The 144,179-nt window shown below is 38.1% G+C and overlaps 1 protein-coding gene across 1 annotated transcript; it reads right to left on the bottom strand.

The window, feature by feature from the left end:
• Positions 1-30,755: 30,755 nt before the first annotated feature.
• Positions 30,756-117,542, bottom strand: Ryk (receptor like tyrosine kinase). Its single transcript, XM_046431832.2, has 15 exons — positions 117,302-117,542; positions 89,028-89,149; positions 77,370-77,469; positions 75,335-75,469; positions 73,011-73,064; positions 68,967-69,111; positions 64,292-64,392; positions 61,155-61,280; positions 58,382-58,468; positions 52,755-52,824; positions 47,416-47,548; positions 45,989-46,098; positions 45,667-45,826; positions 32,364-32,500; positions 30,756-31,843 (listed from the first exon to the last, which is right to left on the bottom strand). Exons 1-15 carry the CDS (start codon positions 117,525-117,527, stop codon positions 31,732-31,734), a joined length of 1,818 nt encoding a protein of 605 aa, XP_046287788.1. The 5' UTR covers positions 117,528-117,542; the 3' UTR covers positions 30,756-31,731.
• Between the last annotated feature and the right edge of the window lie 26,637 nt (positions 117,543-144,179).

Below are 144,179 nucleotides of genomic sequence, written 5' to 3'. Positions count from 1 at the left end.
TTTAAAAGACTTCTGGAGGTGGGTGACAGTGCCAGTGTACAATAGCATGAATGTATTTAATTAATGACACAGCACTAAATAAAACTGGCTAAAATGGTAAATTTTATGAATATTTTGTCACAATAAAAAAATGAAATATTTTGATGGAACGGGTGAAACAAATTTGTCATTATTTATAAATGATATTATTGTTCCTATAGAGAAAATCTTGTAGAATCCATGAGAAAAGTAATAGAATTAAGAGTTTAACAAATTTGCTGGGTACAAATTTAATATTTTTAAAAAATCACATTTCTTCAGCAAGGTTGCTAGATACAAGATCAATGTACAAAAATCAACTGTATATCTAGACACTAGCAATGAACAATCTGAAAATGAAATTAACAAGATAATTACAATAGCAATTACAATAGTGTCAGAAAGAAGAAAATACTTAGAAATAAATTTAACAGAAGAAGTACAAGTTTTGACACTGAAAACTACAAGACATTGTTGAAATACACTGTAAAAGCTCAAAATAAATAAAACATTATTCTATGCTCATTAATTGGAATTTTGTTTAGATGATAATACCAAATTGACCTACAGATTCAACATGATCACAAGCAAAATCCTAGCTAAGCTTTTTACCCAATAATTGACAAGCTGATCCTAAAATTTATATAGAAATGCAAGGAACCCAAAATATTACCTCAATCTTGAAAAAGAAGAATGAAGTTGGAGGACTCACACTCTCTGGTTTCCAAACTTACTACAATAATCAAATTAGTGTGGTGTTGGCATAAGGATAGACATACAGATCAATGAAGTAGAATTGAGAGTCCATACATAAGCCCTAACATTTATAGATAATTGATTTTTGACAAAAAGTCAAGATAATCAAATTAGAGAAATAACATTCTTTTCAACAAATGGTTTAGAAACAGCTAGATATACACATGCAAAACAATAAATCTGGACTCCTACTTCAGATCATATATAAAAATGAACTGCAAGAGGATCATAGATGTAAATACTAAGAATTAAAACTGAAGTTAGAGAAGATAATGCTAAGTGAAGTTAGCCAATCCCCTAAAACCAAATGCCGAATGTTTTCTCTGATATAAGGAGGCTGATTCATAATGGAGTTGTGGGGGGCATGGGAGGAATAGACGAACACTAGATAGGGCAGATGGGTGGGAGAGGAAAGAAGGGGACATGGGAGTAGGAAAGATGGTAGAATGAGATGGACATCATTACCCTAAGTACATGTATGAAGACATGAATGGTGTGATTCTACTTTGTGTACAACTAGAGACATGAAAAATTGTGCTCTATATGTGCAATATGAATTTTAATGCATTCTGCTGTCACATATAACAAATTAGAATAAATTTAAAAAGAAAAAAACTAAAACTAAAACTAAAAAAAAGAATTAAAACTATAAAATTCTTAGAAGGAAGCACAGAACTAACTCTGCAATCATAAGTAGGCAATGATTTCTTATACACAACACTTAATCACAATCAATGATATAGAAGATTGATAATCTGGACTTCATCAAAATTGAAAACTTTGTCTTCAAAAAACATTATCAATAAAAGAAAAGGCAACCACAGACTGGGAAAAATATTTGCAAATCCATCTGATAAAAGTGTAAGGTCTAGAATATATAAACAATTCTTCAAATTAATAATAAACAAACCAATTTAAAAACAAGCAAAGAACATGGTATGGTGGTGCATGCCTGTAATCCCAACAGCTCAGGAGGCTGAGGAAAGAGGACTGCAAGTTCAAAGCCAGCCTCAGCAACTTAACAAGGCCCTAAGCAACTCAGCAAGTCTCTGTCTCTAAACAAAATACAAAATAGGGCTGGGGATATGGCTTAGTGGTTAAGTGTCCCTGAATTCAATCCCTGGTACCCATCCCTCACAAAATAAGACAGGCAAAGTACTTGAAGAAAGATTTCTTGAAAAGAAATATACAAATGGCTAATAAGCACATGAAAAAAGAATGATATCTTTATTAGCCATTGGGAAAATGTACATCAAAACCATAGTAAGATACTACTTCATCCTATTCATGTGGCTATGATAAAAAGATAATAACACACATTGGCAAAGATGTGAAGAAATAGAAACTCTCAGACTTGCTGGTGGGAATGCAAAATGGTGCAGCCACTTTCAGAAATGGTTTGGAAGTTCCTCAAAATGCTAAACCAAGAGTTGTCACATGATCCAGCAATTCTACTCCTGGGGATCTAGTGAAAAGGAATGAAAACATATATCCACACAAAAAACTTGTACATAAATACTTAGAGTTATGGTTTGGATGTGAGGTGTCCCCCAAAAGCTCATGTGTGAGAACATGCAAGAAGGTTCAGTGGAGAGATGGTTGGGTTCTAAGAGTCTTAACCCAATCAATGAATTAATCCCCCTATAGAGATTAACTGAGTGGTAACTGAAGGGGTGGGGGGAATTGGGGCACGGCTTTGAGTATATATTTTGTATCTGCTGAGTGGAGTCTCTCTCTGCTTCCTGATCATCATATGAGCCTCTGCCACACTCTTCTGCCATGATGTTCAGCCTTACCTCCAGCCCTGAGGAATGGAGCTGATCTTCTATGGAACCTCTGAAACCATGAGCCCTCAAATAAACTGTTCCTCCTCTACAATTGTTCTGGTAAGATCTTCTAGTCACAGTGGTGAAAAAGCTGACTAAAATACTTAGAGTAACATTATTCATAACAGCCCCAAAGTACAAGTAACCAAAATGTCCATCAAATGATGAATGGATAAACAAAACGTGGTATATCCATACAAAGGCATATTATTCAGTTAAAAAGGAATGAAGTATTAATATATGCCACAACAAAAGTAAAGCATTTTGCTAAATGAAATAAGCCAGATGAATATTGTATGATCTTATCTATATGAAATGGGCAGATCTGTAGAGACAAAGAGTAGACCAATGGCTGCCTGTGGGAAAGGGGGCAGATTGGGGATTGCTAGTTAAGTGACAAAGATTCTTTCCTTGACCATATCCTAGCCAGTCTTCTTCAAGCCCGCTTTTCAACTAGGCCTCAACATTACTCTGTAAAGACTTGAATAAAACACTAACGTAGTTTCTAATAGCTCCAAGCTCCATCCCTTGGATGACTGTCTGAGAAAACTCAAGGCTGCCAAAGAATCTACTGTTTGTTCTCACCAATGGCTGGAGATGGGGTCCTTGCCTCATGGCCTCTCTGGGAAGTGGGAGTCTAACTTTGCTAAGTGCCACTTAGCAAAACTGATGGAGTTTCACAGGAACCAACCCCTCTTTCCCACCTTTTGTAAATTTTTCCTTCCCTGGTTCTACTTCACATCCCCCTTCCCATCTCTCATTTTCCCTTAATATGTCTGGTCACCTCTGTCACAGTTGAGTTCAGTTCACATAGTGTAGTTCATTAGTGTTTAAACCTTGTCCTTAACACTTCAACAGTGTCTGGCTTTTAAAATATTTTTATTTTCTTTTATATTCGTAAAGACCCCCCTTTTTTTTAAAGAAGTGAAACAACCATTAGCTCTTCAGTTATAAAATTTAGTTTTTCTGGCTTTGTTTATCTTTGATATGGGTACAAGAGTTCTTTCTGGGACAATGAAAATCTTTAATATTAGATGATTCTAATGGCTGCACAATTCTGTAAATATATCAAAAATTATATACTTTGAATAACTGAACTTTATAGTACACAAATATAAATTGATGTCTGTATATCAGCAAAAGATATAAAATTAAATTATAAAGAAGCTCCATTTACAGTATCATGAGCTAATATTAAATATTTAGAAATAAATCTACTAGGAAGTTTTCAAACCTCTCTAGAGAAAATGATAAGACTTTTAAAAAGTAATTTCCAGAAGACTCAAAAAGAAATGCTATGTTCACTGACTGGAAAACGTACATTAAAAGAATGGTCCTCCAGCTTCTGGTTTGGCATATAAAGATCTTGGAAGCTGTTATTCCCGTCCTTACACAAGAAAGAAAATGAATAAACTGAAAATCAACAAGTCTTCTTGAATTCCTCAGAAAATTGGGGTCACAGGGCGAACTGCTGCCCGGAAAACTGGGAAGATGGTCAAGCAGATACAGAGACCCACAGGAGAAGCACAGTTAGCAGAGCCCTGGCCAGAGCCAGCACTGCTAGAAATATTTAGATGACCGAGTTGCTGGAGGCTCCGTGTGAACTAGCTGAAGAGTAAAAAACTCTGGGCAGGGGTCAGGGTTATGGCTCAGTGGTAGAGCACTTGCCTAATATGCATGAGGAACTGGGTTCAATCCCTGGCAACACACAGAAATAAATAAAATAAAGGTATTGTGTCCATCAACAACTAAAAAAAAATTAAAAAAAAAAAAAAAACTACGCAGGTCGGTGGGGGGATCTTCCACACTGTTTGCCAGGTTCGAATGTGAAGACTGGAGAAAGATTTAATGGTACTTTCAGCAAGAGCTGGAGGGTCAAAGTAATTATTTTGGAATATACCCAGACCTGTCTGTTTTAACAAGGCTTGTTCCCAAAGGAAACTGTCTTACCAGAATCTAACTGACGTGGGTTTTACCAGACCCTAACAAACCCCAGAAAAGGGAAATCCTCAACTCTAGACCCACAGCCTCCCTGTAAGGAGTGGGGATCTGAAAAGCATTTGGGAAAGTCACAGTCCAGGGACACAGGCCCACTACAAGCCTGAGATGTAAGCTTTGGGGAATGCTTCCCCTTCCTCCCCACTTTACCACCACCTCGACAGGACTCCCGTACAATAACAGGGGATTACAGCCACATGATGCTCATGACACCCTCAGCCTAGCTAAGAAGGAGCCTCTGGGAAAACCCAGAGATAACCGGGAAGGCAAAAACAATACTGGAGGAAATGAAATGCTCACCTCTTACAACATAGGTATGGCAAACAGCAAACAGCCTAAGTCTTAATTAAATAAACACAAAACCTCACACCAAGGCCCTATCTACCTGCTTCCTTCTCATAATTCATTACTCTAGTTCAGAACAAAAATTCCAAGTTATGCTAAAAGGCAAAAACAAAAAAAACAAAACAAAAAAGCCAGTTTAAAGAGACAGAAAAAGAATCAGAACTAGGCTCAGACAAGACAGAGATTGGAATTATCATACCAGGAATTAAAAATAACTATGATTAATACACTCAGGATCCTAATGGGGAAAAAGGGATGGCATGCCAAAGCAGATGTGTGGTATAAGCAAAAAGATAGAAACTCTTAAGATAGTATCAAAAGGAATAGCTAGAAATCAAAACCACTGGGTTGGGGATATGGCTCTGAGGGAGAATGCTTACTTCGCAAGTCCTACGTTCAATCCTTGGTGCTGGAAAAAAGATAGAAGGAAAGAAAAACACTGTAACAGAAATGAAGAATGGCCTTAATAGGCTCAGCAGTAGCGTGGACATGGTCATGGACCATGAACAATGAACTTCAAAATGGGTCAAAAGAAATGTCCCAAGCTTGGGGCTGGGGATATAGCTCAGTTGGTAGAGTGCTTGCCTCTCATGCACAAGGCCCTGGGTTCAATCCCCAGCACTACGGAAAAAGAAGAGAAAAAGAAGTGTCCCAAGCTGAAAATCAAAGAGGAGAAAATGGAATAGAATATCCCCATTTTGTGGGACAATTACAAAAAGTGTAAATATATATAATAGAAACACAAGAGAAGAGAAGAGAAAGGAACAAAAGAAATATTTGAAGTAGAAGGTTATTCCCTCTCTTTCAATCTCTGGATTAAAGATTAATGTATTACCAATCAAAATGTACCCCAAAGGTTTTTTTGTTGTTGTTGTCATTGTTGATTTAGTACCGGGGATTGAATCAGGGGCACTCAACCACTGAGCCACATCCCAAGCCCTATTTTGTATTTTATTTAGAGACAGGGTCTCACTGAGTTGCTTAGAACCTCATCATGGCTGAGGCTGGCTTTGAACTTGCGATCCTCCTGTCTCCCGAGCAGCTGGGATTTCAGGCATGCTCCACCATGCCCAGAATGTTTGCCTTTTTATTGTCTTGATGGCATCTTTGAATGAACAAATTCTTTCCTTTAATGTAGTCAAATGTGTCAGCCAGCCTTTGCCCCTGTGGTTGTGCTTTTTGTTTTGAGACAGTCTTACTATGTGGCCTAGGCTGGCCTTGAATGCCTGGGCTCACGTGATTCTCTTGCCTCAGCCTTCCAGGTAGCTGGGACTCACCCACACCTGGCTTACAGTAGTGCTTTATGTGCCTCATTTTCAAATAGAAGCTTTACCTATGATTATAAGATATTTTTCTTCATTATCTTCTTTATTGTTTTATAGTTCACATTTAGGTCCACAGTCCACCTGGAATTGATTTTTGCACATGAGTTGATACAGGAGTTCAATTTCACTTGGCTGTTTTATAATTCGAGAGTAATTTACCAGAAAAGACCATCATTCTTCATTGTTCTGCAGAGGGCCATCTTTGTCTTGCACCTGGTTTGCTTAGATGTTTATGGGTTCTATGTTTTGTTCTCCTGGCTTCTCTGTCTCTAAATAAAATTCAAAATAGAGCTCAGGTTGTGGTTCAGTGGTCAAGTGTCCCTGAGTTCAATTCCTAGTACAAAAAAAAGAAAGAAAAGAAAAGGCAAACATAGTGACAAAAAACATTTGTAAAACATTTGTAAACCCTGTCAAAGGTTTTGCATACTTGGTAGGCAAAGAATTCCTACAATTCGTTAACAAAAAGGCAAACAAACAACAGAAAAAATGAGCAAAAGGGTGAAGAGGAATTTAAAACAGGATATCCGGAGGATGAATACAGAGATGAATAAAGGTGTTTGACCTTGTCAGTAATTGCAGTGAGACACTACTATGCCCTCCCCACAACAGACTGGCTGAATGTAAGTTTCACAATACCTTGGAGATAGAGAGGTCCCCAATGTATAGTAGAATGTGAATGATCAAGCCCAGGGCAAGAAGACTAAACAAAGCACAATGGTAATGGATAATGGGGAGATCAAGGCCACGCTGCAATAACTTATTGGGTGGCAGCCAGTCTGTTTAAAGGCAGAGCCCTGACATCCCACGTGAACACTTCTGCTAATGTAAACAGCATTTCAAGGAACTGGCCCTGTTCCTGGAAACATTCGAAGACTGAGGTGAGAGCCCTGAAATTCCTTCTTGCTGGCTTTTCCCTGGGCCCTTGACTCAGCCTCTGTGAGGAGTGTGGCCATGTCCAGGACATTGGGAGACGCCTCTCTCCTCTTCACCTCAGGCGTTAAGTGAGCCCTCCACAAGGGAGGCAGATACCACCAGGTAGCCTTTGAGTAACTGATTTAAAACTAATTCATTCTCTGGGCAAAACTCCTGCTCAAAATGTGTGGCAAGTTACTGATAGCTATTAGAAAGACAGTGAAAGTGGGGTAGACTCTGGCCATCGAGGTGTGCAGAGGCAATTTGCAAAGAAACCTGTGAAACCAGTTGTTTCCCATTCCAATCAAATAGGCAACTTGTTGTGCATTTGGAACATTCTTACCTCTTCCTAAAATTGGTGGAAGAATCTAGGCACTCATGGAAATTTCCCACTTTTGGAATCAAGGGACAAATGCGGGCTTCCAGGAGGAGCCCTGGACCAACAAGAGGCAGAGCATTCTAAAATAGGCAAGATGTAGAGAATAGCCATTGGAGGCCATGATTGAAAAGTGGTCCATGGAGATGGGGATGAGGGTGATGGTGAAGATAGGGGGTACGAGGAGGTTGGTAGAAATGATAGTGGTGGATGAGTAATTAATGAAGTAATGAAGGAGACAATTTGGGCTGGGGATGTGGCTCAAGCGGTAGCGCGCTCGCCTGGCATGCGTGTGCCCCAGGTTCGATCCTCAGCACCACATACAAACAAAAGATGTTGTGTACGCCAAAAACTAAAAAATAAATATTAAAAAAATTTTTCTCTCTCTCTCTCTCTTTAAAAAAAAAAATGAAGGAGACAATTTGATGCCAATGATTAAGAGTGGCACAGGTTATGGGAGTATAGGCCAGTGAGGGCAGGTGTTTGGTGGTGATACAGTGGGGAAGTCTCTACCCTTGGGAAAGAATATGTCTGGGTCCATCAAGGTCACAGAGCTGGGACAAAGAAACCCAGAGAGACCTATATTACCCTGCTAGAGCCAGGGTGCTGAGCACAGGATGAGAAATTGGATTCCAAGTAAAGAAACAAGTTGTACATTGCAAAGTTAATGCTTCTGATCGGCTCTTGGAAGAACATTAAAGTGATATTTGATGTGCAATATTTTCAAGATTACTATGAAAACCCCCTAGGCAACAGTGCGTGAGAAGAGAGGTTTTCCAGCACTCTCTCCTCCTTCATTCAATGAACCCCATGCATGTCATACAGACACTCCTTCTTCTTACCATCCCTCCCTTCCCTCTAGCTCTGTATCAATTTGGCTGTCATCATTGCTCACACTGGTACCATCACCCTAAGGTGTTGCATGATCCATAGATTCCCAAACTGCTTCCCCACAGTAAATAGGCCAACTGTCAATCAGGAGGCTTGTAGAAAGACCTGGTGAATAAAGGGGGAACCCCTTGTATTGGGGTTCTTAGGTACTTTTCTGGAAGAAACAAAAATTTCAGGTGTCTCTTATGTGTCCTACCACAGGTCACAGACTTTATAGTGCACAGGACTTGGGAGGAACTAGTCCAAGATTCTAGTACCTGACTGGGCCCTGTGCCACTGGGCCAATACCTCCTTCAGGTTGAACTGCATGGTCTCCCATGAACCTAGCTCAGTGCCCCTAGGCCACGTGGAGCCAGGCTGTTGCTCCTGCTGGGCACACCATAGTTCCGGGGCTTGTGCTAATAGATGTGACATAACATTCTCATCACCAGGACTGCCAGGCTGCCCTGCAGGCCTGGTCTGGTGAGGTTGCTCTGGGGAGACCTGGAGGCGAGAGGAACTCTGTGTCATCATTCGAGGCCTGGCCATGCCACCTTTGGAAGCCTTGCTGATCTGCCCCTCTGGGCATTTGTTCCACATCTCAGGTGAGACCTGGCCACTTTCTCATGCTCACGTCTTCTCTCCTCTGAGTTGTGGCAATAAAACAGTCAGCAACATGCATATGATGTTTTATGGCTTACCAAGGCCCCTCCCATCCCTCAGCTTCCTGGACTGGGCTGCTCACACCCCAGGGCCCTGCCTACCTATGCTCAGGGCTCTTTTAATTTGGCATTTGCTTTTGCTCAAAGATTTGGGAGGGAAGCTACAAGGAGACATATAACATTTTTATATTCAGCACAGATATAAAATAAAAGCAAACTTTCTCAAATTTAAATAAAACAGGAGACTTTGAGAATTCTCAGGCTGGCCAAAGACTCTTAGGAGCATATATATCAGCTGGGCTAATGGAGCATGCCTGTAATCCCAGCAGCTCTGGAAGCTGAGGCAGGAGGATTGCAAATTCAAAGCCAGCCTCAGCAATGGTGAGGCACTAAGCAACTCAGTGAGACCCTGTCTCTAAATAAAATTCAAAATAGGGCTGGGGATGTGGCTCAGTGGTTGAGTGCCCCTGGATTCAATCCTGGTACACCCCCCAAAATGAGCATATATGTCTATGAATACACAACCAGCGTAACTCCACATCTGTACAACCACAAGAATGGGAAGTTGTACTCCATATATGTATAATATGTCAAAATACACTCTACTGCCATGTTTATTTTAAAAAACCAAAGAATTTTTTAAACAGAATATGTCCTTTATGATCAAGAACAATAACAGAGGCCTAAAAGAGACTTACTAGCATGTGGGGAATAAAATAGGATGGAGAAAGAGACAAAATCCAAAATATCTGTTTCTCCTATAATTTAGAAAATATTATTAAAAGCCAAATAATCTCCAGAGTAAAGTACTTCTATAAGTATCTGATTAGAAGAGCAAACTGGTATAAATTAACCATACCTCACAGTTTACAAAGGGATTTTCACATTTTATGTCACTTAGTCATATTTTGTGGCACATTAGTCTATTTTATAACATGACAGAAAAATATTATAATAAATCATAGCAAATTAGCCAGGCACAGTGGCACATACCTGTAATCCCAGGGGCTCGGGAGGCTGAGGATCTCAAGTTCAAAGCCAGCCTCTACAAAAAGCTAGGTACTAAGAAACTCAGTGAGACCCTGTCTCTAAATATAATATAAAATAGGCTTGGGGATGTGGTTCTGTGGTTGAGTGCCCCTGAGTTCAATCTCTGGTATCCCCCCCTAAAAAAAAGCAAATTAAAAATTACTTTTTTAAAAACGAGCATATATGTCTCTGTCTCCAGGGTTCACCCTTTTGTGCTACTTTCAAGGAAAGGTTTGAGAGTGCTGTTTGATATGAATGCAGTCAATAATCCAAATGGTTAGCACCACCATTCTCCCAATAAGAAAACTTCCGGTGGTTGTGGGATTTGTTCAAGGTCCCAGAGCCAGTGGGGAGTTAAGATCAGACTTTCTCTGCATCAAGCCACCTTCCCAGCCTCAGGCTGGTCTTGATGGTGCCAAGGGGTCCAAACCCCCATCTCCATAAACTTTCCAATTTATCTCAATACAAATAATCACATGTAACAATGGACATTTCCTCAGTGTTCACCACTAGGCATCTTTGCTCTGACTTCATTGTCTGATTGCCTAGGGCCTTTGGAGGTAAGCCAGGGCCTGTCTACATGTCTTCATAGAAATTCTTTTTTTTTTTTCTTTTTTTCAGTGGGGGTGTTAGGGACTGAATCTGGGGCCTTATTCATATGAGGCAAGCACTGTACCACTAAGCTAATATCCCCTGCATAGAAATTTTTATTAAATAAGCTTAAACATTTATTTAATGATCTATCCCATGAACGTATTCGACCTACATGCCTTTATTTAGACATGTTTTTATTCATATGAGGTTTGTTTTTGAATTGACACTGCTTGGTAACAACATTGCTTAATACATATCTAAAGAACCTTTCAGAAGTTGTCTGCATAACTAGAGAACAAGCTACTGGCTGGGAACTTTGGTGGACTCCAGGAGGAACTGGCCATGGGTCCTTGCTCCAGTGGAGCACCAGAGGTAACATTCTGAATAAAGTTCCTCTGGCCCCACCTTGGCTCAAGCCAGGATGGGTTTGTCCTGACCATAATGTCTTCATCAGGAAGTGCAATTCTTGACACATCTGTGTTTGAGTTTTGTGTTGGAATCTCTAGGCAGTGTCCTTCTGGTCTTTGTTCTCCCCCAACAAAGACCCACAGATGACTTAGCTGAAAGGACAGGGGCGGCTTTCTTCAACCTGACCGGCATTCGCAGTCAGCTAGGCAGACTCTCGTAAGTACTCCTTGGGGTCCTTCTCGCCTCTTCTGGGAAGTCAGGAAAAGGAAGAGGCAGGAGCCTGGCCTGCCGGCGCTGTGGAAACCTGGCCTTGTTCCACACCCAGGGGCTTCCCCGGCTCCGCTCTCCCTGGCCACCCTGGACTTCTTTGCATTCTTCAGCTCGCCTTAGTTGGCAGCCTTACTGTCTGGCTCCTGTGTGGCATGTCCTTCTTAAAGGAACTTTGTTCCCTTTCCACAGGATGTGACACTTCAAGTACCTTTAAATGATTTAAGATTTAAAAGAAGATATATTGGTTTTGTTCCATAACCACCTCAGCACAACATTGCATTTGGAGATGAAAAGATGGCAACCTAACTCTTATTATTTTATAAACAAGGAAACCAAAGTCAGTATCACTTCCTAGACACAGATGGAAAGTAGACTCCTTCTTATTTTGGTATGTTATAGAAGTGGTTGTGCTTTTCCAGGAAAGGGAAATTCATTTATTAGAGTGACTGACACTGTTAGTGATATTTATCTGTCAAATGACTAAAAGTTGATTCCTATTTTTTTAACTTTTCAAAATATATGTTTTCAGTAACAGATAGACACAATACCTTTATTTTATTTATTTTTATGTACTGCTGAGAGTTGAATCCAGTGTCTCACATGTGCTAGGCAAGTGTTCTACCACTGAGCTACAGCCCCAGACTGATTCCATTTATTTTTAAAATTTTTATTATTATTATTTATTTTTTGGTACTAGGAATTGAACCCAGGAGTGCTTAACCATTGAGCCACATCCCTAGCCCTTTAAAAAAAATATTTTATTTAGAGACAGGGTCTCACTGAGTTGCTTGGAGCCTTGCTAAGTTGCTGAGGCTGGCTTTGAGCTTGTGATCCTTCTGCTTCAGCCTCCTAAGCCAGTGGGATTACAGGTGTGCACCACACACCTAGCTTATTTATTTATTTATTTATTAGGTCTGTAGTTTGATATTTTTGGAGCCCAGTATTTGAGGCAGAATAGCAGGAGTAAAGATTCAAGGAGTAAATAGTATTTGTGCCATAAGGGCCTGACATAAAGAAGTTTAGACTGTTCTAGAGGTGATGGAGATTAAGAGGCTTACATCAGGTCGTGATGTGGTCATATCTGTGTTAGCAGTATTAACAGCAGGTGGCTATTGCTTACTACACACCAGGCACTGTGCTAATTACATGAATTATCTCACGTAATCTCAGCAACCTTGTGAAATCATCTTATTTCCATTTTGCAGTTGAATAGGTTCCACAGGGAGGACACAGTGGAGCTGTAAATTTAATCCAGGGAGTCTAAACAGAGCACCAAGAGAACACCACCTGTACCACTGGGAGGAAGAGAAAGGTTTTCAGGGGAAGCAAGACATGCCAGGAGACCCTGCCTGCTGCTCTCAACATTGGTAATGACTCAAGAAAACAGCGCTGTTGGTTGAGACTGAGCGGGTGGGCAGGCACCTGTAAACAGCATGAGAGTTTGAAGCCTTAGGGAAATCTGAAAAGAAGGTGACCAAAAACAAGTGGAAGTGGGACTCAGTTGAGTTCCATGTTGCCTTGGCTAGTTATGTTGTTTTTCACCATGAATTTGGCTACTGTAGAATCTGCTATAACAAAGAGTGAATTAAATAAATGTTTTTTTTTTTTTCACATTTCACTCCAAAGGGAGTAAGGTGGCCCACATTGGTGGGGGAGAAGCCCTTGAGGGGGCAGTTTTATCTTGTACTACCATCCCATTGGCCACGTTCATGTGGCTGCATGGCCAATGCTGGTCTCTCCTACATCAGCAGTCCAGCTTCTACAAGAGGGCAAGAGTCAACGTGAAAAGCAAATAATTTTCTTTTAGGTAAGTGATAGAGAAGTCACTTTTTCGTTACTTCTTCTCCCATCCCATTGGCAAGACCTTAGGCACCAGCTGCAGGATGCTGGGAAATGTGTGTAGCTAGGCATCCATGTTTCCAAATAAAATTCTGTAACTGTTTTTCTCTGGAGAATAGATAAGGGTGCCAGTTAGCAGTCTGGGACCACAGAAAAGGTTCACTGTGGGATTAGCTGAGGATTAGGGTTTAGTTTCTGGTGTTGGTGAGGAGCTGAGGAGCTGGCAGCCTTGAGCCAAGGAGACTGCAGAGTAGAGTGGGACTAGGGCAGAAAGTAGTTAGAATGGGAGTTAGTGGCTTGCGGCTAGTATGGGATCAGAGTAGAAGTCTTGCTGTGGCTTAGTTCTGGAAGATGACAAGACCTTTGGTAGAGCCAAGGTTTGGGAGATTGACACAGCAAGTAGAGATTTCCAAAGCAGAGGCAGTCACAGAGATGAGGGTGGGCAGAATACCCACCTTAGCACACAATATCCGTCACCATCTGTGTTAGCTTTTCCCTACTGTTAACACATAACCTGAGATAATCAACTTTAGAACGAGACAGGTTTCTTTTTGCTCACAGTTTAGGAGGTTTCCATCCATGATCATCTGGGCTTGTGGAAGGCAGTTATGGTAGGGAGAACATGGTGGAGTAAGTCAGTTGCCTCAGGGCAGCTAGGAAGCAAAGACAGAGACATGAGGCACCGAGGTCCCAAGATCCCCTTCAAGGACATGTCCCCATGTAGCCCTGGGAACCACACCTTTAACACATGGGTCTTTAAGGGACACTCATTCGAACTATAGCATCCTCAGGACCTGGCGGTCTCCCTCACACTTCACCCCCCCACACCCAGACAGCTTGTGCCTTCACATGTACTCTCCTCTATTTATCAACCTAGGTATCCCCCTCACCTGCAAAACCCACTTCTTTGAAGGCTGTTCTCAATCTCTAGCCTCTTAAATTCTCCTCTACTGCTGACTTTTTTCTCTGCTTATCTATAGCTCATAACATAAGCTTACCCGTGGCCAGCATGGGCCTTTCTAACCCAGTTCGTATACACTACATTATCTGCTGCTACCTGGCAGTTGCTTTGTTTTTATATAAGGCCCCAAGTCAGGCAATCTCGTTGGCCTCACTCATTTCATCTCTTCACACCACACCATAGCTGGCCTGGGTCTTAGCTTCCATTGGCTGTTCAGGTCACATGCAGGGCGACAGAGCAGGTAGACAGGCTGGTCTCACTGTGGATTCAGTGGTGAGGCTGTGACCCCGTGGGTGCAGAGGCACAGGGAAAAATATAATTGCATCACTGTTTTTATCTTTCTGCCCAGAGCTTAGGTGTAGGAGGGGTTTTGAGAACAAGTTGGCTCTTTCTCCTCATTATTCAAAATAGTAACTTTTGAGTGTGTCTGAAAGGTTTGATCTGCTACTTGAGGATTCTGTCACTGGTTTGATATTCAACTAGAACAGCTGAGGAGCTCTGCCACGACCTGAGAGTGGAGAAGCCAAGGAGGACATGCTGTCCTCACAGTCTGGTGGTGGTGGCGGGGCACATGACCAGCCCAAGTGCAGAGGAGGAGGGCTCTGAAGCCATGTCTTAGGAAAGCCTAGGAAGCAGAGGACCTGGGAAGCACATCTCTATGGACATAAGTGACCCCTGGAGGGGCAGTGGTACCCTGCTCCAATGGAGAACTGCCAGAGCCACTACCCACAGGATGGGAGTTATCTGAGTGGCTGTCACTTCTGTCCTGGAGTTTGCTTTTCTAATTAGGGTATGACTAAGAGAAGGAATCAGTTGGCTTTCTCCCTCTGTTCTGCCTGCCCTATTTTTATTAAAACTTTTATTTGCAAACTTGGTCCTTTTTATCAAAGAATCTGTTGGAAAACAAATATTCTCTTTCCCAGAGATAAATATTGAAAAATGTCCATCTTGTGGAGAACTGTGTCAAATTAGGTTAAGAGGGTGGATTTCTCTTCTCAGGCTGGAGAGATGAGTCTGGCCTGGTTGCTCCCAAAGCCAGGCCTGGCCTGCCTCCCACAGCCTCCCCAGAGCTGGGCTCCATGGCCCTGTGGAGACTAGACGTGAAGCTCCTCTCCTGCCATTCAGAGGGCCTGCTTACCTTGACCTCTCATCTGCTGTCTTCCCTGAGCTTCCCAGGCTTAGAGAAGACACACTGTGGTTGTCACATGCGCGCTTAGCCAGTGCCCTGTCCTTATTTCTGGGAGGCTCTTTCTGCAGGCCTCATACTCCACGGCTGCCAGTTTCTGTGGCCTTCACTCAGTCAGTCATCCTTTTGACCCTACTGGCCACATCACCTTGCTTGAAACCCTCTCTTCCTTCAGCGGTTCTCTCTTGGGGCTTTTCAAGGCTTCTGCACAGGCTTCCATCTCTCTCCCCCTCCCCAAAATGTAAGAAGCTCCCAAACTTCCTATCGCAGTTTTCTCAATGATCTTGCCTACATTCAGATATGTGCTCTGTGTCCAAGACCCCACAGGACCATCTAGACATCCCCCTTCCCCCCACCCTTGAAAAATGTCACTCATGGATCCCAACACAGCCAACACTAAACTAACTCCCTTCTCAGCCCACCACCAGAGGCACCAGAGCCACCCCAGGGAGCCACCTTTACCCCTGTTGTGGTTCTTCTCAAGTCATCCAGGGACAGAACTTGGGGTCTCTGACAAGCCCACCGGGGTCAATGGGGCCAGCCTCTCCTAGCTCCCTTCCCAGACTTTGGTAATAACATCCTTTGGGGGGCCTCCTGTCCCCATTTTTTCCTCAGTACTTCACTGGCTGTCAGAGTTACATTCTGACCTGCCCCTTCCTGTTCTGATTATCACTCAAGCTCTGAAAAATCTGTCATAATAAAATTTCCCTTCAACAAGTAGAATCAAATAGAATCATGTAACAGAGACCTGTAGGTTTTCTTATCTATTCCACTGTCATCTCCCCAAGAAAAGAAGGGTCAGTCATTCCAGCTCCTCTGTGTAATTTCCTTCAGCACTTGGGATTTATTAAATATGATTAGTAATTTCAGCATGAAAGTAATTCTGCTGACCAATTAAAAGTAATCCTACTCCTTCCCACTGACAAACATACACACATAGGATTCATTATTCCAAGAATTTGTACTGGCAGGAAAAAAAAAAAGAATAAATAAATTTGAAAACTTTAAAGAAAGGTATGCCAGAGACAGGGCTGGTTTCTAGACACTCTTGAAAGAACAGAGCAAGATGGACTTGTCCTTAATGTGGACCTGTAGAGTGAGACAGCCACGTGGAGGGGGTGTTTACATAAGGCCCGCAGATGGAGTGCCTTTCCCACAGCTGTGTCCCCGTGGTATTGCACAGGGTCTGGCTCATAATGTTCACTTATTTACTCAACTGACTTACTACACAAGTCAGCCAGAGTCTCAGGAGCTGATTTCCTAGTAGGGGTAACAACTTCAGTCCAATGGCCAACCTCTGGACTCAGACCTGAAACACAGGGCGAGTGCTGGGGTTGGGCTGTACCCTGTGGCCATGAATCACTAAGGAGATGACCCTTAACCTAGATCTCAACTCCCTGTTCCAATTCACCAGCAGGAACATCATCTAGAATGTCATTCTAGAGTTGATACTGTTGACTGACCTACCATGAAAGGGAGGCACTCACATCTGCCAAGATGATTTCATAACAAATGGAATTCTCTCACTTTTCCCCACCGTAAAAGCTAGGTTCCTTGATTTTAAAAAAAAAAAAAAAAAAAAAAAACTTTTTGTAGTGAATTTAGAAAATACACAATACATTTGTTACAAATATACTTTCTTGTCTAAGCACAGGATACTAGGAAGTTGCCTTAAAATTGTTTTTAAATGCCATGATTTTATTCTCTTTTATTGCTGAGTAAAATTCCATTGTGTATATATATTACATTTTTTTTTATCCATTCATCCACTGAAGGACATCTAGGTTGGCTCCACAGTTTAGTTATTGTGAATTGTGCTGCTATAAACATTGATGTGGCTGTGTCCCTGTGTTATGCTGTTTTTAAGTCCTTTGGGTATAGTCCAAGGAGAGGGATAGCTGGGTCAAATGGTGGTTCCATTCCCAGATTTCCAGGGAATCTCCATACTGCTTTCCATATTGGCTGCACCAATTTGCAGTCCCACCAGCAATATATGAGTGTACCTTTTTCCCCACATCCTCACCAACATTTATTGTTGTTTGTCTTCATAATAGCTGCCATTCTGACAGGAGTGAGATGATATCTTAGAGTAGTTTTGATTTGCATTTCTCTAATTGCTAGAGATGATGAACATTTTTTCATATATTTGTTGATTGATTATATATCCTCTTCTGAGAAGTGTCTGTTCAGGTCCTTGGCCTATTTGTTGATTGGGTTATTTGTTTTTTTTTTGTTTTTTTTTTTTTGGTGCTTAGCTTTTTGAGTTCTTTATATACCCTAGAGATTAGTGCTCTATCTGATGAGTGAGGTAAAGATTTGCTCCCAGGATGTAGGCTCTCTGTTTACCTCACAGATTGTTTCTTTTGCTAAGAAAAAAAAAAAACTTTTTAGTTTGATTCCATTAAATAAAATCAATAAAAACTATGATATTTAAATGCAACCTTAATTAAATTTTACTTTAATAGTAAATGTAATGGTGTTTCAGTATTACTTGAGGGAACTAGCTACAATTATACCCACTGTTTTAGAGAGGGTACAATTTTACTTTTACATATTAATAAGCAACTTATAACTACTTTAAAAGTTACCTATATATTCTTAGTCAAATCTGTGTGCTAATTTCCAGTTTAAACAAAAACTTGTTTTTGTAATCATAAAAATTATTTCTTTTTTGAAAATACCACTGGTTATTCTTAAATAGAATTAATATATTTCTTATTTCTTAAGCTTGTAAACTCCTCATTTGTAAATTAATTTTTTAAAAAACTTAAAAAAATTGTTTTTAAAGGTCTAAGGAAAAATTATTTTTATAACCTAATGTACCTGCTACAATAAGCATTTGATTCACTTCCATTGTCTGTGAGAAAATGCCAGGCTATGTGGAAAGGATCAGTTTATTGGAGGGTTAACAAAACCTAACAAGAAGAGGGAGAATAAAATATTTTTTGAAAGCTATATATATTGCTCTTTCCTATTCTATCTTCCATGTCTCTCAACCTCTCTTTAATATTGTTCCTCTTTTTAACTTTCTATTCTGCATCTGGGCCACTGTAACCTACCTTCTGATTTGTCTTTTTTTTTTTTTTTTTTTTGCAGTTAGGGCTCTTCTTCTTAATACCTTTGAAGTTCAGTGGTTATATTTTTAATTAATAAGGTTTTTTTTTCTTTAAAATGTATCTTTTTATCTTAGTGGTTGTTTATGTTTTGTGGAATTTTTAAATCATTGTAAACATGTCTTAAACTTTTAAAAATGTTTATGTGTGTATATATGGTTGTGTTGTGGTACTAGAGATTGAACCCAGGGATGGTCTACCATTAAGCTTCATCCCCAAACCTTCTTCATTTTTGAGACAGGATCCCACTAAGTTATCCAGGCTGGACTCAAACTTGTGATCTTTCTGCCTCAGTCCCAAGTAGCTGAAACTACAGGTGTGTGTCACTGCTCCTGGTTTAAACACTTTAAAAAAAAATCTATATCTGGGATGGGCACGGTGGCACACGTCTGTAATCCCAGCAGACTGGGAGGCTGAGGCAGGAGGATCTTGAGTTCAAAGCCTCAGCCACAGCAACTCAGTTAGACCTTGTATCTAAATAAAAAACAAAATAGGGCTGGGGATGTGGCTCAGTGGTCAAGTGCCCCAGAGTTTAATCTCCGGTACGAAAAAAGAAAAAAAAATCTATACTGTTAATGCCATTTTTTAAGGTTCCTAGAAGTCTAAAGGTGTTTGTGCTTTTGCTGACATTCATTGTGGCTTCTTTTCTCTTGCAATCTATAAATCTGAATTGTGACTTCATAATCTCCCTGGCCTTATTTGTCAAAATTCTATGAGGTCTGGATAGAACACGTGCCTCCAGGTGGGTTTTGCATTTTCTCTCAGGGGGAGTAACCAACCCAGCATACCACTTCTAATACTAATGTACCAGCGGTAGCTATGTGGACCATGACCACACAGTTTTTAAAGTTCAAACTCCAATCCTGTAATTACTAATTCTCATGGGAGACTTACTGATCAACAGACCAGGCCAAAACAAATTTCCTTGCCTCTCTTTGCCAAGGATGGATTATTTATCTAAATCCATCGTTTCACTAAGATGGAACTCTTCTTGTGCTACTTTAAACCCCTGGATGACTCTGACCTTTTCTATCCACACCCTTCTCAAATCTCCTGTCAGATGGTCTCTTTATCTGTTTAGGCTTCTCTTTCTTTCCACTTTGATCAGTTTTAATCCCTCACTCCATTGCAGATATTCTCAACACTCTCATTTCTCCATCTATTATAAATATTCATCTGGCCAAATCACATTTCTGGTGAATCCAAATGGCTGCCTTCTCTGTACTAGGTAGAGCAAGGGCTTCCTGCCTGATGCCTGATGTGCACTGAAACCAGTACTGTGGCAACAGTTTTTATTAAAAAAAAAAAAAAAAAAAAAAAAGAGCTTTATTGCAGGTTGACAGACAAGAAGATACTCAGCCTGCTCAAATCTGTGTCTCCCCTTGGGCCAACAGCAAGGAATTTAAGAAGCTCAGGGGTAGGGAAAGAGAGGGTTGACTGGCTGTAACTTGAAATCTTGGTAAAATAGTCCCACACCTGGCACATGGGACAAGGTAAGACTTGTGGATAATCCTGATCTGTTCTGCCACAGTTGATGGCATCCTAATGTAGGTTAGTGAGGCCCTCTTCTCAAATTCTTAAGGTTCTGCTTGTCAGAGATTCTGGCTCCTCTGGGCTTTCAAGGCTACTATAAGTCAGGTCTCGGGTTCCGAAAAACAGCTTGAATAGTTTTTAGGAACAGGGAAGTTACTATTTTATCACATAGTTTAATTTACCCTTTATGTATTCCTCACTCTTGAGGGAAGAGGGACAATGAACACTGTAGCTATTTCCTGCTGGTTATAGGCATAGATTGGGTTTGAGGAATTGAATTGTTTTGACCATAGCATTTTCCTTCCATTTCTAAGGGATGCTGACATAAAGAGAAAAGGATCCCAAACCAAAACTTTCATCTTAAGTTGATGGGCACAGGGGTGGGCTGCTTTACACTCTTTTTCTTTAAGAGCAATTTAAGATCAGTTAATGGTTCACAAGAATAAACATCAGTTTCAGTTTTCCATCACCATTTAGTATTTGGGTGGTTGGTCCTCTTGACCCTTGTCTTCTGGTTCTATCTCCTACTCAGAACATGGCCGGGGAAGTGTGTGTGGGGGGTGTGTCCTGATTTTGCATGGGCATAATTTTTATCCTTGTGTAATGAGCCCAGAGCCTCACCTCCTTTAGTTTTATTGACATTCAAGTTTCCAGTAAGACCTCACATGGCTATTCCATTGGGTCATGGCTGGTCCTCAAGGTGATGGTTTTCCAGGTTTTAAGCAATGAGCAGAATTCAGGTTTAAGGAAGGTCCCCTATATAGCATTTCATGTGGGCTCCATTGAAGTTTACTTCTGGGGGTCACCCTTACCCTAAGCAGAGCAACTAGCAATATTTATGAGAGATGGTAGGGATGATTTGGACGTGCTGAACCCTGTTTGTAGCTTAAACTCCATTCAACTGACAGATATTATACCAGCACACTGAAAGTCATGGCTTGGAGGTGGTAGCAGGCTTGCTGATGAGCATGTTTTGGGGACTGGACATCTCTCTCCACCTCTAGAGGCCTGACCTCCTTCCTTGAGACCCAAGTGTGCAAGGCGGTATTGCAGCCTTAAGGGAGCTAAACACACTGCCTCTCAGGGCCAAGCCTAGGACCTGCTTCCCGATCTAGGCCACTGCAATCCCAAATTCAGTTTATTCCTTCGCATATCCTGGCAATAGTCTTTTTTCAAAGTGTGACTGATTTTCTCAATTTCTCCAGTGGCCTCTGGGATGTATGTAATTTCCAAAGACTTCCCAAGGTCCCAGGCACCTCTTGGGTTATCTTTGCTATGAAAGTTTCTGTTCTTACTCCATATTGATAAAGGCCAGCTGAAGCAGGGGACTGTCTCTTTTAAACAAGGTTTTTGTTACTTCTGATACCCTCTGTGTACTGTAGGAGATGATCTCAACCCCATCCAGTAAAGATATCCACAGAACCCAGCAAGTACCTGTAATGTCCTCAAGTTTTTGACATGTGGTAAAAACCAACCTGTCAATCTTTTCCAGCTGTGTTCCTTGGGTTTGAACTCCCTGGATAATTGGCAGTGATCTGGTCCTCATTGTTTTTAGCACAGATAAGACACTTATGGACCAACTTTTGCATAGTTTTTTTTTTTTTTTTTGCATGTTTGGCCCTATGATAAACCTTTGCAACCAATCGTAAGTGGCATCTCTGCTGTGAGCACTTTGGTGAGTGTAGTTAATATTCTCTCCCATTAAGTGTTCAAGGATTAATACTATTCCCCACTTATTATAAATCCATCCTTCTTCAGGGGCCTGAAGGGACTCCCTGTTGGCAACTCTGAAGAACCCTCTTCATCTTCCCTGTCTAAATCAATTACAGAATATCAGGGTCTAAACTCAGTGAGATCCAGGTGTGGGCAAGTGGCAGTACCATCACTTCATGTTCTGTTGTCCTGGCAGCATGTTTTGTAGCCAAAGGACTGCTCTTAGCTACTTCGTACCAGTCTTCTGGTGGCCTATGCAGTGTACTATGATCACTTCCTGGGACATTACAGAGTTCAGTATTTCCTCAGTATATTTGATTTCCTTCCTTCCCAAGGTTATAAAACCTTTTTTCCCCCATAGGGCCTCTATGTGCATGGACTGTTGAAAAGACACTTTGAGTGAATATAAGTGGTTATCTTCTCACCTTCAATCATGATGCAAGGCCCTTGTTAAAGTTATAAATTCTGCCATCTAAGCCAACACACCTGGCAGGAAGGCATCTACTTCCAAAACTTCCTGATGAATTACCATCACACACCCAGTCTTCCGGAGGTCCTGGTCCATGAAACTGTTTCTGTAGTAACAGTTCCTAGACTGGATCCTCCAGTGGCTAATCAGTCGGTCAGTCTCTTTGAATAAACTTCTTCTGTTATTTGTATACAGTCATGAACAGGCTTCTCTGAGGTGCTGGGAAGTAGGGTAGCTGGACTCAGAGTGGACATAGCTTGTGGTTTTACACTGGGATTGTCTTGAAGGATGGCCTGATAGTGTCCAAGTCTCTCAGAGATTGGTCAACATCCCCTTTTGTGTTTCCAAAGACACAGTATGCAGTGCAGGCTGTGCACTGTGGTGACTCCGACTCCTCAGAGGATCCGGGCACACAGGCCAACCCTGATAACCATGTCCTTACTTCTAATTTAAGTCTACGAGGCCCTGTTCTCCTTCCTCAGAATTCACTCATTAGAGATGTCTGGTCATGCCAGGCTCTCAAGGTCACGTTAAGTCAGGTCCTCAGATTCTACACTTGCGTCATGAAAAACATCTGAACAGTTTCTAGGAACAGGGAAGTGGCTGTTTTATGGCTTGGTTTCATAGTTACTATGAGCCATTAACATTTCTGGAGAAAATTATGTACCTAGGCTGCTGGTTTCCCTAATTCAAGACCTCAAACTTCAAACTGGCCTTGATATTTGTTAGGTAATTTCATTATACTGTATCTTCTTTCTCCTCAAACTTCCCCTTACAGCCCTCCTCCTTTTCTTACTTTCAACCTTATCTTATTGTTCTGGAAAGTACAGAAGACAGCAGAAGGAAAACTTCTTTGTCCTTTATGTCACCAGATCTACAAACCCATCTGTGCCTGTTTTCACCATTTTTTTGCCTTTTATTCAGCTTGGCTGGGAAGGCACCCCAGTCTGACAAAGGCCAGCCCCTCCACTTGTCTCAGACTCCGCTCTGTCTCGCCTTCTCTTCGCAGGCCTGCACTGGTTTTCTTATTAGATCAGTGGTCTGCAAATTTGAGGAAGCATCTGAGTCATCCAGAGGCTTGTTAAGACACAGGCTCCCAGACCCCACTCCAGAGCTACTGACTCAGTGGGTCCAGGGTAGAGCCTGAGAACTGGCATTTTAAACAAGTTCCTGGCCAATGCTATTGGTCTGGAGATCACATCTTTAAGTGCCATCTTACAGTGGTTGTCCAACTTGGCTGCACATTAGAAGAGCCCAAGAGAGCTTTTTGTTTTGTTTTTCTTTTTAACATAAGATGCCCAAGGTGCCCTGGGTCCATATAGAACAATTAAATCAGAATTTGAGGCATCAGTACTTTATACGTTTCCTAGATAATTCCAATATGTAGCCAAGCTTGATAATGAATGTAAAAATTCTAGCAGAGGTTCATAATACAGGATCAGAATTTGGATCGGCTGGTAATTTTTATATGTATATGTGTATGTATGTATGTATATATATATATATATATATATATATATATATATATATAAATAAATCAACACAAATAAAAACAGTAAGACAGTAGACAACACCTCTAAAAGCTGGTTCTTAGAAAAGACCAATATAGTATAATCAAAAAAAGTCAATATGAGAAGGGTACAACAGTTGGGTCAACATTACATTTATTAATGTAATACCACATTGTCAGTCTAGGGGACAAAATATTATTACTTCGATTGATGCTAAACACAGTACTGGAAAAATTCAGCACCAATGCAAGATGAGAGTTCCTAAGGACATAGAGAAACACTTAACTTTCCTAAGGACACCTATCAGAAATCCACTGCAAACATCATATTTAGTAAGAAAATATTTAAAACACCCCCATTAAAACCAGGACATGGCCTGGGTGCTGGACTCCATTTCTTTCTTTCTTTTTTTTTTTTTTTAAGCACTTTATTTCTGTTCAGGGAAGGTGAAATTTTTTATGGACTACATTTCTACTGCTCTACAATGTTCATCCTACCAGCACAATAAAGCATGAACAAGAAATAACATGGGGAGAGGCAAAAATCGTAATTATTTGTGTATGATTCTATAATATACCCAGAAAGTTTAAAAGATTAAACCAACAACCTATTAAAACTAATTTAAAAATAATCACCAAGAGACCTTGTAAAGAGAATTTCCCCCAAATCACTAGCTTTGCAACAAGCCCTTAATAACCTAACCGAATACCTATTTTTTAGAAAAATTCATATTAAAGATACCTTTATAAACCATTATAATACACACAAGGAACAAAAATGTTGACAAATGTGCAACGCTTACATTAAAACTTATCGAACTTTACTGGAGTTATTGAAAGCATTCCTGAATAAATTGAGAGGTTGACCATGTTTCTGGTCCCAAATTATAAATGTTGATTTTTCCCAAATCAACATATGTTAATGCAGTTATAAGCAACGCCTTTTAATATGGACTTGGCAAGTTTATTCTAAAACTTATCTGGAGTGAGACCTGTGAAACAAGTGGTACAGATGGTAATCTTCTATGTTGGAGATCAGAAAACTGAAGCTCAGAGAATTCATTCTAAAATCACTTCCAGAACACACTTTGCCAGGTGATCCAGAAGATGCTAAAAGTAGAAAGACTTGAACACACTGCAGACTCTTCTGGTTGCAGCAGCCTCGAGCTGGGGAGGCAGAGTGGTGGGGCTTCAGCCTTTCAGAGTTTAGAGTGTTGCTAATTACACAGGGCTGGTCATCTTCATTACAAGATTCTCGAATCTAGAAGGAACTGGAGGCGTGAATAATAATAAACACTCTTTATTATTCAAGAATGATTGAAAGCCATGGAATCTACTGAAGATTTATTTCATCCAGGATCAGGATTTAAAGAGGTTTTATTTATTTATTTTTTTTTACTTAAATCCTTTGTAATCTTACTTATTCAAAGTAAGGGGTAAATTAATTACAAGTAGTAAATATCCCTGTAAAGAAAGTAATAGTCCAACCCATGTGAAGCCAGAGCAAAGGTGCCTTGTGGTAAATAACTGCATGTCAAGCATGGAGGAGAACATAAATAACTTTGCAAGTCCATATCCCTAAAGTGGTGGCAGGATTAGGGATTGGTGCAAAATAGTAGGGTCAGAGGCCAAAGAAATAGCAGTCACAATGAAAAAGCACGGTTCTCTGGTCAAAGACCTACATGCTAATTATATAGTAATTCCTACCAGGCTTTTTTCTTTAGTAACAACATTACTCACCAAGGTAAAACCAACTTGACCTGGCACTCCTTAAGGTCACTAAGACTTCACAATCTCTGCACTTCTTCACACACCTGTCAGAACTTTTGAAATGCTAAATAAAATTTCAGGTACCAGTCCATTTCTGTATAGGGCCAGCCATTGTTGATTGTCCACCAACAGCCACCCCACCCAATGGACTCGTTTTGTTCAGATAAGAATGTGATCAAATAAAAGCTCAATTTTCTCAATTGTGGATCAACTGATACATGAACAGTTGAATATTCACACAATGGAATATTTTTCAGAAGTATAAAAGAATGAAGAACTTAATGATCATGCTAAAATGTGGCGGAACCTCGAAAACCTGGTTAAGTGAGAGAAGAAAAGCCACATATTATATGATTCCATTTACACAAAAGGTTCAGAATGGGTAAATCTGGACATTAAGTAGATTAGTGGTCACCTAGGACTGAGGGAGAGGAATTAGGAGTGATTACAAATGGGTATGGAGTTTCTTTTAGGGGTAATAAAATCAAATTAGATTGTGGCTGATGATTATGCAACTCAATGACTATACCAAAAATAACTGTACACTTTAAATGGGTGATACATGAATTATGTCTCAATAAAGCAAAAAACCAACCAAATCTAATTTCCTGGGATTGCCTCATAACTGACAGTACCCATGTTTTTCAGTTCTGGAAAGATGTTGGTAGAAACACACCAGAGCCAAGTTAGTAGATTTTACATAAAAAGGACTCAGCTAACTCATGCCTTTTCTACCTTCCTACCCAGAATAAGGCCTTGGGGGTCTTGAAGAACAGCATGCCAAAGATGTCAGAGCAGCAGAAAGGGAGGAAGCTGGTAATGGATGTGATCTGTGATCACTGAACCCATCCCAGCTCCTCTCTCTCTGGATCTGTTAAGGGAAAAAAATAAAACTGTGCAATTAGCTAGTCTTCAGTATCCAGGGCTTCTGCACCTGTAGACTGAACCAACCTCAGGTTAAAAAAAAAAAAAAAAAAAAAAATTGGAAAAAAACTGTCTTTATTAACCATGGATAGACTTCCTGTCATTGTTCCCTAAAAATACAGTACAACTGTTTACATAGCATCTAATTTATACCAGGTGTTTTAAGTAATCTAGAAATGATACTTACTATACTTACTCTTGGAGCCAAGGAGGCAAAAAGCAGAACAACAGACTCAGATTGAAGAAAAATCTTATTCCAAATGTAACCTTCAGGTGCCATGACTTAATCTTAATTTACTTTTTTTTAAGGTTAGTTACTTTCAACTTATACATGTTTCTCCAATATATTTCTAGAGGAGTCCTTAACTCTTTAAATATAAATCACTAAAAAACCCATTTATTTTTGATAAACTGATAAGAACAAATGGCATATTTACTCAAAGAGGAATACTTTTGAATGTCATTGATTCTTCATTTTCTTTTTTACATAGGCTTTTCACTATATAACAAGAACACAGGATCACTGAGATTTGAAGACATCTCCCTTTAAGTTCTCTGGGACTAGTTAATTTAATGTTTTAAAGAACAGTACCTTCAGGGAGCTTCTATCCACAAGTTTCTATCCTCAAAGAACACCCACAGTGAAGTGTAAAAATAAACTCCCGTCTTACCTTTGTCAGAGTGTAAGCCCGAGGAACAAGGCTGAGAAGCAACCACAAGCCTGGAGGAGTGGAACCGGGTGTGGGAAGAATCTTCTGGGCACTGTGTCCAGAGAAGAGCTCAGCATTCCAAAAGGCGGTACAGCACAAAGAAAGGATGAGTGAAGAAGTATGATGCACTCAAGCAAGGAAAAGGCAGGGAAGCAGCGGGAGGTGACAGAAGGACCAAGGAAGACTGTACCCAGGAGTTTAGGTCCCCAAAGGGCTGAGGAACCTGTGAAAGGTTTAAGTTATGACAGTAACTCAGTTCTAGAAGTGTTACCTGGCAGTAGCTGACTGGTTGGATGGATAGGTTAAGGGAGAGGCCAGTGAAGCAGCTAGGGGGGCGACCCCAGTGAGAAGACGCTGGCTGCACACAGGACAACAGTGATAGCCTAAAGTCCTGGGGAAACCAATTCAACAGAGGTCAATTTTGACACAAGTTAGGCTTGTGTACTACACCCTTCATCTGCTCACATTCTCCCCCCCAGGAAAAATGCAAGCTTCACCTCAACCAAAGTGTTATGATCTAGATCTGGAATGTCCCCCCAAAATCTCATGTAATGAAAGCATGGTCCCCAGTGCGACAAGGTTCAGAAGTGGGGATTTTAGGCAGTGATTGGATCATGAGGGCTGTAACCTCATGAGGGATTAACCCACTTGATAAATTCAAATGGGAATACTGGCAACGTGGGGTGTGCTGGAGGAATTAGGTCACTGTGGTTGTGACCTTGGAAATTATCTGTCCCTGACCCTCTTGTGTCTGCTTTCTGGCTGCCATGAGCTGAAAGCAGCTTTCCTCCCCAATGCCCTTCTTCAATAATGTCTGCCTCACTTAAGGCCCATAGCAATGGAGTCTGTCGGCTATGCAAGGAGACCTCTGAAACTGTAAACCAAAACAAACTTGCTCTCCTCTAAGTTGTTCTTGTTAATTATTTTGGTCACAGTGACACAAAGCTAACATGCAAAGGAATTGGGGGCCAGAGTGGAGATGCTTTCAGATCTGTGTACCAAATGGCAAGAGGAGTACTCCTTATCTCAAAGGGATTTTTCTCTTCTGCTAACTCAACCTATTGTCTGTGAACATTCTCTGATACCAGATCTTCATCTGGAAAATGAACCCACTTTCTTCCCAGTGCCTGCTCACCCCAAACCTTAGATCTCCTCTACTCATTGCTCCATTTCCCTCTTCACTGCTGATTTTTTGACAGCGCTGATGACAGTGGGGTCTCCACTCCCCACTTAGTGCCCACATTTCGACTTGCTCCAATCCCTACTGTTTTTGTTAGTAGACGCCAAGTCCCACAGAACCTTCTCTCTCCACTTGGAACACCTTCCTCCCTGGGTTCCCACAATACTTCATATTCCTTTTTTGCTGCTGCTTTGATCAAATACCATAGTTTCTTCTCAGTTTTCATTTTGTTATCTCTTCTTCCTTCATTAGACCCCTAAGTGGTGGAAGGTTCAGGACTCAGTCCCAGGGAGTATACTCTCTCTCTTCTCCCTCTAGACAAACTCATCCTGCACCAAGAATTAAAGATAGTCCATGTGTCATACTCTAACATCTGTATGTTCAATGAGGCCTGTTCCCTGAGATGCAGCCTCTCAGTTATCAATTCTAAATGTCCACTTAGATAATTAAGTGGTATACTGAACACAGCCTAGGGCAAATTACTGGTTCCTCCTGCCAAAACAAAATTCTAGTTTTTTGTTTTTTTTTTTTTTCCTGATCTCAGGGCATTCTTTGGTCATGTTTAGGCTCCAAATCAACTAGTCTTCTTTGACCCCCTCCTTCCCTTCTTTATTCCACTGCCATTATTCAGTGGATTCAGGTGCTGTCTGTTACCTTTAAAATCTATCTCCAATCTGCCAATTTTTACGCCCACCCTGAGTTGCACTACCCAAATTTGTTCAAATTGCTATTTTCTTTCCCAGACTATGCAACAACTTCTTAAAGAGTCCATACCTGCCTCCCTACAATCCAAACTTCATAGGAGTTGGGATAATCTTTCTGAAATAACAAATTGGATCATGTCACTTATTTTAAAAACCATTTAATGTATTCCTACTGTATTTAGAATAAAATATAAAAGTGTCCCAAGGCTTACAAGGACTGACTGGCTGCTTCCTGCTTTTCCCAGACCCCACCCAGTACCACTCTTTTCCCTACACTACATTCTAGCCACACTAGCCCTCCTTTCTCCATCCAAAGGCAGCAGCAGGAAGATGGATAGGAGGAGCTGAGACTGATGGCCAGCCTGCTTCTACTTTAAGACTTCTGCAATCATGTCCCTTCTGCCTGGATCTTCTTATGACTGACTTCTTTTTGTCATTCAGATCTCAACTGCTACCTGCTCAAAGAAGACTGGTTAACCATGACATCTAAAGTTATTCCAATACCACTCCATTATTTTTATCACAGCACTTACCAAAACACTATTTACTTGTCTTGTTCCGTACAGTCTGAAAGCAGAGCATACTAAGGGCACTTAATAAATACATACTGAATGAGTAGATCAATCCTCTTTGTGTTCTAAATTTTCTTATAATGAGAATGTTACAAGAAAGGACAGAACATAATAGACTTCTAGATCATTAGGGCCAGCTCAAAATATGTCAGTGCTCTTGTCAGTTTGTGTCTTTCCTACAAAGACTTTTTCTGCAAAATCTGTCCAGTAATATTCAAAATCTATAACAAAAACCACAAGAAGCATACCAGCCAAGGAAATCTTATAACTATTCTTTCTTTCCCATGTCAATGTTTCCAAGTAGCTCAGAAAGAAAAATCTACTAAAACAAAAAACACAAAAAAGAGCTTACAAATACAAAAATGTAAGGTTAAAGGTATCATACCATCCCAGCAAACAGAATACCTCTTAACTAGGCACGGAAGTCAGATGTCGGCACTTTTTCTTTTAACAGATCTTGTACCTAGAAGTGTGATTTCTAAATAATGTACTCATTTGAACACAGAAAAGAATGCTCTATAATTTGGAAAGGACACGAGAGTTGAACCAATCCATGTGCTTAATATGTAGTCAGTACTAAGTAAGTATTTGTTGACTGAATGCTTTCTAAGAATGCAGATTATAAACAAAAACATCTGAAATCTATCAATAATTCAGAGGAGCTTCTTAAAAACAAGCCATTTGGAGACTAAATATTTCAGAAAACCAAAACATCAGTATTAATAAGTAGTGCACCAAAATTTATACCCTTGACTGTGTACTGTGTGAGCTATTTCTTCAGGTATGTTGCTGATTCAGAAAGCTTATTTCAAAACAGCAAAAAGCTTCCAACTGCCACACATTCTCCCATATATACCTGTGAGAATGGAAGTAGCAGCAGGAACCTGCAGGCCTCACTACATTGTAGGTCTACTCAATTGCTTTAGGCTAAATAGAATCAAGTATATACCTTTTATTTACTGGCTCTGGAGAATATTTCAGTGTTCTAATACTCCTTTGTAACAATGATTCCCACTTCTTATTAGGACCTGGAGGCTGAGTAGAGTCAGCTGTCATTGTGTTAGGGTTTTGGAATCTGAGAAAAACACTAATGAAATAAAACATGACCATCTAGCTGCTACATGTTCACACTCAGGAGACACAATAACCAATCACAAATTATAAACAATATTTTCCATACTGTCATAATATAAAACAAATCCTTTAATTTTTCAAGTGTTTAAAAAAAAATTACACTTAAGCCAGCCTTGAAGATAAGCACAAATGTACCAGCTTACAATTAAAAAAAAAAAAAACATAACGACTTGAGCACCCGCTCTGTGCATAGCACTATTCTAGGTGCAATAAAAGGAAATCTTAACCTTCGAAACATGATTCACTTTCTGGAACCGCATTATCTTCTTTCCCAGAGAGTAAAAATAAATAGAAATTGCCATTGCTTCCTACTAATCTGCCCTAAACCCATTTCTGGCTCACAGGAAAAGTTAATTTCTGACAAATTTAAGATGTGATGAACTCTGTTCCTGCTTCCCCCAAGATAAGAAAGCAGAACTCCTTTTCACTAAAACATTAAAAAATAAACAATTTCCCATGAAAGGGCAGCTTGTTTCCAATAAGTATTTTTAAAAATTCCTTTGTCTCTCTAGTTTTTGTTTTCTTCTTCCAACACTGCCTTTTCTTGTACGAGGCAAAGCAGAAATCTTTTTATGCTATTTTTCCTTTCCTAAAAGAACTGCATCTGAAAACAAACCATTCCCAAGAGTAGTGACAAAAATAAAATTATAACTTTAAAGGTGAGTCACCTACATTACCTTGATGAAGTAAAAAAATAAAAAACAGTTGGCACTAAAATAGCTATTCCAAATATTTGTGTCTAAACAATTTAAAAACTGTTTTATTTTTTAAAATGTACCCTCTAGTCCAAAGTCACTGTTTTAAAAATTTTGGGCCAAAAAATTTATAAAACCCCTTTCAGTTTAATCTATTAAAAATGATATCTAGAAAATAGTCCACATTAAGTCTGTCTTAAAAGTTCAGGTCCTAAAGCATTCCTAAGGCACGGCATTCTGGAAGACAACTGTTCTTCTGCTGGCATTGTGCTGTGTATGAAGTGTCCAAGACAGGCACTTCTTCTGATGCTGAGGGACTGTGAGGGCAGTCAGACGTAGGCACCCAGGGCGGCATGAAACTCTGTGAGACACTGGACTAGTTGCTGGAACTTGGGCCTCTCCTCTGGATCTAAGGCCCAGCAACAGGCCATCACAGCAAATCTGCAATGACAATGGAACATGTGACAAGAAATGATACAGTGCCCTTTACCTTTTGGTCAATTTGATGCCAGATATGCTTTCTGTGGAAACAGAGAATAGAATATATTGAAAATTATCAATTTTTACTATGTACTGGCAACTCTAGAATAAGAAGAAGCTAAAATGAGTTATTTGGATTGTATGTGTACATTTTCTTCATAGGAGCATACCAAAATATCACAGTAAACACAGAATTCGTGTAAATACATAAAACTCAAGTCAAAATAATAATCTTTGTTATCCTGTATTTAAATTCTGAGAGGAAGAATTCAGAGGTTCCATCTTAAGCTCTAAGAACCCTGTATTTAGAGAAACAGCGTTACCTTGCTCTGGACTCCAGGGAATTTTGGAGACCATACTCATTATAGGCATTATTTTCAAAAGGAAATGCTCTGAATGAATGTGGAAACTTGCTCTTTTTCTTTTATAACAAAATAGTAAATGGAATGAAACACATTTCTCCCGGTTCAAAAAAACTCACAGTTCATCAGGACAGTTGATTGGTTGGGCTATTCTGTAACCATCTTTCAGGTATGCGGCCATCTCAAAGGGGTCGATGTCCACGTAGGGCGTCTGGCCCAGAGTCATGAGCTCCCACAGAGTCACTCCAAAGGCCCACTAGGAAAGAAGCAGCAGCACAATGAGAAGAGGCTTGAAACAGATACTTGGGTGCTTCTATCTATGGCCAGCTGCACACCAGAAAGAGCAGTTCAACTAACTCTGCAGGAAAGCAAGATTTTATTTATAAAGAGAAACCTATCTGACCAAGTCTGTTTCTCTTGCTGAGATTAAAAAGAGGGCATTTTAATTAATATATCTTTTAATGTGAATATTAGCATTATCTATTAGATCTACTGGAAATAGTTTTTACTATTGATTATAAGCTATATCATCCCAAACCATTAATTACATCTAAGATTATCCCAATATGAAAATTTGTAACTTTAAATATTATAGCTAATCTGAAAATCTGAAAAATAGAAAATGAAAATATTTTAGCCTAAATGAAAAAAACCAATATTCTGAATAAGAGAAATTTGCAAATTACAAAAAATATAAAACATCATGGATTTATTATTATTATTATTATTATTATTATTATTATTATTATTATTATTATTTTGGTGCTAAGAATTGAACTCAAGGCCTTTACCTGCAAAGCACTTCCTCTACTTTACCCTAAGCTGTATCTCTAGCCCCATAGGCAAAAGTTTTAATTAACATATGAAAATACCTAGAAAAAATATCTTTTAACTTTGTTGAATAAAAGATCAGATTTATTAGAAATCAGTAGGTGAACTATCAGTAGAAGCAGAAATCAATCATAAGCAGTGGCAACAGTGCCTATCTGTGGACTAAGCTGGCCTCTCCATTTTGGCTCAACCCTAGATGCACTGTGGCTCCTGAGTGTATAGGGGACAGACAGCATGTCCACACAGAGCTGCTGCCATGTGGCTGGGAAGGGCTTAGACCAGGGGACCCTCAATGATCTGTTATATGTGTGAACTCCAAGGTCACGAGGGAAGCTGGATGAGGACACCTGGGTTGCATCTATAATGTTTATGAGTTAGTTTCTACATATTCTAGGTATTTTTCAACCTCTTTCACGTTTAATTTTCACAGCAAACTCTGATAATCATTCATTGGCTGCTCAATTTTACAATGTGAGTAAACTGAGGCTCACATTAGTACCTTGCCCAAGAATACACTTTTTTTTTAAATGAGTAAAAATAAAAAAAATCATGAAGAAAAGACAAATGTAAGTCTGCTGGCAAAATATAAGCACAGTGCATTAAACTTCCAGTTATTATTTTTAAGAACAAAGTCTAGAAATACTCTGTGAAACATACAGATTTTTTGAAAAGCCTTACACAGGTTAAGCATTCTTAATCCCCAAATCCAAAATGTTCCAAAATCCAACATTTTTTGAACACAAACATGATACCATAAGTGGAAAATTCCATCCTGACCTCACATGGCATCATAGTTAAAATATAGTAAAGTTATCGCATAAAACTGCCATCAGAAGTCAAGCTACTCTGTGAATTCCTACAAAAGTTTCTAAATGCTCATGCTTACTTTCTATACTTGTCATGGACAGGTGGAAGGTAACTAACTGAAAATTGATAATAGATAACTAATAGGACACACATTGAGAAACTTTAGTGAGAGAAGACACCTCTCATTTGAAAAGATCTTAAAATACCCAGCAACAAATGTAAAAGAACACTAAGTGTCTTGCATAGTGTAGAATACAAAATGCCATCAGAATTTGTATATAAAGATGTGTGTGATATATAAATGAACTCAATGTTTAGAATTGGCTCTCATCCTTAATATACCTCATTATGCATGGACAAAAAAATTCCCCCCAAATCCAAAACACTTCCAGCCCCAAGCATTTCAGCTAAGGGATACTCAACCTGCATTAGTTAATGACAGTACATTTCTTACCACAATCTATGCAAACAAGAAAACAAAGGAACTACATTTGAAAAAAAATATTTTTAAAATCATCTGTGGGAAAATCTATATGAAACCAAAATACACCTCAAGAATTAAGAAAAATTACAGTTATTTGCCATATTTTTTTCAGGGTGCTAGGGACTGAACTCAGGGCCTTGTGCACGTGAGGCAAGCACTCTGCTCTTTAGTCTTTACAGAGTTTTTAAGACAAATAAAAGTTGAGAGAATGTCACTAGCAGATCTGTTTTATAAAACACATGAAAATATTCTTCATGTGGAAGAAAAATATGCCAGATGGAAACTTAGATCTATTCAAACAATGAGGAAGGTGAAAAACATATGAGCAATGATAACAGTACTTTTTTTCTCAATTTAAAATTTCCTTAACAAACTGTTTAAAACAAAACAGCAAACACTGTATTGTGGGCTTTATAATTTATAGAGAAGTAAAATCCATGTCTACTACAATGTAAAGGATGAAAGGGGATGAGTGGAAATATTATATTGAATGGTGGTTTCATGAATTACGAAGCAGTACGATATTTTTTAAACACATAGGGTATACATTGGGAACCTAGAAAAGGTCTTAACTTCAACAATATTGTCATTATGAATTTTTTACAGGGGTCTGTCCTGTGCATTACAGGATATTTAGTAACATCCCTTGGCTCTACTGATTAGATGCCAGTAGAACAGTATCCAAATATGACAACCAAAAATGCCTCCAGACATTGCTAAATGTCCCCTAGTTAGGGTGGGTGGCAGTTTCCTCAGGTGAGAACCACTGAGCTAGACAAATAAAAATAACAACACCAGGAATGAAAGAAGTATCATTTCAGATTCTGAAGACATCAAAAAATATCATAAACAACTCAATTTTATACCAATAAATTCGATAATTTAGGCAAAATGAACAAATTTCCTAAAATAAAATTACCAAAACAGACACAAGAGCAAACAGAATTCACAATTTAAAACCTTTCCACAAAGAAAACTTCACAACCCATTTCACTGGTGAACTCTACCAAATTTGAAAGAAACAACAATACCAATCTGTATTAGTTTCTTTCCTAGGATTGCCGTAACAGAGTAGCACAAATTAGAGGCCTAAACAACAAAATTAATTGTTGCACACTTCTGGAGACTAGAAGTCCAAAATTAAGGTATTAGCAGGGCCTTGCCCTCCAAATCCTGTTGGAGGGTTGTGGGTAGGGGCTTATGCCTGCTCTCCCCAGCTTCTGGTGGCCGCCAGCAATCCCAAAATCTTGGTTTGCAGCGCAACACATCAGCCTCTGCCTATCTTCACATGTCACTCTCCTCCTGTGTGTCTGTCTCTCTGTTCTTCCTAGAAGGACACAGTCATTTTGGACTAGAGTCACTGAATATAACCTCATCTGACATCTGCAACCTACTTCCAATATGGTCATATTCTGAGGTACTGGGAATTAGGACTTCAAGATGTCTTGGGGGTGAAGGCAGAATTTAACTCACTACACAATCCTACACAACCACTTTCAGAAAAGAGAGAAGGGAGAAATGCTTCCTAATCATTCTGAGAATATAGTACCCTAAGTACCAAAACCAAAGTGGTCCATCCAGCCTTTTAGAACCTGACAGCCTTTTCATTAATAGCGATCCTTAAGTGGAATAAAGGTCCAGCCTTCAGATCTATACTTTGGGAAAAGGTCTGTACCTAAGGAACAGGTATAAACAGATGGACAGTTTTAAAATTCCAATAGAGACCTGGAGCCTATCAGAATTTCCTTCATCGGGATATTCTATTCTGCTTAAAAATGTAAAAAGTGCTAGGGTATAGCCCAGTTGGTAGAGTGCTTGCTTCTCATTCACAAGGCCCTGGGTTCAATCCCCAACACCACACACACACACACACACACACACACACACACACAATGTAAAAGTGATTTTGAGTCAATAAAAAATTAAATGGCAGAGCCTGCACACATCCAGGTATTTACCTATCTTAAGAACCCTACTCAAGACAGGAGTGGTGGCACATGCCTATAATCCCAACAACTCGGGAGGCTGAGGCAAGAGGATCACAAGTTCAAAGTCAGCTCCAGCAGCTAAGTGAAGCCTTAACCAACTTAGTGAAACCCTGTCTCAAAATAAAAAATAAAAAGGGCTATGCTGTGGCTCAGTGATTAAGTTCCTCTGGGTTCAATCCCTGGTACCAAAAATAAATAAATAAATCTCTACTCTATAAGAAATCTTAATACTGATGGTGATTAGTAAATATAATGCTTAATTTTTAAAATAGTGTCCAATTTCCACAGAGAAGGCAATGTACTACACACATGGAACAGAGCCCAAGGAAGTGAAGCCTGGAAGGGTGTTCCCATTCTTTCTTCCTGAGATAAGGTAGGTTTGTTCTCATTCACTGATTATGGAAGAACTGTGGGGAAGGAAAAAAACAATTCAAACCAGATTTTGGAGAAAGAAATGATGGGAAATAGTGAAAAGTAGAACTGCCCCTTTGTACACAGGGAATAAATGCTCTACTAACAAACAGGGACTTTGACAGTCATGCTGGTGGGGTCTGAGGTCTGGACTTATACACAGGAATGTGATATGGATAAGCTGACTTTAATAAATTACTTCTTTCACATGTTTTAACCACATTATTATCACTAAACAGTCACCTAAGATTCTCCTATTACTTACTGCAACACTTAAACAACATTAAAAAAAAAAATCAAGCCAAAGGGTACACTGCAGTTTCATTTTCTTAAAAACCAATAAAAGTGATTAATTACATGCTGGCAAACTAACCTTAAAAAAGGAAAATCAAGACCAAATGGTACAAGGATGATTTGTGGAAAACTTGTTCTTTAAAATCTTTTGATAACTAAATTATTTAAAATGTAGACAGACTTATTCTATAATTTACTTCTGTCTGACGTAGCTGGAATGGCTGAAATAAGGTCAAGCTGCTTTTTCTAGAATTTTGAGAGTCTGCAGCTATGTCCATTTAAAGAACACTTACAGAATAGCAATTTTTTATTTGTCATATTCCTCTCCCCTCAATTTGAGTTATTCTATAGCTTTCTTAAGATATAGGATACAAAATATATTTTCCTACTAAGAATATATATTAATGTGGCTTGTCTAAAAGTAAAAATTCTTTTTTCTTTTTTAATGTAGTATTAAATAAAATTGGGGCTACTGAATTTAAGAGATTTCCATTTTATTTCTTTAGTAGCTTATAATGCAAGGCTGATTTTAGTACAGCACCCTTACCCACAGATTCACTTTCTTTTGGTTTCAGGTCAACTGTGGTGTGAAAACATTAAAAGGAAAATTAATAAGATGAATTATGTCCTCCTGCCCTGTCCTGCCTGTGGGGTCCTGGCAGAGAGCCACTGGAGCCTACCTGCTCAGCTGGGGGGGTGATGTTGCCACCCCACTGGACCTGGAAAGCAAAGTATTGAGCTCAAGAGAAATATTCTCAAATTATAAGGTTTATGCTGTTAGCCCTGTTAGGTTTTTGAATTATTAGGACCTGTTACCCATCTCTCCCTTTTGGGATGGATATGTCTATCCTAACCTGTGCTACCACTGTATTTCAGAAGCCTGAACTTGTTTGATTTCAAAGGTTCAGATCCAGAGAAGAAACTGCCTCAGAATAATTTGCACCTTAAAGCTCACTCATATCTAATTTAGATGATTCTTAAATGAGGCTTTGGATTTTAGACTTCAGTTCTGGTGCTGGAATCAGTTTAGACTTTGAGGGTTGTTGGTGGGTGGGGATAAGTACATTCTGCATGTGAGAAAGATGAATTTTGGGGGACCAGTGACATAACATAATGGACTGAATATTTATGTCTCCCCCAAATTCATACTTTTAAATACTAACCCCAACATGATGGAATTTAGGAGCTGGAATCAGAAGGAAGAGATCAGGTCACAAAGGTAGAGATCTCATGAATGAGGTTAGTACTCCCATAAGAGAAACCCCAAACCTTTGTTCCTTATGCCATGTAAGGACACAGAGGGGGAAAAAAAAAAAGTTCTGAACCTGGAAAGGAACCCTTATCAGACACTTAATCTGCTGATGTCTAGATCTTGGAACTCCCAGACTCTAAAACTATGAGAAATAAATGTTTGTTGCTTAACTCACACAGTCTATGGTAACTTATTATGATAGCCTGAATGCACTAAGACAGTACCTCAATCTTTAAGCACAGGGTATCATACATGACTAAAAAGAGATAACTTTTGCTACGGATCTGTCCTAGGATCTGTGATTAGAAAAGACAGAGAAGCCAATATTTGGCTGCCTACCAGGACATCACCCACATGAGTTATTTATGACACTTCTCTCTACTATGCAGATGCTTAATCACTGTTCCATTAGAACAGAGGGCTATCTGACAGGAACATCAAACAGAATGATAAAGAGAAGGTTCTAAAAGAACAAAAGAGAGAGAGAGGGAGATGTCTATAAGATCCTATAATATCCTGAAGCAGAACCAATTACTGAAAATATACCCAGAGCAACTACTTGGTCACTAGACAGCAAGTGTACACCTCTGAAAATATATTAAATACTCCTGAAGTAAAATTCATGTATTCCTCATTATCAGGATGATGAAAATAACACTAGTTAATAAAAACAAAGCAATATCTTTTTAATACCAATAATGTTAAATCTTAAATATTTCCTAAACTAAGGTCTGAAATGATCTTTCCACCTCTAATTTTAATATTATATTAATTTTTCTTAATGTGAACTTCATACTTAAACTACAGTCTAAGATCGTTGATACATAAAACCTGCAACCATAAAGGAAACAGGTAATTATTAGGAATCTAAGCATTGCTGTACAATTAATAAAGAAGAAGTAATATAAAAAGTTTCTGTACTTTTAAAAATAATAAGCATCCTCTGATAACTCTTTCTCTTTGACACCACAGTAGTTATCACCTCTTCACGGGTATTTTATAAATGTGAAGGCCTCTCGATCAAGTCTGCTCAGGTCAAGATGATGACTTTCCACAGCACTGGGCAAACAGGAACAAAATGAAGCAACATGCATATAATATGATGCAGATTCTGCGTAACTTTACAGATGTCCCCCTTATAGGTAATCATTAACATCCACAAAATAAATAAAAGCATGAGAAGCACATTTTGCTTTGAACCCTAAAAACTATTCAAATGTCCTAATTAGAAAAGATCTCCTCACTGCCATAAAGCATGCTGTCAAGATTAGCATGAAAGCCATTTCCTTAACTTGTTTTTCCCATGAAAATGCTTTGAAAACACAATATAATACTACAAAAACAAGAAAACCTACAAGAAAGAACTTTTAACTGTGCATTCCTGATTGCACTTAATCTCTTCATAGGAGGTAGTATGTTAATGGCAAAATTATATTAACTACCATAATTAGCTGAATAATTCAAAGAAGACATAAATCAAGAAATCTATTTTCTAATAAAGGAAAAGAAACTCATTAAAAAAACTATGGTGGTGCCTACATCTGATGAAAACAGAATAAAAACAATATCCAGACATTCTTAAGAATGCCTATGATGGCGTCATATCTTGGCATAATATTAGAAACACATTCACAACTAGTCAAATCTAGCAGTGCGTATTTCCTAAGCTCAACAGTTAAAAGCTGATGTTAACATCACGAGAATCTTGACACATTGAAATATTTAATCCTTTCAGTAAAAAATATGAAAACAAAGCCCAGAGACACAAAGGTGTTTTGGGGGGGTCAGGGGTAGGGGCAGTGTATATGGTACTAGATTGACTTCAGGGGCACTCCACCATTGAGCCACATCCCTAGCCCTATTTTTTTTGTATTTTATTTAGAGACAGGGTTTTACTGAGTTGTTTAGCGCCTTGCCTTTGCTGAGGATGGCTTTGTACTCGCTATCCTCCTGCCTCAGTCTCCCAGCTGCAAAGTATTATTTTTAAGATAGAAAATATTAACAAATTTCTGAACAAACCACATAGAATTTTTAACTACAGAGAGATGCAAAAATGTTACAGATCTTGGGCTGGAGTTGAGACTCAGTGGTAGAGCACTTGCCTGGCATGTGTGAAGCCCTGGGTTGGATCCTCAGCACCACATATAAGTAAATAAAATAAAAAGATCCATTGACAACTAAAAAAATATTTTTAAAATGTTACAGATCTTTTAAAGGAGTTAGAAAATGCTCTAAGACACTAATACCATTAGTTGGATGCTACACTTACCATTAAAAGTACGTATTTTACATGTGCAAAAACTCTGGTGGGAGTTTATTTTGCATATGACTGCAAAAGTTGGTCATCTCAAAAAAAGGATACCAAATGCAGCTTTTAAATCCCCAACTCAACTCATAAAGGAAGTGGCAATGAGAATAATAATGATTATGTTCATTTAAATGTTAACATTTTCAATCCAAATATTAAAATGCAATCTTCAATATTTGTGCTTTATACCTATTTTAAGAATTCAAAAATATATAATCCCCCAAAACTGAAAGAGAGGAATTTTTATACTAAATCACATCATAGTTATAGAAACAGAAAGATCCAACTAGTCCTTTCAATCCCTATTATTCAAGGCAAAAAATATTTATAGGAGATATCGGTTGTGTACATGAAATGAATCTGTAAAAATCTGAAAAGGGAAAATTTGAAAACCTTAGGAGTTAACAACATTAAATGTAAATCAAGGGTTATTCTTACCATAAGGTGCTAACTAAATACAGCTCAGAAAAATTTAGGTCACACAGTTTCATGTAAGTTCAGCCAAGATATACTGAAAGCAATTATGAGTTTAAAGAATTCTGTCAAGTTGCTCACCAATAAATTCATGGTGATGTTTAAAAATAAAGTTTTTAAAAATAAAGTTGTCAAATAAAGAAGCAGCAACAAAACCTTTCAGATAACTGCATTATCACAAAGGCAGATTCTGACATTAAACCGTTTGAATGCTTATAAAATTTTTAAAATATTACAATAAAAATAACTAATTCTAAGTATGATTTTGAAAGGTTCAGCTTAACTAAATCATATCCTCAATATGGACATACCAGCTAAAACTGAACAGTATATCCAGCTTAAGAGATGTTATCCCCTCTGCTTAGACAGATATAATTAATTCTAGTCTTATTTGTTGAAAGGGTATCATGTAGTTTAATTTTTACTTGGAAGTTCCTGGAAAATATTTGATCATATATGTTATTTAAGAATCCTATTATTGGGGTTGTGGTTGTGAATCAGTGGTAGAGGGCTCACCTAGCATGTGTGAGGCACTGGGTTCAATCCTTAGCACCACATAAAAATCCTATTGCTGTTTAATTATACAATGAAGTACGTACACAGGAAAAAACAAATACATTAATACATATTTTGGGATACTCTACTGTGCAACCAACAGTGCTCCTAGCCATCTTACCATTCCCCTCTGAGATATTAGCTGCCAATATTCCTTTTTCTAAGAGAATTAAAAAAAAAAAAAAAATCCCAATCTCCTGAAGTTACATCTTTAAATTATATGAAACACTTATAATTTGTCATCTAAGAAATATCTTCTTTTCCTGTCCAACAAATAGTTTTGGGTTCACTACAACTGCCATCTCATTTAAACTAAGGCAACTATATAATAACTCAATGAGTAACAAAATCATACCATTTTTAAATCAACCACTGGAAAAAACAATAACATTCTAAAGAGATGAGCAAATTTGTATTTTAAATAAAGTATGGAATGATATTTTTAAAGTAAACATTGAGAAAAGTTTCCTTTACTTTTTTTGCATTCAAAAAATGTTTAGCTGCAGGCTTTTCTACTAAAATAGATTTGAAAACCACACAGCTCTAATTCAACTGATGTCTTAAAATGGTTCTAAAACCAAATTTAAGCCCATTTTTCACATTGAAAACAGCTTTGCTTAATATAGTAACTAGTGAACAATTTCAGCTAGACTCCAGAATTTCTAAAGAAAGACTTGGCAACTCAAAAAACAAGTACCTTATCAAAAAGTACAATTGGTTCTTACTGTCATTAAATATAGCAGCTGTATATTGGCCCCACCCCCAGCCTCCAAAAAAGCCCAGGTTCTCTTTAGACATCTATATTGATTTACTTGGAATTTCAACTTTTTTTTTTTTAAGAGAGAGAATTTTAATATTTATTTTTTAGTTTTCGGCGGACACAACATCTTTGTTTTGTACCTGGTGCTGAGGATCGAACCCGGGCCGCATGCATGCCAGGTGAGCGCGCTACCGCTTGAGCTACATCCCCAGCCCGGAATTTTAACTTTTAGATGTTAAGCAAGAATTTTATTTTATTACCAAAGCTCTGAAAAAACATACGGGGATTAGTTTCCCACTACTGTACAGGCTGAATAAGGTTCAGTATCTAAGAACTGGGATAGATTTACTCACCACACTACTTCCTACTCCCTGACATGCCTCGTGCTCCGCTGGCTAGGTGAGGCTGTGGGCAACACGAAGCAGGTTTCAATCTTATGTTAACCTCTGCAGCTGCTTCTCGAAGCAGGTAACATTCCTTCTCCTAATCACTCTTATTTATTCTACCCACTTTAAGTGTCAGGTAAGGTTTTTTAGACTATACTTGGTTTTAAATTAAGTAAAAACAGTATTTTAAAGATATTAACAATGAAAGACCTTAATGAACAGAAAATAATGTTCAGAAAAAACTAAGTAAATAATTCATGCACAGCAAATGAACACAAGTACAGAGTCTCTGGGGGCAGTCCCTGTCTACATCTGTTCAGCATCCAGAACTGAACAGTGGGAGAATAAATCTCTGTTGTTTAAGCCACGAAGGTTGTGATAATTTGTCACAGAGGCCAGGAAAATTAATACACTGAAGAAAAAAGTGTAAACTGATTTATGTAACTAATTAATCAGTGTTCAGTAATATACATTAAAAGATAAATCCTTATTCAACAAAATGCAGCACCCCTTCATGTTCAAAACACTAGAAAAACTAGGGATAACAGGAACATATCTCAACATTGTAAAATCTATCTATGCTAACCTCAAGGCCAACATCATTCTAAATGGAGAAAAATTGAAGGCATTCCTCCTAAACACTGGAACAAGACAGGGGGGCCCTCTTTCACCATTTCTACTTAACATGGTTCTTGAAACACTGGCCAGAGAAATTAGACAGACAAAAGAAATTAAAGGAGTATGGATAGGAAAAGAAGAACTGATACTATCACTATTTGTTGACATGATTCTATACCTAGAAGATGCAAAAAATTCCACCAGAAAACTTCTAGAACTGGGACTGTGGATATTAGCTCAGTTGGTAGAGTGTTTGCCTTGCATGCACAAGGCCTGGGGTTCAATCCCCAGCACTGCCAAAAAATAAAAATTAAAAAATTTTTTAAAAAGAACTTTAAAAAAAAAGAAAGAAAACTTCTAGAACTATACAACTAATAAATGAATTCAGCAAAGTAGCAGAATATAAAATCAACACCCATAAATTAAAGACCTTTCTGTACATCAGTCAAAATCCTCCGAAGAGAAACTAGGAAAACTACCCCATTTATAATAGCCTAAAAAGAAAAAAAACTTGGGAATTAACAAAAGAGGTGAAAGACCTCTACAATGAAAACTACCAAAAGGACTATACAGATTTAATGCAATTACAATCAAAATCCCAATGACATTCCTCATAGAAAAAGCAATCGTGAAATTCATCTGGCAATCTTTAGTAAGAAGAGTGAAGCAAGTGGCATCACTATACCAGACCTTAAACTATACTACAGAGCAACAGTAACAGAATAGAGGACACAGAGACAAACCCAGTTATCTCATACTAGACAAAGGCACCAAAAACAAACATAGAAGAAAAGATAGCTTCTTCAACAAATGGTGCTGGGAAAACTGGAAATCCATATGCAACAAAATGAAATTAAACCCCTATCTCTCACCATGCATAAAACTCAACTCAAAGTGTATCAAGGACCTAGGAATTAAACCACAGACCCTGCGCCTGACAGAAGAAAAAGCAGGCCATAATGTTCATCATGTCAGATTAGTCTGCAACTTCCTTAATAGGACTCCTATAGTGCAAGAAATAAAATCAATAATCAATAAATGGGATGGATTCAAACTGAAAAGCTTCTTAGCAAAAGAAACAATCAGTGAGGTGAATAGAGAAGCCTACAGAATAGGAGCAAATTTTTACCACACGCACATCAGATAGAGCACTAATCTAGGATACACAAAGAACTCAAAAACACCACCAAAAAACCAAATAACCCAATCAATAAATGGGCCAAGAAACTGAACAGATACTTCTTAGAAAATGATATACAATCAATCAACAAATACATGAAAAAATTTTCAACATCTATGGCATTTAGAGAAACACAAATCAAAACTACTCTAAGATTTCATCTCACTCTAGTCAGAATGGAAGCTATTAAGAATACAAATAACAATAAGTGTTGGCGCACTCATATATTGCTGGTGGCACAGTAAATTGGTGCAACCAATATGAAAAGCAATATGGAGATTCCTTGGAAAACTTCAAACGGAACCACCATTTGACCCAGCTATTCCACTCCCCGGTTTATACCCAAAGGACTTAAAAACAGCATACCACAGTGACACTGCCACATCAATGTTTACAGGAGCACAATTCACAATAGCTAAATTGTGGAACCAACCTAGATGCCCTTCAGCAGATGAACTGATAAAGAAACTGTGGAATATATACACAATGGAATATTACTCAACATTAAAAGAGAATAAAATTATGGCATTTGCAGGTAAAAGGATGGAGTTGGAGAATATTATGCTAAGTGAAATAAGCCAATCCCAAAAAACCAAATGCCAAATGTTTTCTCTGATATGTGGATGCTGATCCATAAATGGGGATGGGAGTGGGGAGCATGGGAGGAATGGAGAAACTTTAGACAGGGAAAAAGGGAGGGAGGGAAAAGGATGGGGAATGGGAGTATGAAAGACGGTGGAATGAGATGGACATCATTATCTTAAGTACATGTATGAATGGTGTGACTCTACTTTGTGTACAACATGAAAAATTGTGCTCTATAAGTGTACTATGAATTGAAATGTATTCTGTTGTCATGTATAACAAATTAGAATAAATAAATTGAAATTTTTTTAAAAAAGACAAATCCTTAAAGCATATAAAACTCTGAAGTAAAAGGCTAATCCTACATAAAAATCTTGAGATACAAGAGACAATGATATAGTAAGCCCAATTTAAAAAAAAAAAAAAAACACTGTAAAACAGAATGGGTCTTCTCCATTTTATTGGTAACTGGAAGTACCCAACACTTACCACATCACTAGCACTAGAGAACTCATTGTTAACCAGACTTTCAAGAGCCATCCATCGAACAGGCCTGTTTTCATTGTCCCCCAAGCAATGATAGTCCATTGGGAACAAGTCTCTGGAGAGGGCATTGTCTGTGATCTTAACTTGGAGCGTGTCATCAATGCTGAAAAGTGAAAACACAAACATCAAATGTAATCAGGGAATTAAAAAGTATTGAATGCTGTTATCCTTAAATAAAACATAAGTCCCACTGTGACTCCCAGGAGAATCCCAAATCCAGGGAGGACTATTCATCAAGTGACAGTGATGAGTTCATGGCACCTACACGCAGTTTCTAGCAGCCAGATCTTTATGGATGACTTCCCTTCTGGCCAGGTAGCTCATCCCACAGGCAATCTGAATAGCCATGTGTACCAGGTCTTGTTGAGAAATTGCCTGTAGGAACAGAAAAATGACAAGGTTTGTAGATAGCACAAAACTTAAAAAGGTAGGTGCACAGTTTATTCCACAATCCTATTCTACCCATAAATACTTCTTTATACCTATACAATGAGTTTTAAAAACTGAATTGGTGTGAATATACTTTGTATACAACAGAGATATGAAAAATTGTGCTCTATATGTGTAATAAGAATTATAATGCATTCTGCTGTCATATATAAATAAAAAAATAATTTAAAAAAATTTCCTGACCCAAAGTATGTTCATATAGCTCCCTATAATGTGCTTACATCAAGCACAGTCCTTATTCTGTTTATGACTTAACATTTACTTAACTGGCTCCTCTCATCTGTTAGATTTATCTCCCTGACATCCAGTACATACAGTAGCTGCTCAGTAAACATCTGTTCAATGAATGTTGATTCTCAAGATAATATTGCAAATGCTTTTATTTAAGAATTTGTTCTTTCTTTTAAAACAGCAGTTTTAATTTGGATGTTATCCCCTGGAGATCATTTTCAAACTAATACAAGTCTACAACTCTCTTCTGATATGCTTCTCTAGTATGCCAGAATTATGGGCTGAGGAATGAAGTTCTTCCTTAGGTGATGCTGCTGAACCAGTCTCTAACCACTTAGTTGGGAATCACTGCTTTAATCCCGTCAATTTACAAACTAAGCCAAATACTCAAATGCTGTTTTAAAATCCATTTTCTCATAGCAATTGCAATTAACTAAATTATTATATATCTTAATAAGTCTACAAAACACAGCACACAGCAAAACTAAAAGGCTTTATTGCTACTTCTACTATAATATGTTTAGAATCTGACCAAATGCTTCACAGCTAAGTACATAAGCAAAAACAAGGAATTCTTAGATGACTGATGTCTTACAGCCAATCGTGTTAAGAATATACCTAATTTTCTCCCATAATCAAGACCTCTAGTCATCACCAACTTTTGGTACAATATGGACCAAAATGGCTCTGTTAATTCTGTTTCCTTTCCTAGAAGGGAGATTCAGGACAGGGCCTTCAAAGAGTTATTGGGAAAATGACTGAGATGGTGCTACAGAGAGTTCAAGGTAATTATGAATAAACACACAACAAAAATACAAAGAAAAACATAAGCACGGCCAAGTATACACTTCAGGATAGGAATTATCCTCTAAATCAACACATTTTAAATATCGTTTTGAATTTCCCTTTGCAGGCCTTTAAACAACTTATGTGTAAGAATATTAACATCTACCTTCAAAGATATTATCAGAAACTACTGGTAAGTAGTAAGTATTTGGGCAAATTTCTCACCTGTGGGTTATTGGCCTCTACTAATTTGCACTGCCGTAAAAACAATTTAAGATTCCCCCAGTTCATGTAAGGTAGTATCACCATGGGCTTTTCTCCTTCTTCTATACACACATGAGTAATAGGAAGAAGATTTCTATAAAATAATAAGAAATTGGGAGAAAAACACATGAAATCTAAACTTTAGGGGCTTATTTTAAATAAAAAGTAATAAAGGTCATCTAAAATAAAGCAAAATCCCAAGTATATCTAGAAACATGATTATCATTAAAAATATAAAATTACAAAAGCCCTATGTTTTTCAACCAGACTTAAAACATTCCCCATATATGCACTTTTTGTTAGAGAAATAAACTCTAGTTGTTTCCAATATACTGGATTCTTTGAAGACATACTCTAGCCACATTAAATCATTACCCTAAGGGTACTCAAAGACACCTAAAAAATGATTTGTCCATGAGTATATTTTGATCATATTACACTTATTCCATCATCACACTTAAAAAAAGAAAAAACAAAAAAACAAGGCCCAATTCATACTGTGGACAAGAATATAATAACTGAAAGATATTTAAGAGTCTGAAATTGCTGCTACAAATGCAAGAACTTACTGCATCACATGGGACTTAGATTTCTGAAAACCAGGTTTCTCATTTAGTATCTGGAGGGACTCTCTCCTTCTCTCTTTGCCTTAGTTTTCACTCTTAAAACACAGGGACCCCAACAACCATAAATAGTTGCTTTGATGTGCAAAATAAAGCCAAGCATGGAGCAGATAATCTTGTTCTTATTTTAATTTCTATGGCATACACACACACACACACACACACACATAAGTTTTATCCTATTGCATAATGGTACTTCTTTCTCTGGTATCTGGAAATAATTGCTAATTTTTTCCAAGGCTATGAAACTTTTTTGCATAATTAGCTGAAAATTCCTAAAAGGCATTGACTATTGTGGAAATCTTAATTTTTATATTCAATGCTTTATATTGTGTGCCATATAAAACAGATGTTTAGTAAGTATTTGAAACAAAAACACACAGAATAGCCTTAAAATCATTTCTACTCCTTAACTTAGTAAATTCTGTTTCTAAGGATGTTTGATAATAAGATCAAACATAAAAAAAATAGATGAATAAAAAAATTACATGAACAAATAGTAGGAGTAAAAAGTTGAAAACAACTTGAATGCCCAAAAGTAATGAAAAAAACAATAGGATGACATGTAACAATAAAATGATCACAAAGAGATATAATGAGAATATGAGTAAAAGCTTATAGGAAAACAAGATAACAAAATTCACATGTTTAAAGAATAATTACAGCTATAGAGAAAAAAATAACTGGGCAGGAATACACCAAAAGTTAAAAGGTGCTGTCTTTCACTTATGGAACTATAGAAAATTTCTACCTTGCTTTTATTTCCTAAAAATTGTCTCAATTTAGAATGCATCACTTCTAAAACCAGTCATAAAATTCTGTTATGACCACTAGTGACCAAGTGACAAAGCTGTGGGTTCCACTTGGATTTTTAGGAGTTACTAAGAGGGAAAGCACTGACGCTGAGGAACTGGGAAAATGAGGGCTCAGAGATGGGTGGACCTGTAAGAGGTGACCTCTAAAAAGTCTTCTGTTTGCATTAGAGCAGAAGAGTGGCAGCAATCATTAGCCCACTTAATTGGCAAAGAAACCCACTTCAGGGAAGAAGAGTTAGGTAACCTGTAGGACAAGAAAGATCGAATAAATGAAGAAAAGAAATTCAGGTCTTCAGCTGATTCTAAAACTTATGCTTTCCCTTGAACATTTCCTCCCAGGGAAAAAAGACTACAGGAAAGACTACAGAGCCTCCTTTCTACTAGCTCCCATGAACTCTGAAATGACTACAGGTTTACATTCAGGATTAACCTGAGTACAACATAATTTAGGATGAATATGATGAGTTGCCCCATCTCTTTAACCCCAAGAGTACCTCTTTGTTCCTTTCTTTGTAACTGAAATATATTTAGCAGAATCAATAGCATTGTATCTATGCTGGAAGAAGTCAAATCTTATTCTATCAACATGGGAAAGATAATAGCTTTCAAAGTATAAATGGCTGCTCTTTATTCTGCCCATTTTACAAAGAAAAAGAGGATAAACGGGAAAGCCCAAAATCTCTAAGAGTGGATAAGAGCAGGGGAGGTATCCAGGGAAGGTGGAGGAATGGTATATAGAGTCCATGGGGGCTTACACAAGAACTGCCTTCAGCTCTCAGGCTTGCTGAATGCACCTGCAAAGTGAGAGCTGTGAGGTACTCATGCCTCACAAGTGCTTGCCATCAGGTACTCAGGCCAACACAGGGGAATCAAGTCACAAGGGGAAAGAGCTCAAGAGTACATTTAAACAAGGCACTCTCTGAAGTTGTTAAAAGCTTGTTATCTTTTATCCATTCAGGTATTTTAATTTATGATAAAAATTCTTCTCACAAATTCCAGTAGAAAAAGAAGTGAGAAATATTTTAGTATTTGTACAACTCTAATCACAGAATGTCCAAACATTAGGAATTACATATCATAACCAGTTAAAAAAGTAAAATCTGAAACCAGGTGACCTTCCTTGCTGAATGTACTGAGTTTGTTGGTAAAACCTATAATATGAATAGTCTATAAACATCATGAGTTAAAAAGAAAAGTGTAGTAGGCTCCCCTTAAAAATGAGATTAACTGCCAGTTACGGTGGTGCATGCCTGTAATCCCAGCAGTCTGGGAGGCTGAGACAGGAGGACTGCCAGTTCAAAGCCTGCTTGAGCAATCAGCAAGGCCCTAAACAACTTAGTGAGATCCTATCTCAAAATAAAAAATAAATAAAAAGGCTGGGGATGTGGCTCAGTGGTTAAACACTTCTGGGTTCAATCCAGTACCAAAAAAAAAAAGGAGAGATTAATTGCTACAGTGAATGTAAAGAATAATGTTTCCTACATATTAACAATGTGCTTTGTTCATTTTATCGAGGAGTTCTGCTATCACTTTACAGCCAAGATGAACAATTAACCTGACCAAGCCTTTCCTCACTCATTGAATTGTCCAGTACCAACCCCAATTCAGAATATCAATCCATGCCATGACCTAAGGGCATCCTGGGACTGCTAATCCATCCTGGTAGGATGCTGCAAAGTCTCACAGAATTAAGGTGCGAGAGAGAAAGGCTGCAAATGCCTGCTCTGAACATTTCCAGCCAAGGCATGTTTAGGGCTACAGTGGATATAATACTGCTTCTTGGGAAAATACCAGCTTTGTTTACATTTATCCATGCCACACACTGTCATACAGATCTTGCTTTCATCAGTTTAAGAATACTGGCTAGGCAGAGAAGTATTAAGTTAGTATGACACATTGAAATACTTTTGGCACTTCCCCTAAAGTCAGCATAACAGAACATCACACACATCCAACATTGCCAAAAAGGAACTTTCCAACCGATCATTTCCCAGTTCTTGTCAAAAGCCTAAAGGAAACAAAATGTGTTTTTTAGAAAAATGTGGCCTAAGGGATGATTTGTCCATTCATTCCTACAAACGATGAGTTCTGTACTTGGACTGAAACAGGCCAATGGACGGCAACATTCTTGAGCTATGTGACTTTAGCCCTTCAAAGGAACAGCTTCACTGTCCCTCAATATTGTGAGTTTAATTTTTTTTCCCTAAAAAAATTATTTTTTAAAAGTTTTAATGAAACTAAAAAGGCAAAAAAAAAAAAAAAAAAAGAAACTAAAAAGGCAATGTCTATGGTATATGATAAACCTAATGAGACTTCTATCTTGGAATTTCAAAACTAGGAAAATGCTTTTTTCCTCCCTAAACAACTTTGTTTCTTTCTCTTCTGCTACTGAGATTTACCTCTGGTTGACCAGAAGCTAATAGTTATTTTATATTCAATCACAGAAAAATAGTTGTCAACTTAGTGGTGGCTTGTTTTGTTTTCCACCACAATGCCAAAAATCTGGACTCACTTTCATTACCATTTATCTTACTTTTTAACAGAATTCAAGAAACTGCCCAAGGTTCGCAAAAATTAAAATGCATGATGCCTCTTGCACACATCACTTTGTATGTCTTTTTTGAGAAGTCCATAAACATCTTCCAATAGGGATGGTCTCAGTTTTATTTTTTAAACATGAGGACAAATTTTCAGACAGCAAATAAATTAAACTGACAATGCTTCAGAAGAAAAAAACCTTCCCTTGATACTGATACTGCCACACACTAAGATACTATATTTAAGGTTCTCCTCAGAATGTAGAAGTTTTCATTATAGCTCTGTGAACAGGACCAATGTGAAGCTTTTAAAAGAGCTCTTCACATAAAACCATAAGTGCTTTTAAAAAATCATATTATGACCTAATGATCATACATAAGGGATTAAATAAAAAATGATATTATCATTCAAGGAACCACTATATAGCCTATTTATTTATTTAGTACTAGGGAATGAACCCAGAAGCACTCAACCACACAGCCACATCCCCAGCCCTTTTTTATTTTCAGGCAGGCCCTCACTAAGTTGTTTAGGGTCTTGCTAAGTTGCTGAGGCTGGCTTTGAACTTTCTATCCTCCAGCCTCCGCCTCCTGAGCCACTGGGATTACAGGCATATGCCATCATACCCAGCTTTTTTGCCTTTTTAAATGAGGTCAAGGATCTATACTTACTGACATAAAAAGCTGGAAACACTGCTTTATCAAATTAAGAAGCATGTTAACTTCATTAAAGAAAAAATGATGTTGTGATTATACAGGAAAACATCCTTTTTCTGAAAAGTATACTGGAAACATACTAAAAGTGTTTATGGCTAACTTACTATAAAATATTTCCACAGAGAAACATATAGATAGATTGACAGAAATATCTAGAGATTAGACAGAAATACAGCACACATGTACAATCACAAAAAGTAAATATGGTGAAATATTAACTATCATTTCACTGGACCTAGAAAGTAGGTTTATTAGTATTTATTATTCTTATCGTTAGTGTTCTGTATATTAAAACATTTCCTAACAAAACACTTTCTAAACTATTATACCATTGTCTTATTTTTTAAGTGAAATATGCACACACACACACACAATTTCTGAAAAGTTCAACTATTATTACTCATAGGGGCTTACATACTATTTTCTTCTTCATACTTTTTGTTTGTAAAATGTCTTGAATGCATGTATTTTACTTTTATATATATTTAAAAAAAAAAAAACTATTCCCAAAGTTTTCAATTCAAAATTCAATAAACTGTTCTTCAAATAAAAACATAGCTCTGGGGCTACACACTGAACACTGAAATGTTGTTGGCTTCTGCTCTCACCTGTGATGAAGACCTCGCAGCTTGCAACTTTCAGTGAGCATCATTGTCACCTGAATTTCAGAAGCCTGATCTATAGAAAGGAAAAAAATTGACTTGAATTATAATTAATACTATATATATTATACTAATACTTTTTTGCTATTAGTAAATAACTACCTTGGACTGCAAGGTGAATTTTCATTTTAAGTTACGGGTATAACTAAATAGATCTAAAATTCTATTGCAGTACAGTCTCACTAAGTAGGTCAACTTTCAGAGAAATTTTTACAAAAAAAATGAGAGATTCAGGAAAGTTATAAATAAAGTAAAAAAAAAAAAAGCTATTTAACTAACTGGAAAAGTACTACAACACATACAGCATATAAAGGGCTAATTTCTTTTTTTTCTCCTTCTTTAAATAGCTCATACAGTACAAAAAATTTTGAAATAAGGCTGTGGATTAAATATATAGTTTACCGAGAAAAGAAAAAAACAAACAAACAAATGACCAACAAAATTACAAAATGACTCTCAGGCTTACTCCAAAGTAAAGAAATGCAAATTAAACTAGGAGATGTGATTTTCCCCGTCTGATCTAAAGAGACCAAAAATTCAGTCTGCCAGTTTGGGCAAGACTGTGTGAAAACAGGTTCAACAATAGCACCTTGGGTAGGTGGGAGAAGCAACATGTAACACAATTTCAAAATGAACACACACATTATATCATCCATCCTACTGGAAAACTCATAACAACTGAAGTATCCATCAACAGAAAACTAGCTACATGGGTACACCAGAATACTCTGTGCCTCCTTTTTAAAAATGAGATATTTATATGTAGTAACACAGGGATATCTTTAAGATATAGATTCAATTTTAAAAGCAAGGGATAAATCTATTTGTGTGATCAGTTACATTTTAAAAACAGAATTACTTGAAAAGTTAGATATATTGGGGAGCATTTCTATCCTACTGGAAGAGAGAACTATTTATGGTGGTAACTTTTAAAGATGGGAGATCTTACATTTTATATCTTTCTGTTCTGTTTGCACTCTATGTATAAACTTACAAACCTACAACTACAGTAAAATAACCACCAAGAGTTCTGATTAGAGACTATAGTATATTTTGTTATTTTCTTCTTCTTACCTCTTTCTGGTTAAAAACAAACAAAGCTAATATTAAATTAGTGAAAGAGTAAAATAATGATCAAATTAAGATAAGATTATTTCATTTTATTTTTAGCTTCTAAACTCATGGTTTTTGATCCAAAGTAGCAAGACAGAACTAAAACTGACTTTAAAATCCATGTCTTTGAAACAAAAGACATGACAATGCAATTCACCAATCATATTCAGTACTTGTTAAAGTAAAGCTTTCCTTCAGAAGAATTTTGAAGCGATCAAATAAATATTTGCACAAATCCATGAGGATTCTTTGTCTTTATGGTACCACTATCTTAATAGTACAGAGGACTTTTGCTACCACTTGAAAAAAATATTTTCTTTAAATTTATAGTGTATTTCCACTATAAAACTGAAAATGAATTTGAACTTTTAAAAAAAGTTTTAAAATATCAAAACCAAATGACTACAATATATCCTTAAATACACTTCTAAAGAGGGCTGGGGTTGTGGCTCAGTGGTAGAGCACTTGCTCACATGTGTGAGGCACTGGGTTCAATTATCAGCACTGCATATAAATAAATGAATAAAATAAACGTCCATCAACAACTTAAATAAATAAATAAAACACTTCCAAAGAAACCAATAACTAAGTTTTATGTGAACAATAAAAATATTTAAAGTTTCTGATCAATACAAGTCAAGATCCATACATTCTAGCCCCACCCAGTAAAATGTTGAACGTATCATAAAACCCAGTCCATTGAGCTCAGGCACTAGATTATCCTACTTTGACAGTAGAACTGTCAAAACAGATAACTCAAATTTCATTTGTTTCCAAACCTACCAGAATCTCACTTCTTTCCTCATTCCCTCCCATTACTTGTTATTAACATTCTCTTTCTAGATAACTTCTCTGAGTTAAGACCTAAGTAGGAATTGTAGAATGGGGACACAAAAAGCCAAGAACTTGAACCACTCTTTAGGAAAAGGAGCTTCCCACTAGTGTCTGCTGGAATAAACTCTAGTTGTCTAAACACTGCTTAAAAAGATCTTTTGAAAATGGTGGAATGCCCATGATGCTCTTTCTATAACCTAAATAATTTCTAATGAAATTATGGCCAGAACTATTGGGGCCTGGTGGGATCTTTTGATGACTGAAAATAAGTAATAATTGGAAAAAAGCCTACTTGGTAAGCATTTATTTACCTTCAACTGGCAAGATTCAAGTACACAAAAGGTTAATGTCAGGATGTCATTTTATATACTATTTTTTTAAGTCCTTAACTTTGATAAGCATGTTCAATTAAGCCAGGAATACATGCATTGAATAATTAAGAAAGTTTTAAAGTGGAAAAAAATAATTTTATCCATTTATTAAGAAGTCATTTTTTAGGGGTGGGAGGGAAAGGGAGGGAAAGGGGAATAGCAAGGATAGTGGAAGGAGACAGTCATCGTTATACAAAATACATGTATGAAAATGTGAATTTGGTGTCAACACACCTTATTTACAGAGACATGATAAAAAAAGAAATTTTGCAAAATATATATATATATATTTTTTTTTTTAAAGAGAGAGTGTGTGAGAGAGAGAGGGAGAAAGAGAGAATTTTTTAATATTTTATTTTTAAGTTTTCAGCGGACATAATATCTTTGTTTGTATGTGGTGCTGAGGATCGAACCCGGGCTGCACGCATGCCAGGCGAGCGTGCTACCGCTTGAGCCACATCCCCAGCCCCGAAAAATATATTGAATAAGCAATTATCAAAAAATTCTATGCTTTGTCTTAATGTCATTACAGCTTTTATTATTTTTCTATTATTCCACTTTGTCACACAGATGGAATTATTTTTCTGCATTAAAATTAAAACTCTAAATTGAAAAAAAAGTCATTTTTTATGAATTCCTTCTCCAGTCTTTTTGTTTTAAATAATAAATGGTCTATCTTCAAGATATATACATATAAAAAGGGTACTATTAAATCTACAGTTTAAAAATTACAAGGAAGCATAAATGATATTAAACATGACATTTCAAAAATTATAAAAATTTAGCAACTATTAAAAAAATACTGTCTTAATTCCAATGACCCCAACTTATTCATTTATTTCATGGAATTCAATTTCACAATTCCTATTATGTAAGATTCAAGCTTCCAATTTCAATCTCTGAAAATTTGCATTTGACTGTCCAGTGGGTCTCTGCACAAAATTATGAATTTTTAAAAAAGCTAATTTCCTGCTTATGCCTAAAGGAAAAGATTGATATTCTCTTTAAAAACTTCATTTTTCCATTTCACACAGAATTTCTAATTGTACAGCATGTAACAAAGCATACAGATTTGTGAAGAACTTCGTTAGCTCCACGTAGCTTAAGTTAAAAAATAAAAATAACATCCAAAAGAATAAATCTCAGAGATAATCAAATGAAGTTATCTCTTTAACAATTTTGAGACAAGTACACTTCCTCTCCATCCCCTGTGCAAACTATGACTATATGCTGACTAAAGACTCACTGTGTTTTCTCTTATTTCTGTCTAGCTGAGAGAACACAGTGTGGTGAGGCAGAAAAACAACAAAGTGACTACAACGCACACTTACACACACTCTCTCTCTCTCTCTCTCTCTCTCACACACACACACACACACACACACGGAAAAGAGAAATCTCATCTTGTAAAAGAGTCCTAGTATCCACATTGTGCTTCTTTATTGTTTTCATTTCCTTTTCTCCCGCTTCCAACCTTAAATCAACCCAATTCTGTATAGAAACCCCTTTTTGTCAAGATAATTGTACTGTCATGTGTAACTAATTAAAACAAATTAAAAAAAAAAAGAAAAAAGAAAGAAACCCCTTTTGTTAATTCAGGATTCATTCAGAACAAATAAATAATAGCTCAGTTCTGAATGGTCCACAGAATATTTAACAACCCTAGAAGAAATATTAGAATTAAAAAGAAATGTTCCCTTAAAAAAAACAGGAAAACCAAAAATAATTGTTTTATTATACTATGGTTCAAATTTTACCTTTACAAAAAGGTAAGAACTATCCTTCAAATCTAGTTAGAAAGCCTATCAGGATTTAACTTAAATATAAACCTTTAATTGTGTTTTGGGGACTGGGAATGAGTGGGTTAACAAAAACAAATACTAAATGTTATAGTAAGTTAAACCATTTGTTTAAAAAAGATAAAAGGTGTGTATGTGTATGAGTGTGCTTATTTATCATAGCTTTAAACAAGCAATTTGCTAGATTATAGGCAATTAAATTCCAAAGATTTTTCTTCAAACCAAAAATATTTTTTAGAAACAATCAACATAAACCCTTCATTCTTTCCAAGTATTCCTTTAATTTAGAAAGTTATTATAAATTAACTTTGTAAACCTCATAAAATTTTGTCACCTCCTACTCATAAAACTGAATAATTTAATTTTCCCCTCAACCTCCATAAAGTGATAAATCTGTTTGTTAGAAACTAGTATCCTGTCATTTCAACCTGTATCAGATACTGAGAGACACTGAGCACCTCATATGTTACCAAATTTTTCTTACTCTCAAAATGAGCAAGTAAGAGTTATCTGAGGATGTAGTTCAGTGGTAGAGAGCACTTGCCTAGCATGCATGAGGCCCTGTGTTGAATCCCCAGCACCACAGAAAATTAAAAATTAAAAAATTAAGTAAGTATTATTTAAGCTTTTACAAACATCAGATTTAAATAGTTAAAATTCTAACACTTAAAAAGTGTTGTTAATTTACCAGAATTAGGGAATAAGACATACACAAATAATATATTATAGTGTTCTGATAGGAAATCTCTAGTTGAATAATTTATATAAACAAACAAAAAATTAGGCATCACATTTCAAAAAATAACCCTACATAAGAATATGTGAAAATAGGTATTCTGTTCGTGAAAATATAAATTAGTGCTACATTTTAGAGCACAATCTGACAATATCTCTCAAAATTTTAAATGTATACACTCTTTGGTCCATCAATCCCAACTGTGGTTATACCTACAAAAGTATACCAAGAAATACATATACATATAGGAACAGACATTTTCTGGCACATTATATAGCATCCAAGAGAAAAGTGACAGATAAGGGGTAAAAGATAAACAGTGTCTACCATGTAGGGTGCTATGGGTCTGAAGGTAATAGTAATATTTTCTTTATAGACTTCAGTATTGGAAGAGGAAAAACTAATGACAATGTTTTCTAAGGAAATGAAAGCAAACAGTTTTAACCTAAGGAAAAAACAAAATTAGATATAATAACAATGAATTCAAGTGGATACAATATAACTAGAAATCAGAATAATATCTAATAAATGTTTAATATCTTAATTTGTAAGTCTTCTATTTTCTATACCTAACAACCCAAATCTCCTCAAAAGTTAGCCTCATATGAGCTAAATTAACATGGCCTAATTTAAAAGGTCCAGCACACACTGAGAAACAGAATTTTGCTGGCATGAGCCATACCAGAAATAGTATGGAAATAGTACAATAAAAAACCCTACCTTTAACTGTTTTTACAAACGTTGGTTTTTCTTTATTTGGATCTTTTTCATCTACTAAAATCCCATGGAAAATACGCCCAAAAGTACCTAAGCGGAAAAATAATAATTAATGCGATTATACAAAAACCTTATAACCTTACAGTAGAAAAACTTTCTGGCAAGGTAAACATGACAAGGGTATGTATCATTAACATTACTTCAGCCCAGAGTAAAAAGGCCCAAATTGTTGGTATCTAATGGCTATTAAAGTTCTTCATAACCTTAACTGACTTTTTGGAAACACTACATCTACACTAAATACATGAGAAACTTTTTTTTCTGAATTATCCTACATAAACTAATACCATAGCCAGGAGCACTGGAGTTCAGTAATGGGGCATCAATTCAGACACTTGAGTTTCTAGGTCACCTCAGAGCAGTGTCAAAAGGAGAAAAATGGACTCTCTTCTCTGCTGCTGCAGTGCTAAAAAATGTAGGAAGGCCAGGGGTACAAAGTCCTAGATTTAGACAATCCTGGGTTCTAATCTTTCTACCACTCTCTACTTCAGTCTCAGATAAGTCACTTGCCCTCTCAGATCATTAGTATAAAAGTGTTCCTAAAAACTTTATGGTAAAAAGAGAAGAAGTTATGACCTTTGGGTTAATCATTTTACTCAATGGTTAAAAATAAACTATGAAAATCCATAGATTTTTTTATTAGTAATTTCCTACCTACTAATCAAAAAAAAGTTTCCTAATAAGGAAATGATCATTGAAAATTGGTCTCGTGTCACTCTTTTCCATAAGAAAATGTTTCTCTTTCTTACTTTCACAAATAAAAAGAAATGCCTGTGGGGCTGGGGTTGTGGCTCAGTGATAGAGCACTTGCCTCACATACATGAAGCACTGGGTTTGATCCTCAGCATCACATAAAAAAATAAATAAAATGAAGATATTGTATCCATCTAAAACTAAAATAAAATTGAAAAAAAAAAAAGAAAGAAAGAAAGAAATGCCTGTAAATAGCTTCACCTTACTGCAGATACTACACATACTTGTGGGCTTTAAAGCCTTTCACCATTAAGTGCTGAAGCTGTTGGTGCCCATCTAGATCATGTCTTACTGTAGCCCAGAGACACAGAGTAACTTGGATGCTCAAGGTAAGAAAAAAAAAAAAAAAATCTTTGGATAATCTTTATTCAAACCAATTTGCTTAGAGGTGAGTAAATACTTTCAAACATTTCCGTCAATACACCCTCAGAGGTAACACCTTGACCTGCCAGAATCTTCCTCACAAAGGTCTGCCCTTCTATCCCCACTCAAGCTGACCTTGCTTGATTGAGCTTTGCGCTCTCAAGGGAACACTGCAGAAATTCATACTCCGTCTTCTCTTCCTCAAACCTAGTTCCATTTTAAATATTCCCAAACATGGGTTTACAGGCTTAGAAACAAAACCATTATGGATGTGGGAACATGCACGAAAGTATATCTGAACATATATCACTCTACCACAAGGCCACAGGGATTCATATTGCCATCAGCTTGTCCCCTCATAGCCCTGTCAGTCTGGGTGTTATCTTTTTAATTTTTCTCAATGTGACAGATGAAAAATGGCATGTAACTGTTGTTTGATTTGTATTTATCAGATTTCCAGTGAACCTGATCACTTTTTAAAATGTTAATTTTAAAAATTGGCCTTGTTTTCTTTTCTGAAATAAACAGTTTTAAGACAAATTATTACAGCCCTGAAAACATCAAGGAAAACATTACATAATTCCAAATTTCCTCTTTTTCTCAAATTTATACCACCATAATAGATGACTTATTCTATCCTGTTTAGAGACCCAAAGAAACTGCAAACATATCATTTAGTCACTGGTCTAATTCCTGTGTCTTTAAGAAACACTATCTGGTCTATTAACTGCCTTTAGGCAACAGGTAAATCTAAAAACTAATTATGTTTAGAAAGACAACCATATGAAGTGGCATTTATACACTGAAAAGCAGGCACCCCCATATCTGCTCCTATTAATTACCATTTGCCATTGGGGGCAGCTTAACCCTTCACTTTGCTGTGACTAGCCTACAAGTATTCAGCCAAAAGATGAATACAGAAGGTCTTACACGCTCGCAAAACTTTTTGAACTGAATTACAGTGGGAGTGAAAAGAAAGTAATTCTCTTCAGCAACATGAAAAGCTCAATGCAATATTTTATTATTAATTTCTGCTTTCATCTTTCAGCATCTTTATAACCAATTCCCTGAAAACTCAAAAAAGAAAGCAAGGATAGCAAGAGGGGAAGGAAACAATATTACTACCTATCAAATACTATTATGTGCTAATTCATGTAATATATATCATTTCATCTAATCTTCATAACTAGTCTAAGAGTTATGAAGACTACTATTTATACAACTATGTAATCTAAATTTACAGAAGAGGAAACTGGAGATCTAAGACATTAAGTAATTAATTGGTCACACGTATAATATATCCTGGAACTGGAACATGAAATCTAATTTCAAAGCCCAATTCCATTTGCTAGAACCTCCATACTATTTGTCAGAGAGAAATGTCTTAAAATATTTTCAAAGAGACCTGCTAGGTAATGATCATTTTAAATAAGAACAAAACAGAAAATACACCTTCAAGGTAATGAACACTTATGTATGCTTTATTATACCTGAAAATCTAGAGTAGTAAAGCTATATAAGACATAATAAAAAACCTAAGAAACAGGAAAATAAAAACCATTTTTCAAAAAAAAAAAACAGATTTTAAAATAATAAATACCTTCTTGGAGTACATCTTTTAGGGTTATCCTCTCCCTGGATATTGCTATATCCTTCACCTTGGCTTTGGCCTCTAAAAGAGTGACACTTCTCAGGTCGTTCTTCTCTATCCTCAAGGTAGGATAACCTGAGGAGCCAACAAAGCCAAACCAAGCAATATAAATACCCTTATTAAGGTATTGGGGTCAAATAGTTTAGTTAAAACCTTAGGACTCAAGTCACAGGAATGAATGAATGCGAGATTCATAAAAGAAAACAGGCACATATGTGAATTACTTATGAAAGGCACACCAACTTGTAAAGAAATGCTTTCTCACCTACCACAATTCTACCCCCAAATGTTAAAATATATAATTAAAATAAGAAACACCAGAAATAATATTACAATTACTTCAAATGTCTGTCAGTCAAATGAAACAAGCTTTGACTTATAGAATCTCATTTAATCCCTTTTATGGACAGTTCTTCTCCCAAAGGATTTTTTAATATACTCATATAGCAAAAGAACATTTCAAATAAAGAGAAACATCTTTTCTAACAAGATGCATTATCAATTTAATGACTCTGGTATTCCCACAGCCTGATGATACCAGGGTGAAGTTCAAACCTGTTCTCATTTATTCTGAATACAATGAGTAAAAACAAAATTTATAGCTACAAATTGAAGTTTTCACTCCCCCCCCCCAAAAAAAAAAAATGTTAGAAAAAAAAGCAGATCCTGTGTTAGCCAGTAGAAACTGCAATAGCATCTCTAATGATTTATCAACTTTGGCAAAACTCCTCTAAAACCCCTCTAAAAAAAAACTAATGAACCAATGATCATCAATTGCCACCAGAAGAACTGCATGAAAGGCTCTGGGGAACTTTATAATGGATATAGACTGACAATACCTGAGACCACTGATCACCAGTTTGAGGGCAGTATGTCCAGATGTGTGAGCATAGGTGTGTCAGTGTATATTTAATCCTGCCTCAAATTCTTAGTTTCTTGAATATGTGGTCTGTTATATTGTTTTCTGGAGAAATTTCTCAGTCATTCTGTCTTTAAATGCTTTTCTGCCTCCTTTTTATTCATAAAACAAATATATTTCTATTGACCTTTTATAAAGTATTTTGTTTTAGTACACATAATAAATTACCTAGCTCCTTAAGGTAATGTGCACTATTAAACACAAGTGTCCTATTAACAACAATTTAATTTTCTAAAATATATAATTGAATTTCCATTATTCTTACTTAAAAGGCTCATTTAGCACTTATCATCAGTGAATTATCTATTCTTAAGGTCATATCCACAATTAAGAATCAACTCTAAGCAAAGCTTGCCATCTAACCATTAAGGGATGCCTCTTCTGAATAGCACTATACATCTAGCACTGTATTTCCTAAGAAGCTTATATTTCTTTTGTTGACAGTAGGGTTTCTGTTAAATTTCTTTTAATCTAGACAAATATATTCTAAAAAAAATTGGGGGGAGTGCACTGTCTACTGAAAAAGGTGGGCCAATTATCCTGGAGAATATCTGGAATCTACTTCTTCAAGTATCAAATAATTTGTTCCTTAACCCTAAATTTCCTATAAACTACAAGTCAATTCTATAGCCTTAATTAAGTCCAGGTTAACTTTTAGGATTTAGGGAAGACAAGAATATTCCAAGCACACCATCTCCTGCTATACAAAATTATCTGATTGTCTCATTCTTAGTAATATTGTTTTCAGTGGATTGAGGTGGTGACCTGATCCCTCAATTTTAAAAATTTCTCCCTTTGTTTTAGAGTTTTAATCACTGATGAGCTTTCCTGAATCAAATATATTGTTAGGGGTTGCAAATGTGATTTTCTAATCCTATCATTCCTTCTGCATTTATCAGTGGGAAATCTCCTGTAAAGAAGCCTTTTTTCCTCATCAACCAGCACCACCTGGTGACCCTGAAACACAGTTCATGCAGCCAACTGTCAGAGTAAGATATTACTGGAGCTTCAATTACCTCTCATTATGAACCATTTTTTAAAAAGCATTATAAATTTATAGATTTTTACACAATTTATTTTTCAATCCTGTTGTCTCTTTGATGTTCAAATGGTTCCATCTTTGGCCAATGAGAGCTCTTTGAGTCTTCAGCAGCTTTCTTGATATCTGGCTCAGCAACATGTCCCAGGTTCATCTTATTTGTTTCCTGACCTAGACCTGGAGTCAGCTGCTTCTTCAAAGAATTCTGGTTATTTTTAATTGGAAACAGTATCGCAAGACCACAACAGGGTACGGTGGAGGGCAGATAATCTTATCAAGGTATAAATACCAGCCACTAAAGAAGACAGCTAATTGCCTACAAGATCCTACTTTATCAATGGCACTTCTGAGTCATAACTAGACAGGTGGCTCTCTGGCCCACTCTTTATCTTGATGATTATGTTGTTATTTATTTCCTTGTTAACCATTCCTCATTTTGTCTTATACTCTAAGAATGACTATTTTATTCCATATTATGTACATATATCATAACATTACACTGTATTTAATATTTACAAGAATTTTTCAACAATTTTTTAAAATTACTTTCCCCAAAACACCTACATGTTAAAGTGTGTGAAACTTTTATCAAAATATTGTTCATAAAAAGGAAATTAGATCCCATGCTCTCAACTCCCAATGGTACCTATCTGCCTATTAAAATTAGAAAATAATGCATAGCTCAATGGTGGAGTGCATGAATGTGCCAGGTACTGGCCCAACAACAAAAACAATGTAAAGTCTTTACATGGCCCATATGAACATCGAATAATTCATTAAAATCCAAAGGTTTTCTCTGTATACAGCCGAATAACTTATTCCACATAAATATTTAAACAACTTCCTTCTTAATTTCTATAGAGTTGATTTAACTATGGAAAGTTCCCCAAAGCAAAACTAATTCTAGCAATTAATTTAACTTTATTTTTTAATACTCCAATTTTAGAAAGTTTTATTCAATGCTCTAGAAAGCAAAGGTTGAAAATTGTATCTAATTTTATACAAGGTAGACACTATGTGCATAGCATGGTACACGTGTCCCTCAAGTATATTAATCATGAAGAACTACTGATACAGACAGACTACAGAAAACTTTGGAAACAGCTTTAGAATTATATTAACTCTTACTGGTGATAGGTGTTGCATTGTTGGGTGTGTCAGCTCTCAGATACTGAGTCGTCTGCGTGGATGGCTGAGACAGCCCTTGGGAACTACTGCTGGCACTGATGCTAGAAATCATTTTAAAAAGAGAAATATTTGACAAGTCAGCTTCAATAAATTTATTTTTCATACATACAATATGCATGTAGCATTATAACCAGCCTAAAATCCTGATGACAATCATAATACACATAAATCTCAATAACATATTCCATATTGAAATTTTAATCTGCCTCACAATGTAAAGCTCTATTTTTTTTCTTTCATTTCTACCTCCAAACTCATTGAGCAGGTTACTCTTACTAAAATTATTCAGAAATGTGGGTACTAGTTCTCAAGCAGTAGTCCTGAACCTCACACAAGGATACATTAGAGAACTATGGCTCATCTTGCAAGAAAAGAGCCCATGCCATTCAAGTAAATTGCTTCTTAGGAGAGGAGTAGAAAGACAGGTTTCTTTTAGTGATGGTCCCAAATCAAACAGCCTAGAGATAAGGGAATATCAAACCAAACAAAATATGCCAACATCATCAAAGCTTGGGATGGAAGATCAAATCTAGCTCATATTTACATGAATGTGAACAAACACATGAATGTTTATTTGTTTCTGCTATTCCCCAATCCCACTCTTTTAGATGTTATGGAAGTTCCCCAAAATTTCTAGAACCTGAAATATTATATTACTCCATATTCTCTAAATAAGACAGAAGATCTAGAAGAAGTAGGCTCAAATAATTGCTAATCGTGTTTGAGACTACAAATTAATGGTTTCCGAGCATGTCCTTTTGTCTTTTCAGTGTAAAGCAACTTGTCCCAGGTCACCCCTGGGCATACTCTAGTCTCAATATCCTTGTAATTCTGCAGCAGTGCAAAAGTGAAGCACAGAAATTAAGAATGAAGAGTGAAACCAGATGGCAGGATAGGCCTTACAAATCTGAGCTATAGAATCAGTAGAGCCCCAACAAAAGCTCCAACCTTCCTAAGCTAACTCTCTACACAAAAGCTCTGTATTTTCAAAATCTGGTAATTAAAAAAATACATGACAAAGGGCTGCCACATAATCTGCAACTTTTATACATGAATTTGTATCTTATCAATTCTGAGAGCTTTTATGTACGTCTGAAAAATGAAAATATATAACACCCACACGATGAGCACTGTAAGCACCTAAGTAGTTTTTTTAATCACCAATAATACAGTCTACTATTATCTGCTATTATAACTAAAATACTCCTGAAAAGTCACAAAGTAAAAATGAAGATAGGAATGTCCCCCAATAAACATTTAGAGCACATCTACAAGCCATTTTGCTCAGCACACCGTGTATTGAAAATGCCTGTCTGCCTAGTGAAATCCCCCTTAGTATGCCTTCCCTTGAGATGCCCGTCATTTCATATTATCTGCTTCTTCCTTGGGGCTACAGTTAGCCCTGTTTTCCCAGCACCTTTGCTGAAAATACTTAGCAACTCTGAGAATATAATAAGGATTCACAAGGCCATCATCCATTCAGAGTTCTGTAAGAGTTTTTAAGGCTGGAGCTTATTCAAGAATTGGTCTATATGAGTTTATACATGCAGTGGGTTTGGTGCAGTGCAGTAAACAAATGGGGCATATACCTTGAAATCACAACTGCCAGTACAACCAATACTAACTACATGACTTAGGCAAACTATTAGATCCTCCTGGAGCCTCAAATCCTCATGGATAAAAGGATTGCTAAAAGGATTACATGAGGCCTTCAGACATACATTTCATATTATTACTGTTTTTATTATTATGGATATTATGCATCCTCATTCCTTAGAATGATAAAGGCATGTGTTTTCCAGTTCTAAGTACTACTAAAGGATAAAACCAGAAATCAAAGTTGTTAGAAATCCAGTATTCAGTAACAGGGAGAGAAGAAAAGCACTGCCATCCTCAAATAAATGACTTACCCATAAAATGGAATTAAGAAAACCTATCTCATTGGACTTTTGTGAAGCTAAAATTTATGTATGTTAAAGCACAGTATATTACCTGCAACCAATAATGATGGTTGAATAAATGAACAACCCCTTTTTCCCCATAAACTGACCAGTAGGTGGCACTCCTGTGCCACTTTAGAATCTCTGAGAGGCTTGTGAGCACAGTCAGAGAGTTATGGGTTTATCAGTCAATTTTTTGTATGCTTGACAGATGTTAAATGGAAAGGGAGGACCAAACAAGCAATAAGCAAAGCACTTTACTAAGTGGATGAAAAACTTTCTTTGGGACCCAAGACTTACTGTTACAAGAGAAGCAAGGAGCAGTTTAGAGACCTACCCCTGACATCTGTTAAAGTTCAGACCTTTACAACTGCATCAAAGCAGGTTGAAAATGTATATTTGCTTATATTTAATAGTTTAATACCAGTCTTGATAAATTTAATTTTCACCAGCAAATTAATTTGCAAATATTGTGGAGATATTAACTCTGTTCTAAAACAAAGCTAAGACTTTAGGCAAATATCAAGATTTTCTTTCAAAACACTTATTACAATTTGTACTTTTCTGTTATTTTTCTGTGTAATTTGCTTATTTATTTATTTATTCAATAATTATTTAATAAGTATCTACTATATGCCAGGCTACTGTGCTGGGTGTTGGCAATACAGCAGTGAACACAACAAAGCTTCCTACCCTACATTCCAGTAGGGAATGTTCAACGTCTGTCTCTCCAAGAAGGAGACAATATAAACTCTACAGGGACAGGAAAGTACCTGTTTACTCATCAGCCAGTGCCTGGTGCAATGAGTCCCAAGTAGGCCCAATTAAGCCCCAATGAGAGTTTAGAAAACACTAAGTCAACCAACCAATGACAAAGAAAAGTATACTTTCATGAAACAGAAAAACATAAGCCAGACATGAGCTTCCAACATGAGCATGTGATGTGCACTGAAAATGCAAAGAATTATTAGTATAACAAAATGGCTATTTAGTGACTGGTAAATCCACTTAACATCGTCTCTCAAAGTCCTATATAAAATGTTAGTTACTTCAATTGATTCCTAATGCATGTTTTCCCCTCTGTAAAATCTAAATCTAAGCTTCAAAACCACATGTACACAAAACATTCTGAAACACATCACTTGTGTACTTCCCTCTTATTCTCTTTTCTTTCTCCATTCAAGAAAGCAAAGTAAGGGCTGGGGTTGTGGCTCAGAGGGAGAGCGCTCACCTAGCATGTGTGAGGCCCTGGGTTTGATCCTAAGTACCACATAAAAATAAAATAACTATATTGTGTCTACCTATAACTAAAAAATAAATATTAAAAAAAAGAAAGAAAGAAAAGTAACACAATGGAGACAGAGAGTACAGACTCCAGTCAGCTCCCTGGTCCCTTAGGTTCTTATTTATGCCAGGAATGTGCTTACTAAATGTAAGACTTATCCCACTATATGTAAGACATTGTGTTAAGACAGGGGATTCAGCAATCAGAAAGGCAGTCTTCCCTCTTATTTGTAGAGGGCTTATATTCTAGTACAAAGGATAAGAAAAGTACATAAAACTTACATGAGGAAAAGATACAGCAACTGCCATAGGTGAGAGAGGGGAATGGATGGTAGAAAGGCTTATAAAAGATTTCATGAAAAAGATGGCAATGGAGCTGGAATTAAAGAATGGAGGGTCTGGACTGGACTGCACAAATACAAGGAGCCCTTCAAAAGTCCTGAAGGGCAAGGTGCAGGGCAAACTGAGGAACAGTGCAAGAAAGGACACAGTAAGAAGAAGAGGAAAAGTTTAAAGGTCCAAAGCCCAGTCATGAAGCCGGAATATCTTAAGTCAGAACCTGGAAATCAATGAGGAAGAAAAAGAGAACTGTGGATTGTGAAATAAGCCTGTTTACCATTCCATCTTTATCTCTCACTCTGTCCTGACTATTAAGTCCTCCTCCTTGTCATCTATGACTCACACAGGCTGGAGCAAGTACTTTTGTATTCTCACACTATATTATTCACATCACAATCATCAAATTTATTCTTTTATAATAATGGGTTAATGTCAAAGCTCAAATCCTTGACACCATCATTAATTTTTATATTCCCAACACTTCGCATAACATATAACTAAGTGCACCACAAACTGGCTTAACAACAGAATCATCCAGGAAGCTTTAGGAAAAATACTGATGCCCAGACACTACCCCAGACCAAGTGCATCAGAATCTCTGGAAGGAGGACTTAAATACTGGTTTAATTCAAAAGATTCCCCATGACTCTGGTTAAAATCACAGCAGACATTCAGTAAGTGTGTCTTCGATAGACAGATGGATGGAGAATGATGGAGAGAGGAACTACAAGAAAGAAACAGGGCATTTTATTTAAGGCAAAAGGAATCTGGAGTGGAATCATGCTACTGGGGATGGGGAAAAGCATATTTGATCTCTACTCTTCCCCAGCAAGAAATAAACTGTGATTTCTGACTTCAGAAAAATAAAAAGATAAAAAATAAAATCAGAAAACATCACAAAGACAGTGATTAGAACATCTTGGTTTTTCTTTGGCTAGGGCTTGATCATCTTCCCTCCCTCCCCTTTACCAGTGTGCTTAAGTGTGTGGGGCTCTTACACAAATGCAAGTAACTGCTTTTATTTTTCTCCTTTCCCAAAATATATACAATACCTGTCATCCAGTTCAATCCTTTTCATACTATGAAGGTGCAAAACAGCTAGTATTATTGCTACAAGAAATATTACTGCACAACAAACCCCTACGCTGATATAAAACACACGCGTAGAAGTGGTTGGAGCTGCATGTACAGGATCATCTGAAATAAAAATGAAAAGCACATTAAGCTTTTTAAAATCAATGTAACTGATTGCTCTGAGATCCAATATGCACAATGAGTAATCTATTATTTGTATATTTCCATTTCATGTGTTTGTTCTTTGATAAGATCAGTTACCAGTAGTGGGTTAGTATAAGTTTACATCTAACTAAAGTGTACCAAGAGTCAAAAAACCTTGCTAAGAGATTATTCTAAAGAAACAAAGAAGAGTCAAAATTTTGGCTAATGGCATTACTTGGATAATGGTGCCTTTACAAACATAAAAAGAAGCAGGCTGGGAGAAGTGAGAATCAGGAGGTTTGTACTGTCCTAGTTAGAGTACCTAATACATCTATGTGGCAACGTCAAATTGACACACATTTTTTTTCTTTCTTTGTTGTAGTTTTTAAGAGATTTCAAATACAACTTCTGGCTAATAAGTACACTAGTCACAATTGGTACACATAAAATATACCAGGTCATAAAATATACCATAGTGCTGAGAGAATTTTCTGTAGTGATGGAACTGTTCTGAAGTGTGCTCTCCAACATACTAGCCATTGGCCACCTGTGGCTATGTGGCTTTAAAATGTAGCTACTAGAACAACTAAGGAAATGAAGTCTCAATTTTATTTCATTTTAAGTAATTTAAAGTTAAAAAGTCACATATGGTTAGTAGCTGCCATGCTGGAGAGCACGGTTCCTTTGGGAGTAATAGAAATTATTTTGCTTTTCTGTTTTTAAAGACTCTTGATTAAATAAAACTATATTCAGTTTTATATTGTTTTAACAAAAGAAACATAAAGAAGGCTCAGCAATAGGAAAAATAATCTAATAACAGATATTGTATACAGAGGCAAACTGAAAAAAAATACACAGAGACAAACATACATGCATTATGGGCACCAAAGGTGAAGGCATATGAACAAGAAAAACTGGAGATTTGTGTAAGTTTTGATGATGAGTGCTCATGTCATAATTCTACTAAATAAAACCCAGGGGATCTGGAGTTTATCTTAAATGAGATGGGAAATCACTGCAAAGTTTCAAGCAAAGGAATGATACAAAAATTGATGACTGCATGCTGGATGAAAAATGCTGTTTACAGGGGCAAGAGCAGGTGCAGGAAACAAGTTAGAAGGTTACTAGAGAATTCTAAGAGACAGCAGAGGCTTGGCCCAGAGTCACAGTGAAGATGAGAAGTGAACAGATTGGGAAGCAGAGTCAAAAGACCTTGCTAAGAGATTATATTAAAGAAACAAAGAAGAGTCCAAGTTTTGGCTAATGGCATTACTTGGATAATGGTGACTTTAAAAACATAAAAAGAAGCAGGTTGGGAGAAGTGAGAATCAAGAGATTTGTACTGTCCTAGTTAAGTTACCTAATACATCTGTGTGGCAACGTCAAATTGAGACACATACAAGTATAGAGTTCTGGGATAGGACAAAGATAAAATTTATAGCTTTTAAAAACAGAAATAAGGGAAACAAAAGTGCTTTCAAAAATTTTAACTTTGTTGGGGGTGGGGGTGTTTCCAGGGACTAAACCCAATGGTACTTAATAGCTGAGCCACATCCCCAGCCCTTTTTTAAAAAATTTTGAGACACGGTCTCACTAAGTTGCTTAGCACTTCCATAAGTTGCTGGGGCTGGCTTTGAACTTGCAATCCTCCTGCCTCAGCCTCCTGAGCTGCAGGGATTACAGGCATGCACCACTGCAGCCTAGCTTAACTTTAAATCAACAAATCAAAACTCCAAACAGATTAATGCAATAGTACCAAATGGCTTCTAGGACAACTGGTCATGGCTGTAGTCTGAGTGAAAGTATAACTCCCCTCAAGAACTTCTGTATGCCACAGAAGGGCTGTTCAGTTTTGAGACCTGCAGCATGTGCTGGCAGTGCTATCCAAACTCTGCCTGGGGCAGAGCAGAGGACATGGCTCTACTGGGCAGATTCATCCATACACTTCTTGCTCTACCTCCAATTTTCCAGGCTCCCATAGGCACTGTTCTCATCCCCACACTTTGACACTTCACCTTTAACCACCCTGTTACCCTTCAGGTCTCCTGTCACTTTCCCCACTAAGATGTCCCTCAGAGGAAGTTATGTGCCCCTCCTTGGAGTTCCCAAAGGTCTCGGTGCTCACCTTACCACAGAGCCCACCATAGGGTGGGGATATTACCGCTGCCTACTGCAATACAGTAAGCATTTAAGGGCAGGGTCTGTTTTGCTCACAGTATAATCCTCTACCTCAGTCACACAACCAAGTACATCTTAGCTTCTCAGTAAACGTTTAATGGATGAATTATGTAAGATGCAAATGAAGATGAGAATGCGCAAGGAAGACACAGACATTCAGAAACAGGTCAAGAAGATGCAATACTGCTTATCATAAGAAGTAACATCCTACCTGCATAAAAGAAATGGGTAAAATAACTCAAATCTTAAAAGTAAACTTTGGAAGCAGTAACATTTTTTTTTAAAAATGTTTTCTCTCTTCTCGGAGATGAATTCAAATGAAATATTCTTGAAACATTCTAATGGGTAGACAAATCTCATATTTTACCTTAGAAAAAGATCTACTTTAGAACATTCAGATACCCCATGCATCCTGAGATGATGAAAAGATGAAACAGCAAGTAACATACAACCACCCATGAACTATTCTTGCCAGAAGAGTTCATCCTGAACCTAGTCACACATAAAACCTAATTACCAGTTGTAAAAAAGAGAAAAAAATATACACCAGGAAACTCTATAAGACAGGAGGTGTTTTCTGACAAATATAAAATACATATCAACAAAACACAGTATGTATAGTCTTCATCTGGATCCTGACTCAGGAAAAAATTACAAAGAGATAATTTTTGGTCTAGCATATGTGAAGCACTGCGATCAATCCCCCTACCAAGCGAGAAAGAGAGAGACAGAGACACAGACACACTTCTTAATTGGAACATGGACTATTAGAAGACATCAAGGAATTAACTTTTTCATGTGATAAATTAAAATGAGTAAGTCATTTGGGTTTGGGGGTTTATTTTTTAAAGACCTTTTTTAAGAGAGCTACACTAAAGTATTTATTAGTAAAATGATATGATACCTATGATGTGCTTTTAAAAAACTCTAACCCATAAATTAAAAAAAAAAAAAAAAAACAACTCTAACCCATCCCTAGGAATAAGTGATCAAAGGCAGGACACTAACAAAATGTTGACCATTATTAAAACTGGGTGGTGGGCACACAGGTTCATCAGAGCATACCCTGAACTTTTGTATATTTGAAATTTTCCACCTAAAATTTTTTAAAAACTACTTTCATGGAAAAAAAATCTAGTACCCTTTAAAGATATTTCCATTAACACCACCTCAGGAAAAATAAGACTTAATGAGGTGTCTATATCAGAAAAAAGGGAAATAAAAATAAACAAACTTATAGCATCTAAACAAAACCAATACCGACAATAAAACTCTACATTAAGTCTCTGCTGTGGGTTTAAATAATGCACTATCCTTAAGCCTGCACTTTTACTTGGATGGAATTAGCTATAGTTCAGGTCTAGGCCGCACATCATATCTTCCAATCATGTCCTAATAGATAAAGAACTTAGATATATTTTCACATACATTCTTTAATTATAACCACTTGAAAAGGCACAATATAAATTCTTCCTTCTAAACGCTTTTTGGCTAACTTGTATAAAATATGTATGAATTTGCTTCTCAAAATACTCAATATTCTAGTAGTTTCATTTAACCTTTATAAACATCAGCAAAATAAATAGCAATATTAATTTGACAAACTTTTGGGAACTCATAAGGCTTCGTACAATCATGTTCATATGCAATCAACAATTTTTCACCCCAATAATGAGAAAAAATAACACAGTGACACTTACAAATAGTTCTGCTAGTGTTTTTGTCCAATGCTGAAGTTTTTACTTCTTCAAGTTCTGAAGGTGGAGATAAAACATAGTTTAGAGATTCTTTATTTTCCATGTAATCCTTAAATACTTTAAGATTTTCTGAATTTCCTCAACAGTTTTGTGCTCTATCAAAACACTGCCTGTACTAAGTAAAAAGGGGTATTTATTGCAAAATAATGAATACTTTAGTATTTGATAATCATCATTACAGTCATCAATCAAAAAGTCTATATCAGTGTTACATATACACTCTCAATGAAAAGTGATTTCTATGGTCAAGAAGCTTGGCCACATCCTGTATTGTCTCTCTGGGGGTTCATAGAGCACATCAGCAGAATATAGAGGCTCTAAGGACTCTTGGAGTAACAAAATTTGAGAAATACATTACTACCACCTCCATATGATAAAGGAACTTTTCTAGGGAGTAACACCTATATCACATCAGGATCACATAATAAGTAATACTCATGAACATGAATCGGATAGTTGGAGTGGCAAAAAGAATGAACACCAAATAACACAGTGGTATTATATTAAATTTAAAATAGAGTAGAAAATTATGCCCATATGGAATTTTAATGTTAATTTTCATGTATACATTAAATAAAATGGAGAAGGTACAGGATCATTCTGAATATTAGTTGATCATTAACCTTAGCTGATACTGGCAGTGGTGGGATCCACAGACCACACCACTTTCAGCCATCATTCTGTCTTTAAAAGGAACAGATGAATCGCTATGATAGAGTCACTACATACCTACCTGGGGATCAGGAACTGGATGTTCAACATCCTACTACCTAGCTATGTAAACCTAGGTGGCCTCTCTAAGGCCCAGCTTCCTCATATCAATTATATAATGACCAGTTTAGACTGGAAAGTCTATAGTCCCCTTTGACTGTAAAACTGCATGAATGTAGGTACATTACAACTGAATATATTAACATTAAAACTAAAGATGTTTTTTTATTTCAAAAATGTCTATTTTAATGCAGTACAACTTTTTTATTGGAATGCATCTTAAAATCAGCCATTATAACCCACTTGCTAGTTTCAGATGTTTTAAAACACTTAGTACTAATTTCATAGGAAATTTGATAATAGGCAATGTAACAAAGAGATTAAAAGCACAGGTGTGCCTCCTAGCTGTACCACTTAGCTGTCTGATGTTGACAAGTTAGTCAAATTCTCTGACTCCCAGCTTCCTCTTCTAAAAGTGGAAGTAATAGGAGAACAAATTGCCTAGGGCTGTTTTAAGGATTAAATGGGTTGGATATAATATAAAGCAAGTGAGACACAGTAAGCATTCAGTAGTTTAGATATTATCTTAGATGCTAACCAACTGTGACCCTGAAAATTCAGGTCACTTTACCTTTTTGTAGCTTATAGTGAGTGGGTTAGACTAGATAAAATTTAAGGACAACTCTTTGATCTATGACCTAGCATGCTGGAACTCTCATATTTACTATAATTTTGTGTGTGTGGGTGTGTGTGGGGGTGATATTAGGTATTGAACCAAGTGGCACTCTATCACTGAGCTACAGCCTCAGCCCTTTATTTTGTTATTGTTTTTTATTTTGATACAGTATCTCGTGAAGTTGGCCCAGGATGGTATGGTTTTAAATTTGCGACGTCCTGCCTCAGCTTCCCAGGTAGCTGGATTACAGAGTTGTACCACCCTACTGTAATTTCCTGAATAACAGTTAATATAATTCAAAATCAAAACTACTAACATTTATTAAGTACCCACATTCAATATTATATGTATTAGGCTACCTTTAAATAACCTTTTTATTTAAAAAAAAATCCTCTGAAATAGGTATTATTTCCATTTTGCAGATGCAAAAACTGAACCTTAGAAAGGTTAAGTAACTTATCCCAAATTCCTAAAAGAACAGAGCTGTCATTATAATCCAGGTCTATCTAAGTTCAGAGCATTGCTTATACATAAAAGTACATTGTAAAGGAAAGAAGTAACACTCAGCTACTAGGAGGCTCCTGTCAGACTGATCTTATTTCTTGACCTCTTCAGACACTTGAATACTATTTCACATTCCTAATGGAAAATACCCTTCTGACAAAAGATTCTGAGAAAGCAAGGTAGGGCCTAAATGAGATCCTAGCTACAAATTATCTGGGGATTATCTCAGAATTTCATATCTATTAGTATACTTTCTTTTCTCATTTGCAACTAAAATTAAGACTTGGTCATAATTAAATGTGTACAAAGACAACAAAGTTTCTCATTGACCTTTTCACATATACATAAAATACATTTTGTTAAATAAATTCCTTACTTTTGTAGCACATTTTCCTTCGTTTAAAATTTAAGACTGTAAAATTTTTTGAAGAATTTACTGTCAAGTTGAGCTGCATTAGTATCATAACTTCAGAATCTACTTTGCCAGTGCAGGAAAGCTCGACCCGAAACACTGTTTAAAGAAATAAAATAAACTATTTTAACTGTCTTAAGAAAAATAAGAAAGAAAAAAAAAAAATCAACATTCTAGAATTGTATTTTTGCTGCAATAAAACAAAAATAACACATTTTTAAATAAATTAAATAGAAACTTTCAGACCATCACAGTTCCAAGACATTATTTCATTCATTCTTTAAAAAAAAAAAAAAGTTAATGCTGAAGAACAAATCAAGACACAAATGAAGAGATAATTATTTTTAACTTTTGTTCATGGAGGAGTTTTTTTGTTTTGTTTTGTTTTTTGGTACTGGGGACTAAACCCAGGGGCGCTTAACCACTGAGCCATGTCCCTATCCCTTTTTATTTTATATTTTGAGACAGGGTCTCACTAAGTTGCTTAGGGCCTTGTTAATTTGCTGAGGTTGGCCTGGAACTTGTGATCCTCCTGCCTCCCACTGGGATTACAGATGTGCACCACTGTCCCAGCTCATGATTTATAAATTCTGCTATTTGAATACACAAAAACTACAGAATCTTAAGGCAAACCCTGCTGACTTTATCATTCACATCAACACCAGAAACAACAAAAATTACATGATAAAAAGTAAAGACAACTCAGTACCAAAATGTAATTATGTACTCCTTCTAATGAAAACATCAAATATAAACCTATACAGAAATCTGATAAGTTCTCAACTGTGAATTAAAAAGATCACTTTTCTAAATAGCAATTGCTCCCCAACCCTTGTGCTAGGGATTGAACTTGGGGCCTCAGGCATGACAGGCAAGTGCTCTGCCACTGAGCTACATCCTAAGCTCTAGAAACTGGCTTTAACCAATTATTGTAATGATGGGATAACAGACTTTAGTACATCTTTTTTTTTTTTTAATCTTTCAGCTTAAGATTTTTTTCCTATAAATTTAGAATATAACCTTCTTCCATCTAAAAGAATATACCATAAATTCAAGCATTTTGAAATTTCTTTACAGACTTATAAAAGTTAACCAGCCTTCCTGTGCTTAGATTAATGTATGTCATTAATCACAGTAAGACGGCCAAAAAAAGTTTCACAACACTGCTGTAGCCAATACTTTCAATTTTTTAATATTTCCATTTTCTTAAAACCTCACATCTTCAAGAGCCTTTCTAAGAAGTTACCTCAAAAGCAGTTACATTGGTATGAGTAAGACACATTTTTGATTCATTCAGCTGAGAGTATTTAGCATCCATCCTGCACCAGCTGTCATGCTAGGCACCTAGGAACTGTCAGATACTATAAGCAGTTCAAGACCAATTGAATGTAAGGTTCTATGGTAAGGGAGAACAGAAGAAAAACTCAACAGTTGGAGAGAAGGAGGCAGAAAAAGAACAGTGCAGATTTTGAGTCTTGTAGAAGTAGAAGCAGGGGGGAAAAAGGAAATGATGGTTTAAGGCTTGGCAATAAGGATGGAAAACTGTATGTAAATGCTGGAATGCCTGGGCAAGTGCAGCAGGCAGGGGCAGAGGACAAACAATCCAGGACACAAGCTGGGGAGTCTAGAATGTATTTGTTTGATGGGAGCAGGTAGCATTGAGGGCTTGACAATATGTGATCAGATGTGAGCATGCAATGACCATCCAGGCCACAGTGTGAGATGTGAGCATTAAACAAAGAAGCAAGACCAGACATGTGGGGGCCAGTGCCAGCAATTCAGAAAAAGAGGGAAGATCTGAGTACAGACAGCTCTAGAAGGATGGAAAAGAGGGAACAACTTAAGAACACAGTGGAAAAAAAGTACTCACAAAATGTGCTTTCAAAGTACTTATATGTGCTACATTTATCAAACTAAGACACACTATATACATCAGTAAAATGACTTTGGGGGATGTGGGACATGGCAGAATACTAAGCAGCCTTTGAGACTTACTGACCTGATAAAGTGCGTGGAACTTCCCCTTGAGCAGAAATGTTGACCTGGGGCATGTCCATAGCCACGAAATTGTCTACTTGGAATCCCAGCTTATACTCAACCTATAAATGGAAAGAAACAAACACACTAGACCTATGATAACAGAAAGGACATCAATAGCTTGATTTCATTAATTAGCTTATTAATCAATGCATGAGCTTTTCATATGTACAAAGAATACAACTATCAAAAAAATCTAAATAGTCAGAAGCAGTCCTAGGAATTTTCAATTAGATAAATATTCAACCCAATCAGTCACCTCTATCTGATGTCCAGAATAGTATCCCCAAAATCCTTTCCCCTAAACCCTACAATCTAGGATTCAGAAATCCTTCTGAAGACTATGTAGTCATCAACAGAGAACTCCTGGAGAGCAAGATATGAAGAACCAAGGAGTGGAGACATATGATTTACAGATCATAACTATTTTCCAACACCTGGTCTAGTTGATACAAGTCAAGCTCTGAGGGCCTCTATGTGCCTGGTGGATGGAGGTCTGTTCTGCACACACACTCACCTAACAGATTCCAAGGCATGGCATTCTCATGGAATATCTAAGCCATATTCTCTAGTACAGCTTTTCCCTCTGCTGTAGTTTAGATGTTGCATGTCCACCAAAGGCCCATGTTTTAAAGGTCTGGTTCCCAGGGTAGCACTATTGGAAGGTGATAAAACCTTAAGGAGGTGGAGCCTAGTGAGAGGTCTATAGGTCACTGGGGACATTCCCAGAAAAGGGATTGTGGGACCCTGGCTCTTTCCTCTTCCTCTTTGCTTACTGGCCATGAGGTAAGCAATTGTTCTACCACAGGGTCCCTCCATGATATGCTATCAGAGAACTAAAGCAGCATTGCCCTCAATCAAGGACTAAAACCTTTAAAAACATGAGCTGAAACAAACCTATTTTCTTTATAAATTTATTGTCTCAGATATTTTGTTACAGTAATGGAAAGCTAACAATGGCTAAGAAAGTTCATATTTGGAATCCCTATCTAATCTCTGGATCTATTTCTCAAGTGACTCAGAATCCAGAAGGGACCAATAAGACATCCCTGGAACACCAGTAACTATCAAACCTGGCATACCAGCCTGGCTTAATAGAACCAACTAACAACAATAAATATAGCCCTATTGCTATACAGAATTCATGGGAAAAGCAGCTCAAATTGCAAAGTAATAGCTGAAATTCTGAACTGCTCCAACCTTCAAGATCTTCAATGAGGTCTTACATTTCATATATCCTTTGTCCTGCCTTTGAATCTTTGTAACTACAGTGCCCTTCTCCCATTCAGTGGTCATAGGGTGGTTTTGGTAGAGAGCTATGACTGGCAGAGCTATAAAGAAGTGGGATGGAAAAAGAGTGGGAAGAAAGAAATGCAAGAACTCATTGTTAAGCTTACAAAAAGATATCTGTACTCTCATATTCACTGGGAAACCTCCTCAGTCTCTATTAACTGATAAATGTATAAAGAAAATGTACTATATATATTCAATGCAATACTATCCGGCCATTAAAAAAAGTTTTTTAAGGGTAAACTCTTGTGATTTGCAACAACACGAACTGGAAATTATGTTACATGAAATAAGCCAGGCACAGGACAAGTACTTCATGATCTCATTCATATATGGAATTTAAAAAAGTAAATCTCATAGAAGTTCAGAGCAGAAAGGTCATTAATGGAGGTTGGGGGACAGATAGAAGTAAAAACTTCAGGAGTGCTATTGCATGGTGGAGTGATACAGATAACAATAATGTGCTACATACATCAAAAACCTAGAAGGAAAAAATTTGAATGTTTTCACCACAAATAAATGATAAATGTTTGAGGAGATAGATATTGTTTACCCTGATTTAAACATTATACAATGTATACACATATTGAAACATCACATGGTACTCTATAAATATGTACAACTTTTATATTGATATAAAAATATATCAATTAAAATAAATTTAATTTAAATTTTTAAGAAACAAAACTTAACTAGAAAGAATGGAAGACAGGTGGGAAAGGAGGGTCCCAGAGTTTTTCTATCTTCTTTTTAAGGAGATAAATATGTTTATATTATATTTTAAAATGTCAATGAAATGGTGTATCTAATAAAGATGAAAGAGGAAAAGTATCATCCCAGACTATAGGGAATGAATGGCCCCTGGGTATCAGCTAAGGCAGTGGGTGCTGTCACCCATGGATAAGAAGGGGGACTCAATCAACCCAGTATATTTGGTTCCCCCTTTGAATTTCTCCTTCCACGTTCTATCTGGGGGTCCCTGAGCTAAACACCATAGAGATGTGAATATCAAACTCTCCTTTGTTATTTAGGTAGGTACACAAACAACTGTTAAAAATCTTTATTTGGTTACACATTGATCACAAAAGAAATATTCTGGCTATCTTTCCCTCTGGAGATAGCCCACATTGAGTGTATATTCCTTGCTACACCCCAAAGGTCTCTCCCTCTTGATTTCATTCTCCCTAGAGTATTTATCTACATTCCTAAATAAACTTGACTATACCTTTGAGAAAAAAACAAAACAAACAAACAAAAAGCCCAAAACAAATGTTCTCCCTGCATCATATCAGTGAATCAGTGATACCTTGGCTAGAAGTGTTAATAGTCACAAAAATATTGCTGCCACCAGGGGGTGATACAGAGCTATAGTCAAGGGCCAGGAATGAGCCCTAAAACATGAAGAGAATGCATTTACTGTTCTATACTATTTATCATTGACTGTATCACTATACCATGATATCTCTGAAGAGGACCACTTATCAAAGGAAGGTACAAAAATTAACACAGAAAAAATAGATTTGGAACTATGGTACCAGGAGACCCTTACATAAATTAGCACCCTTTTCAAGCTTTGTAGAATGTGAATACAACATGAGAATCAAACAGGATAACTAACAGACCACACCTGTTATGTTATGTACCTGTTAAACTGACAGATTCCCTCTGATAAACGCAGACCCCAGTCACTCCAGAGTAGCTCTCCTACGGTCATGCTATACTTCCCATCAACCAACTGCCAACCCCAGGGATTCAGACACAAACCCTCTTGTGCTACTGATAGCAATGTCACAGTCTTCCTGTTTGACCCCCCATTTGGGTAACCTCACTATTCTGAACAGCCTCCCACACTCTCAGCCTCTTAACCTTCTTCCCTAATCTGACTTTCCTCAGAAGTGACCTCTTCTCTTACCCAGCATTCAGTTTCTACAACACCTAATGGGCGGGGCTTCGCAGTGGGATGAGCGTCTTTCAGGATCATATGTCCTTTCCAGACATCTCTTTCATATGCACAGTCCCCTCTGCTCTGAAGTTCACAACTTCTCCTAATGGCTAGGTCTCACGTCAGCTACACCAATGACACACAGAACTCTACAGAGGCCTTGGCCCTTAACTCATTTGTCTCCTGCCATCTTCAAAACCAAAGAAAATACAAAAACACCATTGTATCAAATACCCCCTTATTATCTCTGACTACCCACCTCCGATTCCTACAAAACTCTTCATCTCTGCTACTGGAAATCAGTCAATATTTATGAGGCACATACATGAGCAAGGGGCTATGCTTACAACTGGGATACAGTGACCAACTAAACTACTTCCTTCTCCTCCAGCCCAGAAAAGACCACTTGATTTCACATTCCCACAGTCTGTGCCTCCCAAAGGGCATTACTGACATAGTGATGTAGACAACCTGAACTGGTTTACTTCCTCATCTACACTCTTAGAAGACAACGCCAGCATCCTGACTGTTCCTTACTCTATTACTGCTGCCCAGCCTGTTGCAAGTAATCACATTCTGGAGAGAAGGTGCTCTTATACCAGGATGACCTCCAGTCTCAGGGTTTGCCTTTATCCTGCTCAGCAATCCCTTCTTCAGTGGTCCCTCTCCTCCCTACTCTTTTTCACACCAAACCTCACAGACCCTTATGGATTCACTACTGCCCTCCCTTCTTCCTTACTCTCAGATAATGCTCTTGTCTCTTCAGCCAACAGAGGAACCATCTTGCTTTCTTTTCAGCACCAAGCAGATCTGCTGGAGGGCCCATCCATCCTCTGTACCTCGGTTCCAAGGAAAGGTCCATTGTCCTCTTTAAATGATAAATTCCTTCTCTCATAGTATACTAGGTCCTAGCCAATTTTACCACAATGTGATCTCATTATCAACTAGTCTCTATCTTCAGTCTTTCCACATGTATTGTACAGTTACCTACTAAACACATCTACCTAGTGGTCCTATGGCCCTCAATTTTAAGAGATTCAAAGCCAAACTCAGTCTGCTTTATTCTAGCTCTTTTCCTGCAAACAGAAGAGCAGCTAACCAGGAACCTGAGCCCTTAAAGTGGAAAGGAATCAAAAGCCCTAACTGCAGTGCTGAGAGTAAGGGACAAGACTAACACCAAAGCACCTCAGTGTGGTAAGGGTGAGAGAAAGGGAGAGGGGAGGAGATGAAATTGATGGAGGAAGGCAGACTAGGGCATGGAAAGAGGTGACAAAGAGCTAGCCAGGAGGTTTGAGAAAGTGACCTCTTTGGCCACGCCACAGTCTGGAGGAGTATAAAATAGCATGGAGCCTGCCTTCTACCCAAGGCTTCCTTTTTGAAAGACTATGAGTCCTTAGGATATCAATTTTTATACTGCAGTTTCTAAGATCAGAGAAGAATTGCCAATTATTGAAGTCCAATTTTCTGTACTTTGGCATGTATTGATCTACAAGAAATCTCACTTACCAAATACCTTTTGAAGAAATACCTTTTCAAAGACTAAATTTATAATATACTGGAATGAAAAATTTTGAACAGCAGTTGTTTATCAGGGGGAAAAAATGAACCAAAATACTTCAGAAAAGAAGCTAGAGAAAATATAAATATTTGAATAAGCTAAAAAATAAACATTTTTGGTAATCTTCCCTTACTTGGAAACAAATGGCAATTGCAAATAGGCAGCTGATGAGTAAACCCATTTCCTTCTGGAACACACAGAGTACACAGTTAAAGTGAATACACTTGCCAGACAGCAAATAGCCCTCTTAATTTCTCTGAAATTACCAGAGCTGCCTTTGTCATAGAAACCTCACTCTGCAGGGGACACAGCTTGCTCACCCCCAGGGGCTGCTGCTGGAACTCAGACAAGTTCACACAGACTCTCCCAACAATGAGGAAGGATTCCTGAAACCAAAGAACAGCTTTGGGGTGGTGGAAGTATTCCACGACATCTTACTATATTTTGCTTTTTAGCTATCTAAAATATCTACTGACACTTAACAGATGCATTAGGGAATGTTCTAGAATATAGAAGAAACTAAATATCTGTTTAAAACACACAGTAGTCTGCTTTAAAAAAAAAAAATTAAAATGCATGGCCTTGTAAAAGAGAATTGATACCAGATTCTACTCCCCCATCTCTAAATGCAGTTTACACAATGGTCTTTTCCACTCACTCACTAAAGCATATGTGACATACATGTTAAGAATAAGATACACACAGCTCCAGCCTCTGAGGAAACCACAATCTATCTGGCAAGACAAAACAGTTATGTAAACACTGGAGAATAACACTATTAGCAAAAGCTTTGATGTGTGAAAACTAATGTTAAAATATCTCTGCCATACCAGCAAGTCTGGAGATGTTTGGAAGCAAATATTTCATCTTCTAGCAAGACTTAAAAAGTAAGAACTGAATTTGTGATAGTGTTAGAGCTCAGGAGCTACAGACTTCCTTCTAAAAAGTTCAGGACTGCATCTCAGAGCCAAATATCAGGTGAAGAACCTATCACTGAATCATGTTGGATGACTTTCCCATTTCAAGTCATCTCTGCCTCTTTCTGCCCCTGCTACTACTTTAAGCAAGGCCACTCCCAAATATGGGTCTTTATCTCCTCTCCTAGGAACTGATCAATGAACCAAAATGTACAATCATATAAAAAAATGTGATGTGGACATCTGAAGGTGAAAGAAAGTGGAACTCTACATGAAGGTGCATAGCACTTTCACCAGGACACATTGTTCAGCGCTCTGCAAACTGCAGAAAAATATAGAGTATGTTGTTTAAAATATATAGACATATACACTTGCGTATACACACACAAATAAATGTCTATCTTTAGGAGACAAGAATCAGGCAATAATGGGTGACCCAGAGAAGGGGGATGGAGTGGCTGGATTGCTTGAGATGGTACTAGGAAAGTGGAAGGAATTTATTTTTCACTGTATACCTTTTATAACTTTTGAATATGTACCATGTCCATACATTGCCTACTTGTAAAATTAATTTTTAAAACGAACAAACTGCAATTAATCAACTGCTCAAATCACCACACATCATGACCCAGAAGTGGAATTAGGAGCTGAGATGGTGGCTGAAGCCTGAAACTAGATTCACACACACAAATTCCAGTTTTTTACCATAAATGTTTACACCTGTTATGGATGAACTCTTCAAATAAGTTCAGCTACATATTCAATCTATAAATTCCATTCATTTTTCCAAACTGATCTGACTCAATTTCAGAGTAAAATACCTGAAAAATCCTATGTGTCTACCTACTGTCTCATGTACCCTGCCTTACACTTCAGAACCAGGAAAGTCCCCTCTCCTAAAGCAGCACATTGCAACTCTGAAAAGCTCTAACACCTCAGAGGTTCTCCTTGTGGAGTTGTGCCCTGTGGCTGCTACCTGTCTGTTTCTTCTGCAGTCAGTACTAGGTGCTTACACCAGGCACAGGGGATAATCTTGAGGTGTTCAGCAGCTAGGAGGGAGACAGAAAAGAAAATCAACTCTTACAATATTCTTGGGAGTATGACTAGGGTTATGAGAGAGGAGAAGGGCACTAAGGATAAGGAAAAGGCACCTGCTACAGCTGGAGGAGAGGGGACACCAGCTTAATCAGGTAAAAAAGAACTGACTGGATAAAAGACATTTCTAGCAGAGCAGTCAGCATCAAAGTGATAGATCAAGAAACTGCAAGACAGGTCAGGCAAGGTGGTGCATGACTGTAATCCCAGCAACTCAGGAGGCTGAGGCAGGAGGATCACAAGTTTGAGGCAAGCAGAGAGGCCCTAAGCAACTTAGGGAGAATCTGTACCAAAATAAAAAATAAAAAGGGTGGGTAAGCTCAGTGGTAATGCACCCCTGGGTTCAATCTCACATATTAGAAAGAAAAAGGAAAAAGAAATTGCAAGACAGACAACAATGGCACTAATGATTGGCTGAAGAGGAGGCAGAAAAGAAAGGCAGGGACAAAATAATGAAGGTCTCTCAAGAAATCAAACTTCATTCTGGTGGCAACAGAGAGTCCCTACTGTGGCTATGGGGATGGTACAAGAAGAAGCCAATTTGAGGCAAGGAGTTCAGTTAAGAATACTGTCCATATCCTGGAAGAAATAACGAAGACCAAAATTAAGTATAAGGCAGTAGGTTTCCAGAGAGGTAGAAATTTAAGCTGTAATTATAAGAGCTGGAGATGTAGCTCAGTGACAGAGCACTTGCCTAACATCCACAATGCCCCAGGTTCGATCCCCAGCACCACAAAAAATAATATAATTATGAAAGAGAACCTCCTAGATTTAGAAGGTACAGAAAAAGGAGATAAGGGTTTTGGCCTGCATGTGTAAATAGATGCTGATGGCTCCACAACAAGTCAGGGAACTCCCACCTTACCAGGCACTTCCCATCAGCAGCAGCAGTCCAAATATGCACTAATGATATCATTTGATGTCTGCTAAGCAGGGACTTTAAAATTTGTGCTCCACAAAATAAAATAAACAATATGGAAAAAGCTATACCATGGCTCCTCCTGATTCACAATGTACCCAGCCATTGAGATTCATCAGAGACCCTTCTATCTTCTACTCTAACTTCCTCCTGTGAAAGGCCCCCAAGACCCAAGCAACCACCACCACCAACATGACAGCACTGAAACTCATTTCAAATAAAAACATCAGTGTATGTACATTTTGAAAGAGGAATGAGTAACAAAAGGCTTCATTCTGTTCAAATCTAACTTCCTACATTGCCTTTTTTATTCATAAAATACATCCCATATACTGCCCAGCAAACACTCTTATGACATATCAGCATCCTTTTTTCCTGAGTGTACCCAGAAATATTTTCATTCTGCTCAAGGTCAGCAGACATAGCTTTTGAAAGGAATAACTACATTTTTCACTATTTCAAAATGCACTTTTTGTTTTTATAACTGTCAACATCAAAAAAAGGAACAATAACAAAAAATTACTATCAAATTTTGGAGAAAGTAAGAAGCCTCTCTACCTGAAAGACATGTCATAGATACACTGGGTCTCAGAGATGCAGTCTTAAAATTCAAGACCAGTCACTCTGCAAATGCTTAAATTCCTTTTACAATCCCCCACCATTTGGCTATCCAGTGTAGATCTGACCTCCCCGGTAAGAGAGGATGCACCACCCTCAGTACTGGTGAAAAGGGCAACGTAGTTCTAAACAAAGGTAAAACCTAGTGGAAAAAAGTAATGAGGAATGGGAGATTTTTTTACATACTTTCAAATTATCTCCCAACAAATTACTTATTAATTATAAAGGGATACACCTTACTGTGGAGAAATCTAGTCATCCAAGTATTCAGAGTTAACAAAAACCAGCACTGCACAGTGGTATCAGGTGTACACCTCTCATGCCTTGAAGAACAGCTCTTCTGTGGGTATTACTGCCATAGAAACATTCTCCAATCTTATCAAGAGAAAACCTTGGACAATCCAAATTGAGGAGCATTCTACAAAATAACTGGCTTGTGTGTTTTAAAACTGTAAGGTCAAAAAACACAAAGAAAGGCTATAGAACTGTTTCAGATTAATAAGAAACTAAACAGACACCAACTAGTGAAAAAATAATAATAAACAACATTATTGGGGTTACCTATGAAATGTCATTACCATTGATAAGGTAACAGTATTATAACTTACATTTTCTGATTTTGATAACTATACTTTGGTTATGTATGTTCTTAGAAAATACTGATATATTTAGGAGTAAAGGGACATGTTTGAGACTCACCTTCAAAGAGTTTAAGGGGAGAAAGTATGTGTGTGTATTGTGTGTGTGTGTGTGTTACATGAAAATGACAAGTTATCCAAAAAATAAGTTCACACAATATTATGTAACAATACTTAAAAAAAAAAAAAAAAAAAAAATGTGTTGAGTTCAGTTCCCTTTAAGAGTTCAGGTGCTCAAACACTGCAACTGACATATCTGGTTTCAGTATCTTTGGATACTTGACCTTTTCCAAATTATCCATACCATTTATTTTGGTACTTCACATACCCAGCTTACCATGTACTAAATGTTCTTAATTAGTTCACACGAATTTTCTATTTTTGCAGCTTTCACCCTAAAGTAATCTCTATACAGCTGCAAAGCACCCCCCATATCTGAATACCCTAAGGCAATAGTGGGACAGCTGGGATGTTCCCAACAGCAATACACATAAGCTGCACCCAAGATCCAAGATAACTTAAGTATAATCATATCACTCCTCAAGCTACATTTTAATGTATGTGTTGGTATATTTAACAATAATATGAATATGAGTTTATATAATAATAACATGAATAGATGTATATTTACACAATCATTCTTACTAACCTCACTAACAAATATATTGAAAATGCCTAGTGTTTGGCAATGAAAAGAAAAAATAAGTACCCTTATTCACTTTGTAAGGAATGTTTATTCACTGGTACAATCTTGGAAGAGGAAAGCAAGAAACACTTTTGCAATATGTATCAAAATTATAAACATACACTTCTGGACCCAGCCACTTCACTTCTCAGTGATAATTTACTATTCAGACCCAATGCCATACATTGCTTTCTGACAAAGATGTTCTTAATGTATTTATAGACATATGCACATTTTTTGTTTCTATATTTATCAATAGCAAAGACAGAAAAATTTTTAATTAAAAAATTTAAAATAGTAAAGTAAAATATCAACAAAAGATGAATAACCAATTGTTTTCACCATTCCTTTACGTTAGCTTTTGCCCAGCAAATGAAGTGAAATAAACTGTGTAACAGTAAAGGGAAGCATTATTTTAAATAGTAAAATACCAATAAAAATCTGTGTTCCATCAATGGGGCACTTAATAATGACACATCACCTATTCATTCAATATCATAAAATCATTAAAGAAAATGAGTAAAACAGAGAAATGGAAAGATGTCATGATATATTGTTACTAGGTGGGAGAAAACACTGCTGAACAGACATATCGTAAAATCTTTTTTTTTTACTTAAAAGGAAAGAACAAGAGGACCCTGAAGAAGTTATACCAAACTATAAACTATGACTGCTTATAGGTATAAAACTACAAAGTTGTTACTTTTTAACAATTTTCTGTAATATTTGAACTTCCCCAATAAGCATTATTGCACTGTTACGTAGAAAAAAATTTTAAAAAGTCTATATTAAAGTGAGGCAAATTTAAACAACCAGCAGCAAATATCAGAACACATAATCACCTTATAATTCTTAAAAACTGCTATAATAGGTATTCTTACTTATTTTTTTTAATATTTATTTTTTAGCTGTAGTTGAACACAATATCTTTATTTTATTTATTTATGTTTATGTGGTGCTGAGGATCGAACCCAGGGCCTCTCACGTGCGAGGCAAGCGCTCTACAGCTGAGCCACAACCCCAGCCCCTCTTACTTATTTTTAATAGTAAATTTTTTTTTTCCTCAACTAATATCCCACTCAAAAGCCTATACAGAAAGCTAATCAGAGAAACTCAAGTTGGTTAGTTGGTTGGTTGGTTGGTTGGTTGGTTGGTTGGTTGGTTGGTGGGTGGGAAACCACACTTAGTCTCTCACTCCTTGACTTAAAGGAAAACATACATTTGAGGAACCCAGGCAGTCAGAGGAAATGTGAAGAATTCAGCAATAAGTGAGCCAGTGAAGAGATTCTTAAGTATTTGGGTTTTAGCCCCTGATGTTAAGCAGCCTCACCACAGACACATGGGTAGGTTGTCTGCCACACTTTTTTTTTTTTTTGTGGTATTAGGGATTGAACCCATGGGTACTTAACCACTGAGCCACATCCTCAGCCCTTTGTTAAAAGTATTTTACTTAGAGAAAGGGTCTCCCTAACTTGCTGAGACTAGCTTTGAACTAGCAATCCTTCTGCCTCAGCCTCCTGGGCCACTGGGATCACAGGCATGTGCTTGCCATCCCCTATTTTCACCATGAATAAAAAAATGACACCCATTTTATCAAACACATCAAGAAGACCTAATTCCCAACCTACCCTAGCCCCAACACATATGATTTCACCATAACAGCAAGGTCATTTTCAGGTCCAACTGTCCTCTTTTCAAGCTAGATACAGACCCCATGTGAAAAGTCTGAAAGGATGCAAATGTCTGTCATGTGATAATCACCTAAATGATGGCCTCCTTCACTGTAAAGGATTTAAGAGATTTTAAAGGAATAGGCTCTAGATTTAAAATATAAACCTAAAAAGATCCAGTACTACCCACTAACCCTTCTGTAGAAATGAAAGCCTACTACTCAAATACAGTCTTTGCCTCTGGGTCCTGGGTGACCCTGTCATAACATCTGCTGACCACTCTCTTACCTTGGACTTTGCATGCCAAGTGAAGTGCAGGAAATTTGTCTCACTGGGTACTAATAGGTTGAAGGAGAGGGCATAGTGACTAATAAGGTCGTTTCTCACATAATAGAGTTCTGCATCAAGACCTAGAAAAAAATTAAAAGATAACAATTAAATAAATGGACAAAAGATATGAGCAGACATTTTACAATAAGATATATAATTGGCCAAATAAGCATTATTATAAAAGGGTGATAAACCTCATTAGTTAGTCATTAAAAAAAACACAAATTAATCCATTATGTCCCATCATCCTATATAAAAACCTATGAAGTTTTATAGGACACTCATAAAGATTGTTCTGTTTAGGTTTTTATAGGTGTCCTATTTATAGGAGGATGGACTATAACAGGTTAAAACGTGAGACCCATTAAGCACCTAAGAGTATAACTAAAATTAAATGTTGGCAAGGGTATAAAACAATTCCAACTCTCATAATTGCTGGGAGTGTAAAAATGTTCAACTGCTTTTAAAAGCTAGTAGATTCTTATAAAGCCAAACATGTACCTACTCTGTGAACTAGCAATTCCACTCAGATAATTATACAAAAGAACTAAAAACATTATGTCCACAGAAAGACTTGTGCACAAATATTAACAAATATTTTATTAATAATAGTGAAAACTGGAAACAACACAAATGTCCATCAGCATACACCAATAGACAATCAATTATTCATACAACAGAATACTACTCAGCAGTGAAAATAAACCAACTGCTAAGACTCTGCAACAAGGAGGAATTTCTTAGTGTGAAAGAAACTAGACACATGAGGATACAAACTATACAATCCTATTTAGATAAGGTTCTGATACAGATGAAACTGATTTATAGTGATAAAACTCAGATCTAAGGTAGCATGAAAAGAGAAGGGGGTGAAAGGGAGACTGGTGAATTACAAAAAGGCATCAAGGAATTTCTTGGAGTGATAACAATGTTTGAAATCTGATTAGAGTCCTGGTTACATAGGTGTATATATTTTTTCAAAACTCAAAGAACAGGACATTTAAAATCTAAATGTAAAGTTTACCTAATATTTTTAAGAGAAGTTAAAAAAAAAGAAAAAAAAAACTTTTTTAAGTTTTACCTCTCTACTAAAATGTCAAAAAACTTTAAGACAGCTGGTCAATGGCATATACCTGTAATCCTAGTGAATCAAGAGGCTGAAGCAGGAGGATTCCAAGTTCTAGGACAGTCTGGGAAACTTAGCAGAGGACATGTCTCAAAATAAAAACTAAAAAGGGCCAGAAATGTAGCTCAGCAGTAGAGGGGCCCTGGGTTCAATCCCCAGAATCACAAAAACAAGACAAAGGGGAAAAAACCTTTAAAGTCCTAGAACAGCAGTAGCACTAACATAAAAAGCTTTAGAAAAAAGATTAACCTTAAATGATCAACAACTTCCAAATTTATACTTCAAATATTTTTCACAGAGAAGGAAGAAATTCTGTTCCTAATAAATAATATTTCTAATGTCATTACTAGTAATAATAGCAAAAACAATGTATAAGTATTTAGGTTTTCTAGAACACAGTTCAAAGTATCAAGAATATCTAGGGATTCTGCAAATTCAACTCCATATAAAGCTAGATGAAAAATAGCTGTTAACAATTAGACAAGAAATAAAGAACAAAATACAAGCATGAATTCAAGCCATACATGCTGTCACTTAATAATTTGTGGTTTAGTCCTACTAGGAATTTTCTAAATTCTTATCTCATAAAATGAAACTAAGGAACACAGTCAATCCCTTCCCATTAGTCCTCCCTACACTGCCCCTGGTTTCTCCAGTTTTATTAAATCAAATATTTCAACAAAACCCGGGTTCCTAAGCAGAGAACATTCTCCTGGAAGATACCAGAGTGACTTCTCTACAAAATTACAAATGAAGACTGAATAAAGATAGAAAATAATATAGTCAACTAACTTTTTCAGACTTCTAAAGTCTACATGGACCTTAACTTGTGCTGGCACACTTAACACCCTGTCCATCCATCCATGATTCCCCTTCAATGAATCACAGAACCTTTCTGTGTTCTGTCATCCCCTGAAAGTACTCTGTTTACCAATCTCCTCACATTACTGAAGTGTAACTTTTTCTAGGCCTTGTGGAACCCAAAGAGCCCATCCTCCCACCTTCCATGGGCATTGCTCTGGATCCCCATGACCACTTTGGATGACTACTGAGCCTTCTTGTCAAAAGTTTTGTTTCCTGTGGGATCATGCTATCCAATTGTGACACCTTCTATCCTTCCTTCCCAATATCTCAGCTACCCCCATTCAATGAGGATTCTAGAACTAATTTGTAAATTGGGGAAGGGAGGTGGGCAGTACTAGGAATTGAACCCAGGGTTGTTCTAGCACTGGTAGAGCTCCCCTGGGTTCAACAGAAGGAAAGAAGGATCCAAAACATCCCTAACCCTTTTTGCATTTTTTGAGATAGGGTCTCACTGAATTGTATGGTCTGACCTGGCAATTTCGATCCTCTGGCCTTAGCCTTCCAAATTGCTGGGATTACAGGCATGAGGCACCACACCCATCTATAAACTTCTATAAATCCCTATCCTATGACTCATCATGGCAAACTCCCAAATTCCTTGAAACCAACTCATTCCCAACCTGCCCTTCAATGCTCCTTTGATTCCTCAACTCCAACAACCTTCATTCATACCAAAATAACCCATTTTTTATGGAATGTAGCAATATGCAAATTACAAACCATTCTATTGGGTTGCAGCAATATGCAAATTACTCTACCTCCAAACTCTTGAACTATATTATCTCAGTGTCTAGTAGCTCTTTGATTTCTTTGTTTTCACAGCTTTTCTGAGTTCAGACCACCTAAGGTATCTAAAATCCTCTTATTTCTCCCATTCAATTATACCAATCATTTCCTCACCTCCTTACAACTATTTCAATTATTCAATTACTTTCCAACTACTTCAGTTACTTCTCCACCAGCATGGTCGTCTTTTTCCCCCAGCTTGTCAACATACATACCTCACTCAGAAAACACTCCAATCATGAACCAACTCCCCTACCTCCTGTCATTTTAGGTGCTGTAACTAAATGCTGTATAAGCCTGAATGAAGCCACTGTTACAAATGACTTACAACAAAATGATGCTTCTGTTATCAAGAAATAACATTTATATGTGGCTGATAAGTTTGGAGCCTGTGATCCAAATCTCCATGAACACCTACTGATCACCAAAATAAATTTAAAATTTGAAATTGACTACTATAGATGGAGATATTAAATTGGAATACAATTATTAAACAGCTGCTATTTTCTGAAAAGTTCTGAAAACATTTGCTTTGAAATGGATATTCTTTATTAGCTAAAATAGTTAATTGTCCTTGGAAAGGGTTTGAATTTCTTAAAGAAACCATCCAAGCTGAAGGCCCATGACTGTAATCCCAGCAACTCAGGAGGATCAAGTTCAAGGCCAGCCTTGGCAACTTAGCAAGATCCCCTCTCAAAATCAAAACTAAAAAGGGATAGGGATGTAGCTCAGTGGTAGAGCTTCCCTGAGAGAACAGAAGGAAGGAAGAATCCAAATTATACTCAAATTTTCACCTATCAAATTTGAAAATAGACAGTCCTATCATTAAGACGTGTTCCTACAATACTGATTCACATAGTAAATAATAGTGCCAGTATAACATGGCAGATGTACCATTTCACATATGAATTTCCCCAGGCAAGAGAAACTGGAAGATCAGGTAGAAAACTATAACTTCCAGTGGGAAAGAACCCTCACTCAGTTCAGATACTGCCAAGCAAGAACCCTTTAGCTCTATTTCAAGAATATTAAAAATGATCATCTGCACCCACAGTTCCCTCCTCAGGTACACAGTCAGCCTCTCACCAGTTCCACCTGTGCCCACCTATATGGCAGTCCCACAGGCTTACAAAATTACTTTTATCTACACTGTCTTAGACCATTTAGGTCTGTGATTTCCAGCCCCTTAAATTTTAATAGATTTAACTTTCCTCTGAGGCAGCCTTGGCCACACTAAGTGGTTTGACTGGGCTACCCAAGTTATCTCATAAGGTACCAATTATGTTTCTGTTAGTACTCTGGTTTCAAAATTGCAGAGGTCTTGAGCAGTCTGCCCTTAACCTTATTTTTCCCATAAATCCTGTTATTTTTAGTGAATAATCAATCTTGAAGATTTTTAAAAAGTGCATTTGATATTACAACTGAAATGTTTATGCATACGAGCAGGATACTGCAAGCAATTTATGACTACATATAAAGTTTTATAAATATTTATACTCTTTGACCCAGTAACTCCAATACTAAAAATTCCATCCTAAGGAAATCAAAGATAGACACAAATTTTTTATGTACAGACACTAATGTTAAAATTATCATTTGAATGATAAAAATATAAATTACCAGCAATGGGGCAATGACTAATAGACTATAATACATCCATTATAGAAAATAATGCTCTTCAACATTTTTTCTTTCTTTGGAAAAGGAAATAGATGATACTCTAAGAAATTACATAGCCTTCCAATCAAATGATGGTACCTCTTTTGAAGACAGGTTTTAATGATCAAAAACTGACAAAAAAAACTGAAAAAAGACTATGAAGCCATGAATAAGGATGCTACAAGTAAATTTTGATGATTTGGATTTTGCCCAGAATGTAACAGTAAAATGAAAAAACACAAGATACAAACTATATGCACCAAATTTTAAAAATATGTAGCACCTAAATGATTAATGTTTATTTCAAGTTTTCAATAAGTCCCCAGTGAATTAAAGTTAAATATACATGAATATGCACATTGCATGTGCTCTATTTTTTAAAAAAGAAATACCAAAACCTGTTAATAGTAGTTAATTATAAATTGTAGATTATGAGTGATTTTTTTATCACATGCTTTTATTCTTTTTCTTAAGTTTTCTATGAAATATAACTAGAAAAAAGTTTACAAGAAAATGTTTAAAGGATTATGTATACAGGTCACAGCAATTCACTAAAACAAAATCCAATTACTGTCTAAGGCTGTAAGAGAGAAAAAGTCCCTCCTCCAACAACCAAATTCAATTTTTAAAAAAATCACGTCTATAAAGGCATTATGTTTGGTATATCAAGGTTAACACTAACAATAATTAAAAAAAAAAAAGATTAATGACTAAAATCCCTTTCCTCCAACTTGCTCTTAAAATATCCAGATATGTAAAAAAGCAAAATCTGAGAAAATACTATGAAATAAAAAGAAAGACCAAAAGAGAACACCAAAATTTGAAAAGAATCTGCATATTCATCATTGGCAAAGGGGCTGACATGAGGAGAAAATTCTTGGATTACCCATTCTCACTATCCAAATGAGAATAACATGGAAAACCCCAAAGATGACAAGGAAAGAACAAAGCTATCATTTTCAGGGAAACAGGGAGCAATTGAGGAGTTCCATTACCAACAAATTCTTATCAGGTGTTCAAAAAAAACAAAGTCTCAGAAGGTCTCAAAAAACATACCAATCACATATTCTTTCCCAAAAGAGTTACTGTAAAACATACTGAGATTAATTAAACTTTTGTTTTTAACAGGGAATAGAGATTTTTCTACTAAGAAGTTTATTTCATGATGAAAGTATAATAATCATAAATTTTTATTGCTCTAAATCAAAAGGAAAAGCATAGGGGAAAAAAGCAGAACTATAAAGAGAACCTAATGCTAAGTATAATTATGGTAATAGTACAAAACTAGTTTGTACAGGATATATGAATACATATCCATAATTAATATGGCCATAATTAATACACACACCAAGATGGTACTCTGTAGAAAATTCATCTTCTTTGAAATAAGAGTAAAGCACAACTAATTCCTTTTGTTTTCCCCCACATTTTTTTTATTGGTGCATTACTAGTTATACATAATGGTGGGATTTGTTGTTATAGATTTGTACAAGGCACACAATATAACACTATGACTCGGCCAATATCACTCCCCAGCACTTCACCCTTTCTACCTGCTGGTCCTTTTCCTCTAACGATCTCCCTTGATTTTCATGAAATCTCCATCCTTTCCCTTTTCTTTTCCTTTTTCCTCTCTAGCTTCCACAACAACCAGTTTCTTAAGTCAGAAAATATGTAGGCCCCAATCTGACCACAGCACAATGGGAAGCGGTCAAAGGGGAAACATACCATTTAGATTCTGAAGTACAATCTGACATGCAATCTACCTCAAAGAGTCACCTATACTCTTAATCCTTACGAAAGATTTAAACAAGAGAAAAAATAACCTTGAAAAAATGATTGGAAAGATTATTTCCCAAAAATTGGCAATGCATGGTTAAATAATATATGATACTTTTCTTTTTCTTTACGGTCTTATACATGTTCCAAGTTATCATAAGGAGTATGTTTCATATTATAACAAGGAAATAAAACTAATAAAAATAATTTTAATCAAATTTATTTTGTGCGTTATATAAAATAGAGAATATCATACTTAATTTGAGTTGAATTTCCTTTCTCTTTCCTTCAATATACACTGAAAAAAAATTTAAGACAGTAAGATAAGATCTACATAATCTATTCCTTTCTAATTGTTATGAATTATTAGTCCACCAAATAAGATTAAAGTAATTAAATGCAAAGTGAATGCATGGGTAGTGGACAGCAGCAGGAAGTGGTGCGGTAGGCATCATAGAAGTAAAATAGTGAAGAATGGTTGTAGAAAGGAAGTGAGTTAAATAATTTATTCAGTAAGGCTTTACTGAGTCAGTTACTCAGCAAGTCAGGAGTAGCATAACTATGAAACCAGGAAATGGAGCCTAGTTCCAGACAGTGAATGTGAAGGAAGGGAGGGGGTGCCAAAATTAAAACAAGAAGTTCCAAGGGCTTAGAAGTGGTCATTCCAATGAGTGCCTTCTATGAGAAAGATTTCTGGGAACTGAGACCAGCATGGCCCCAGGAGTAACAGCTGAGAGAAAATCAGGGTAGGTTCTGATATCCCTTTGGAATAAAGGGAGGGAAATAATGAAAGTCAATCTGAAGGTAAAGAAACTGAGGATCTGTAGAGACCTGATGACTCCTACAATTCCAATAGGTCCAAGGTTATATAACTAAGAATCACAAAAATCAGGAGAAGAGGATACTGAGTCACTATCCTGGAGCAAAACAACCAAAGAAGGGAAGATATAATATATGGTAAAAAGCCAGTTCTATGGTGAACAATCAAAAAGGAAACCAAGGGGCTAGGGCTATAGCTCAGTTGGAAGAGTCCTTGCCTTGCATGCACAAGGACCTGGGAGGGAGGGAGGGAGGGAGGGAGGAAGGAAGGAAGGAAGGAAGGAAGGAAGGAAGGAAGGAAGGAAGGAAGGATTCCATTTACAATAGGATCCAAAAGAATAAAATACATAGGAATAAATGTAACCAAAGAAATGAAATACTTACACACTGAAAACTACAAACATTATTGAAAAAACTAAAGAAGGTCTAAGTAAACAAAAAGACATCCATACTCATGGCTGGGAAGGCTTAATATTGTTAGGATTTAAATATTACTCCAGATAATTTACAGACTCAGTGCAATCTCTATCAAAATTCTAACTGCCTTTTTTGCAAAAGTGAAAAAGAAGATCGTAAAATATGGAATTGCAAAGCAGCACCAAATAGCCAAAACAATCTTTAAAAACAAATAGTTGGAAGACTCATACTTCCTAGTTTCAAAATTCATTACAAAGCTATTTCAATCAAAACAGTGTGGCACTGGCATAATGATAGTCCTATGGACCAATGGAATACAATTTAGATTCCAAAAAATAAAATTATATATTTCTGGCTAGTAAAATTTTGACAAGGGTGCCAAGGTCATTTAATGCAAAAAGAATAGTCTAACAAACAGTGCTGGAACAACTGGATATCCATATGCAAAAAATAATTCAAAATGAATCAACAACCTCAAAATATTAACACCTAAAACCAAAATATTCTTAGATGAAAAAGAGTAAATTTTCATGACCTTAGTTTTGACAATGGAGTCTTACAATGCCACCAAAAGCATAAGCAACAACTTAAAAACAGTAAATAATTGAACTTCATACAAATTTTAAAATTCTGTACAACAAAAACCATTATCAAGAAGGTAAAGACAACTTACAGAATGAAAGAAAATATTATATTTTTTTTAAGAGAGAGTGGGGGGGAGAGAGAGAGAGAGAGAGAGAGAGAGAGAATTTTAATATTTTATTTCTTAGTTTTCGGCATACACAACATCTTTGTTTGTATGTGGTGCTGAGAATCCAACCCGGGCCGTGCCCATGCCAGACGGGCACGCTACCACTTGAGCCACATCCCCAGCCCAGAAAGATATTATAAATCATATATCTGATAAGCACCAAGTAGCCAGAATATACAAAGAACCTTTAACATTTGTTTTGGTCAGCTTTTTCACTGCTGTGACTAAAAGATCTGACCAGAACAATTTTAGAGGAGGAAATGTTTATTTGAAGGCTCACAATTTCGGAAGTCTTAGTCTATAGAAGCCCGGCTCCATTCTTCCGAGCTCAAGGCAAGGCTGAACATCATGGTAGGAGAGGGTGATGGAGGGAAACAGCTCACATCATGGTGATCAGAAAGCAGAGAGTCTCCACTCTGGACACAGAATACATATTCCATAGCCATGCCCCAATTCCCACCTCCTCCAGCCACACCCTACTATTTCAGTTACCACTCAGTTAATCCCTATCAGGGGATTAAATCACTGGTTGGGTTAAGACTCTTACAACCCAATCATCTCTCCTCTGAACCTTCTTACAGTGTCTCACATATGAGCTTCTGGGGGATACCTCACATCCAAACTATAACAACATTCAACAACAAAAAGACAATTAATTCAATTAAAAAGTGGGCAAAGGACTTGCATGGATATTTCTCAAAAGAAGATATACAAATGACCAAAAAACACATGAAAAGATGGTCAATCTAACTTGTCACTAAGAAAATGCAAATCAAAATCAAAATGAGGTACCACTTCATACCCACTAGGCTAGCCATAAGCAAAAATAGCATATGTTGGTGTGGATGTGGTAAAATTTAGAACCCTTGCACACTGCTGGAAAGAATGCAAAAATGTTTCTGACACTGTGGAAAAGCATTTTGGTGGTTCCTCAAAAGTTAAACTAGTTATGACCATATGATCCAAAATTCCATTCTAGGTATATACTCAAATTAAAAAATCGGTACTCAAACCAAGTATATGTATATGCGTATTCACAGCAACATTATTTGTAATAGTCAAAATGTGTTCACAGGCCAAATGATGAATGGATAAACTGTGATATAAATACATTAAGTGAAATATTATTCAGCCATAAAAAGTAATGATGTACTGATACGTGCTATAATATGGAAGAACCTCCAACACATTACACTAAGTAAAAACAGCCAGACATGAAAGCACACGTTATATGAATCTATTTATATGAAATATCCAGAATAGATATATGCATAGAGACAGAACACAGATTGCCTGTCACCAGGGATTGGGGCAGAGAAAAATGAGAAGAAATTGCTTCATAGATAATGGGTTTTATTTTGGAGTGACAGAAATGTCTTGAAACTAGATAGAGGTGGTGTGCAATGTCACTAAACTCATCATTTTTAAATGGTTAATTTGTGGTATGTGAATTTTACCTCAACAAATATTACTATTAAAGCTGAGCACTATAGTGCATGGCTATAGTCCCAGCACTTGAGTCCAAGAGTTCAAGGCCAGCCTGGGGAATACAGTGAGAGGCCATTTAAAAACAAAAAATTCGAGTTGGTCCCTGCATCACAAAGGGGAAGATACCATAATAAAAAATGTTTTCTAGGTACTGAAAAGGGTTATGAGGAAACCATCACACCAGAAAACTAAGTTTTGGTTAAGTTGAAGAAATAAAGAAATACAATGAAAAGAGTCAGAGGAGACCTTAAAGCAGAACAGGAGCCCCAGAAGACAAAACTGAAAGGACCAGAAGAGAAAGACAAAGCAAAACAGAACGGGAAAATTGTAGAAAGGGTTCTGCTGGAAGGTGTGCAAGGGTGAAAACAGCCATGCACTGAAGAAGTAGCAGGCTGACATTAGAATGCACAGGATATTTTTATTCTTAGGATGAAAAACACTTCGGCTGCTTAATTACATTAACCAGACATAAAGTTCTCACTGCCAATTCCAGGAACGTAAGAATGTTGCTCTCATTAGAATGTATAACATTTGTTCATAATTTTATTTTTAAACAACCCAAATTCCACACTGAAACATTAGTATTCCTGCAAAACTCTCAAGACCTATCAAGAAAAATCCATTTTCCCTATACAGTCCAAAGTCCAAACTTCAATTCAAATCCTGTATTCTTTATGACCTGACCTATCTAACCCAAGTGCTAGTAATTCAATGATTCAAACATTTTTTACAGATGATTTTAAAAATCAGCTATGGTTTCCCCAAGGCTGCAATTACAGTTAAATAGTGCCAAATCAGCAAACTGCCCCCCACCTTTGTAAAGGGTCATGTTTATAGTATTTAGCATGTCTATCTTCCCACTGCCTTGCACACCTCACTCACTGGGCTAGGGTCTTATTGCACTTGTACTTACTTACTCAAATGATACCTGAATGTATGATGCATGAATGGCTGGCTGTTGATAAAAACTGACTATATTTAAAAAAATGGATTTTAAAGGAAATGTCAGAAATCAGTTAAGGCAAGAAAAACAAGAGTGATAGTGTTGAGACAGAACTGAAGTTCAAGGTTCTGACTTCTCTTCCTAGTTTTCTAAGTAGCTGAGTTACCTTTGGTAATCAATTACTTAACCACCTTCTCTAAGCATCAATTTTCTCAACTATAAAACAAAGGAGTTAGAATTCTGAGATGATGTTAATGTCCTCCCCTCCACCACAAAATTCTATTATTCTATGATATCATCCATGGTTTCTAAATGCCAGCCAAAACACAAAATATTCTATGATATCATCCAGTTTCCACATGCCAGTCAAAACTTTAAAAATTCATTTAGGCAAGACAATCTTCTAGGTTCTAAGGATATTGGTATAGGAGGCATTAATCAGAGGGAAGAAATCATATAATACATATTAAACCACAGAATATACTTTAATGGATGCTAAAAGAAAACAAATAGAAGGCTTTTATTTCAAATGTTTCTAACTTATAGAAACTAATAAGCTGAAATAAATAAATAATAGATTGTTCATCAAAATCTAATTAATCAAGCTAAAATCAAATTACCTAAAAAATCAGCTGAGACTTAATATTTAACTAAGTCTTAAAACAGGGAATTACAAAATGTTAGATTACAGGATAAGGGTATTTTTTTCTCCTCAATTAAAAAACTAAATAAGTCTTCAACCCTCATGGTTGTTCAAGCAATAATCCTGCATATTAAATAATCTGTTCACTAACTTCTCTCTGCCACGTTCAGCATTTTCCTTATATTTCTCCTGCAACATTAAGTGTCTTGATAGAACGGAGTTGACAGTGTATATTTATACACAGAGAATATAAAGATTAAAGACAGCCTTTAAGAAAAAAAAGATATGCATGATCAACAATATCAACATGCTCCCACTCTTTACCCCCTTTCTTTCAATTGGCCTCCTTTCCAATTAAGACTGGCCTCCACCAAGGAAAGAAGTCAAGCTCACCCTTTTGATACTGAGAAGGGGCTCAGGAATCAGCTGCAAGGAGACATAAAAGCAAACTCCTGACCTTCTGAAGAAAAACTGGCCCATCTTCAGTCTCTGAGCATCTTTCCTAACTTCAGTGACACTTCAGGAAGAAAATATGTGGTTTAAAAAAAAAAAAAAGATATGTGTGGTCAAAATCAATATCCACTTAAAAATAAATCACTGGCGTGAATTTTAGTTGGCAATGCTCTGAACTACAAGGTAGAAAAATCCACTTACTAAAGGTCTCCTCTCCTCCATCCTCCCGAGATTCCACCTCAGAACTTAACTTTCACTGTAATTCTGTGATCCCTGAAAATGAAAATGCAAAGCAACCCATTACAAAAGCTGTGCTCAGGTTTTCCTCCACTAGTACCTTTGGAATAAGATATATTGAATCAAGGCAAGAATATAGTCATTAGATTTTTACATGGATAACTCAAATAGATACAGATATCTTCCCCAATCTAAAAATACTACAGCAGATAGCTAAGAATTTATAAAGAGCTGGACAATAACATACGGTCAGGGAACAAAATTTCACATCCAAAGAACATATATGTCATCTAAAAAAATTTCCTAAAAGTTTCCCCCAAAGTGATTTGTACCACAACTGCAGGGGGATGCATCTTTTAACAACATGCTTCCCAAACCTTATCCAAGAATAGTAAGTAAAAGAAACATAAAGTCAGGCACAGTGGCACATGCCTACAATCCCAGCTACTGGAGAGACAAAGGCAAGTTCAAGTTCAGCCTGAGCAACTTAGTGAGAACCTGCTTCAAAATACAAAGGGCTGGGCTTGTAGTTCAGTGGTAGAATGACCCCATGTTCAATCCCCAGTGAAGGAAGGAAGGAAGGGAGAGAGGGAGGGAGGGAACGAACAAAACCCATAATCTCTAACATTACAATATAAAATATGAGGCATCCCCTGCCAAAGTGCCAGAATTCTCCAACTTGCCATTGGTTCCTGACCTAAAAGAAGAAAATTATTTGATATGTTTATATGTGTGCCACAGCACTGTAACAAAGATGGAGTAATTTACTCAGTTTGACATCGTCACCATTCAACTTCTTTCATAACCAAGTCCTAAGGGGAGTACATTCTCTCCTCCAGTCAGTCTCAGCAGCCATTAGTTAGAGTTAGCTGTTATGTCCAAGAACTCAAAGCATAAGGAATAACCCACAAACATCACTTCTCTCTGACAGCAAGAGGATGTACTGTATGTAAAGTGCTATCTTGGGAATTCAGTTCAAAAGCTACCTGAATTATTTTCTAAGGCTAATCACCCAGCTCTCTGCCAGAAGTTAGTTCCACAAAGGTGACATCTTGACCTCAAGTCCCTAAAATAAGCTCTCATACATTCAATAAATAATTGTAAAAGCGAATAAATGTTATTAAAGGCAATCAATCAAATAATTATACCTAAATGACATAACAGCCTGTAATTTCATTTTTTAATCCAAAAATATGCAAATTTCCACCAATGATTAAAATAGTTTTGAGGATTGTGTAGCACTTTCATAGATACTTACTATCTGTGCTAACAGCAACCCTATTGTACACTAAAAAGCAACCCATCTTATACATGAAGAAAATAAAACTTAGAAACATTTGTGATGTGTCTACCCACACACAACTGAAGGAGATGGAATGAAAACTCAAACATATAGATTTCTAAATCCAATACTTTCCCACATCATGTTATCTATTATATCCCAATGAATGTTATATATACATGCAAGCACATATACAAACCTAAACACTTTTTTTAGATTGGACTGGGTTCTGTCCTTCAATAAATAATTTAAGGAGTTAACCAATTTTAGGTAAGATGTAAACAATAAAAATACAATTCCTGGTCATTTCTACTTCTTCATAAGATAAAATAACAAAGACCAGATTTATCCTATCGTGTGAAATAACTAAAAAACAGACAAAACATTTAAAATACTTGTTTAAAACATAGAACAACGGAAAACAGTGATTGATGCCAAAAGAGAGAATCACAAATGGATGAGTTCTACAACTGAGGTACACAGAAGAGTTAAGAAGACAAAGGTGAAAGTCAAGAAACAAAAGCTAGATTATCAGCACAAATAACTAGAAAAAAGATCTGAAGAGAAATTCACAATCTGCAGAGAGCTGCCCTCCAGTATTCAGCTAAGTACTAATCACAGTAAGCATATAAGAAACTACTCAATAAAGAAAAAGGCAGGGGCAGGGGTTGTGGTCCAGTGGTAGAGCGCTCATCTAGCATGTATAAGGCCCTGGGTTCAATCCTCAGCACCACATAAAATTAAATAAATAAAAGTATTGTGTCCATCTACAACTAAAAAAATACATACATACATACATACACACACACACACATATGAAAAAGGTAACTGTGCCTAGCAGTCACATAGAATTCTGAACTATTCCTATTAGCCAGAATAGAAGACTTCACGTTTCAGAATTCATTAAGGCAAGTACACAGAAAGGTCCTGAATCAGCAACAAGAAATAATTAGCCCTACAATGAGCATCGTTCCTGTTCCATCCAAGACATCTTAAAAGAAAGACCTGAAAGAACTGAACTGTTTCCAAGTGACTTAACTGCATCCCAGAACAAAACCCAAGAATATTTATTGGAATACAAAAATATCCAGCACTCAGCAAGGTAAAATTCACAAGGCTTGCCACCCAGTCTAAAATTACCAGGTATGCAAAGAAATAAGAAAACACATATATATGGAGAGAAATACGTTAGAATGAATAAATAAGGAAACTCTGAAACAACAAATACAAGTACTCTACATGGTCAAAAAGTTAAGTAGAAACAATAAATAACTGTATAATAAATGGATAAATGTTATTACTAAAGACAACATTTGTACCACAACTGCAGAGATGTTAAAGATGCTTCCCAACCTTATCCAAGAATAGTAAGTAAAAGAAACAAAGTCAGGCACAGTGGCACATGCCTACAATCCCAGCTACTTGGGAGACAGGCAGAAAGGTAGCAAGTTCAAAGCCAGCCTGGGCAACTTAGTAAGACCCTGCTTCAAAATAAAAAGGGCTGGGCATATAGCTCTATACATTACCACATGAAAATGTGGTGGACACAGGACACTATGCATTTATCAAAACCCACATAACATTACAACAAAGTGAATCTTTTTTTTTTTTTAATATTTATTGTTTAGTTATTGGCAGACACAACATCTTCATTTGTATGTGGTGCTGAGGATGGAACCCGGGCCGCACACATGCCAGTTGAGCGCGCTACCGCTTGAGCCACATCCCCAGCCCACAACAAAGTGAATCTTAATGGACTCAAGTTTCTAAAAATTCACATAGGAGGTCAGAATACATCAAATTTCTAAAGATGAAAACGTATGAGACAAAAAAAAATACATGGGATAGGATTTACAGCAGGCTAGGCATTTTATGAAAAAAAAAGATGGAAAATTCTATTTCTCAACTTTTAATTATTAGAAAACGCTTTTTCTTTTTTATTGCTTTTTTTTTTTTTAGAGTGTGTGTATGTGTGTGTGTGGTGCAGGGGACTGAACCCAGGGCCTTGTGCATACGAGGAAGCATTCTACTGAGCTATATCCCTAGCCCTAGAAAATGCTTTTGCCAGAATCACTTTTCAGTATTTCACATTCTTCAGTCACAGTGTGGACCAACAGTCTACTGAGATTATTATGTGTGAAGTCTTGAGATGACCTCAGTACAATTGTGGAGAGAGAATGTGATGGATGCACTAATACAAGTCCACCTACACGGGATATGGAGCTATGGAAGGTAACATAGGATGCACCTTACCCACCCAGAAAAGTGGGTACAATGGAACAGAGACAGGAAAATTAGGCAACTTCAAAGAAAATAAGCTATCAAAAACTAACTATTTAAACTTCTATTAACATGTATAACTTCAGCCCAATTTCCATTTGGGATAACTTAGAAAGCAATGAAATGATCAAGAGAATGATGAGCCCAGCACAGGGTAGGAAATTGAAAAAAATTAAAAGTATCATTTATTCATTTATTAATTCATTCAACTTTTACAGAACACCTACTACACGGCCAGGTCCTGTTTTAGGTGCTAGAGATATAGAGTGGAATAACATAAAAGGTCTCAAACAGAACTTACTTTCCTACTGGGGAGACACAAACAACAAGAAGGAAGTATCAGGTATTACAGAACACAGTGGCACTGAGGTCAACCCTGGGAAAATGAAGCTCTCAGAGGTACTGACATTTAAAGTTGAGATCTAGAAGACTCCAGCCCTGTTAAGATTTGGGAAAAGCATGTGAGGCAGAGTAAGCATCTAATGCAGACCACATGATAAGGAAGTTTGGTTCCAAGGGAACTAAGCAGGTAGGCAGTGTACTGAGGGGAAAGGGATAAGAGAGGATCCACGTGACAGGTAAAAGTCTCTAAATAGACATTGATTTATAAATCAGGAAAATGTGAACCATTTAAATATTTTGTATTTATAAATTATTATTCCATTCCTTAGGTATAATAATGGTTACTATAAATTATTTATAAGTCCCTATCATTAAGACATACCATACTGAAAAAAATTTTTGATGAAATTATATGTCTCAATTTATTTGAAATAATCTAAGCAAGGGATGAGGAGAGTGAAGGCAAAGTGAGGGGAGCAGTACAGATGAATGAAATAAAATTGGCTTTGAGTTGACCATTGTTGAAGCTGATGATGGATCCTACAGATTCATTATACTATTCTACTTCTGAAATCTTCAAAATTTTCCATAATAAATACATTTTGAAAACAAACTTATTTAAAATATAAAGTGGGTATTTATAAATACAGGCTTTTTTAGGGAGGTAAAGCTACTCTGATGATAACATGGTGGATACAGTACCTTATGATTTGTCAAAACCCAAACAGTATTACAACAGAGTGAATCTCAATGGACTCAAGTTTCTAAAAATTCATGTAGGAGGTCAGAATACAAAACGTGACAGATCCAGCTTTTGTGGGTCTCTCCTGCAGGGTCCTGAAAGTCTAAGAAGCACTGGCACAGTGTGCATAACTTAACACATGTGGCTGGCTATCCATGCCATTGTCTATGGAAAGGGCCCAAGGCTTTCACACAAAAAAAGCTGTTAACCTAATTACACTATCTCATACAGCAAATGACATCCCTGCAAGAACGTTACTACACGGCCATTTATCATTAACAAATATTAAATACCTCTAGTCAATTTACAACTGAAAGAAAGTTCTGACAGGCATACATAAACACACATAAAAAGGTGGTAAATTGTGTAAAGGTCCTGCTACAATATTACCTTCATTTAATTAAAGTATATCATTTCTATGGCACTAAAGAAAAAAAAAAGATGTCAATTAACTGATGATTCATCACTGATTATAAGACAAGTTCAATTTCACAATTGTGTAAAATGTGTAAAAACTATCTTATAATAAATTAAGCCTGGCATTCAAAAGGTTGATTTAATTAAGTTCCACCTCCAATCAACTACACAAATTGTTCAAGGTACACCCCAGAATTCGTATTTTGCTTAAATTCCTCATGATTTTGGTTTGGTAAAGACTAATATTAAGGGGCTGGGAATATAGCTCAGTTGGTAGAGTGTTGCCTCGCATGCATAAGGCCCTGGGTTTCAATCCCCAGCACCACAAAAAAAAAAAAAAAGACTAATATTAATCTTCAAAGACAACACAGTAAGAAAGCATGCACTTTGAAGTCACATAGCCCCATGCATCTGAGACTGCCAGCATTTGCTATAATTTCTCAGTGCTTCCATTTTTTTGTTTGTTTTTGGTTTTGTTTGTTTGTTTGTTTTCTGGTACCAGGGATTGACCTCAGGGGCACTCGACCACTAAGCCATATCCCCAGCCCTATTTTGTATTTTATTTAGAGACAGGGTCTCACTGAGTTGCTTAGCGTTTGCCATTGCTAAAGCTGGCTTTGAACTCGTGATTCTCCTGTCTCAGCCTCCCAAGCCACTGGGATCACAGGCACGCGCCACAGCGCCAAGCCAGTGCTTCAGTTTTATCTGTAAAACAAATAAAACCTACTTCCTACAGCTGATTTAAAAAAAAAAAAAAAAAAAAGAATACATATGAAATACTGGTATATAGCAAAAGTGTTTAGTCCTAAATAGAGAGCTATGGTGGGGAGAGAGCTTGTTGTTCTTCGGTTATTTTTGTTTTTATTTTGTACTGGGTATTGAACCTGGGGTGCTTTACAACTGAGCTACATCCCAGCCCTTTTTATTTTATATTTCAAAACAGAGTCTCCCTAAATTGCCCTAAATTGAACTTGTGATCCTCCTACCTCAGCCTCCTGAGTTACTGGTATATAGGCTTGTGCTACCACACCAGGTGAGACCTGTGTGCTTTCCATTACTACATAAGATTTATATAAGGGGCTGGGGTTGTAGCACAGTGGTAGATAGCTTGCCTCACATGCATTAGGCCCTGGGTTCGATCCTCAGCACCACATTAAATAAATGAATAAATAAAAATAAAGATATTGTGTCCATCTACAACTAAAAAAATTTTTTAAAGATTTATATAAGAATGAGAATAGGGAGTCTCTTGTTTCTCCTACTAATAGTCAAATTCTTATTGATTACCCTCTCACTTGTCATATAATCTAATACCTCTATATTCTCACATCCTACCACAAAAACATCTCAGCCAACCTCCCAGTCCCGCTTCTACCATTAGAAACTGTAAACCATTACACAAACCTATTGACTATATGAAGACAACCGAACTCATCATTTCTGATTATAGTGACAAAACTAAATGTAAAAATAGAAGCTAACTAATATAGGGCTGCATGTTGGGTACATTGAGTGCTGTAATATTGATTTCTCCCTTAAAAGTGAGTAACTTATAGGGACACTATAAGACAATAGTGTCAGATCTACACTGCAAGAGAGGAAGACACATAGACATCATGAAAAAACAAGGGAGAAAAATGCACCAAACAAAACAAGATACTACAACAATAGAATCCATAGATAGTGCAGTAGGCGAAATGTCAGAAGGAGTTCAGAATATACATAACTAAAATGATTTGGGAATTAAAGAATGACCTAAGTGAGCAGATACAGGCAAAAATCAATCACCCCAACAAAGAGATAAGGGAACAAATACAGGTTGCAAGAGATTACTTCAAGAAAGAGATAGAGATACTGGAGAAAAAAAAAAACAGAAATCCTTGAAATGAAAGAAACAATAAGCCAATTAAAAAACTCAATAGATAGCATCACCAACAGGCTAGATCACTTGGAAGTCAGGACCTCAGACAATGAAGACAAAATATACAATCTTGAAAATAAAGTTGACCTCACGGTGAAGATGGTGAGAAACCATAAACAGAATATCCAAGCATTATGGGATACCACCAAAAGACCAAATTTAAGATTTATTGAGATAGAGGAAGATTCAGAGATTCAAACCAAAGAAATGCACAATCTCTTCAATGAAATAATATCAGAAAATTTCCCAAGCATGAGGAATGAAAGGGAAAATCAAATACAAGAGGCCTATATGTCACCAAATATATAAAATTACAAAAGATCTACACCAAGACACATTATAATGAAAATGCCTAGAATACAAAATAAGGATAGAATTTTAAAGGCTGCAAGAGAGAAAAATCAGATTACCTATAAAGGAAGACCAATACGGATCTCAGCAGATTTTTCAACCCAGACTCTCAAAGCCAGGAGATCCTGGAACAACATATACCAAGCTCTAAAAGATAATGGATGCCAACCAAGAATTTATATCCAGCAAAAATTAAGCTTCAAATTTGATGATGAAATAAAAACCTTCCATGATAAACAAAAGCTAAAAGAATTTACAGTAAGAAAGCCTACACTACAGAACATTCTTGGCAAAATATTTCACAAGGAGGAAATGAAAAACAACAATGAAAATATGCAAAGAGAAGAACTACAATAAAGGAAAAGCCAACCAAAGTAGAAACCAAGTCAAGCTAAATACCAAAAGTAAACAAAAATGACCAGCAGTACAATTCATGTCTCTTTCACCCCTTTTTGATAAATTTTTACACATAAAAATTTAACTACTAAATCATCTAATTTTTCAGATCTTTGTTTATTTTGTATTTTTTTGTTTTCCATTTCTCTTCATAAAGTTACACAAGTTTTAGCATTTTATATGTTATATTTTAATATATAATTAACCTGGTATGTGTATATATATTACCTGTGATATGAGATGATGTATATTATTCAAGGATGAAAAAGATCAATCAGGAAAAATTGTTTAATACGGTATTTATAAAGGTAAGGGCAAGGTTGAGGGAAACCAACAAATTTTGTGAAGCACCTTTCCTTCTGTAGACTTGGGACAGGTAGGAGGTAAAAAAAGAGAAAGCCATTATGAAAACCTTGTAGGAGAAGGTGACCTAACTGAAGTTATTCCCATCAAAAGCATGATGAAACCAACTCACAGTCTAACAGAATCTTATAGGGAGGAATAAAGCACCTCACTCTACTCTTGTATATTCTAAGTTCATCTCTTTGGTGTCCCTTTCGACAGAACTCAACAAGAAACCATATAACAAGGGGACTTATCATGCAACCTACAGCTTATGTCTCACCAAAAGGTAAAAGATGGAGAAAGGAGCCAATATGGCAACCACTGTTTGTTACATGAGGCTACTGAGTATTTGAAATGTGTCTAATCTAAATAGAGGTGTGCTATGTGTTAAACAGTCATTAGATTCCAAAGAATTACTAGGACAAACAAAATGAACATGAAATATCTTACTAACAATTATTTTCTTTGCAAATTATGTTGGTAATGCATTGGGTTAAATGAAAATATATTACAATTAATTTCTCTTATTTGTTTAAAAAAAAAAGAAGTAAAGGAGACCAAGGTAACATGTTCTGTATCTTGACTGTAGGACTATATATCTATATCTATATCTATATATAGAGTCATTTTTCATATTTGTGTTGTCAAGATTCATATAACTATAAAACTAAATAGGGCAAATTTTACCATATATAAAGTATATCTCAACAAACATGACTATAAAAAGAAATCTATTTCATGAAGTGTTTTAAAAGTATTGGGCACATACTAACCACATGATAAATAATGGCTATTACTATGATTCATTAAAACAACCAGCATCAGGATATTTCATAGTGGGGTAGGGAGGGAGACCATGGGAGGAATAGATGAACTCTAGATAAGGGTAAAGGGATGGAAGAGTAAGGGAGGGGGCATGGGGGTAGAAATAATAGTGGAATGAGATGGACATCATTATCCAAAGTACATGTATGAAGACATGAATGATGTGAAATATACTCTGTGTACAACCAGAGATAAGAAAAATTGTGCTCTATATGTGTAATATGAATTGTAATGCATTCCTGTCATATATAACAAATCAGAATAAAAAATTTAAAATTTAAAAAAAAGAATGAGAACAGCACCTATGAAATTCACTCAGCAGTATCATTGGAGGGAACACCAAATTAACAATTCAGTAAGCATTTATTATGTAATTCAGCAATATACATTTGTTTGGGCACATAACATTTTAAGCAATCCTACACAAATGAAAGCTGGTTAGTAACATTTTGATTTGAAAATATTACACTTGATTTACATTAACATGAATAACACAAAAAAAGTATCCTTTTAATATAATTTCAGAGTAACTACCAGTTCTGTTTAATGTACAAGTTTTTATTTTGTTTTAGGAAATATCTTCGAAAAGATTTTTCAGAACACTGGCGTAACTGCATCAAATCCCTAAAAGTAATGCCATGAAACTTCTCAATTTGGAGTGCTGGAATAAATACACACATTTCATTTGTTCCTACAGTGATCCTTAAAACCCAGACAGCATTTTAGGCAGGACCTTCAAAACTGACTCATTTGTCAACTCAGGATGTGACTCACAAGGGACAGGTTTAGCCATAATTCACAATTGGATAGAATTCTCCCCCACATGTGTAAAAAGAAAAAAAAAATCAAAAAACCTCAAACCCACAATTGCACAATGTCTCATCTCTACTCTCCCAATGAAGAACACATGGACTCAAATTAATACTGCGTCAATACCAACAGTCCTACCCAAAATGCCCAGGGTTAAGGGTTTGCTACTGGGTGCTAATCCACTTCCACCAACATGCCCCCATCCCATCCTAGGATCTGTGTTCTATGTCAGATTATGCCAGTACACCAGCAGAGAGAACACCCTCCTTCACCAAATACTTGGCCTGATATCTGAAGAAACAGAAGTGCTGGGAGGACAGGAACACATGGCTCATCTCATTTTTCTTTCTCTCGACCATTTCTCCCAAGAGGAAAGGGTCCTTTAGTTCAGGTGCTCAAATCTGAAACCTGGATTCTTCTGTGACCCTTCCCTTGTCTTTAGCTCTGACTGCCCCAATTGATCCCATTTACCATCTCAAGGCTGACTATCCCATTTCCCCATCCAGCTTTTCGGTCTCCAAGGCACCATGTCACTTGGACCAAAGTTATCAATTCTATAACTCAATACTGCCAATGCACTCTCCTTTTCTAAATTCTTCCAACAGCTTCTCATTCTCTATTAGATAAAATTCAAATTCCTAATTCAACCTCAACCTATCTTTACGTTTTACTTGTGGCTTTATATTCTGCCACTCCCAGGCTTTGCAAATTTTTCTTATCTCACTCCTTGGACTTCACAAATCTGCTTCCTACTTCTATGCCCTTGTTCATGCCATTTTCTCTACCTGGCATGAAGTGCTCCTCTCTTCTGCCTCTCCATCTCCTTCAAGATGAGAATCAATGTTTCCTTTTCTGCGACACCTTCCCTCCATTGCCTCTCTCAAAAGTTATCATTCCTGCAAAAATACTTAAAATTTCTATCAATTAGCAATATAATTCTTAACACCGTGTAAAGATGTAGATATAACAATTGGTACCCCCTACAAAATTCTCAAAAAGAAAACTAATGATTTTATCACAATTTTCTACCACAAATGATACATGATCTGACTTCAAATATTTTTTCTGTACTGTTATGGGGAGCAATGATATATGAGCTGATTTTAAATAGATGTGAACAAACTTCACTTTTTTAGAAGGTATACTTATTTTTAAAAGAAGATGCAAGTCACTCAAAGTGAATTTCTAACTGGTGAGGAGTCTATTCTCAGAAGTCTCCCTGACCCCAATCAACCACAAATCCCCTATTAGCACCACCCGGGTTGCAACAACCAATTTAGGTCACACCTCCCACCCACCAGCATTTTATTCCCAAATCTCTGGCATTGCCCCAGCTAGGGTGAAACTCGGTATCAAAATTATCAATTATATAGAGAACATGGGAAGACAGAGATAATTATCAAGACCACAAACAAGCACACATGGCAGCTTTCAGATCCAACTCCTTGAGTCTTTGGTTAACTACAGTTCCTACAGATCTGACGAGGAGGCAGTATGGATTTCAGTCTCAGGCAAGACTGAATCAAAGTCTGGATCTCTACCCACTGTCCAAAAGACCCTGAATCATTAAATGGCTAAGTGGAAACCTACTTTGCAATCCGTTAAGAACAGTAAATAACAGCAATGAAGCAGGGCCTAGGGACACAGGAAAGTCACTAAGAGATTTTAAAAAAAAAAAAAGTTCCTGAAGTTCTAGTAGTCTTCAAAATAGGTGAACTTCCATCAGTACTGCATGGCCAAAGAATCAGGCTAGTTACAGACCCACTCGAAGTCTGTTTCCTCATTGCTATGATCTGAATCTTTGTATGATCTTCAAATTCATATGCTAAAATCCCCCAAGTGATAGTATGAGCAAACGATTAGGTCCTAAGGGCAGAATCCTCATGAATAGGATGAGTACCCTTATAAAAAGGCCCCACGGGGCTCATTTGACCCTTTCACTATGTCAGGAACACAGCAAGAAGGGCTGTCTATGAACAAGAAGGCAGGCCCTCAGCAGTCACCTTATCTACCAGGGCTTAGATCTTGGACTTTGCAGCCTCCAAAACGAGTGGGGGGTGGGGGACACGACACAACATTCTATTGTTTAAAAGCCTCTTACTCTATGATATTCTGTTACAGTAGCACAAACAAACTCAGACATTCATCTAGAAAATAGGAATAACAGTGTATACTTAACACAAGGATTAGTTTTATGTCCGACATAGGCAAAACACTACCACACATCAATAGCACTGTCAACTACTACTGCAAACACCATTGCTACTTTTAATACAATGCTGCACATTCTCATCAATAAAGTCCAAGCTTAACTGCCATTTTACACACTGCAGAATGACCACAGCTTTTAACCCTGTTTCTTTCCAAAACTCTTCTGAAATGATGGTAAAGGAATCACAATGACATCAAACCACAAGGACAAATAGGAGAGACAACTGAGCACACATTTCAACAAACTTTGCAAGATGGAAAGTAGTTAGACAGAGGAGTGGTCACTGCCCCTGGTCCCCTGAGAAGGGACTCAGCCATGGAGACACCAAGGGAGTAAATACCAAAGATTGACCTGAATGACCTGAAGCTCAGGCCTGACAAGATAGAAGCCACAGCAAGGACTCAAAAAAGTTGGATGCACAGGTTCAGCAGGACACCTGAAGTGTTTTCTGAGAAAGCTGAATCACAGAGGCAGGAAAACTATAACCAAAAGTAAAAGTTTACAGTCTGAAGGTTGACACCCAACTGAAACCCTGGTAGCCAGTGTATCACTAAGCACATCAGATACAGGAGTCTGGCAGTTTGTTCTCTGCAGAAATTTACTAATGCCAAAGAAGATAAAGGTACTGATACTGAGGCAGATTCCCAATGAAAAGTCTATTCACACGCCAAAGGAAGTCGTCATATCACCAGCACAGATGTGCTCTCTTCCCCAATCAACTTCTCAACATCTTATTCTTCATTACACACAGTCAAGAATCACCAGGTATTTGTGATCTACACAAATAAAGAAAAATACCCTAAAATGATCAGGCACAGTGGAGAAAGCAAAGAAATGCTAAAAGTATATTAAGCATAAAGATAAAAAAGGAAAACAATACATACACACCTCAGATATAAATAAAAGTGATACACCCATAAAATAAGATGCAACAAAATGGCAATAAAGAACAAAAAGCCTTAAATTTGAAAATACAATCGTTAACATTTTAAAAATGAAAACTTATAAAATTGAGAAATCCTCCCCGTACACTCCTTTCATTATAAAGAAATGAATTATAGGCAGAAAGGAAGCTTGATTTTAGGGGATTCAATAACCAAACTAAGAGAAGTCTCTAAAAGAAAAACAGATAAAGGTAGATTATAAAACAAGGAACAGGTATTTCTGAAAAAACTGAAGAATATGAGTCCAGATTAAAAGACCCACAAAGACAAAAGAAACACACAAACCACACACAAGCTTCAAAACTTTAGAATGCCAGCCAGAAAGACCATGAACTTCGAAAAAACACGGGGGGGGGGGGGGGGGGGGAAGGCTGGCTTTAGACTTTTTATGTGAAACACTTAAGACAGCAAACAGAGTGAAAATATGAATAAAATTGTAAAGAAAATTTATTTTCAACCTAATATTTTAAATTCGGCCAAATCATTTAAAAACTGAGGATAAGATGAACGCCTTCAGACAATCAAGGCCTCAAATAATTTATCTCCCATGTACCCCTTCTTAGGATGCTACTGAGAATACATATTAGCAAAAAAAAAAAAAAAAAAGCAAACCAAGAAAAAGGAAGACAGGAGGTTCAAGACAGGAGAGAAGGGACAGGAAGTCCTCTGTCCAGACTGAGGCAAGAGGATGGAAGGCTCCAGACCAAGAAGTCTATAAGATGAAATCCAGTGGAACTAACAGATGACTAGATGTGCCTACCTAGGAGGAGGGCAGGGGAGGACTAGATGTGCCTACCTAGGAGGAGGGCAGGGGAGATCAAAAGGCATTTAGCATGTTTCTTGGAGTACTTGAGGGAATTCATGCATAGATATACAACACTAATCAGAAAGTTTAAAACACAACTTGCTCTGGTAAAAACAACATGCAGAAAAACTGAATCATAAGTCCCTATTTAACTCAGAAGTAAGCAACATATATATGTACATAATCATATATACTAACTGCTGGTTTTACAAAAAAATTACACTGGAGAGTTTAGGGGTAAAAAGAGTATAAGAAATCAGTTATGATATTAGGAAGTTAAATGCTTACTCTACACTGATTTAGAAATATGAAAGTAAAAAACAAGGGAAAAATAAACAAAAACTAGCTAAGATGGCAGCAACCACTGGAAAGTAGGGCCTGGAGGATAAAAAAGCCAAAGGCAAGAGATTATTATTGTTTTTGTTTTAAGCCTCAATTCGATTTTTTAGAAACCTATGTACACATAATAATTGGATTAAAACAACTTATTCTCACACCAAGCACAATTAGTTCAATTACAAATTGGTAACTGTCACTATCAACCTAATTTGTAAGTTTCTTATTTGGAATCCTAAACTCATTTCCTTAGAAATACTGTAAAATCATGGGTAGTTTGCATACACCAGTATTTAGAAGACATTTAACCCATAACAATTCAAAAATATGGCACAAAAATATTATAACCGCTTCCCTGGAAAAATGTATTCTGAGAACTCAGGAGATCAGACATACATCTCACTTGCTCTTCTCTGTCAAAGAGGAGCCAAGAAATTATTTTAAGGTAGACTGTATGAAGGAGATGGGGACAGAAAGTAGAGACCTGTAACTGGCAAGATGAAGAGTCTAGAAACACTGTAACAGATCAGTTCAAGTTGCACTAGAGACAATACTGCTACTGGATACTCATCAATCAGGAGCTTCCTCTGCTACAAATACAAAAAATTGGGTTTACAAATTTATATCACTTCAAATACTAATTAGCAATTATTTATTTTCCACCATTCCACCATAAGTATATCTTCATTTCATTCAATAAAACTTCGTCTGCACCTAAGTTTTTTACACACACATACAAAAAACAAACAGTGTTACCTTGAGCAAGTTATTTAAATTCCTAAAATAAAGTATCTAGAGGCAGATACATATAAACAATCAATGTCAGCCTCTAGTTTTCTGTCCCCTACCTCTATCCTTGGTTGGGAGGGGAGAAGAAACACATGTAAAGTAAGTTACAAAAAAAATTTTTTTAATAAAATATATGCTTTACAAAAGCACGCATAACATTAATATTTTTAATTAATATGGTATGAGTTGACTTACAAGCATTCATTATTTTTCCTCAGCCTTACTCTCATGTTCCAGGACTAACCCAATCTGCAGTTTTAGTTCAGTTAGAATAAATTTAGCTAGTTCAGGTGAACTAACATGAGGATTAAGAACCGAACAAAATTATTATTTGATTAAAGGCTACAAACCCATACGTGTAACAATGTCTAAACCATCTGCTAAAAGCAACCTCATTTCAATTCTGAGTTGATCTCAACAGACCTCAAGAAAGTACTCTAACTTTAAAAAAAAAAAAAAAAACACTAAAATAAAACTGACGGATAATGGATACATAAAACTTTCCCCTCAAACACTCAGAAGCACCACACCCAGAGACAAAATGAAGGGATTGCCACAACACACAAAAGAAAGCTAAGTCTAGGTATCTGCAACTATCATACTCCATTGGGGGCCAGATCTTCCTCCAAGGGGTATTTCTAGAATCTACAAAGTTTCAACCGGAGAACAGCATCCGTTTTTTCCAAAGTAATTCCCCACACAACAAAGCTAAGTAGGTAAATAAAATCACCAATCGACACAAAGCCAAGTTCTCCTTTCCCTTCAAAGTATTCAAAGCAGGCGAGTGGCCTGGAAATGCAGATCAGTCCAAACTCCAATGAACCCAACACCAAAAGGATACTGCAGAAGCGAAAAGATCTGCTACTTGGCGATTCACCTACTCTTTAAAAATATTCTTATCGGTTTCAAGATTTGGAGGCTGACATATTTCGTGCCACCTTCCCCTCCCTTTTATTAATTCATGTATTTATTTATTTTGTAAAAGTATGTTAGCATAGAGTATGAGCAAACAGCGTGGCCTACTGGGATATCAAAACCTGAGCCAATGGTTTGCCAGTTTAGTCTGAAAAGCGAACTTCCAAGTATCCCAAACTCCAGGGCCCTCGAGTGACACACACTTTAAGGCAACTTCGCTCGGCCGGGAATAAAAGATGTTCCGACGCCGGACTCCAGAGAGCCAGGGGGCAATGAGGGGCTGCAGGCGGATGGAACGGGCTGGATCCGGGTCTCTGGCGGCAGCCGGGGGTCCCCAGGGCGGTCGAACAGCAAGGGCGAAGGGGGAGGCCGGGAGGTTGCCCGGGGCGGGGGCCAGGCAGGGACCACACCTCCAGGCCAGCACGGCAGGCGGAGGCCGGGGGTCCCGGGACCCCGAGGCGACCCCGGCCCTGCCAGGGGCTGGCGAGCGCTGGGGCGGGGAGGGGACCGGAAGCCGCGCGACGTGCCCACCCCGGCCCGGGCGGCCCCACTCACCGATCAGCCGGCGCACCTCATCCTCGCTCAGGTAAAGGCTCACGCTGGGCCCCGCGGCCACGGACGGCAGCGCGGGGGGCCGCGGGGCCGGGGCGGCGGCGGCACCGGGCGCGGGCAGCAGCGGCAGCAGCGCGAGCAGGAGCAGCGGCGGCGGCGGGGCCCTCAGGCCGCGGGCCCCCGGGAGGCGGCCCCGGCCCAGCAGCCCCAGCCGCGCCGCCCCGCGCATGGCCGCCGCCGCCGCCGAGAAAGAGCCTCGGCCGCCCGCCGCGCCGCCGCCCACCCCCGGCTCCGAGCCCCTCACAGCCCCGAGCCGGGGGCGGCCGCCCAGCTCATCGCGCCGCCGGCCCGTGGCAGCCAGCCACCGCTTCAGACTGCCGGAGCGCGCCGCCGCGCGGCATCGTCCACTGCTGGGGGCTGCTCGCGGAGGCGCATCCGTGCGCGCCGCCGCCGCCCCGGGAGCGCGTACGCACGCGCGGCCCGCTCTGTGCGGGACGCGGCCGGGCAGTGGGCGTAGGGGTTTAAAGCGCCCCGGCTGAGCGAAGGGTTCTTGGGACGCCCTAACTTGAAGAGCCGGTTCCCGCCCTACGTTGTCACCGCTTCTGGGGTTTGCTAGTCCACTGTCTGTAAGCCTCCTTCGTTGTCAAGAGCGCAGGCGACAGACCACGCCTGCAGTCGAGTGGGCGCCCCAGGACCACGGAAATGCCTGCGTGCGCTGCTCTGCTCTGGTTGCGAAAGAGAAACATGCGTTTCTGTTTAGTGAGAAAATGCAGATAAATAGAAATAACCCATTGTCCCACACGTCGGAGGTCAACTTCAACATTTCCGTGTCTATCCTCATGGGTTTATACTATATACATCTTTGCACTTTGCAGAAAAATCTTAGCAAACTTTAGCAACTTATTTTTACGGGTTACAAATTTTTATTTCTTATCCTTGTTCTATGTTACTGTAATCAACCTACATCTGGAATAAGCTCTGTGGTGCGTGACAGGTCTCGACAACCCCCCAATTATATTAAATAGTGTGCAAAAGTGTGTGTGCGCTTGTGTCTGTGCACATTGTGTGCGTGTGTGTGTGTCTAGGTTAAGCAACAGAGAAGTGGTACGTGTATTTCATTATTTGTTCTAGGGAGTTTACACACACACACACCAAAAAAAATGTTAAGAATCACAGATGTGCTCTCCTATATTCAAATAGGTGGGAGGATTTCAAGTTCCAAGCCTGTCTGGGCAATTTATCGAGACCCTGTCTTTTCAAAAGAAAATAAAAGTTTAGGGGTATGGCTCAGTGCTGAGAGGCCCTGGGTTCAGTCCCCAGTACCTGGGGTGGGGGTGGGAACACATGGATACACCTCTGAGTGCTCCCCTCCCCCGTGACATATTTTTGTGAGTGGCCCACTAGGACAGTTAAACTTGCTTCAGGAGGCGTCACTCAGATAGTCTCCCAAGTGTCCCTGCTCTGCCCTGCAGGAGGTCACCTCCTCCCTGAGGTCCCTGATGGCAAGTCAGCACGCACTGACCCCAGGCCTTTCCTCCTGAGAGCAGCTGCTCTCCCTCGAAGCTCAGTGTCAGTGAGCAGTTGCTCCATTCACAGTGAGCCCTTGCAAGATAGCTATTTTTAATCTTAGGGAAGGGTGGGGAAAGGGAGGATGATGAAGAGGGAAGTCCTGACAATTGACTTTCCCAGTCTTTAGTGAGAGGGATGGCTTCCATTTGGAGATAAACTTGCCTTGATTTGTGGAACTTCAATTCCCCAGAACAGAGTACAATGCCCATTTTCCTACAGAAGAAAGCTAAGAAAAGGTAAGGACCAAAGAAAAAGTGTGCCACCAAGCGTGGTGGCAAAAACCTGTAATCTTAGCCACTCTAGAGGCTCAGGCAGGAGGATCTCAAGTTCAAGGGTAGCTCCAGCTACTTAGTGGAACCCTGTCTCAAACCAAACAAAAAGTGCTATGGGTGTAGCTGTCAGTGGTAAAGCACCTCTGGGTTCAGTTCTACATGGAAAGAGAGAAAAAGGAAGGGGGAAGGAAGGAGGGAAGGGGAAGGGAAGAAAAAGAAAGAAAGAGAAACAAAGGAAAAAGTGCTTTGAGAACGATAAAAAAAAAAAAAACACAAAAGACAGCTGGACACTGTTGTCTATTAGGGACTCTGCCAGGAGGGACTTGGGAGTGGGCATTTGCTGTGTGAATAGGGCTTTGCATTCAGTCAGGAGGCATTTTTCAAAAGGATAGCATGTTTCCTGCATTCTTGAGAAAGGCCAATAGCTCCCAAGTAAGGAAGCTTCTTTCTTCTAGAAGCTCTTTAATGCTTCTAGATTTCCTCTGCCCAATGACTTCTTGAGCCAGTCTGTGATATTAACAGTACAGAGCTGTCAAGCCTGGCTAGATTCTGGTACTTATTAATCATGTGTTCTTGGGAAAATTGTCTCCAAGCTTTGTTTTTCTCATTCATAAAAAATGGGTGCTAATGCCTGACTTGAAGGGCTTTTACAGGATTTATTTGAAGAAGCTATTAAAAAAACACCTGGGCAGACGCTAGGTGGCTCGCACACCTGTTATTATTATAATGAATCCCTTCCCTCTAATGACCACTTCCTGAAAAGTTTCATCACCAATTACCTCCAAAGAGTTCTAACCAGGGATCCTCAAGAACTTCATTCACTAACACCAAGCCTGGCCTGTGAGTCTGAGCTCAAAACACATTCAATGCCCAGGGACATAGGAGTAAGCAAAGTCCTTCCTTGAGGACATATGATAACATGCTGCATCGGTTCTATAAAGGAAAAGTTAGTGGGTCTTTGGTTTTTTTTGTTTTGTATTTTTGGGTACTGCGGATTGACATCTCCAATCCTTTTTGATTTTGAGACAGGGTTTTTCCTAATTGCCCAAGCTGGCCCTGAGCTTCTATCCTCCTGAAGGTAGTACATACCTGTAATTCCAGTAGCTGGAATTACAGGTATGTACTACCTTGCCTGGTTTTTTGGGGGTGGTGGTGGTGGTGTGGTTACTGGGATTGAACTCTGGGGCACTCATTCAGCTACATCCCCAGCCCTATTTTGTATTTTGTTTGGAGACAGGGTCTCACTCAGTTGCTTAGCACCTCGCTTTCGCTGAGGCTAGCTTTGAACTCCCAATCCTCCTGCCTCAGCCTGCCAAGGTTATGAGATTACAGGCATGCACCACCACACCTTGCTCCCTGCCTGGTTCTTAAATTGTGGTTCCCAGTCCAGCAGTATCATCATCACCCAGGAACTTTAGAATGCAAATTTGTGGACCCCCAACCCAGACTAACAGTGGTAGCAACTGTGGGCAATAATCTGCTTTAACAAGCCCACCAGGATTCTGATGCAAGCCACTCAGTTGGGAAAAACTCTGATTTCTCCTTTGGTCATTTGCAGGTGCCTGGTCCTTGTCCTGCCTGCTTTCACTCTTAATCCTTCAGTCTTTCTCCAGCACAGCATCTTGTTAAACATCAGCACAATCTTGTCACTTGGCAGCTTTCAGATGGCCAATGGCTCCTCTATTTATCTAGAACAGAAGGCAAAATTCTTGCAGTGTTAAGGCAGTTGTCACCCTCCTCTTTCCTCCCTTCCAACTTATCTCTTTTTCTCACTTAGCTCCAGCCACAGTGGCTTCCTTGCTGGTCTTTCAACATGCCACACATGGTCCTTACTCAAGGCTTGTGCACTACTGTTCCTTGTGCCTCGAATGATCTTCCCTCTAATGTCCACATGGATTCATCTCTCACCTTCTTCACGTCTACAATCAAATGTTAACTTCTGAATAAGATTAAGATTGTTGCTGGGCACAATGGTGCATGCCTGTAATCCTAGTTCCTCTTGAGGCTGAGGCAGGAGGATCACAAGTTCCAGGCCAGCCTCCATCCTTAGCAGTTTAGAGAGACCTTGCCTCAAAATAAAAAATAAAAAGGGCTGGGGATGTAGCTCGGTGGTATTGTCCCTGGACTCAATCCCCAGCACAGAAAGAGAGAGAGAAAGAGAGAAGAAAAGAAAATTGCAAACTTCCCAAGACAAATGGAACCCATGCCCAGTGTTTCTCTCCTGTTTCTGCAGGGTACCCAGTCTCGTACAATGGTCTTCACACCACTAACAATCCATCCCAGGAAAGGAAAGGAAGTCTCCTCTCCCTCCTATCAAGGTGTGGGTGGCAACTTTTGACATTTTCCCATAAACCTTATGTGAAAATGCTGTCAAGACCCAACCTGAGCCTCCTGAGGTTTCCTTGCCTGGGGGAAATGAAAGCCACAGTCATGACCATATTCCACATGCTGCCTCTGCTCTTGGCTTTGCTTGTCATTAGCGGTTGACCTTATTCTTCTCCAGAAAATGCCATCATTAGAACATTTTACTTCCTTTTTCCTAAAAAAAGACCAGCCTTGGGCTTGAGATGCCACAGAGCAGGAGGGAGCACTGTGCAGCCTGGTCAGGGGCAGCACGGGGGCAAGGCCCTCCCAACAATGGAATGACAGGTGTTCTGTGCATGCACAAGAATAGATACCCAGCCTGCTCAGAGATCACAGAGCTGGAGACAAATCCCCAGTTCAGAATACACTACACCCACTCAGAGAGGGGAAGTTAGGAAGGGGTGGCTCTAGGTTCTGAAAACAGTCCCTTCCTCTTGCAAAAAAACACTGGGAATGCTGCTATCTCTGTAAACCTTCTCTTTCCACAAGTAATATATTAACCAATTTGCATTGTAAAAGAATCAAGCAGCAAGGAATCTTTCCAACCCCAGTTTGGTGTATATTCTTATATCCCTTTCTCTAAGCATTTACTTACATATATGCATTTAGACACACAACTGTGTGTGTATGGTTTATTCAGTTTTAAGAAATGCAATCATATAAAAAAAATCATGGTCAACACAATTCAGTTTTTTGACTGATGGAAATGAGTTGAGCTCTTGAGAATTTTCATATAACAGAGCATCCAGAGTCCCCTCCATGGCACTTTTTTGGTTGGAATGGACACTTAAAAAGATTTTACTAGCTTTAGTGAAGCGCAGTAGTGCACACCTGTAGTCCCAGATACTCTGGAAGCTGAGGCAGAAGGATGCAAGTTCAAGGCCAGCCTGGGCAACTTTTATTTTGAGACCTTGTCTCAAAATAAAAAGTAAAAAGGTATGAGGATGTAGTTCAGTGGTATAGCACCCTGGTTCAATCCTCTGTACCCCCTCCCCCCCCACACACACACAGAGATTTTACTAGTTCTGGTAATCCTTGCACAAATATCTTTATGACATAGTTAGATATTTGTTTTAGGAGAGCAAATTCTATGAAATGAGTCAAAGGGAGTTAATTGTTCTAATTTTGGTAGAGTCTGCTAAATTGCCCCCCCAAAGACTTTAATACTGTTTATTTTCTATTGCCCTCATTACTGATGAGCATAAGCATCTTGTATATTTATTGTCATTCAGTTTACATTTTGAAGTATCTGTCTTTTGTCTGTTTTTTGATTGGATTGCTTGTATTCTCATTGATTTGTAGACATTTTCTTTTACTGTATCCCTTCTTATTTAACTTTGCTTATTGTTTTTGCTTAACTTAAATATTTAAATTTTGGATTTTTATTTATTTATTTTGTGTGTGTGTGTGTGTGTGTGTATGGCCCTGGGGATTGAACCCAGGGCCTTGTGCATGCAAGGCAAGCACTCTACCAACTGAGCCATATCCCCAGCTGAATTTCTATTTTTGATAACTCTCACCATCCATTCCTTCATGGGTTCTGTCTTTTGTGTCTCGCTGAAGAAAGATCTCCCAATTAATAGTTTTGCGTTTTTTTCTAATGCATTCATTGTAATGTATTTTTTCTAACGCATTCATCCTTTTTCCTTTTTCTAAAAAAAAAAAATAGTTATTTAATTCATCTGGAATTTTTGTTTATGTATAGTATATGACACCATTTTATTTTTTCCATATGGGGAGCCATTTGTACAAAACACTGTTTATGGTATTTATTAAATATTCCACTCTTAGTAGCTGTATTGAACTTTAAGCAAAACATAACCCTCTGCCTGCTTTTATTTCCACCCTCCCATGCACACCTCCCATGTGGAGATCATCTAGATTTCAATTGGCTAGCACAGCAGATGCTAGACATATGCAGCTACCAAGTACTCGAAATATGGCTAGCAGTAACTGACATGTGCTATCACTTTAAAACACACACTGGATCTTGAAGAATGTAAAATATCTCATTAATATTTTTATATTGATTGCATGTCAAAGTGAAAATATTTTTGATATCCCGTGTTAAAATATATTATTAAAATGTATTTCAATTTTTTCTCTTTACCCTTTTTTGACTTAGTTACTAGAAAATTCCATATATGGCTTCATTAGAGTTCCGTTGGGCAGCGTTGTTCTACATATTAGTTCCAGATTGTTCAGTAGTTCATTTTTAAGGATGACTTTTTTCATAGCACTTTAAACAATTAAGCAATTGCATTGCACTTTAAATGATTAACCAATTATAAGCTACAGTAATTGAAACTAAAATAGTCATGTGATCCTCTGAGAAACCACAGCATCATAGGTGATCTTCATCTCTTGCAAGCAATTTTTTTTTAAACCACAAAGATCAAAGTTGAGTTATTAGCTCAAAAACCCAAATTTCAGTCAGCACCATGTTATGAAGAAATTCTACAAAAATAATACATTTATAATCAAAGTAAATATTGGAATTTGAAATATGAAAAATATTTCCATTTGGGGTCTTGGGCTGAAAGTCTGAAGAAGTCTGTTGGTCATCCTATTTGGGAGCTGAGGATCATTGCTAAATTATAAAGTATATTAAAACTACCCTAAGAAACCATTTCTCACCAGATGGCAAAAGCCAAAGTTTGCTAACACATCCTTTTGAAAATCACTTTAGGAAACAGTCACTGTCATGCTTTGCTGGTGGGAATATAGATTGAGGGAAATGTTCTGCTGGGAAATTTGGCAATGGTATGGTATATATCCTTTGATACAGCAATTTAAAGTCTGAAATTAACCTTAGATATATACATCTGCCTAATGATTTATATAACAGATAATTTATTGCAACATTGTTCAGTTTACCAGATTACTGGAAAACTTAGAGGTCTATCAATAGGGGACCATTTTGATATTCAGGATACCTTGCGAGTATCTCCCCAAAGATGGAAGTAAGTGCTCTCTGGACTCTGTCATGGGGATACAGATGTGAGTAGTAATCTGGGACCAAGAGGAAGAGATTTTCTTGGACTAAGGGGACCTAAGAATCTTAAGAGTGGATGTTCATGCATGTGGTGGACCCAAGTTGTATTCCAAATCCATTTTCCTCCTTCCACTTAAAAGTTTATACAAATTTCCCAACCACCCTTGCAGTTTGCTAAGTTATCAACCTTGCCATGTGACCAATAGTGATGTCTGCATTTTCTGCTTCCTCTCTTCCTGCAGACATGGCAACATTCATCTTGACTGTGAAGATGAGTGTAAGACCTCAAGGGAGGTGAAGCTAGACCATAGCTGTAGCCTGCGTGGCCACATAAGCTCAACCATCTTGTCAGCCTACACCAGCCAGACCTACATGAGAAGGAGTTCTCTTTGTTACAATGGCTTTGTCTTAACTAATTCAATGTATGTAGTCTCATCTGTCAAAGGCAGGCTCTGAGTCCCAGGGAAAATCTAAGGGGATATTCATTTATATTATGGGGAAATTTCCACAATTGAGGAAGTGGGAAAACTGATCAGGGGATGAAACACTTTTATTAGTTTTCTATTGCTGCTGTAACAAATTACTGTAGTCCTAGTGGGAACAAACAAGAGGTTATTCTGCAGCACTAGCAGTTAGCCAAATTTTACCAACTTTCTTATTATGACAGCTAATTTCTCTGTTTCTTGATTCATTTTCTCTTTTGCAATCTCTGTTTATAAACTTCAGATCCTGCACAACTGATAAGTTTTCTTCATTTCACTTTCATATTGTCCTCAAATAGCCTGCATTTGCAAAATCATGTCTTCCCGCTTATGGAAACCATTAAATATTTCTATTTCATATGTGTTTTATTTTAAAAGTTAGTTTTTATTTTCACCAAAAACATACACAAATATAATTGAGAGAATCAAATAGTTCTACAATCCTTATTAAAAACAAAACAAAACAAAAAAAAATGGGCATGGTGACATCTGCCTGGAATCCCTGTGACTCAGGAGGCTGAGGCAGGAAAGTTTTGAGTTTGGCAACAGCAAGACCCTGTCTCAAAATAAAAAATGAAAATGGATGGGGACATATCTCATTAACACTTTTATTTTGTTTAGAAATTATATTCCCTTGATCTCAAAGGTATTGCTCCATGGTCTTCTAAATTTTCATGTAACTTTTGAGAAGTCACATATTATGATTCTTGAGCCTTTTGTGTAAATCCTTCTTTTTCTCTCTTCCTTCTCACTTTCCTGGAAACTTTTCAGATCTTTTCTTTATTCCTAATATTCTGAAAGTTTGGGTTTGTTTTGTTTTGACTTGTTTTAGTTTTGTTTGTTTGGGTACTAGAGATTGAACCCAAGGGCACTTTACCGCTGAGCTACATCCCAGCCATTTTTATTTTTTATTTTTTGAAACAGGGTCTTGCTAAGTTGATTAGGGCCTCATTAAATTGCTGAAGCTGGGGTCTGAGGCTGTAGCTCAGTGGTAAAGTGCTTGCCTCACATGTGTGAGGCACTGGATTCAATCCTTAGCACTACATAAAAATAAATAAAGATACTGTGTGTTCATTTACAACTAAATAAATATTTTTTTTTAAAAATTGCTGAAGTTGGTCCCAAGTTTGTGATCCTCCTGCTTTAGCCTCCCCAGTTGCTGGGATTAGTGCCATGGGCCATAACACCCAGCTTAAAAGATTTTTTTTTTTAAAGAGAGAGAGAATTTTTAATATTTATTTTTTTTTAGTTTTCGGTGGACACAACATCTTTGTTTGTATGTGGTGCTGAGGATCGAACCCGGGCTGCACGCATGCCAGGCAAGCGCGCTACCGCTTGAGCCACATCCCCAGCCCTTAAAAGATTTTAATGTGCATTTTTGTGTCTATTTTCATCCATTGCACAGAGCACTCCATAGTCCTTTTGATCTGGAAAATCATGTTAGGAAACAGTCACTATCATGCTTTGCTGGTGGGAATATAGATTGATGGAAATGTTCTGCTATTCAACTATTCAGTACTGGGAAATTTTCTTGAGTTATATCCTGGACAATTTCCTCACTCTGTTTTCTATCTTCCTAAAATTCCTATATTCCAGCTAAGGGATCATCTCTTTATCTATCTGCTAATCTTTCTAGGTTATTATTTTATAATACTTTAGTTGGGTTTTTTTCTTCTCATAATTGCCAAGAACTGTTTTATTCTCTGAAATGTACTTTTTAATGGTATCATGGTTTTTTTTTTCTTCCCATAGATTATTGTCTGTCTTACCTCTCTGAAAGTTTAAAAACATTCTCACATAGATTTCTGGCTTCTTGAGATGAGACACAGAAATAAAGATAGATAGATAGAAATATTTTTATTGAGATGAAACTTGTACACCACACACTTTATCTAATTAAAGTGGACAATTCAAAGGTCTTTAGTATATTCATATAATTCTACAATTATTTTCACTGTCAATTTAAGAAAAGGTAAGCATACTTTTCTAGAAATTCTTCAGCTGAAATGACTGAACCATTAACACCTCTGAGACATGGCAGTTCTGTCTCTAGGTCAAATTCTGAAAGCTCTGTAAATACTTCCTCTGAAGCAGATATCAACCTTTAGAAATCTGTTGAAGCTAAGTTAATTATCTAGCACGTGATCCAATGCTCATGCAGATTTCATGTGAAAAGAATGTGTTCTACAAAAGTTGAGAGCAATGTTCTATGCCACGTATATTATCGCATCAACCCATCAATCTTTCTATTGTGCTGACCAAATGTTCTTTATCTAGATGTGTTCTTGCTATATCTGTTGCTAAGAACTATGTTCAAATTTATCCTGGTGATATTATTGATCTGTTTCTGCTAATGAGGAGGAAATGATTGGAGCATGCACCCTGTAACTGCCCGTGGTTACTTGTAGGATTCATTGTTGATGTGATGCACATTAGTAACATCTTGACTCTTGTACTCAGCTACATGACACTTCCCAGGCAGCTGAGCTACAGTGGAGATAAGAGTATCCTTTTCACGCTTGTCAGAATCACTCCATGGTTTTCCCAGGTCCAAGTGGAAGGATGCTTCTTGGGAATTAGGACCCCAATGAAGCAAATTTCCTTTTGCTGGCTTCCTCATTATATGATTTCAGCTTGATGTGACTGCAGCCATTTTAAGTAGTCCCATCTATGATTGCCCCCAGAGTCACCCTGTTCCGTTTTTCCTGCACAGTTTCCCAGTAAACTATAAATAGACAAAACCATTTAGAGTGGTATGTGGAGCTTTATAGCCAGGCCCTGGCTCTAGGAATGTGCCTGACTTTTTGATGTTAGCTTAAGATAAACCAGGTACATTCCGGCTTCTGTGAAGACATTTTGTCCTAACCAATTCATATGTCTCTCCTTCTGACCCAAAAGGGGAGGGTATACTTGGTCTTACGGCTGCCCAGGACCAAGTTTCTGTCAGGAATTCCCTAATAAATTCTACTCTGTACAATCCTGCATCCGTCTGCCTCTTTTTTTGGTGTCGTGGCACCTTGGGGCTGGTTCTCACACATTGGAGCTAGGTTGTTTCAAGAACAATGATTTTACTAAAGTTGTGTCTAACCTTGTCCTCTCTTTTACTGCCAATATAATCATAGCAACATAGCAGCCCTCTTGTATATTTGTGATATTTTGCAAAAATATCACAAATTTTTGCAAAATATCTCCTTTTTAAAGATGTTGTTTGTGGTGCCTATTATGCAGTCACCAGCCCACCCCCCCCACACACCACCAAATGCATTCTGCTGTCATATAATAAATTAAAATAAATTTAAAAAAAAGAAATTCAGCAACAAAGAAAAAAAAAGAGTCCAATTAGAAATGATCAGACTGGGCCAAGGTGACCTAGAGTTGCCATTTTTGCAAAATATCTTCTTTTTAAAGGTGTTGTTTGGGGTGCCTATTATGCAGTCACCAGCCCACCCCCACACACACACACCACCAAAAAAAAAAAAAAAAGAAGAGGCATTTTTTTTCCTTCCTATTCAAGAGGATCTTGGGCTATTTCTATCCTTAAACACTTGAGGTCAAATTGGCTCCTCTGGACCCCAGGAGAGCATTTGTAGGCCTTCCCTGTCAGGAACTCAGTTAAAGAAGCTAACTTGGATTAATTGAGAGAGGGAGTGAGGACGGGTAAGGCTTCCCCAGAAGTAGGGGGTTGAACCAGCCACCAAGAAAATCTACCGACTTTAGGAAGAGGAATGTCTAACCAGGCACGTTGAGGCACGTCTGTAATCCTAGCAACTTGTGAGGCTGAGGCAGGAAGATTGCAAATTTGAGGCCAGCCTTGGAAAATTTAGCAAGACCTGTATCAAAATAATATTTAAAAATGGGCTGGGGAGGGGCTGGAGTCATGGCTCAGTGGTAGAGCACTTGCCTACCATGTGTGAGGCGCTGGGTTCAATCCTCAGCACCACATAAAAATAAATAAACAAAATAAAGGCATTGGGCCCATCTACAATTTAAAAAATATATTTTTTAATGAGTTAGGAATGTAGCTCATTGTTAGTGTTTCAGAGCTGGGGCCTTCCAAGAAACTGAGGCAGCACAAAGTCCTGCTCTTAGAATCTTAATTCCTGTAACCAAGTCAGAAAGATTTCAGACATGACGCTCAGAGTAACAGGAATGAGTTTGTTGAAGGGATAGGAAAAGGGAAAGGGGACACAATCATGGGAGAAAGTAGGTCCTCTCAGAGAGGAGAGGGACAATGTGCCTCCTCTGCACTCCACTTTTATCAGGGATTCTAGAGAAGTTTCTAGAGAGTCCCACCCAGATCCACCTCTTGACTTTTGACTGACAGCAGGGTGACATCAGACTTTCAAGTCCCCACTGCTATGGCAACTCTAGGTCACCTTGTCCCAGTCTGATCATTTCTAATTGGACTCTTTTTTTTTCTTTATTGCTGAATTTCTTTTTTTTTAATTAATTTATTTATTTTAATTTGTTATATGACAGCAGAATGCATTTCAATTCATAGTACATTATAGAGCACAATTTTTCATGTCTCTGGTTGCATGCAAATTAGAGTCACACCATTCATGTCTTCATACATGCACTTGGGGTAATGATGTCTGTAGGGCATGATGTAATATGTGGGGCATGTTGCATCAAAAAAGAGGAAACCTAACTTGCTGGCTGCTACCTGCTTCCCAGTCCTGGGGCCACATGTGGCTAAGATAGCGCCTGGGGATTAGCCAGAAGGCATTGCCATGGGTTGTGACGAAAATCCGACCACCTCTAGGATAGGCTCAGAACCCTTCTGCCCTCACAGAGGGCTCCTGTCTCCCAATATGGGTGTACATGTGAACTCTCCCCACCTTGCTGACCTTTATCCTGATTGGCTCCTGTACATTATATTAGCTGCGTGTGTTTTCTGCGTGTGTCTTATAACAGAAAAGAGCTGTTATAAGACCTCTTACTGACCACAGTGAGTGACCCTCAAGTCTAGATTTTATTTGATGGAAAAAAAAAAACCATGCTGTTTTTGTTACTATTGCTCTGTAGTATAGTTTAAGGTCTGGTATAGTGATGCCACCTGCTTCACTCTTCTTGCTAAGGATTGCTTTAGCTATTCTGAGTTTCTTATTTTTCCAGATGAATTTCCATGACAGCTTTTTTTATTTCTATGAGGAATGTCATTGGTATTTTGATTGGAATTGTATTAAACCTGATTAGTACTTTTGGTCATTTTGACAATATTAATTCTGCCTATCCAAGAACAATGGAGATCTTTCCATCTTCTAAGGTCTTCTTTAATTTCTTTCTTTAGCATTCTGTAATTTTCATTGTAGTGGTCTTTCACTTCTTTCGTTTAGTTGGTTCCCAAGTTGTTTTTGTTGTTGTTGTTGTTTGTTCTTTTTTATTTTGAGGCTACTGTAAATGGGGTGGTTTTCATAAAGTTTCTCTTTCAGAGGATTTGTCATTGATGTACCTAATTGGGTTTGTCATTGAGGTACCTAATTGGATTCTTAACCATACATTCTTAGAGATTTTGTGATTAAGAGGAACTATCCTTATCTCCTAGAGTTTCAGGATCTGATCACAAAACCTCCTCCTTCAGAGTAACTTGGGTCCCTCTTATCAACATTATTTTGGGCCTGCATTTCTCCTGCAATTAACAAGTAAATTGCTGAGGAATGTGACACTTCCTATCCACAAAGGCCAAGCAGGGCTGCAGGTAAATTGCTTCTTGCAAAAGAAAGCATGAGGGGGTTAATACTGTGGCCCCATTTTACAGAATTATTCTCTTAATCTTATGTCCCCACCATCCTCACCTGTCTGTTCCCTAACAGTAGTGACCCTGGGTTAAATCCCCAGTAACACCCGCCACCCTGTGCCCCTTGCCACACACAGAAGAATATCTCAGATACAGTGAGGAATCTGGAAGTCTGTGGACACTGAGCAGGGCTCCTTGTTGTCACAGGGATCCCTTTAGCTGAGCCCTGTCTGTGATGAAGCCCTCAGAGAATCATTTCAGGGTCCTTCCTATTGCTGATCCAGGCTGGAACCCAAATCTGCACAGTGTCAATTACACTGGTGACTCTCTTGGTGACCTACCAAGACAAGAGATTCATCTCCTTCAACTGTTCTGGACTAAACAAGCCTGGGATTCCAGTATAACTTGAGAGAAGGGGAGAGAGTCACAGAAAAGAGCTGTTATGGGCTGGGGATGTGGCTCAAGCGGTAGCGCGCTCGCCTGGCATGCATGCCGCCCGGGGTTCGATCCTCAGCACCACATACAAACAAAGATGTTGTGTCCACTGAAAACTAAAAAATAAATATTAAAATATTCTCTCTCTCTCTCTTAAAAAAAAAAAAAAAAAAAGAACTGTTATAAGACCTCTTACTGACCACAGTGAGTGACCCTCAAATCTAGATTTTATTTGATGGAAAAAAAAATGAAGGTATATATCATCCTTGCACTTGGAGTATCCTAGCAGGTAGGGACCTAGGAGCATGTGTTCTCTTAGATTTGGCCTCATTCTTAGATTCCCTCCATTAGATTCTGTTCTTTCCCCCCTCAAGCCTTTCCTGTGCAGTTACTTTCACTTCTCAGAATATTCCTTCTCTTTAGCATCTGTCTACATGCAATTCTTTTAGAAGATATGTGAGGACTCTGGGGATTCTCCATACTTTCTGCAGAAAATATCCTCTTTATGAGAGGTGCGTTTGTATTACCTAGAACCCCTACTTAATGTTATGCCTGCATTTCCTCAAAGCATGTGGGTTTTTCTTTCCTTCCTTCCTTCCTTCCTTCCTTCCTTCCTTCCTTCCTTCCTTCCTTTCTTTCTTTCTTTCTTTCTTTCTTTCTGTGTGTATGTGTTTTCCAGAGTTCTCAAGCTCTGTTCCATGATCTACTAGCTTTATATAGAAGTTAATCATTGTTCCCCCAAATTCTTTGTCCGTTGAGGTTGGGAAACATGGTATACCAATGCCTGCTTTGGGAGAATCAAATGTACGTTAATATAAATAAGATGTATGTTAATATAAAGAAGACTGTGCCAGGTTATCTTTACCTGTTTCACTCAATAATTTCCCTGCTTATTTTTCCACAGGACGCTTTTCTCATGGCACACCTGTTGGCACCCCCAGTTCTGCAGAGCCCGTTTGTGAAGCTGGTCCGTGGAAAGAGCACTAGGCTTGGGATGAACTTCATCCAAGTCCATGTGGCTCCTTTGGAACCACCTCTTCCAGTATAAAAAGAATGGATAGACCTGAATTTTTTATTCAGAACTGTGAATGGATCTGACTTCTTAGTTGACTAAAATTAAAAACAAACAAACAAATAAAAAACCAGGGCCTATTGAGAGGAACTGAGAGTTTATTCAAGAATAAGGAGGCAACACTGAATAGCCATGAGGTCCTTTACCAACAAACAGACCTGGGTTCAGACTCCAACACTCTGACCTTCCCCAGGTACATCATAGGTTCTAAGTTACAAATAGAGTTCATGATGACATTTCTACAGTAGGCCTTAGGAGAAAGTGACATGAGATTGTGCATGAATCCCATTCACCCTTTACCTGACCCTTAGGGAATAGAGCTGTGATATATTGTCCTGCAGAAGGGAGATAGGAACACTCTGAAACTGAAGTGGAATCTATTCGAAACTTCACTTTGCTTACACCAGGCTCATCCCTTCCATACCCTTATGTTCCCAGGGTCTGCAGTCCCTAGAATTCCCAGAGTCACAGGGGCACTCTCCCATCTGCTCTCAGTTCTGTGCTCCTAGCAAATCTGGACAGAACACAGATCCTTTCCTCCATCACAGAATCATGCAGGGGCAATGTTTGTGTAACAAACATAAAAGATGCTGGGTTAAAGGCAGAGCAATACAGAATTGCCTAAATCTTGAGGGACATAAAGGACATCTCTGTTTTTTTTGTTTTTTACAGGAGAGCCCTACTCCCATCACAGCCTAATTCCCTCTGGCCTCCCACTGAGATGCTGTGCTGGAGTTACCCTCTAGGGCTTTTCCTCAGTTTTATTCTATTTCTGAATGTCTTCCAATCCCACCCATCCCTGCTTATTTCCTCTACAGAAGAGATTAACTAGCTCTTTGTTTTCTATTCCCAACTGTTCACCTCTGTGTCCACCCAGGTGTTTTTCCAGACAAAGAGCCTTGTACTCAAGAGGAATGTCTGCCTTAGGGGAAGATGCAGCTGCAGCCTGTTGTGATTTTAAATATTAGCCCCTCCCCCAGTCATAATTATAATTACTACTGAAACATGCTCGGGAGAGATGTGGCACAATCGGACAAGCATGTTGGAGGGATCATTTTGGTGAATATTTAGAGGATGCAATGGAGAAGAAAGGGTCAGACCGTTGGCTAGGAAACCAGTCAGAATGGCTTTCTCAACAAACAGGCAAGCAAGATTGGGACTGAACAGGACAGGGCAGTGAGGGTGGAAACAGGGACTTAACATGAGAGATCTTTATGAGATAGGGTCAGTGGACTTAACAGTAGATTGAATAATATCTGGGGCAGGAGTTCATGTAGTGAGAGGCAGGGAGGACCAAGGATCAGTCTGAATGTTTGGTCTGGGAAAAAGTGATAAGGATGGTGTTGTTCTGATAGATATAGAACAACGGCAATATTTTGGGGGTGGTTGGGGATTGAACCCAGAACGTGCTAAGCACACACTGAGCTCCAGCTCCAAGAATAGCCATATGAATGCTCACTGGCCATCTACACTGCATCAAATCATTTGTTGAACATGGTAATATGTCAGGCACTCTGAGTGTTTGACATGTGTCTTAGCCTATTTTGTGATGCTATAACAATACCAGAAACTGGGTAATTTATAATAAAAAGAAAATTATTGAATCACAGTTCTGGAGGGAAATCCAAGATTGAGGGGCTGGCCTTCTTGCTCTGTCATCCCATGGTGAAGGGACAAAGAGATGGCAAGAGAGATGAAAGGAGACTGAACCTATCCTTTATAAAGAAACCACTTCTGCAACAGTGGCAATAATTCACTCATAAGGATGAAGCCCCCACAACCCAAACCTCCCATTATACCCATCTGCCAACACCACCACGTTGGGGATCAAGTATCCTACACATAAAAACCACAGCAACGTATATCATGAGATAAAATGAGACCATTTAATCTTATCAAGAATTGTATCATCACCCAACTTTTCAGATGAAAATGCAGTAACTTTCCCAAGGTTTCACAGACAACAAAAATATATTGTACAAGTTTAGGTATTAAAATATGGATTCCAGTTTGGGATACAATGAATTCGAGGCTCCTGTGGAACATCCTGATAGAAATGCCCCATGGTAGACGGAAATGTAGGTCTGAACTTAGCAGAGAAAACTGTTCTAGAGAAACTGTCATCTCGACAGGGGTTGCAGGGAAGGCCAGGGGAATCAGGATGTAAGTTAGTTAGCTCCTCATCACTGTGACCAAAGTTCCCAACAAGAACAATTTAGAGGGGGAAAGGAAGGTCAGCAGAATAAAATAGACATTATTATTGCTATATGTATATACGTGACTGCATGACCAATGTGATTCTGCAACCTATACCCTCAGAAAAATGAGAAATTATACCCCATCTGTTTCAAATGTATGACGTCAAGATCATTGTACTGTCATGTGTATCTAATTAAAACAAATTAGAAAAAAAAAGTTCATACACACACACACACACACACACACAAGGAACAATTTAGAGCTGGGTGCTGTGATGCACACCTGTAATCCCAGCATTTCAGGAGGTGGAGGCAGGAGGATCACAAGTTCAAAGACAGTCTCTGCAATTTAGCAAGGCATTAAGCAACTCAGTGAGACCCTGTCTCAAAACAAAAAGTAAAAAGGGCTGGGAATGTAGCTTGGTGGTAAAAAAGAAGGAGGAGGAGGAGGAGTAGCAAGAGGAAGAAGAAAAAGAAGGAGGAGGAGGAGGAAGAGGAGTAATAGCAGTAGCAGCAGCAAGAGTGGCCTATTGTACCAGCAACTTAGGAGGCTGAAGGAGAAGGATCACAAATTTAAGGCTAGCTTGGAAAACTTGGTGAGACCCTAAGCAATTTAGCAAGTCTCTGTCTCAAATTAAAAATCAAAGGCGGGCTGGGGATGTGGCTCAAGCGGTAGCGCGCTCTCCTGGCATGCGTGCGGCCCGGGTTCGATCCTCAGCACCACATACCAACAAAGATGTTGTGTCCGCCGAGAACTAAAAAATAAATATAGAAAAAAAAAACATTAAAAAAAAAAATCAAAGGCCTGGGGATGGGGCTCAATAGTAGAGCCCCCTTCGTTTCAATCTCCAGTACCACCAAAAAGAGAAAAGAAAAATTAAAAAGCCTGGTGTGAGAGTAAAGAGGGGGGAGGGAGGGGAGAATAAGAGAGGAATAGCCCGATAGGGGTAGGGATTTACAGGGATTCTTTTAAGACGGAGAAAATTCTAAGCAGTTTCTAAGATGAAAGGAATGGGCCAAAGCATGGAGGTCAAAGATACAAAGAACAAGAGGAAATAACTAAAGGGGCAATGTCCCAAAGAGTCAGGAAAGGCTGGAACAGAAAGCTACAGTGTGGTCTGTGTGACGGGGGGACACCTCTGAGGGAAGCAGAGTCTGTTCCAGAGCTGAGCCCAGTTTGCTGAAGAGAGAGGTCAGGATGGGCTCAGATATAGGCACCCTCATGGGGTAGAGAAAAAGAAGAAGGAAGGTAAGGAAATCCACATCTCGTTGCTTCCATTTTCCCTGCATATGAAGGAAGGTCATTTTGGGGTTAAAGTGCAGAGGAATGGGGTAGAGCTGGGGACTTGATAGCAACATTGAATGTGTACGAATTCTGGGGAAATGGTTGGAAAGGTGGCATTAACCAGAAATCTGTAGGTTCCCAGCATGGTTGAGAGTAAAGTGGAAGCTGATTAGTGAATCAGCACCAATCTATGTGTTGACTGGTCTGTTGACAAGAGGGCAGAAGATAACCTGTGGGCTCAATCATATCTGTATGCAGATCCAGAGCAGGGGAAGGAAAAGGAACAAGACTGCAGAGGATTTAAAAAGTGATATATCAGAGTGGGGCGTGATGGAGCATGCCTGTAATCCCAGCAACTTGGGAAGCTGACAGGAGGATCACAAGTTCAAAGCCAGCCTCGGCAACTTAGCAAGGCCCAAAGCAACTCAGTCCCCAAAGAATCTAAAAGATTTGGAATGGCTAAATTGATTCAGGTCACACATACATTCCAGATAATAGGGAATTTGACACAGAACAGAGGCAAAGAGAACCCTTAGAAGATGATAAAGGGACATTCCAGAATGACAGTTATGCTGCAGGCCAAGAGAGCTAACAGTTCAGAGGGTAGAAAGAGAGATCTGGGGGCTGAAGCAAGAGGACCATAAGTTTGAGGCCAGCCTAGGCAATTTAGGGACATCCTGTCTCAAAAGTTAAAAATTAAAGCCAGGTGTGGTGGCGCTGTAATCCCAGCAGCTCAGGAGGCTGAGGCAGAAGGATCACAAGTTCAAAACCAGCCTCAGCAACTTAGTGAGATTCTGAGCAACTTAGTAAGACCTTGTCTCAAAAAAATAAATAAAAATGAAAAGGGGGGCTGGGGATGTGGCTCAAGCGGTAGCGCGCTCGCCTGGCATGCATGCAGCCTGGGTTCGATCCTCAGCACCACATACAAACAAAGATGTTGTGTCCGCCGAAAACTAAAAAATAAATATTAAAATTCTCTCTCTCTCTCTCTCTCTCTCTCTAAAAAAAAAAAAAAAAAGAAAGAAAAAAAAATCCTCTCTCCCCCTGGGTCGCAGAGATGCTCAGGGTATCTTAGCCACAAACCATACAACTTAAAAAAAAAAAAAAAATGAAAAGGGCTAGGGATGTAGCTCAGTGGTAGAGCACCACTGGGTTCAATTCCTAGTACTAGAAAGAAAGGAAAGAAGAAGAAAGGAAGGAAAGAAGGGAGGGAGGGAGGGAGGGAGGAAAAAGAAAAGAATGAGGGATCTGGAAAAAAAGTCTCCAAGAAGAGAATACTGATTTAGAGACAAGTGTATAGAAAACTAAAAGGAGGGCTGGGGATGTGGCTCAAGCGGTAGCACGCTCGCCTGGCATGCGTGCGGCCCGGGTTCGATCCTCAGCACCACATACAAACAAAGATGTTGTGTCCACCGAAAACTAAAAAAAAATAAATATTAAAAATCCAAAAAAAAAAAAAAAGAAAACTAAAAAAAAAGAAAACTAAAAGGAAAGAAAAGGCAATCATCAACCCCAGGGAAAACAAGAAGTTGTTTAAAATTGGAAAAGCAATTAAAATATGCGACATGTCTTCCTTGTGATTAGTACCTTCGACCTCATCACACTGTAAATCCCACCTTCCCTTTGTGGTGAGCATACTTGATTCCACTTTCTCCGTGTCTTCTCACAAGACTTTCAGGATCAAGTGGTTCCTGGTCAAGAAACAAAACCAAAATCATCCCCAGTGTATTTGGATAAAAATCAAGTACAACGCCAAGAGGAGACATTGGTGGAGAATGGAGCGGGGTCTCCAAGGAATTTACACATGAGACAGTATACACATTTGCTGTATCAAGGTCACAATCATCCTACCACATCAAGCTGAAAATGTCACCATAGTCTGGAAAGCTGGGCATGTTTCATTAGAAATCTGACTTTTCTATTTCTGTGATCATCAGTAACAGGTTCAGTTGGTTCAGTAATAAATATGTGAAAAAAATTTTTTTAAATCATATAGACCTTAAATATTAATGGAGGGAGGGGAAGTTAGTATAAAAGTCTTCCCGTACTGAAAAATGGATAGGTAATGTCAAAACTGGAAACTCAAGAAATAATGACATAACACCTCTCCTTGGCAATAGAAAGGAAGCTATCAAAACAGCTACAACAGTATACTGAGTCGGGAGCGGTGGTGCATGCCTGTAAACCTAGTGCCTCAGGAGGCTGAGGCAGAAGGATTGCAAATTCAAAGCCTGCCTCAGCAATGTAGCAAGGCCATAAGCAACTCAGCAAGACCCATCTCTAAATAAAATATAAAAAGGGGCTGGAAAAAAAATAAAAAATAAAAAGGGGCTGGGAATGTGGCTCAGTGGTTAAGCACCCCAGGTTCAAATATTTTTTGTGGAGGGATACTGGGGATTGAACTCAGAGGCACTTGACCACTAAGCCACATCCCTAGCCCTATTTTGTATTTTTATTAGAGACAGGGTCTCACTGAGTTGCTTAGTTCCTTGCTAAATTGCTGAGGCTGGCTTTGAACTTGTGATTCTCCTGCCTCTGCCTTCCAAGCCACAGGGATTACAGGTGTGTGCCACTGCGCCCAGCTAAGCACCCCAGGTTCAATCCCCAGTACTAAAAAAATGAGTGATGTAAACAGAAGGGGAGGGTTGGAGGACTTCTGTTTTTCTAGAATTTTAGAGAATTGTTTGATTTTTTTTGAACAATGTATGTGTTTTACTTTAACGAAGATGAAAATTAAATGAAAAAAAATTGGAATGGGATATATAGGGGTGAAGTTGAGCATGATAACAGTGATTCCCCCACTCCATAGACTGAGCAGCCTGGTAGACCTCTTCCCAACCTTAGCTTAGTAAGAACCATGTGACTTCTAAGACAGGATAGAACATGAAGTATTCATTTATGGCCGCTAGTAACTGAGCCATTAAAGAGCATGTTCACACTTCAACCCCCACAAATGGCCTGCTAATAACAAGAATGGCAGATTCCTCAGCCTATCATTTCAAAGAAGTTCTGTTCTTTGGTGGACAGGAGACAGAACTGTCTGGGGAGTGTGCACAAACTTGGAGAACTGGTTTCCACCCTGTGAGAGTGTGTGTGTTTGTGTTTGTGTGTGTGTGTGTACTCATCCTTTTGTCTACATAAAAGAGCTTTGTGCTGGGGAACATAGAGACAGAGGTACAGAGGAAGGACAGAGTGAGAAGTGCTGGAAGGTCCCTCCTTCCCAACATGAGCTCTGGAGCAAGAAGAAAAGACAAGGGACAAAGAAATTTTCCATAGGAGAGGGACGGAGTATTTAAGAGAAAGGAAGACTTAAAGGTTCAGTTTCCCAGCTGCAGCTGCTCAGATAGGTCTTGCTCCTCTGATAAGAGGAATGGAACATGGTGCCTATAGACATGAATGCGCCTATTTTTTTTCTCAGGCCCATATGTGGCCAGGAGGGCTTCTCTGAACTCCTAGTGAGCCACAAGTTAGAGCCAAGATGGCCTGGGTAGGAGAGTGCCAACCACCCACTGGAGGAATGAACTTGGTCTGTCCCCAAGAGTAAGGAAGAAAGGGACAGGTCTGTCCCCTTAAAGTGAGGCAAGGACAAGACTGGGTTCCATGGGGTGAAACAGAATGTGCTGCTGACCACAGATCATGATGGTCACGTCTGGAGAGCACCACAGGCCACGGGACATCAGTAGCTGACAAAAAAACAGCATGGGTCCCCAAGACATGGAAGACCTAAAAAAGGACCCACTTTTCCCTCCTCAAGGGGACTATGCTTATGGGTAAGTTCTGAGATTATATCTGACCAGGAGGAGTACCCAGGACATGGGGTTCTGAACTCTAATTCAATAGTCATCCCAAATTACCAGCATTCCACTTTTGCCCACTTGAGTTTTGTAAGTAGCTGTAACTATTTACTATTTCTGAATGTACTTATTAATATCCTTTGACTTCAGAGGCCACAGAGGCTTGAAAACCTTGTTGTCACAATACTTGGAACAACTGTTCGTTGTTAATTGTTATTGACCAGGGCCATGTACTTTAAACTCAGAACCTCATTTATTTTTTTTTAAAGAGAGAGAGAGAGAATTTTTAATATTTATTTTTCAGTTCTCGGCGGACACAACATCTTTGTTTGTATGTGGTGCTGAGGATCGAACCCGGGCCGCACGCATGCCAGGCGAGCGCGCTACCGCTTGAGCCACATCCCCAGCCCCCCAGAACCTCATTTAATCCTTATGCAACTAGTGACAAAGCCCCAACGAAGTCCTTGCTTTACAGGCCAAGGAGCTGGGGTTTAAACAGGTGAAATAACTTGACCAAAGTGGTAGTAAGCAACTGAGCCAAAGTTCAGGCTCAGTCTGTGCTGATTCCCAAACTTCTGCTGACTGAGGAATGATGCGTCCAAACTGCTCAGCCACAAAGCTCGGTTTTCTGGAAAACAGCTAGTGTCGGTGAAAGAAAGCACACATGCCCTTTCTGGGGTCTGTTAGCACTCCAGAAAGGTGTTGTTGGAGCCAGGCAGGCCCGGCCGGTGACGCGAGCCAGGCGAAAGCCCTGGCGCTCCAACCTGTTGACAGTAGCAGCGGCACGTATTGAACCAGAACCCAAGAAGCCTTCAACCTGGAGGCATGCTTTTTCCAAACCATGATTTTGAAACAGTTGAGAAATTTCTTCACTTTGGAATGTGTTCAATAAATTTCTGTGAAGTGAGGTATTCAGCTCAACTTCCTTTAAACGTGGGCCAAAGAGCTGTCATCTTAGATCACAAGAAATCATAACATTAACAGCTCTCTGTTCTGGCAAGATGCATCAAGCCCTGTGCCTGCCCTATTAAATTCTTCCACATCTGTCTTCTTCTCTGTCCCATCTTGGATCCCCACATTGGCTGACATCTTTTCCACATCCATCCAAGCACTGCAAGAGCCTACATCTGCTCAGCAGGGGAGGGCTGACCCCTACCCTGGGTTGGGAAGCAGGCTCAGCACTAGGGACCAGAGATGAAGAAACCGTGGTTTCTGCCCTCAAAGAGCTTCCTAAGATAGCTCCCAGATTGAGAAAAAAAAAAATAAGAATTTGTGCACAGATTGCTACGCCCCTTCTCAAATCCCCTTCTTCCCTAGTAACCAGAACCCAGTTCTCTCTGGCTGCCTAGTTAAACCACATTTCCCAGTTATCCCTAATCCTTCAAACTGATGATAACCAATGATTATCAATATTTGGTACTTGTTGTTAGCCTCCTTAGCATTGAGTGCACATCCTAGATTTTGTTTTTGTGTGTGTGTGTGTTCCCCAAGGGGCTTTTTTTTTTTTAGTGGTAGTTGAACGCAACATCTTTATTTTATTTATTTATGTTCATGTGGTGCTGAGGATCGAACCCAGAGCCTTGCACGTTCAAGGCGAGTGCTCTATCACTGAGCCACAACCCCAACCCCACCCCCAGGGGCTTTAAACAAAAATTTATTTTTATTGCTTACAGTTGTGGGAGCTGGCTGGGCACAACTGGATCATTCCCACTTAGGTCCTTGCATGATGTGACAGTTATCTAACTATCAGGACTGCAGTCAGCTAAAGGCTTGACTGGGCTAGACGTTCAAGATGGTTCATTCAGATGGCTCACAGTTTGTGCTGCTGTTGGCTGGTTATCAACCAGCGTGCTTATAATTGGTCTCTCCATGTACAATTGGTGTTCTCACAGAATTATGGATGGATTCCAGAACAAGCACTCAAGAGGACCATTGAAAAGTTTATGACAGCCAAAAGGCCTAGGACAAGAGTGCAATGGCATACACCTGTAATTCTAGCTACTTGGGAGGCTAAGACATGAGGATCACAAGTTCAAGGCCAGTTTAGGCAATTTAGCAACACCTTATACCAAAATAAAAAGGTCCCAGGATGTAGCTCAGTGGTAGAGTGCCTCTGGGTTCATTCCCTACACATACAACCTAGAACTTCACTTCCACCACATACCATTGGTTAAGCAAGTCACTAAGGCCATCCTGGAGAGGGGAATTAGATACCATATCTCAAGTTAGAAGCAGGGAGATAAGGAGTTGATGACAGTCCTCTCTGATGACTATCTTACCACACCATATAACTGTGGGGATCTGTAGTTATAATTGGTCCCAAGTCAAAATAGGTGTCCATCTGCATTTCTTCATCCATAAATCAGAGCTTCAGGGAGCAAATGGAGGACTCAATGTCATTTTGGCATTAACCTAGTGGTGGGAGAGATATTCAAATGCTGAGAAGTCCACCAAAATCTGAATGCCTCAATGCTTCTGAGCCAAGAGCTTTCCAGACAGGATTAAAGAGTCTGTGAACATCCAATAGCTTTGAATTGGAGATAAAAGTAACTGCTCATCTCTGTTTCTTCTGAAACCACTCACCACCCATCTTCACCCACCTCATGTGGAGGTTAAGTCAAGGTTGGAGCAGAACTAAAATTGGAAAAGGATTGCCTAGAGCTAAATTTGGAGAAAGGCTTTCCTTAGCCCCTTAGCTACCTGCTGGAGTTGGGCTTAGGGCCCAGCATGACCCTTCTCCTGTATCACCTTTGGCTGCAAGAAGAGCAGAGCAGAACATTCCCTCCGAACTTCTACTAATCACACTGGCCTTTGAACCCTCTGGTAGACTAAATAATAGCTCCCCCAAGGCGTCTGTGTCCTAATCCCCCCAAATGGTGAATCTGTTATGTTTCATGGCAGAGGGGAATTCAGTGTGCTGACGGCGTTAAGGTTGCTAATCAATAGACTTTAAGACAGAGAGATTGCTCTGGATTACTGAGCAGGCCCAATAAAATAAAAAACTTTCCTCAAATGTGGAAGAAGGAAGCAGAAGAGCCATTCAGATAAGAAGACAGGACAGTATGAAAGCAGAGGCTGAAGTGATGCAATTATAGTCTTAAAAAATAGCAGCAGGCCATGAGGCAAGGAGAGCAGGGTCTCTAAAAGCTGGAAAAGGCAAGAAAACGGATTCCCTTGAGAGTTCTCAGAAAGGAAGACTTACCAACACTTCGATTTCAACCCAAGTGAGACCCACTTGGGACATCTGCACTGTAGTGAGATACCATGTTTATATTGTTTTAAGATGCTCAATTTATGGTCATTTGTTACAGCAGCAACAAGAAACTAATGCAAACCCAAAGGACCTCAGTGATTAAAATGAAAGAACTCCCAGGGGCCACACACATGCCTTTTGATTTCTAATTTTCAAGAGCAGGAGATAGGCTGAGGATGTGGTTCAGTGATAGAGGACTTGCCTAACATGCATAAGGCACTGGGTTCAATACCTACCACTGCAAAAAAAAAAAAAGGGACCATCTTGTCAGGACCAGCCAGGTCTGTGGGAATGTAAAAAGGATAGGAGAGTGGCAGAAACCGAGAACAGGCTGCTCTCCTGAGAACACATAGGTGGGGGGAGAGAGAGGAGGAAATAGACAGCAATCAAAAGTGGGAACAGAAGAAGACTTCTCTCCCTCGCAGGAGGAGTGACTAGGAGAAATGGTTAGTTGGGTGACATAACTTTTCCTCTATTGCACCTTTTGGAAAAACATTCAATAAAAGCAGTCTTAACTCTACAAGCTTTGGCAGATGGATTCGTGTTGGTTTTGGATGCATCTCTGGGTCAACTGTGGCCTCAGAGCAGCCAAAGTTGCTGATGAAACAAATATCTTATTCTTTTCTAAAAACAGAAACTAAGATGTGTTTGAACTGTCCTTGACCAGATTCTAAGAAGGAAATTTAAAAAGCCAGAGGAATAGAGCAAGTAGGTAGACAAAGAGGAGCCAGGGAGATGGCCACATTGTGTACTTCAGTTTGCTTGAAACAAAGGCCACAGTGAGCCCTAATCCTTCAAACCAAGGATTATCAAGAATCCAATGCTTGGGAGATTGGGTTTGGAATTCAAAATCCAAAGTAAGTTTCTTTACCTCTCAGAGCAGACAGCTTCCTCTGCTATGGCTAATTAAAAGTAAATGAAGGAGAAATGTGAAACTGGTGGCTTTCTGGGTTGGTATTTATTAGTCCCTCTTCTGTCCACCTGTCATTATGGGACAACTTGGGGTGAGGGAGGAGAAGAGAGGAGAGAGGAGAGGACAGATGCAGGCTGTTTCTGTTTCCTTACTGTGGATGAGGGGAGTTGTTCTGGGGTATGTGAGGGGGTGGGGAGATTGTAGCAAGTGGGGACAATTCTGGCTCTCCTCTTATGGGAAGATGAAGGGACAACAGGGCACTGTTCACCAAGTTCCAAGGTGGAAAGTATTCCTGAGGCTTCTCCATCTCAGGGCAGCCTGTTCCAGGTCCCGTCCACTTAATTAGGGTGGTCACCTCATGGATGGTGGAAGACTCAGCTGTTAGACACTCTGTGCAGAGAGGGACTCCGACTCTCCCACCCCTCACTTATCTATGTGCTGGGGCTCCTACCTTAAGAATTTGAGTCTCCATTTTGAAAATGCAATCCCTCTCCATCTTCTCTACCAAA

Source organism: Marmota monax, unplaced genomic scaffold (assembly GCF_021218885.2).
Source record: "Marmota monax isolate L192 unplaced genomic scaffold, Marmota_monax_Labrador192_F-V1.1 WCK01_AAM20220418_F8-fsc00022, whole genome shotgun sequence".
In the NCBI taxonomy this organism is placed as follows: Eukaryota; Metazoa; Chordata; class Mammalia; order Rodentia; family Sciuridae; genus Marmota; species Marmota monax.
This window is presented reverse-complemented; position numbering and strand designations above follow the sequence as displayed.

Bases quoted from the DNA above. Each gene is read 5' to 3' on its own strand.
- Ryk (XM_046431832.2), bottom strand. From the start codon at position 117,527: ATGCGCGGGGCGGCGCGGCTGGGGCTGCTGGGCCGGGGCCGCCTCCCG. The intron at 61,281-64,291 runs GTAAGAGTTAAT...TTGGCTCCTCAG, and splicing joins CAATGCAACACCTATCACCA to GTTATCCTACCTTGAGGATA. The intron at 32,501-45,666 runs GTAAGTGTTGGG...CTTCTTTCCTAG, and splicing joins TCTCTAGTGCTAGTGATGTG to TGGGCCTTTGGAGTGACTCT.